The following is a 120,696-nucleotide window of genomic DNA, read 5'->3' on the forward strand; positions in this document are numbered from 1 at the left end:
ATCATCAATCTTTTTTCATTTTTTTTTGTTGAAAACCTTTACAACTTCATAAATACGACAATTGTAAAATCTTAATAGAAAAGAAATTAAAAAAAGTATTAATAGCAAAATTAAAAATACTAATGTGAAAGCATGCATCTTTAATGTATTAGGTAAGACAAGACGCGATGAAGGGGTATCGGGAAGAAAGCATGTGAAAGCATCTAAATGAAAATTTTAAATTTGGTTAGTTTATATGGCCTATGACTAGGTCTCTTAATAAAAAAACACATTATTGCCAAGACTTACCAAGTTTGTGAAAGCATCCAAGTGAATTATGTAAGTCAAAGACGCACTCTTATCACATAAAAAGAAATTAAATTTTGTTAGTTTTTGTTGGTACCCATGACTAGGTCTTTTAATTAAAAAATAATTTTATTTCGTTAAATTTGGTTAGTTTGTTGGGTATTTTAATAATAATAATAATAAATCATTGTCAAGATTTAGATAGCATGCGAAAGCATCTAAATAAATTTAGGTAAGACAAGGCGGCAGTCTTATTACACAAATTAAGAAATTAAATTTAGTTAGTTGTTATAAAGAAATTAAATTTGGCTAGCTGTTTGGGTCTATGATAGGGTCTTTTGATAAGAAAAATTATTGCCAAGACTTAGAAATCATCCAAGGGATATACCTCCACCTCCACCTCCATCTCCAGCCAAGACTTGCATTATTCTACAAGGGGTCTAACAATTTTCAATCTATATTTTACAAGTAATCTATTCATTATATTTTTGGTGTAAATTTATAAATTTTTAGTGTAATCTAATAAGATTGAAATAAGTGGTGTAAACTTAGGGTCTATTTGGTATCACTTTTATTTCTTGTTTTTTGTTTTAATTTTAAAAAAATAGAAATCAAAAACAAAAAATATTGTTCGCTTGTATTTTTTGTTTTGGTTTTTATAAAAACCAAAAACAAGTTTTCAAAATTTTTGAAAATAAGAAAAAAAATGTTTTTAAAAGTTTTGGAAACAGAATGAGTTACACTTATTATATAGATTGCACTTTGTTTAAGATTTCATATTACAAATTATATAGAGATATGAAAACAATTATCAAATATATTTTGGGTTATTGTTTTATTTCTTTTTTTTTTCTTTCTGCTGATGTTTTCAATGATGAAACACGACAAAGACTGCAACTATAAAAAATATAGTGGTGTGGATATATTCCATTATTATGAAAATAAAAGCATAAACATACATTTTTTTTTCAATTTTATGCTTTCAGTTCTTGTTTTCAGTTTTTGTTTTTTATTTTAAGTATTCAACCAAACAAGTATCAATTTTATGTTTTCACTTTATGTTTCATGTTTTATGTTTCTGTTTTTTATTTTTGTTTTCAAAATTTTTGAAAGTGATACCAAACACAACCTTAGGGTCTGTTTGATATCACTTTTGTTTTTTGTTTTTTGTTTTAGTTTTCAAAAAATAGAAAATAAAAACAAAAAATATTGTTTGGTTGTATTTTCTGTTTTGGTTTTTGTGAGAACCAAAAACAGGTTTTCAGAATTTTTGAAAACAAGAAAAAAAAGTTTGTAAAAGTTTTGAAAACAAAACTAGTTACACTTATTATAGATTGCACTTTCTTTAAGATTTCAGATTGCAAATTGCATAGAGATATGAAGACAATGATCAAATGTACTTTGAGCTATTGTTTTATTTCTTATCTTTTTTTCTTTCTGCTGATGTTTTCAATGGTGAAACACGACAAATGCTGCAGTTATAAAAAATATAGTGGTGTGGATATATTCCATTACTATGAAAATAAAAGCATAAACACAATTTTTTTTTTCAGTTTTATACTTTTAGTTTTTGTTTTCAATTTTTGTTTTCAGTTTTAAGTGTTCAACCAAACAAGTTTCAATTTTATGTTTTCATTATATGTTTTATGTTTTATGTTTTATGTTTTTATTTTTGTTTTTAAAATTTTTGGAAGTGATACCAAACACAACCTTAATATTTTAGTCTTTTCTCGAAGACATAGTCTTCGTATTGTTTGGTGCACTCTGTTTGCATCATGTGTAAGGTTTTGTGACTTACTACTTTTCTTAATGAAAGTTTCCAAGATTATTAAAAAAAAATAATAATATTTTAGTGGTATGCAAATAAAATTGTTCTTCTGCAAATATTATTGATGAAAAAGTAGTCTCCATCCTTCTTTGTGATGCTTTATTCTAAGAAAATGTTCGTTTCCTCTTTCTATGCTAATTGGTGAGAAATCACTTTCTCTTCTTGCACAAATCACTGCTGTTTGATCATGCTTAGAGGTGGTGCTAGAATGGGATTTTGACATGACAGTGTGGAAGTTTAAAAAAAATTCACTATTATACCATTTTCCAATCTGCAAGTGACTTGATTAAGCTATAAAAATGTGCACAAACCTTAATTCTTATAGGTTACATGAAATATAAAAGAAGGAAATCCTAATCCCAACTCAAAACTTAATAGAATTCTGATTTTACAACTAAAAAAATATCAGGCTCGTGGCTTCCTCAAGGAAGGGTCCAGGCCTTACTCGAGGAAGGACAATACGGTTTAAACGATAAATTCAACTTTGATCCAAATTTCACACATTTTTTATTCCATTGTCTAGAGGCTTGTCTCAAGCCATAGAGTATGGATCGATTGACTAGTTCACCACTAAGCCAACATAACTTGGAATCCACCAGAAAAATCAAGAAAACCTCAAAATAACGTAAACTTATATTGTTTCAAAGATTATTTAGTCTGACGGGTTAATTACAGCTCTATAAATACTAAAAATAAGGAAACCCTAATAAAATTAAAATATTAATTTAAGTAGAATTCCTATTAACTACTAAAACCCTAATAATTCTATCAGAAATGGACTTTTAATAATGAAAAGAAATAATTGAACTAACTTTCCTAATCAATAAAGAAATCTATTAAACTTGTCCTACATCAGTCTCCTCCACTTGAAAAATAACTCACCATCGAGTTATGATTTCGATGAAAATAATCTTCTCAAAAGAGAAACTCATGAAGAACCAAATCCTCTGAAATCTTCGAGCCCATAATTGAAATTGTAATCTTCCACTCCAAAGAAATATATATTTCAAAAAAAGTAGAGGCCAACTTGACATGCTCCCAAGATATCTCTCCATGAATTACAAAATCTCAAATTTTTATTTCTCCATATCAACTCCTTGATAACTTGTAATATTGAAGAACTAACGTTAAGTTAGGATCCTCAATCCCAAGAAAATCAATATGTTGTATCTCAGACTCCAACAAAGCTATCAAAATCTTCTTTCTCAAAAATATGATTTTCAAAAATATTATCAACAACCTCAACCTCATTATGATGTTCGATAAGTTCTTCATGAATTTGAACTTCATTATCAAGAAGAAAACGGCGTCGTTGGATTAAAAAGAGAAAGACGTCCGAACGGAGAGATGCAAAGTTAAACATAGGTTTCAGTCATGTTGAGCTGGGACATGATATGGCGGAGTTGAGCCCTATTGACATGGGTTTGGTGAGGATGTTTGTAGGTTCAAAAGTAGTGGGAATGTGTTTTAGTTTAATTAATTTTTTCTTAGCTTTCTCTCCAACAAAAAATGACAAACGATTTCTATATGCTTGGTCCTCTCGTGGAAGACATGTTTTATGGCGATGTGAAATGTAAACTTCTTGTCGTAGAATAGATGAGGTGGTTCGTTTGTTCAGGGTACTTTGCAAGTCATTTAGTAAGGAATTTATTCAGACTAGGGGCTAATTATACATTACAATTCCAAAAGATAGGGATTGTTATAATTTGGTAACTGAATTTGTATTTGTTACAAAGTCATCATTCAAAGTGAAAAAATGAGACAAAATTGTCACTTGGGCAGCTTTCACTCAAATCTGATCAGATGTGCTGCTGATCGTGGTTCTTGCACATATTTTGACAGCAGTTTCTCAGGATGGTAATTAGGATATTTGGCTATGTTATGCCATTTAAGAACTTTTTTTGATATGTTGAGCTTGGATGATAGGTTTTTGAGGAATGATCACCATTCCTGGTACTTTGTTATGTTAATAGTCTAAATATTAAATAATATAATTTTCAATGAATGACAAATTTTTTTATTTTTTTTAACTTTGAGTGACTACTTTATAACAATTTTAATATGGATTGTGGAATGGCTGCCGAATCAGGAGTATTCTTGGCACTAAATTCAATTGCAAGGAAAGTAAGTTTTTTTATTTATTTTCCACATAAGCATTTTTTGAGCAATATTTCTTAATTTAATGCCACATTAGCAGCACATCCGACCGGATTTGAGTGAAAGCTGCCAGGGTAACAATTTTGTTTAATTTTTTCACTTTGAATGATGACTTTGTAACAAATACAAATCCGATGACCAAATTGTAACAATCTGTATCTTTCGGTGGTGTAATGTATAATTAACCCTTCAAACTAGTTCAGCCTTTGAAATTTGTGTCACCAATGGCAATATCATCAACATGTAGGAAAAGTATAACTCTCAAAGCATTCTTAGTATAAATAAATGACGCAGTGCATAAGTGAGGATCAATTGATTAGTTCATGAGAAAGCCAACATAATTTGAAATCCACTAAGATAATTGAGAGAAATCTGAAAAATTATAATAATTCATCACTCTTCTTTTTTCATCTTTTTTTGTTTTTGAAAACGACTACAGCCATATAAATATTAAAACTATAAAATCGTAATAGAAATGAAGTAACAAAAAGTATTAATAATAAAATTAAAAATACTAATGTGAAAGCATCAAAATGAATTGGGTAAGACAAGACGTGATGAAGGGGTATCGGAAAGAAAGCATGTGAAAGCATCTATTTGAATTTAAATTTGGTTAGTTGTATGGCCAATGACTAAGTCTTTTATCAAAAAAACATTATTGCCAAGAAATTTTATTTTATTTTTTAAATGGGAGGGCAGATTCAAACCCGGATCACCTGATACACCATCTTTTAATAAAAAACATTATTACCAAGAATTAACAAGCGTGTGAAAGCATCCAAGTGAATTAGGTAAGACAAGGAGGCACTCTTAGCACATAAAAAAAAATTTGGTTAGTTTTTGTTTGGCCCATGACAAGGTCTTTTAAAAAACCAAAATTGTTGCCAAGACTTAGAAAGCATGTGAAAGCATCTAAATGAAATGGTAAAGAGAAGGATACACTCTTATTACATAAAAATAAATTAAACTTGGTTAGTTTGTTGGGACTTTGATTAGGTCTTTTAATAAAAAAATATCAATGTCAAGACTTAGATAGCATGTGAAAGCATCTAAATGAATTAGGTAAGACAAGGCGACAATCTTATTACATAAATAAAGAGATTAAATTTGGTTAGTTGTTTGGGTCTATGATTAGGTCTTTTAATAATAACTACTATTGGCAAGACTTAGAAATCATCCAAATGGTCTACCTCCACCTCCACCGGGTTCAGATGGCAATTGGCCATCTGGGTCCCTTTGCTTCCAAACAATTGAGTAATTATTGACTTGCATTATTGTGCAAAAGTTGTCATAGTCTCCATCCTAGCTTCTTAATTTGTGATGCTTTATCCTAAGAAAATATTATTTTCCTCTCTCTATTCTGATTGGCGAGAAATCACTGTGATTTCTCGTTTACAATATGCAAGTGACTTGATTAACCCTAAGGACAAAGTTCAAGCTGAAGCAAACATCTAAGTAAAACTTCTTGCAATATTATCTCTAAGTGATAAAATCTAATATCTTTTTTGTTGCGTGACTTGAATTTATTACGAGAAAATAAATAGGGAAAATTAAGCATAAGTTTCTCATTGGAAAGTTTGTTCCAACAAGGACACTCTTAAAAGTTTTATTTCATAAAGTCTATATAGTTTGAACTAATATTCCGAGAAGGACAAAAAGTCAAAATATATGATTTTATTGTCTAAAATACTCTTATCTTCATCCTTAAACATGACACATGCCTCCTGCACATGATTCATCTTGGACCTCCACTGTAAGCTTTGTCTTCGCTGCCGGAAGTTTCGTCTCCGCCCCTCGTGGCTTATGCGAGAGCTCTATGGCATTTTTTAGTGATGTTTCATCCGGATTTTTATTGTGTTCGATCTAGATCTACTCATACTCACCACGAGACTTGTAGATCTTGTTGTTTTCCTTTGATCTGTCATCACATCATTATTTTCGACAATTTCTGTGGTGATTTTCGTGGTTTTTTGGTTCTGATGTGAGTTGTGCAGAGTGCACGTGATATGTTATCTGTTTTGATTAATTTGATATCTGTCATAATGTTATCTGTCTAGCTAAATGTTATCTGTTTTGTTAAATTGTTATTTGTCCTTAACGAAATGTTATCTATTTGAAGTTCCAAAATGACCAAAACCGATAACATATCTGAACAAATCCAAAACAGATATAATATCCGTAGATTCATATTCGATTTCAGAAGATATTGACAGATACAAAACATATATAATATCATATACGAAACAGATATAATATCTGCAGATTCATATCCGATAAATAGAAGAAAAAAAATTCGAAAAAACAATAAAATCCCAAAGGTGATGCGCCTTGGTTTGTGGAGTTGATTGGAGATGTTGATGGTCGTCAACGTTGGCCGTATTGACTGAATCTAGCTCTTTTTCAAACGGTGACCGTGATTTCACAAAAATTTTTCGATGACTAAAGTGATTTTCTACTGTTGGTGATGACTGGGCTTTGATCGGGCTGACTTAGAGATTCATTTTGATAGTTCGTTTGTCGAAAATGATGGTCGGACGGTCAACTTTTCATATGGAGGCGCAAGGAAGAGGAAGGAAGAAGAAGAAGAAAGGAGGAAGAAGGAGAGAGGGTATTTTGGTAAGTTGCTAGGCTTTGTCATTTTTTCTAAAGTATTTTTAGATTGTCCTTGTTTGAATACAACTTTTAAATTTGGTCCTTATGGATAAAACCCCAAAATATAAGGAAAGACATGCCTGAATTTGTTGCAAGAAAGGAAAGCGACAGGCTTGAATTTTTTGTAAAAGTAGAAATCAAATTAGCCATTCATGATTGTTGCAATAAACATCCAATTTATTGTCATATAAATTAGAGTTTATACAAAATTAAGAGAAAGCACCAAGAAAAATAAAGAAATCTACAGGGAGAAACTACCTAAAAGTACGTACACTACTCCTATGGTGGCTAAATGAAAGAATGAGAATGAGAAGAAACCCTTCTCCTAGGGTTTTATTGACTTTTTTACATGTCAAAATACCTTTCTACCTTACAAAGTTGATTTCCATTAGTTACAAACATTTAATGCCTACAAACCCCTCTTAAAATCAATTTTCGGAGTGCAAATCCGCAACAGCTGTCCAAACGGTTACAAGACAACGGGAAAGATAGAAAGTCAATATATGGAAGAAGATGATTGACGGTCATCTTGATTCAAAAAGAAAATAAAATAATACAAACATCACATCATTCAACTTTCCGAATATATCAAGAAGAAAACTGCGTCGTTGGACTAAAAGAAAAGAAATGATGTCGTAACCGAGAGATGAAAAGGTGGGAACAGACATAGAACAAAGAGGTTTCCTAACACCCCCTCCAAGTTGAACATGGGTTTCAATCATGTTCAGCTTGGACATGATACGACGGAATTGAGCTATTGACATGGGTTTGGTAAAGATGTTTGCAGGTTTAAAAGTAGTGGTAATGTGTTTTAGTTCAATTTCCTTCTTAGCTTTCTCTTTGACACAATGGCAAACGATCTCTATATCAGGGCCGACCCTAGCCCTAGCCCAAAGCAACCAAAGCTAAGACATTGGGTGTCATACCCAGACAAGGTCTAATGGGCACTATATTATTTTAAAAAATATATGTCTATGTTTGCTGAAATAATTCAATAACATGCATGGCTATATTTTCATCGTATAAAATCATAAATTTGAGAAGGAAACAAATGTGATCAGCTTTTAGCTAGATAGGTGATATCACCTACCATTAGATAGGTGAATCGATAAACTTTAGATGAGTACTTTGTAATATGTTAAATTGATATGATTAAAATATTTATTTGTCTGCAGGACACTAAATAATTACGGTTCAATTTGGTTAAGTAATTGGTCAGTTGGTTCAAATCCTCACTTCATCTTCTCAAGACACTGAGTAAAGTGAGTATTAGAACGAGAGTGTGGTTGTTAGTTTTGAAAATACTTAGAATTGCCGTAGTTAAGACTTTTAGATATCAAGGACTCAGTGTGCATGATGAAGTTCAAAATAGTTTGAAATTTGAACTCTCATATGACATCAAGGCCTAGCCGCCTAGGAGCACCATTTTATTCAATTTTTTTTTTTGCAAAAGGATAACATTCTCCAAGGTCAAAGCATTGACCTGCAATTGTATCATCAAAGCACCACATAAAAAGTATAGATGGATAGTATTTTGTATTTTCCACACATGATAGCCAATTAGTATCCCAATGGTAAAATAAGGAACTAATAAGTTATTTATTAACATAACATTCAGAGCAATCAGTCATCAAAGCAAATGAAACATCACCATAATTAGAATATATAATAAAACCCTAATCTCAATCAAACCTAACCGAGAGAAGTAGTAGTAGTCATAACCTGCATAAAGGTTTTCTTGGCAAATCGATAACCCAATTTTATTGAACCATAACAGTCTCCATGCACATGTTATCTCCATCGTGGTCCTTATCATCTCCGATTGTATCAAACTTTCTTGAATTCGTATTGCAAGCACAAATTGAGTTATTGGTGATGGTCTTAAAATGAGCAACATTGGAATTCACCTGAAATTGAGATAAAACTCTCTAGGCTTTTAATATGCTTCATAAAATGAAAGATAATGACTGCTAAAACCCTAACATGATGAAAAACATAAAATTATGAAAATGCCCCTAAAACACAAAACGGTCCGTTTAAGGCCCTAAACGATGAAATTTCACAAAACCAAGGTGGGATTAGGGCGCCTAATTCTGCTTAGCTCGTCATTTCGCTTCAACTGGCCAAATTTCATCGAATTCGAAAAACATGACAGTTTCCATTTCTACTAGCCGATATTATTGTAAATAAAGCATACTTCACTAACTAGTCCTATCTCATGGTGATAATAGTGCAACACTCACTTGCTAGTGCATAAAGACAATTGTTAATTATTATTTATTGGACTTGGGCCTCTGGAGGCCCGTTCAGGCCTACTATAATGTATCAAATAAACGGAAAATTTCATTTTAATAACCACTTGATAAATGTTGGACACATAAGTCAAACAAAAATTATCTTTTCCATTTAAGTACAAAATTCTCTTTGCCTCCATCTCCACCACTGTCACTGTCTGCCTCCATCTCCACCATCGCCGCCGCTACCACCACTGCCGCTCTTCCACAACCATCGCACTTCCACAATCATCTTCTTCATTTTTTTATTATCCTTCTTCTTATTTTTATTAGTTTTCGTCTTTATCTTGTTAGATCTGAGATGAAATATGATATCTGAGATTGTAATATGAGATCTAAAGATCGTAATTTGAGTTCAGATCTAAGATTGTATGTTATTGTTTCAATATTATTACAGATCTGAGATTGTATGTTACCATTTGAAACAGTAACATTACGCTAGCAAAACATACCAGCTTCGGGTCTCCCTTTCCAGTGGCCATTTTGGACAAAATCTGGCTGGGCATTGTGCGTCTCAGCGAGGGGAGTATAATGGCGGTGGTGATGTAGCGAATCATCGTCAAAATCGTCTAAATTTGAGACTTTTTCTTTCATGTACCTGTTTAAAACAATAACATCATCATGTTACTGTTGCAAAAACTAATATTAGACTAATTTTGACCTACATTATCATGTTCATGTATTGGCGTTGTAGTGCAGAACCATGTACTATAGATTGAGTATTTTTTTTAAGGTCATTTGCTCCAGTACGAAATATGACAAGAGTTTTGCTTATTATGAAACAGTAACTTGAACATGTCTGAATGATTTTGCAGAACTTGATAGATTAATTATTTCAGATCTAGCATTCACAAACTCAACGAAATCCTGAACGAAAATCATGTACCCAACATCTACACCTAGATAAAAGCAATGAAGAATATAACACAATAGATCTAAAGTTTTTTAAACTTTAAATTGTGAAAAAATAGATCTAGAGAGAGAGATCTAGAGAGAGAGAGAGAGGGGAGAAGAAGAAGAAGAAAGAAAGAGAAAGAGACGAAGAAGAAGAAAGAGAAAAAGAAGAGAGAGAAAAAGAAGAAAGAGAGACGGAGAAGAAAGAAAGAAAATAAAGAGAAGAAAGAGGTTGGGGGTATAAAGGTAAATTATCTTCCTATCAGTACTTTTATATCAATGTGTTTTTTTGTTGGACCTAAATGTCCAAACACTAATGGGTATCGGCTTGGCATTGTCCCATCAAAATAGTCAACATCTTCTCTGAGAACATCCGCATTAGATTCTATATAGACAACCAGTTAAAAAAAGGGCAAATGCGTAGTCAATATTCACTCTAGTGCTTTTGGACATCTATGTCCAACAAAAAAAAAACACATGGACATAAAAGTACCCATTGAATGTCCAATTACCTTTATACCCTCTATCATTCTTCCTACCACAAATATCTCTTCTTTCTTCTTCCCCCAATCCCTTTCGTCTCTTTCTTTCTTCTTTATCTCTTTATTAATTTCTTCGTCTTCTTCCTCCTCCTCCTTCTTCTTCGTCTCTGTTGGATCTGAAAAATATCTACACAAGTAATTTCGTATTCTTTTTCTGCATACGCAAACTCTCCTTTGTCTATGAGATGTTTCGTCATGAAATGTATGGGCCTTTTAGATTGCTCAGTCGATTAAATATTGTGCTGGCAGCTTTCTTCTCTTTCGGTTCAATTGTGTTTGGCTTGGTGAAAGGTTCAAAGATGATTGAGGATGCATTGCTCTTCCTAAATATCATTGGAGTTATAGCCATTATTATTGTGAAGGTCTGTTGTTTACATACTTTTTTGTCTTTTCATTAGTTGCAAACTTTTAATCATCTTCGTCTCTGTCATCTATTATCAGTAGATGGAATCGAACTTATACGATTCTTATCTATATGAAGATAAAGAATGCTGATGATTTGAATGGTCGAGATGGAGAAAGCTACAACACAAATTTGGCTTAAGGTCCTCCAAAGTTTTTGTGGACAGGTATATATATCTTTATTTTCACCTAATCTTTTCTATATGTCAGGAGTAGAAGAGTAGAGTAGGTGGTTCTTACTAAATAATTTCTATTAGGCGTTCATCTATCGCGTTGTTAGAAATTAGACCATACACAACAAATACTCTAAACAAAAACTCTAAATTTACAGTAAAAGTACACTTTACATAGATTTACAGTTTCTCTAACAGTATCACCACTCAACAGATACTCTAAACCATTCTCTAAATTAATTAAATATTCATTTCTATTATAAATTTTTATTATTTAAAATCAATTTACATCAATTGATATTAATACATTTGTAAAATTAAATATATATTAATAATTAACTTATTCAATATTTTATATATTTTATATTTATTTTTGTGGACGAGTAATTATGTGTCTTTTTCAATTCTAATTTTGTGGATGAGTAATTGTTAATGTTATTACCCAACCCACTATAATCTCTCTCTCGGATTTATGTTGACAAATTGACAAATTTGGAATCCATAATTGATAAAATCCAACCCAAGACCACGGTGTACACGTAGTAGTTCGTAACAAGAAGGTTCAGAAAATTATAGAACACGACAAAAGGATACAAAACAAATAGATATTTTAATCGAAATATAAGATCCAGTATTGAACAGTGAAACGGAAGATCTACCGTTTCACTGTTCATGAATGCAGTTTTACAGTATTTTATCCAGTATCTGCTGGAGCATGATTTCTTGTTAAAAACTTCAAATGGTCCTCTAAATTTACAGTATATACCAACTTAGAGTAACTGTTGGAGGTGCCCTTACTGGACCTTATTTTCTTTAGTTTGCACTTTACTGTAAACTAGGAGTAGTGAGTTTACACTTCGGATAACGAGAAAAGATAATAACAAGTGAGCCATTAGTTGAACGGAAATCACATTACATGTAAGAGATCATCCACACATTAGGTCGTGGGTTCGAATCTTATCCCCTCCTCAAATCCCTGTTTCCAAAAAAAAACATGAAAAGATAATATAAATGCTATTGAGAGTAAATTGTTGCCGATGATTTGGGTACACTACATTATGACAGGTAGGGTCATTCTAGAGAGTGTGATATGCAGTTATACAACTGTGATGCTGGACCTTTTGGGTGGAAAACACATCCCTACAAGGCACAAACAATGTGTGGATAATGATTTAAAATTTTTTTATTCTAATCTTGACTCTTATTTTTTGGAAATTCTACAACAGGAATCTTTAAATCTTTTGGTTTTACCATCCACGTTGAACAGAACTAGCTTACAGTAACTATATGAATTATAAATGTATAATTCATATACAAATGCAGCTATATGAATGAGCTTTTTCTAGATCCAACTATGCAACAAAAAAAAAATAAAAAAATTCAGAAAAAATTATAAATGTATAAACCACTCTCTGAACACATAATCCAACGGTGGTAATAAAACACAATAAAAGTGAGGTTCATACATTTGCTAGCCGCTGCAACTATGGTTGAAAAACAAGTTCACACTTTTGATTTACATGAGAGAATTTCAATATATATTAATACATTATACACTTATAATTTTTTTGCATGATAAATTGAACAATATATTTTTTTGTTTATTACCCAAAAACAAAATTCCATCTTTTTTATAGTAATAGGTAACACACCCAATAATTTGGTTAAATCAAAAGTAATGAATCATTTTGAGGCCTTATTTATAGTGCTCTAACCCTACCTAACCTTAGTTTACTCTAATTATGAAATCATAATAAAATAAGAATAATAACATAAAATAATAATGTCAAGAGGGGGTCGTTACATTCCTCTATCCTATAGAAAAACATTATCCTCAAGGTTTGTTAATTTACAAATTGCAAATTAAAGTATCAGCCTGATCAATCTAGTTCCCTTCGACTCTTGAAAATTTGGCAAATTTCAATTCACAATATTCGTGTCCACTGTCAAAAACATTCCACAACCACAAATCAGTTTTCTCGAGATTATGAATCAGTTTTCTCGAGATTATGTACTCGTAAGTGGTTCAAAAACAAAGACACCATCTCCAATTAATTGAAATATATTTCAAGCAAGGCGTTCACAATTTAGTCTCTTTTCGTTGCTGCTCTATAAAATCTTTCATGTGAAGCAAACAGAATTCAGCTTCTATTTTTTTTACGTAAAAAAGAACTACAAAATACCTACTTTACTCTAATGTATAATGATGCATCTGGTATTCACTTGAATTCCCACCTGTTACAGTCTCATCATAAATGGGACCCTAAACCACAAATCAATAACACGACACAAGAATGGCAGTTCTCTTTGTTGCTACTCCCACAAACCCCTCAATGAAAACATGGGCATTAACTTGATTAAATAACCAAAGCAAAATACTGCAAAGAGCATCATTGTGCATGATGATCTTGTGTTTCTAGTCCATTAGTTCACAAGAAATGGAGATCACAAGAGCACACATTGTCCATCGAAAGTATATATACCGGAATTGGCCATTTTCACCTATATCATCGACAACCAAGTAACTAACTGTGATTGCGATGAAAACTAAGAGAGTAACATACCCCTTCCAATGTAGAGTCTTTCACAGCTCGTTACTATCGTTTTTATATGGGTCCTAGAAAGTAACCTCTTAGGCTTTCACAGAAAATGTTCAAGGCACAATGATATTCATGAACTTCCTCTTGGCAAATGCCAACCACCATTTATTTGGAGTTCCATTGGGTCTGTATGCAACACTCAACAGTCTTCCGCTTGTTTCCTCCCTTATCTGCTTCATATAGTTTCTGAATAGCTCTGCAATGAAAAGTTCAAAAGGAAAAGTGTTTTAAGGACACCAACTGATTTGGTAATAAATCTCAAAGCCAACCGCTGCCTGAAACACAGATCGTCTAGTATGAGAGTGACACCAAGAGTTTTCACAAGACAGCATATGAGACAAGAAAAGAATGCAGAATTAATAACAATCGCTTAAATTTTAATCCTTGTAACATCCCTTGCCCACTTGTACTTCTGCAATGAGAATAAGAAGCTGAGAATCAAATTAAGTTCAAGTAGAAACCAGTTGCCTGGAATCAACTTGATAGCCATCACGCACCATTCAAGAAGTGAGAATTGGGGATTGCAAATATTGGGCGGGTGGAGAGCATAACAAAGATGTAAAGGTGGGTGCAGTAACAAGATAGCCATAATTGACTGACTCGTTATTTGAAAGAGGCCAAATTAATACTAAAACCATATTCTCAAAGCATTCAGGGGTTATAGCAGCAAACCGATAAGTGGCTCTCTCTAAGATGTAGCACCCATAGGGTTTGTGTTTTGACTTTTGAGTTTAGAAATAGGAAGATCTTAATGCAAAAGGTAAATAACACTTGTGCATAAAGCTCCTGTAGTAGATGGGGGAATGAACCTTGAAACAAGTTAAAGATTCTTTGATGTCAGATATGGTCAGCCAAACAATAACAATTTGATAAAAGTCGCACAAAATTTTCAGCACTTCCAACGTAGGCAAGCCTTTATGTAAGTCATTATAACAAAGTCATCTAACAGAGAGAGGAGGTTTACCTGCTTCCTGTCGAGATTGAGGGATGGGGAAAAGACCTGGAAAAGGAAATCCAGGTTCTCCGGGAACAGGAACCTTCTCCAAACCCAAGTTAATGATTGCCTTGGTCACTTCAGCCAAAGTCCTGCAGCCCTCAAGCCTCTTCAAAGCAACATTGATGTATAACGTTAGGTAAATAAGGAGCTTAATTATCAGCTGGGCTCTTAACATCAAAGTTTCTGAAGAAGACATTGGCACGAAAGAATGTAATTGCCTCATCAACAATATCGGTTCTATCTACATAAAACAAAACATAACGTCAACGCAGAAGGCATAAAATGTTAACACAGAAGAAAACCAAACATTGTTGCGGCATGGATTCAAAAAAAATGAAATGCCACAATCGTTACCTGATCTGAAACCGGAGCAGGACCCTTTATATGACTTTTCAAAGGGAGTAGCGGGCATCCACAAGCTTTACCAACTCCTTCCAATCCCGCAAAACTCACAAAAAATGTTAGAAATTCCTTTTGACAGGGTTTTTCGTTAGCATGTGCATCTTTTTCTCTTTTGGGCAGGGTGAATATCCAATGGAGTTCAAGAGATGGCCAAAATCAAACAATTATATTTTTAACGGTGAATGGAGTAGGGAGTTTGTGATGGGAGGAAGTTGGTTATAGGTGATCAAATTGGGCTATTTTGGAATCCTCTCAAATCTATATTTCATTTTCCAGTTCTCAAACGAGTTTTGCAAAACAACAATGAAGCTAGTAGTAATTGTTTGATTAATTAGCTTTTGAAAATATTTAGGTAATGTAGCAATTAATGGTTTAGGGTATACTTGACATATGACGAGGGTGGACAATTCTGCGTATTTGCAGGTTAAGAAAGATGAAATGCTACCTTTAAATAGTAGTTCGAAATACTCCAAAAAAACACTACTTTATGCTACTTGAAATATTACTCTAACAAACGGAGTCATAGTACTAGTTTTGTTATAATTTTTAAGTTTCTAAAAACCATCGACCAGACAAAACTTTTACAACTAGATACTCCTCGTGTAAGGGACCACGCCAACTATATGATTTGGTGAGATTGCAGTGACGGCCTCACTTTTAGGACATTCACTGTGATTCAAAGAGAACATTTCACAATGGCTAATAACAAGTGCATACTTCACCAATTTTGTTCATAAAACTCGTACACCACAAAAATAGTATGTACAATGTTAAATCTCTTTAAAAATCACTTGACCAATGGCAAATTTCCATTGGTGCAAATCATTATTTTAGGCTCCATTTGGTAGAACTATTTGTTGTCAAAATAAACTAGCTTATGAGCTGTGAAAAATAAACTAACTATCACATGAGAAAATAAGCTAACTTATATACTGTAAACAAACTCACTCTCCACTGTTTGGTGAAACTTATATCTAATATTAGCATATAAGTATGAAAAAGAAGATTTAAATTTAATTTGAGAGAGAGAATAAAAAAAATGAGAACAGTATAAATCAATGTAATTTGTTATTTTATAAAAATTTTGGTAAATCTCATTTTATGAAATTTAATTTTAAGTTTAAACATATAAATTAGAAGATATTTTTATATATACAAAATTTAAATCTCAATTTAAAATTTTTTATAGTATTTTAATAAAAGAAAATAAAGAATAATAAACAAAAACTCTAAAATAAACTTCAATTGGAAACTTTTTTTTGCAACTTACCAAAACTTATAAGCTAGCTTGCTCATACACCCCAGATAAGCTACTTATAAGCTCTCTATAGACTAACTTATAAGCTCTACCAAACAGGCTATAATCTGCATCCTTCATTAGATCTACAAAAACAAGTAGCAACTAGTCCTGCCAAGACCATTTCTCTCAGCACCATTTCTCTCAGCACCCTTACCATTGAACACTTATCATATGCCTTCTGCAAATCAAATAAGGACTGGATCTCTTTCTATCAGGAGTAACATACCTTCCGTTATGCATCATCCAGGAAATTTAACTTTTTAAAATGCCAAGAACTGCAAACATCAATCTCATTTCCCAGAGTTGCACCAAGTGTTGATCATGAAAAGCCTCACCAGGTATTCAATCCAACTTAGTGCAATCACCATCAAATGCTATGATCGACAAGATGTGTAAAAGGAAGAAATAAAGCTAAATTTATCTAGATTATGAGTTGTGGTTTTGTTATGACTTATGATGCATTATATTTATCTCCATTATCTGTTTTGGTTCTTTTTATGATAATCACTCCCCCTTTACAGTTTCTCCTTTAATGTCTTGTTGATTAAAAATGGAATTGAAAGAAATGATATGATTGGGGGGTTGTGTAAAGTGTAAGCATCAGAAAGGTTTAATTAATCTCATTGACAATGTCTAGATGTGACTTCTGCGGAGATGACAAGAGTGTTGTGCCTTTTGTCTCTGCAATATAACCTGTATACAAATGAGTGTTTGGATAAAAAGAAACTTAAAATCAAACAAAGAATCCACTCCACCCTCTAATAATCCAGTTCCACAGTCGAATCTTTCCTAAAACCCAAGCATCAATCCGTATGACTGATCTATTGATGCCAAACTAATTAAAGACAACAAATATGTTTGAATCAAATAGGTTTTTGTTATGGTTAATCTATATATAACATATAAAATGCATGTGAGTGCAACTTGATTGGACAGTAAGAGCGAAAAGAAGATGCATACCATTTCTTTATACAAGGTCTGTATGGTAGTATTAAGGTCGCCATTCCAACGCTCTTCATAAGATGATACATGGCGACTCCAGAGCTTAAAAGTGGAAGTGGAAAGTGGCCCCTTGCAAAAAGTTTTCAGACTGGGGCAATTTCCAACAATTACTTTTTCCAATGATGGTAATTTGAAGGCATGTTTCCCTGAGCCGCAGACGCTTGAAAGGTTTGGCATACGATAAATATATATTTCTTCCAGTTGGTGGAAAATAATATCATCCTCTGTCTCACTTTCCCCGGCACATTCTACAATGGACGTCATCATAGCACATTCATATACCCTCAATTTCTTGAGCTGCATCATGCTTTTAGTTGTCGAGCAAGACATTAAGTAAGCCAATTTGTCACATCTATATACTTTCAGTTCAATCAAATTGCGGAGTGACAGCGGTGAGGACGGAAACTGAATTTCGAGACTGCTAAATGTTGAGAGCTCTCCAGCCTCGCCAATGAATCCTCCATTTGGGAATATCTCATTGAAAGCACTATGCCCAACAACAAGTTGTTCCAGGTTGGGGAATATCTCCTGTCAAAATTGTAGAAAATATGAAAAAACTGACTGCTATATGGACAAGAGAATAATCGGCTTCACTTAATACATTATACACGAGTATACATTTATATATATATGATAACTCACCTACAATCATGGGAAATTACTGAGTGTGAATTCAATACAAATTAGGACATCAAATCCCTATAATTACTCCAATCAACTCATGTCAACAACATCAAATCCCTATAATTACTCCAATCAACTCACGTCAACACTCTCTCTCAAGTTGGTGCATATATATCTCCAATGCCCAACTTGGTAAGTGAGTTGTGAAAGATCCTGCTGGAAACCGCCTTTGTTAATATATCTGCTAGTTGATCTTCAGATTTAACAAATGGAAATTGAACTATCTTGGCTTCAAGCTTTTCCTTGATAAAGTGTCGGTCCACTTCAACATGCTTTGTACGATCATGTTGAACGGGATTTTGAGCAATATCTATGGCTGCCTTATTATCACACAACAAGTTCATCGCCGACACTGGTGGATAACCAATCTCTGTAAGCAAGTGTTTTAACCAAAATAATTCACAGAGTCCCTTGGCCATTCCTCTAAATTCAGCTTCCGCACTAGATAACGCCACAACTTTCTGCTTCTTACTCCTCCAAGTGACTAGGTTCCCTCCCACAAAAGTAAAATACCCTGACGTAGACCTTCTATCCGTGATACTTCCTGCCCAATCTGCATCCGTATAACCCCCAATGTCCATAGAATTTTTTCTCTCTGCACTTGTATAACCATCAATGTCCAGATGGTTATTTTTTGAGAACATCAGTCCCTTTCCAGGAGATGACTTCAAATATCGAAGTATACGAACTACTGCATCCATATGATCCTCACTTGGATTGTGCATAAACTGGCTTACTACACTAACTGCATATGAAATATCTGGTCGTGTATGTGATAAATAAATTAGTTTTCCAACTAACCTTTGGTACCTTTCTTTATTAGTGGGAACTTGATCAGGATATTCACCCAAGTGATGATTTTGTATTGTCGGAGTATATGCAGGTTTGCAATCCAGTAATCCAGTTTCTGAGAGAAGATCTAGTACATATTTTCTTTGGGATAGGAATATGTCATGCTTTGATCTAGCTACCTCAATACCCAAAAAATACTTAAGCCCTCCGAGATTCTTCATCTCAAATTCTGCTGCCAAGTGTTCTTGAAGTCTTGAAATCTCCTCTTCATCACTTCCTGTAATTATCATATCATCAACATAGATTATCAAGGCTGTTACCTTCTCCATTCGGTGCTTCAAAAATAGAGTATGGTCAGAATTGCTTTGTTTAAAACCAAATTTCTTCATGGCTAAGCTGAATCGCCCGAACCATGCACGAGGTGATTGCTTTAGGCCATACAACGCTTTCTGTAGTTTACACACAACCTTCGTCATTTGTGGCGATGTAGCATATCCAGGTGGAATATCCATGTATACTTCCTCCTTGAGATCGCCATGGAGGAAGGCATTTTTTACGTCAAATTGATGTAATGGCCAATCCAAATTTGCAGCTAAGGATAGTAGTACCCTAACTGTATTTAGTTTGGCCACTGGAGAGAATGTCTCTTGATAGTCAATGCCATACGTTTGTGTAAATCCCTTCGCCACAAGTCTCGCCATATATCTTTCAACGGATCCATCTGCCTTGTATTTGATAGAAAAGACCCATCTACACCCCACTGTTTTCTTCTCTCTCGGCAGAGGAGTAAGAGTCCACGTCTGGTTGTTTTGTAATGCCTCCATTTCCTCTTTTATTGCCCGAGTCCATCTAGGATTGGTCAAGGCTTCTTCAATTTTATTGGGTACAAACTCGGAGGATAAGTGATATGCTAGTGCTTTTAGTGGAGCAGATAATCTTTGAGAAGACACATGATTTGCGATCGGATATTGTGACTTCTTCACCTTGTAATCTGGAGAGTATCGGTCCGGTGGTTTCCCCCGGTTGTGCCTGGGAGGTAATTGATAACTAGTAGGAATGTCAGTAACATATATGGATGGAGGAGTGGTAGGAGAGCTTACCTCAGGAATATTCTCAGGAGTTTGGACGTCTGGTACTGTAAAGTAAGGGGGGTCTTCTGGTCCAGTCTTTGCCACATTATGCTCGTCTGGTTCACTCATTCTCGACTGATCAATCTCACCTTTCGAGATAGACTGCTGCTCAACATTTGATGATGTTCTGCTCTCAACCTCAACCAAACCCAGACCACCCGGACCCACTGTAATGAGCTGCTGCTCCTGCTCATGCTCAACTGGACTTTGCAGTGGCCAATTCTGCTCTTCACTTCGTACCTCCCTCTGAAGAGGAGAATTGCAACCCGAAGGAGAAAAATATGTCTCAGATTCTAAGAAAGTAACATCCATGGTTACGTACATCCGGCGGGTGGCAGGATGATAACAACGATAACCTTTTTTATTTGTCCCATATCCCAAAAAAATGCAACGTATAGCATAAGGATCAAGCTTAGTACACTGATTTTTATGGAGATGTACGAAGGCAGTGCATCCAAAAATACGAGGAGCAAGCATCAAAATAGATGGTAGTGGGCTGTGTGCAGAAAGTGCTTGCAAAGGAGTCTGAAAGTCTAACACTTTCGATGGCATGCGATTCAAGAGATAGATTGTCGTGCATACAGCATCAGCCCAGTACTGACGAGGCACATGAGCTCCAATAAGAAGAGCCCGAGCAGTTTCTAAAATATGTCTATTTTTGCGCTCAGCAATACCATTTTGTTGTGGTGTCTGAGAACATGTAGTTTCATGAATAATGCCACGAGTTTGAAAGTACCGTTTGAAATCTTGATTAACATATTCTCCACCGTTGTCAGATCGAAGAATCTGAATTTTAGCGGAAAATTGGGTCTGAATCATAGTATGAAAGATCTGAAACATATTGAACACATCATGCTTATGTTTCATCAAATAAATCCATGTCATCCGTGTGCAATCATCAACAAAAGTAACAAACCATTGAGTACCAGACTGAGTAGAAATGGGAGAGGGTCCCCAAACATTAGAATGAATTAAATCAAAAGGAGTAGCATTCTTATTGGAACTTAAAGCATAAGACACACGGGTACTTTTCGCCAAAATGCAAGTGTCACACTTAAAATCGGAGTCATTCAAATCTGAAAATAAATCAGGTAATAAATGCCTCAAGTAAGTGAACGATGGATGCCCCAAACGACGATGCCATAACCAAATCTGTCTTGTCTTCACACCAGTTGAATGTTGCATACTGTTAGCCCTGCCTGGACTGAAGTCATCCATGTAGTATAACCCCCCTACTTTAGTACCACGACCAATTATCTCCTTGGTAAGAATATCCTGAAGAAAACAAAAGCCCGGATACATTAGTGCACAACAATTCAATTCTGTAGTAGCTTGGCCAACAGATAGCAACTTATTTGAAAGAGACGGAACAAGTAAAGTATGAGATAATGATAAGGATGGTGACAAAGCCATAGTGCCAGCTCCTGTGACCGGATACTCTACCCCATTTGCGTTGGCAATATTACTCCGTCTAGTATCCATCCATTATGATTACGGTGACTAGTACTAAGTAGAGAATAGCCACAGTTACCTGAATCACTGAGTGTTGTAGAGCCGTCAATGGGAGATTCTACCTGTGGAATTAAGGACAGCTGAGGTTCGGCATTAACCAGTGCTGCCCGACCAGAAACACCACCTTTTCCACCAGCTTCACGTTGCTTCTTAGCCTTGAATTCAGTCCACCATTCTGGGTAGCCATGCAATTTGAAACAAGTTTCATAAGTGTGTTTAGGATTACCACAGTGTGTGCACCCTCCACCTTCTAATTGAGGTTTAGACTTGGAGACTGGTTTTCCCACACTTCCAGAGTGTCCAGTTCCATGCGGCATCAGTAGTAAAGAGGGAGGTTGTTGGGTCATATCTGAACTGGGCCGGTTTTGTCCTCCAACACGTCCCGTTGTTCGTGTGCCTCCTTTTGATGCCATCACTCCTCCAGTTGATACATCCCACGTGCCTATCATCACAGACTGTCTTAAATCTTCTCTACGAACCGATGCATATGCCTGCTCCACTGTGGGAAACGGTTTCGTCTGGAGTACATCACTTCGGACTTTATCAAGGCGATCATCCAAGCCATCCAGGAATGTATATACACGATCTTCTTGTATAAGCAAATTATATTTGCAAATATCACTCTCACATGTCATCGGGTTTGGTCGTCGAAAATCAATTTCTCTCCACAATCCTTGGAGACTATTGTAGTACATCTCAATGGATCCACCGACTTGTCTAAGCCGGGATACCTTCCGTTTCAGATCATATACCTGAGAAGTGTCTGTGCCATCAAAATATGTTGTAGCAAGTGCATCCCATACTGCCTTTGCTGTAGAGAATCTGATAAAGTTGCTAATCAGCCCTGGATCCATAGAATTTATTAACCAACCTTTGACAATGGAGTCTTCAGTTCGCCATCTTCGGTAGGTCGGATCTGTTTGTTCAGGTTGTTTGTATTCTCCATTGATATATCCCAACTTGTCTTTCCCAGAGATAAACATCTCTACAACTTGGGACCATAATGGATAGTTGGTGCCATCCATCTTTATTCCAATTTGTGCAGCGGAAGAATCTTGAGTAGGTATTGGAGTCGGTGTGATCTGTGTCTGGGTAAGTAGTTGTGTTAATCTTGAAGTCAAGTCTTCAATGGATAGGTTGTTTGTGGAGTTAGCACCGGTGGATGTAGCACTGGTGGATGTAGTACCAGTGGAGTTTTCGGGGTTTTCCATGGTGATAAAGAAAGAGGTGTTTGGCTAGTGTTTCAAGTTGAGTAGAGACCCTAAGATCCCTGCTTCGATACCATGTAGAAAATATGAAAAAACTGACTGCTATATGGACAAGAGAATAATCGGCTTCACTTAATACATTATACACGAGTATACATTTATATATATATGATAACTCACCTACAATCATGGGAAATTACTGAGTGTGAATTCAATACAAATTAGGACATCAAATCCCTATAATTACTCCAATCAACTTATGTCAACAACATCAAATCCCTATAATTACTCCAATCAACTCATGTCAACAACATCAAATCCCTATAATTACTCCAATCAACTCACGTCAACAAAAATATTATTTGAAAGTAAAAAAGCCAAGGAGGAATTATTCACTCAACATGCGAGTATAGTGCATACTTGCAAATATATATATTTATATATATATATATATATTTGAACTTTAGATCTTTGAAGCAGAGTTTAAAGTCCATACATTTTCGTGCAAATAAAGATACCCATCATGCGCCCCTTCTTGGACATTCGAACATTCAGAAGCCAATATTTTCAGTTTGTCACAACATCCAATAACTTCCAACTTCTTTATCAGTGGCCATTTTCAGGTATGAATTCCAGGGTATAAAAATGATTCCGATGACATCAGCTAATAATCCAAAAGAATGCAACACAATATGAACATATTTAAAAATATGAAATTAAACTAACCTTTTCATCAAAGAGAGGAGGTGGGAGGTCACCATTGCTGACGTCCTTTTCATCAAAGATGAACGACTTCAATTCCGGGCATCTCTCTATCCACATATCGGACAAGGATGGAAATTCAGTAGAATTTCCTGTGCAGAATCTTTTCAGTTTTGGAAGATCTTTGAGTTTCAGGAGAGTCAATTTTGGGAAGATCATCTGACTTGTCACTCCTTCTATTTGATGGATCGTACTTAACACAAGAGGGGGGGGTGAATTGTGTCCCCAAATTCCGATAGGAATCTCTTTTTATAATTTAAAAGGAAATCAATGTCAATTAACAATTAGCACACAAATTTGAACTCTAATGATTATCCTAATCAATATTCATATCAATGCAAGATGTGATACAATATGGTGAATGATCAATTATCAAATAATCAAGGAATTGCAAAAACAGATTTTTTTTCAAACAACACACTGCACACAGATTTTACAACTCAAATTTCACCTAGCAAATCAAGTCAGAATTCAATGAAATTTGGTATGCAGTATCACAACATCCTAATGAATACTATATCAAAAATTCAGATTAAAATTCAAAGTTTAGCTATGTGAACAGTGCACGGACAGACTAGTGGTTCAGAAAATTCTGCAATCAAAACACTTAATCAATCAACAAGCAAGCAATGCAATCAAGAAAATCCACACAGCAATTTATAGTAGTTCGGAGAGTCTTCTCCTACATCTACTACCTAGGTTCACCAACCTAGGATTTTCCAACCTCCACTAAGGATGTGGTTTTCTCAAGAGCTCCACAAAACTCACAAGGGTTTTTAGGTCACCCTTAAAACTGAAGATTTCAAGACAATCTTCAAACTTTACAACCAAGGGTTTCAAGCACTCCCTTAAACTCAACCTCAACAAGGTTTTTGCCCAATGAAGGGACTTTTACAAGTGTTTGGTATAAATGGTTCACTCAAGGTTTGCACTAAGCAAATGGGGTTGAGGAACACTCAAGAATCACAATATCACCTCACGGGTTGGATAGAAAATGAAGAATAATGAGGATTTTCGAATCTGAAAATAAGAAGCCAAATGAGAAGCACTCCCTCTTTGCAAAAGCAAAATAGTGAGGAAGCCTTTAGAGTGGCTTGGGTGGAAGCTTGGATTCAATGGCACAAACTAGCTTGAAAGCTTTGAGAGCAAGAATTTCTTCAATGTAATTTTGGCTTCTCCAAGTTGGAATGAGGAAGAACCCCTCTTTATAATTTACCAAGCTCTTGTGATTTCCACCATTGGATCTTTTTCTATCTTCAAATCTCGACCTTCAATTACATGTGCAAATCTTGTCCATTGAATGAATAGATCATTAAATCTCAACCTTGCAATATGTAGCCGTTGCACTTGCATCATTTTCCAAGTCTAGCTTTCCAAGATTTGAGTTGTCATATGCACTTGCAGCCATCTTTGACAATTTGATCAAACTTGCACCAAATCTTGACCTTGGTATCTCCAACAATTTTGTCATCTTTGACCATTTGATCAAACTTACACCAAATCTTGGCTTTGGTATCTCCAATGATTTCCTACAAAATGTGTAGCAACTTGCAACCATCTTTGACTCCAAAAATCAAGTAAGATCTTCTTTTAAGTCAAAAATTGCAAGCAAGAATATGGTCTTATGCACAACCATTGGATTCACCTTTTAAATGGTCATCTTAACCCTTCAAGTCTTGTTGTAATCTGATCCATTCATAATTCAAAACAATCCAATCTCAGCCATAGATTAGTGTACCATTGGAGCTTGTAGTCTTCAAGAATATCTTCATAATCTAAGTCTTGTCTAGTTGCAAAATATACTTTCTCATCTCTTACAAATTTCAACCATTGCATTTGTCCTTTAGCTTCATCAATTGTCTTCTCACAAAAATCTTATCATTGACCTCAATAAAGGAAGCATGCGCAAGATCTTGTTTGATGAAGACAAGAGATCATTCACGTGACCAAACATGTCCCTCCAATCTTGACTTCAAACTCTGAATTTGGCAGCACCAATATATCCATATTATACAGCCCTAAGGCTAATTCCAATCATCAATCAAAATGCCTTAGTGGAAGGTTGATGAACATAGGTTTTTCTTGGTTTTCTAGAGATCCAAGCTCATACTTGAAAACCGGACTTCAATTCACTTGAGAAAACTGAATTCTGAGTGATATAACATCCTCATGATGATTAACCAACAAAGAAATAGGAGGTAGAACTCCCCAATTGCATGTAAGCTCAAAGAGCTTCATATAGAGCGCATAGGTTAATTACATTAGAAAAACAACCCAGAAAATTCATATTACTGCATGATAAATCATTTTATATATATTAGAATGTCCATATAAAATTTCATAACAATCGGAAATCGTTTGGTCACTCAACCAAGCAAATAAGTCACTAATAGTGAAACCGATGAATTTTAAGTGTAAATTCAATGTCATTTTGCAAACTCAGTGTAAATGACCTTTTCTCTTAAACTTTACTAGGTCAAATATGTTCATAGTGATAAAACTAAGATGCACACGAAATTTCATTTAAATCGGAGTTCATTTGGTTCACCACGTTCATAAAGAACACATATGCACAAAATTAGGTAAAACCTAGTTTTGGCGGAATTTAAGCATATGACCAAATATATATGTGATGCACTTAATTTATCATGATTATAGTCCTAGAACATATTTTAGACCTTCATGTGCATGTGGTTCAAGTTTCAAGTCATTTGGACCTAAGTAAGATAAATTATGATCATTAGAAGATTAATGCCCTAACTTAGTCCATGTATGTTTGTTTCCAAAACTTAATTTCCAGCACTATCTCAAAAATATATAGATACCAAATTCACATAGAGATATACATAAGCCTTCATTTGTATATGCACAATTAAGATATTAAACAATTAACCAAATAACCATTTAAGCATGTTCTCTAACATTTTAGGATATGTTCAAGTCAAGCATGCTCACACACATTTTAATATACAATCATACACAATCATCAAAAACACAATGTTGACCTAGACAGTAAGTCTTGGGCCAACACTTCCTTCATATTCCATTCGTATAAATATTCAAAAGTAAGAATCAGCAGAAACCAATATCTTTCTCAAGAAATCTTCAAGGATGGATACTCCTAACTCTCCACCTGCAAAGAGGTCTAGAACTGATGAAGGTTCTACTTCTAAAGAAGAAGAAGGTGGAAATGATCCCAGATTCAACCTCTCCCCTATAAGGGAAGACGTATACGAGGACGATCCCCAGAAAACCATCGAATCTCTACAAGAAGCTTTGATGGAAACCAAAAGGAGACTTAAAAAAGCAACCGACAAAGTTCAAGACTACAAAAGGCAACTTATGGTTTCAAGGTATGCCATACAAGGTGTTCGATATATGTCATGGGGCAGACAAGCAAGTACTCATGACCCAGATAAATTGCACGAAGCAATCACTGAGATCACAGTACAACTTGGATCTGTTGCAGATGGAATAGACAGTGTTCTTTATACCCTAGAATAAAATTCCTGTCCAACACTATTATCCCTTCCATTAATTCACAATCTCTTACATTAAGTTCCATGAGTTGAATGAGATATTTGATCACAACAACGGGCAATAAGAACTTTAATTTATGACAGCCTGACAATCTCAAATTTCTCAATGTATCAAAATGTTGCATTGGTTGAAGACTGTTGTCCCATATTTTTTCAGCACCAATATCACGTAGGAATAACCAGTCCAAGTAGGGAAACACTATCTGCATATACACGAGAATTCTATTTTTGAATTAGATATAAGTCATATTCTGTACCCAACAAATCTGAACAAAAATATCATGCGTAACGTCATGCAATACAACCTTAGTAAAATTATAGGCTCTGTTTTCTGACTTTTGTCTATTGGAATACACGTGTGCTACATATATGTGTCCATGTGTTTAACAAATATGTGTCCATGTGTTTGATGGATCGTACTTAACACAAGAGGGGGGTGAATTGTGTCCCCAAATTCCGATAGTAATCTATTTTTATAATTTAAAAGGAAATCAATGTCAATTAACAATTAGCACACAAATTTGGACTCTAATGATTATCTTAATCAATATTCATTTCAATGCAAGATGTGATACAATATGGTGAATGATCAATTATCAAATAATCAAGGAATTGCAAAAACAGATTTTTTAAACAACACACTGCGCACAGATTTTACAACTCAAATTTCACCTAGTAAATCAAGTCAGAATTCAATGAAATTTGGTATGCAGGATCACAACACCCTAATGAATACTATATCAAATATTCAGATTAAAATTCAAAGTTTAGCTATGTGAACAGTGCACGGACAGACTAGTGGTTCAGAAAATTCTGCAATCAAAACACTTAATCAATCAACAAGCAAGCAATGCAATCAAGAAAGTCCACACAGCAATTTATAGTAGTTCGGAGACTCTTCTCCTACATCTACTACCTAGGTTCATCAACCTAGGATTTTCCAACCTCCACTAAGGATGTGGTTTTCTCAAAAGCTCCACAAAACTCACAAGGGTTTTTAGGTCACCCTTAAAACTGAAGATTTCAAGATAATCTTCAAACTTTACAACCAAGGGTTTCAAGCACTCCCTTAAACTCAACCTCAACAAGGTTTTTGCCCAATGAAGGGACTTTTACAAGTGTTCGGTATAAATGGTTCACTCAAGGTTTGCACTAAGCAAATGGGGTTGAGGAACACTCAAGAATCACAATATCACCTCATGGGTTGGATAGAAAATGAAGAATAATGAGGATTTTCGAATCTGAAAATAAGAAGCCAAATGAGAAGCACTCCCTCTTTGCAAAAGCAAAATAGTGAGGAAGCCTTTAGAGTGGCTTGGGTAGAAGCTTGGATTCAATGGCACAAACTAGCTTGAAAGCTTTGAGAGCAAGAATTTCGTCAATGTAATTTTGGCTTCTCCAAGTTGGAATGAGGAAGAACCCCTCTTTATAATTTACCAAGCTCTTGTGATTTCCACCATTGGATCTTTTTCTATCTTCAAATCTTGACCTTCAATTACATGTGCAAATCTTGGCCATTGAATGAATAGATCATTAAATCTCAACCTTGCAATATGTAGCCGTTGCACTTGCATCATTTTCCAAGTCTAGCTTTCCAAGATTTGAGTTGTCATGTGCACTTGCAGCCATCTTTGACAATTTGATCAAACTTGCACCAAATCTTGACCTTGGTATCTCCAACAATTTTGTCATCTTTGACCATTTGATCAAACTTACACCAAATCTTGGCCTTGGTATCTCCAACGATTTCCTACAAAATGTGTAGCAACTTGCAGCCATCTTTGACTCCAAAAATCAAGTAAGATCTTCTTTTAAGTCAAAAATTGCAAGCAAGAATATGGTCTTATGCACAACCATTGGATTCACCTTTTAAATGGTCATCTTAACCCTTCAAGTCTTGTTGTAATCTGATCCATTCATAATTCAAAACAATTCAATCTCAGCCATAGATTAGTGTACCATTGGAGCTTGTAGTCTTCAAGAATATCTTCATAATCTAAGTCTTGTCTAGTTGAAAAATATACTTTCTCATCTCTTACAAATTTCAACCATTGCATTTGTCCTTTAGCTTCATCAATTGTCTTCTCACAAAAATCTGATCATTGACCTCAATAAAGGAAGCATGTGCAAGATCTTGTTTGATGAAGACAAGAGATCCTTCACGTGACCAAACATGTCCCTCCAATCTTGACTTCAAACTCTGAATTTGGCAGCACCAATATATCCATATTATACAGCCCTAAGGCTAGTTCCAATCATCAATCAAAATGCCTTAGTGGAAGGTTGATGAACATAGGTTTTTATTGGTTTTCTAGAGATCCAAGCTCATACTCGAAAACCGGACTTCAATTCACTTGAGCATACTGAATTCTGAGTCATATGAGACCACAATGATGATTAACCTACAAGGAAATAGGAGGTAGAACTCCCCGATTGCATGTAAGCTCAAAGAGCTTCATATGGAGCGCATAGGTTAATTACATTAGAAAAACAACCCAAAAAATTCATATTACTGCATGATAAATCATTTTATATGTATTAGAATGTCCAGGTAAAATTTCATAACAATCGGAAATCGTTTGGTCACTCAACCAAGCAATTAGGTCACTAATAGTGAAACCGATAAATTCTAAGTGTAAATTCAAAGTCATTTTGCAAACTCAGTGTAAATGACCTTTTCTCTTAAACTTTACTAAATCAAATATGTTCATAGTGATGAAACTAAGATGCACACGAAATTTCATTTAAATCGGAGTTCATTTGGTTCACCACGTTCACAAAGAACACAGATGCACAAAATTAGGTAAAACCTAGTTTTGGCGGAATTTAAGCATATGACCAAATATATATGTGATGCACTTAATTTCTCATGATTATAGTCCTAGAACATATATTAAACCTTCATGTGCATGTGGTTCAAGTTTCAAGTAATTTGGACCTAAGTGGGTTAAGATAAGTTATGATCATTAGAAGATTAATGCCCTAACTTAGTCCATGTATGTTTGTTTTCAAAACTTACTTTCCAGCACTATCTCAAAAATATATAGATATCAAATTCACATAGAGATATGCATAAGCCTTCATTTAAGTGTATATGCACAATTAAGATATTAAACAATTAACCAAATAACCATTTAAGCATGTTTTCTAGCATTTTAGGATATGTTCAAGTCAAGCATGCTCACACACATTTTAGTATACAATCATACACAATCATCAAAAACACAATGTTGACCTAGACAGTAAGTCTTGGTCCAACACTTCCTTCATATTCCATTCGTATAAATATTCAAAAGTAAGAATCAGCAGAAACCAATATCTTCCTCAAGAAATCTTCAAGGATGGATACTCCTGACTCTCCACCTGCAAAAAGGTCTAGAACTGATGAAGGTTCTACTTCTAAACAAGATGAAGGTGGAAATGATCCCAGATTCAACCTCTCCCCTATAAGGGAAGACGTATACGAGGACGATCCCCAGAAAACCATCGAATCTCTACAAGAAGCTTTGAGGGAAACCAAAAGGAGACTTAAAAAAGCAACCGACAAAGTTCAAGACTACAAAAGGCAACTTATGGTTTCAAAGTATGTCATACAAGGTGTTCGATATATGTCATGGGGCAGACAAGCAAGTACTCATGACCCAGATAAATTGCACGAAGCAATCACTGAGATCACAGTACAACTTGGATCTGTTGCAGATGGAATAGACAATGTTCTTTATACCCTAGAATAAAATTCCTGTCCAACAGTGTTGTGTATGTGGCATATTGTAAGTCACGTGTGTAGAAGTAACAAATATTTTATAGTTCTCTCCACTCTTTCTACTTGGTTCCAAACCATTTGGCCCTTCCAAATCAAATATCACATCCATTGATGCTTCCGTTTGTCTAGAGAAAAACTAACGTCTCACGAAAAATATATCTCAAGGAAATAATTATCTTGGAAAAACAACTAGTTTCTAGTGTTTGGACAAAAAAATTGCTAATGTTTTCTATTGTTTGTTTGGTGGAAAATATAAATTTGAGGTACAAGATTATTATTTTCTTGTGATGATATAATGTGTGCATACATATATTTATCAATGTGTCAATACATAACAACTATAAGATGCAAATATTGAATTCTATTTTGAGACAATAATCCAACAAAATACAGAATAATCCAACTTCTTTTATGCTTTTTATATACAAACACATCCAATATTACTTCATTTCAGTATATATGTGATGTGTATATCACTATAAATGGTCGGTGTACACAAGTATATGCTCAGTACATTCTCTAATAGAATATATTCACAATCACAGTAATATAACTTGTTAAAACTCACACTTTCTAATTAATATTTTTCATATATATACATATAAGATGTATAATTTTAATGTCTTATCATATACATGAGGTACAATTTCAATTGACCTAAAAGTTCCTCTGGGTCTCACGTGGCATTGAGAAAAAAATATATTATATATATACAGTATTATATATAAAATATACCCTTTTTTAAATTCACCTTAAAAAGCCTTCCATGTATACTTTTAGCAAAAAAGAATTAACATAACAATGAGTTTATTGTTGTGGGGAAAACAGTATCCCAAGGATAATAAGGGAAGTTGTTTTCCATCTTACAACTCCTTATTTTGAGTTGACTTATTATAAATTTTGTTTTTGACTAATTTTGTTTTCTTACCTCCAAACACCACAAAGTTAGGAAAATATTTTCAAGAGGTTGATTTTCCGTCACACAAATGGAGCATGACTTGCAATTTTCTATCCCTAATTCTCGTACGTTTTGGAGTCTTATCAGCATATTAGACGGAAAAATGTTCAATAGATTTTCAGTCATACATGAGAAGACATTCTAGTTTGCAAAAGGATTCTGGGGGGAGTTCATTGTGCCATATTCTTTTCAGATTTACAGATTCGATGTATAATTTTTTAATGATAGGGAGTTCCACCTATAAAAATGATTCTAATGACATCAGCTAATAATCCAAAAGAACGCAACACAATATGAACATATTTAAAAATATGAAATTAAACTAACCTTTTCATCAAAGAGAGGAGATGGGAGGTCACCATTGCTGATGTCCTTTTCATCAAAGATGAACGACTTCAATTCCGGGCATCCCCGTATCAACATATAAGACAAGGATGAAAATTCAATAGAATTTCCTCCTGTGCAGAATCTTTTCAGTTTTGGAAGATCTTTGAGATACAGGTTATCCAATTTGGGGAAGATCATCTGACCTGTCACTCCTTCTATTATCCCTTCCATTAATTCACAATTTGTTACCCTAAGTTCCATAAGTTGAATGAGACCTTTGACCACAACAACGGGCAATAAGAACTTTAATTTATGACAGCCTGACAATGTTAGATATCTCAATCTATGAAAATGTTGCATTGCTTGAAGATTGTTGTCCCATATTTTTTCAGCACCAATACCATGTAGGCCTAACTTCTCCAAGTAGGGAAACACTATCTGCATATACACAAGAGAATTCTATTTTTGAATTAGATAAGTCATATTCTGTACCCAACAAATCTGTACAAAAATATCATGCGTAACGTCATGCACTACAACCTTTGTAAAATTACAGACTCTGTTTATGACTGTTGGAATACAAGTGTGCTATATGTGTGTCCATGTGTTTAACAAATATGGGTCCATGTGTTGTGTATGCGGCATGTTGTAAGTCACGTGTGTAGAAGTAACAAATATTTTATAGTTCTCTCCATTCTTTCTACTTGATACCCAACAATGTCAAATACATAGAGAAGGAAGCAATAAAAGAATAAGAAAAAGTACCTTCCCAATAAGAAGTGTGAGCTTCGGTAAAGTCAATAAATATATGGATTGTACTTGCGTTAACTCAATCACATCGCACTTGCCATCCTTTTCACTTTCACAGCAAAAAATCTCCTCCATGTTTTTACAGTTCTCCACTCTGATTTCTTGCAGTTGCAAAAGGGACTTGGCCATAGAGAATGAGAAAAGATTCTTCAACATGTCACATCTTTCCACACGCACAATTCTCAACTCACTAAACGACTCTACTCCAAGTTGACCGTGACATATCATCTCAAGGTTGATTGACCGTGACATATCATCTCAAGGTTAATCAATTTTCTAAGAGACAATACCTCTGTTAGAGAAGTAAAATGATCTATATTTCACTATATGTTGATTGTGTACAACATGCCTTATATAGGCGTTGAAAAGAAAAGTAAATAAGAAAGAAAAATAATGTCAATAAAGTAAATCAAAGATTTTGTTGATATCTTTGACAAATTCAAAGATTTTGTTGATTTGTCAAAGATATCATTGATATTTTGTTGATATCTTTGACAAATTTAAAGATTTTGTTCATTTGTCAAAGATATCAAAGATTTTGTTGATATCTTTGACATCCCCCCTCAAACTCAAGTTGGTGCAGTAGAAGTAAGCTTGAGTTTGGAAACTAAGTCTCTGAAACGACCTGGCAGGAGTGGCTTGGTGAAGAGATCAGCAGGTTGGTCAAGAATAGATATTGTCAAAGATAAATGTCAAAGATATCAAAGATTTTGTTGATATCTTTGACAGAATTGAATAGAAAGAAACCAACAAACCGAGAAGCCAAAGAAGGAGCAGTCCGGCGACACGCACCAAAACCCAAACACAAAAGGATGGGGATCCAGCTCTGAGAATCGAGGCTACCAAAAAGCAAGAAAAAATCCACATGGGAACCCAAGAGAGCAGACAGAGGAACACCAAGACTGCACGCAGAAATCCGGAATGGGACCAAAGAGGGCAAATAGTAAGATTAACAGCAGCAAAACACCGAGAAGGGACCCATCTCTGCACGACAAGACTTCTAAATTGCACACAGATAACCAGAAGATGGCCATCAAGAAGCAGTCAGAGGGCTAAAATTTGCAAGATAAACCAACCTAGAGAAGCCTTAAAAACGCAGCAAAAGGACTCCAAGAGAGGACCGAGATCTTAGCACCAAGAGCGATGGTAGAAACAGCAGGGAAAAGCAGCCAGAAACATGGACACCACCATACAGCAGCAGGAGGCCGAAGGAACGAACTGCGAGGAACCATGCTCAAACTGATAAAAAGGCAGAAGAAGCAATCGGGTTTAGCTAGGGGTCTGAGCAAAGGAGTACCCTTGGAAGAGCACGAATAACGGCGGAAGGAGCACCGCCACGGAGGACACCAAAACTCAAGAAAAGAGAAGAACATCTCAAAGGAGACCATAACCGACTGGGGACGGACCCAAAACCAAGATCCCACCTAAGGAGTGTTGGACCAAGGCTGTAATAATATGTGCTGTATCAATGGTAGTACGTACACTACTCTAGAGTGCCTCAACAGGAGTGGCTCCGATACCATGTTAGAGAAGTAAAATGATCTATATTTCACTATATGTTGATTGTGTACAACATGCCTTATATAGGCGTTGAAAAGAAAAGTAAATAAGAAAGAAAAATAATGTCAATAAAGTAAATCAAAGATTTTGTTGATATCTTTGACAAATTCAAAGATTTTGTTGATTTGTCAAAGATATCATTGATATTTTGTTGATATCTTTGACAAATTTAAAGATTTTGTTCATTTGTCAAAGATATCAAAGATTTTGTTGATATCTTTGACAACCTCCAAGACTGGAAAAATGTTACAAGGAGTAGTTGTGTTTGGGTTTACAATGTATTGGAAGTTGCGACCTGCTTGGACATGTAAAAATCTCAAACTTGGAAAACCTTCCGTATCTAACTCACAAACATTGTTAACACCACCCAATTCATCGAGAAATAGATCTTCACTTTTCTTCAACAATTCCTTAAGACCAGGCTTCGAATGAATGCTTGTGGAGAGTTTGAGTTTCAAACTTCGTGAGCTTTCATACCGCATAATGAACCATTCCAAGGTCCCGGCGCAGACATCTCCTATTAGTATTTTAAATCTTTCTAACTTGACTGAGAACAAGTCATTTGGCAAAATATTGGAATTCGGGATGTGAATATCTAAGCTATTCAGCTTTAGACAATTTGTTCAACTCAGCGAGGCACGCATTTTGACCATTAACTCCTTTTCGGCCCAGAATTGGTCCACAGTCCTCTAAGGCCCAATTGACATGTCTCTCCTATAATCTTATTTAACTTATTTTCTGGTTACTTTGTAGGTTTCATAACTATCATTGTCTCTATGGTTATGTAATTTTCGATAACATTATCTCTTAGTCCTATTTGTTTTTCAACATTCTCATTCAACTACCATGTTTATTTGTCTTTAGGTATATAGCCTTTTGACTCATAAGTACTTCTATTGCTACTTGTGTGACACAAACGGTCATCTTTCTTCATATAGAGTTTGTGCTTCTTCAACAAAATCTCAATTTTCCTTCTTAAGCAATTTTTCCCTATAAGATATATACTTACTATAGGAAGATTTTCACAATCAATGATTTCTGATTGAGGGTCACCGATAATCCTGCAAAACTCACAAAAAATGTTAGAAATTCCTTTTGACAGGGTTTTTCGTTAGCATGTACATCTTTTTCTCTTTTGGGCAGGGTGAACATCCATTGGAGTTCAAGAGATGGGCAAAATCAAGCAATTATATTTTTAACGGTGAATGGAGTAGGGAGTTTGTGATGGGAGGAAGTTGGTTATAGGTGACCAAATTGGGCTATTTTGGAATCCTTTCAAATCTATATTTCATTTTCCAGTTCTCAAACGACTTTTGCAAAACAACAATGAAGCTAGTAGTAATTGTTTGAATAATTAGGTTGTGATTGGTATCACTTCCAAAAATTTTGAAAACAAAAATAAAAAACAAAAACATAAAATTGAAACTTGTTTGGTTGAACACTTAAACTGAAAACAAAAACTAAAAGTATAAAACTAAAAAAAATGTGTTTATGCTTTTATTTTCATAATAATGGAATATATTCACACCACTATATTTTTCATAACTGCAGCTTTTGCCGTGTCTATTGCAATGTAATTCACCATTGAAAACATCAGTAGAAAAAAAAGAAGATAAAAAATAAAACAATAACTCAAAGTATATTTGATCATTGTTTTCATATCTCTATTCAATTTGCAATATGAAATCTTAAAGAAAGTACAATCTATAATAAGTGTAACTAGTTCTGTTTTCAAAATTTTTGAAAACCTTTTTTTCTTGTTTTCAAAAATTTTGAAAACCTGTTTTGGTTTCATAAAAACCAAAACAGAAAATGCAAACAAATACTATTTTTTGTTTTTATTTTCTATTTTTTGAAAACGAAAACAAAAAACAAGAAACAAAAGTGATACCAAACAGACCCTTAGCTTTTGAAAATATTTAGGTAATGTAGATGAAATGCTACCTTCAAATAGTAGTTCGAAATACTCCAAAAAACACTACTTTATGCTACTTGAAATATTACTCTAACAAACGGAGCCATAATTCTAGTTTTGTTATAATTTTTAAGGTTCTAAAAACCACCGACCAAATAAAACTTTTTACAACTGGATACTCCTCTTGCGTAAGAGACTACTCCAACTATACGCTTTGGTGAGATTGCAGTGACGGTCTCACTTTTAAGACAATCACTGTGATTCAAATAGAACATTTCACAATGGCTAATAACAAGTGCATACTTCATCAATTTTGTTCATAAAACTCGTACATCACGAAAATAGTATGTACGATGTTAAGGCTCTTTAAAAATCGCTTGACCAATGGCAAATTTCCATTGGTGAAAATCATTATTTTAGACTCCATTTGGTAGAGGTTATTTGCTGTCAAAATAAACTAGCTTATGAACTGTGAAAAATAAACTAGCTTATAAACTGTATATGAATAAACTCTCCCGTGTTTGATGAAACTTATACCTAATAATACTAGCATATAAGGTGTGAAAAAGTAGATTTAAGTTTAATTTGAGAGAGAATAAAAAAATGAGAGAGGTATAAATCAATGTAATTTGTTATTTTATAATTTTCTTTGATAATTTTTATGAAATTTAATTTTAATTTTTTTTTTGAGTACGAGTACAAGTACAAATACAATATACTACACACCATCATATCAAGCCTACAAGGCTATGAAATTACAGGTGTCAATAGGCCCCACAAGCCTATGAAAGTGTAGGTGTCAACAGACCCCACGCAGGAGGCACAAATCAAGCCCACGCAGGGACAGACTAAGCCCACACACCTCCTTATAAATATTCGGAAGAGGTGAGACTAGAACCCATAGCCTGAAGTCAGGGACATGCAAAGTCATTGCCACTCAACCAATGGCTTATTTGCATATAAATTACTAGATATTTTATATATACAAAATTTAAATCTGAATTAAAATTTTTTTATAGTATTTTAATAAAAGAAAATAAAGAATAATAAACAAAAAATCTAAAATAAACTTCAATTCGAAACTTATTTTTTTAAAACTTACCAAAACTTATAAGTTAGCTTATACACCCCAGATAAGCTAGCTATAAGCTACTTATAAGCTAGCACTTATAAGCTCTACCAAACGGATCACTACATCCTTTACTAGATCTTACACTAGCAAGTAGCAACTAGTCTTGCCAAGATCATTTCTCTCGCACCCTTACCATTGAACACTTATCATATGCCTTCTCCAAATCAAATAAGGATTGGATCTCTTTCTATCAGGAGTAACATAGCTTCCGTAATGCCAAGAACTACAAACATCAATCTCATTTTCCCGAAGTTGCATATCATGGTATTGTGAATGCCCACCAAGGTGTTGATCATGAAAAGCCTCACCAGGTATTCATTCAGGCATTCAATGACTATTGATGGAGACTACTAATACGGCCATCTATATTCTCTATTTCTCTTGGCATTCATAAGCATTGCGACTTTGTGAAAAAAATGAGTACTCCAACCAAATCCAAGTTTTACTTGCACTCTAAATTTAACTTTTATACGTAAGTTGCAAGCAGAGCACATGACCGTCTCTCTTTAAAATTTAGGAGTTCCAGAAATAGCAAATTCAGAATTGAAAGAGGTAACAGTACAACAGTCCACACCTCACATAATGAAAGTCCATGGATTCGATTTTACTTAACATGAGCGTACTAGTAATCATGAAAAGGCAAAAAAATAAAAGAGAGCTTTTCAGCACACATCTTCACTTGACACACAAAGAAAGCTTAACTTGCCACCTTCATCCTTAAAGAGAGGCAATGTTGGAGCCTGAAATTTTTTGAATCCAGAAATAAAACATAGTTATGTTAGAAACACAATTAAGACGGTCAGGATCTACATTATATGATCGAAATTACTCCTAAGTAGTCATTGGAACTCCGTACTCACCTGATGATGCATTTTGCATATTTAGCTCTTGTGAACATCAATTCAAAGCAATATGTCCTTCTAAGCTTTCAATAAGTTCAGCGCTGCAAAAAGGTGTTTGTTAAATGACTGATTGGAGCAAGCAACTCTCCTAACCCATCAGAGAATTGAAGCCAAAGGGACAAGGAGTTGCTAAGATTGACACTTCATGTATTGATGAAATAGATATTCAACTAATTACACATTTCTGATCCCTTACCACTCATCCCCGGATGATTGAAATGGCGACGAGCAGTTAACCTCCGATATTCGTGCAGAAATCTGATAAAATGGAGCCATATTTAAAATAACTATATTAAGTCTATTCTAATTTGTTTCTATTAATTTCTTCACATGGAGAAATTTATATTCATTGGATTGAGAACATTTAGAGGCAGATAAAAGTATTCAAACTTAAAATCATAGCCTACTCTAACCAGCCCATACATAAATTAAAATCAGAATGCATTATGCAGCATCATCATATGCCGTCTTAGTGGAAACAATCGAGAAGCTAAAGAGAAGGTCCATTGAGTTTTGTTATAGTATGAACCTCATTGACAATTGTTCATCTCCAGCAGCAGCATCATCATCATCATCCTGATAAGGGAGTTCAAAGGATGCATCATCATTTACATGAAAGAATGGTTCATTGATTATCAGCTTTCAAATGTAGCACCAAGATATTTGAATAGAAATGACAATGCTCCACTGAACCACATATAAATCACATCTACAGAAGGTTACTGATCTGAAATCACTACTCAAAGACAAATTAGAAAAAAAAAAAAAAAAGGATTGCCAAGGAGTACATCCCTAAAAAACAGAGAACAGCAGTAAAACAAAAGTGAACCAGAAATTGCAAGTCCAACCCCATAGAAACGCTACTTGAATTCCTAAAATATTATACCAGAAAAATTATTCATACAGGAGAATCTTCAAAACCTCCAACTTAGTGCAATCACCATCAAATGAGTGTTTGGGTTTGTTATGACTTCTGATGCATTATATTTATCTCCATTATCTGTTTTTTTTTTAAAATTTTTTATGGTAATCACTCCCCCTTTACAGTTTCTCCTTTGATGTCTTGTTGATTAAAAATGGAATTGAAAGAAATGATATGATTGGGGTTGTGTAAAGTGTAAACATCAGACAGGTTTAATTAGTCTCATTGACAATGTCTAGATGTGACTTCTGCGGAGATGATAAGAGTGCTGTGCCTTTTCTCTCTGCAATATAACCTGTATAAAATGAGTGTTTGCACTCATATGCATTTCCTAAAACCCAAGCATCGATCCATATGACTGATCTATTGCTGTCAAACTAATTAAAGACAACAAATATGTTTGAATCAAATAGGTTTTTGTTATGGTTAATCTATATAACATATAAAATGCATATGAGTGCAACTTGATTGGACAGTAAGAGCGAAAAGAAGATGCATACCATTTCTTTATACAAGGCCTGTATGGTAGTATTAAGGTCGCCATTCCAACGCTTTTTATACAATGATACATGGAGACTCCAGAGCTTGAAAGTGGAAAGTGGTCCCTCGCAAAAAGTTTTCAGACGGGGGCAATTTTCCACAGTTACTTCTTTCAATGATGGTAATTTGAAGGCATGTTTCCCTGAGCCACAGAAGCTTGAAAGGTTTGGCATACGATAAATATATATTTCTTCCAGTTGGTGGAAAATAATATCATCCTCTGTCTCACTTTCCCCTGCACATTCTACAATGGACGCCATCATTGCACATTCATGTACCCACAATCTCTTGAGCTGCATCATGCTTTTAGTTGTCGAGCAAGACATTAAGTCAGTCAATTTGTTACATCTAAATACTTCCAGTTCAATCAAATTGCAGGATGACAGCAGTGAGGATGGAAACTGAATTTCGAGACTGCTAAGTATAATTTCTCCAGCCTCGCCAATGAATCCTCCATTTGGGAATATCTCATTGAAAGCACTATCCCCAACAGCAAGTTGTTCCAGGTTGGGGAATATCTCCTGTCAAAATATTATTTCAAAGTAAAAAAGCTGAGGAGGAATTATTCACTCAACATGCGAGCATAGTGCACACTTGCAAATATATATATATATATATATATATTTATTTATTTTTATATATTTGAACTTTAGATCTTTGAAGCAGAGTTTAAAGTCCATACCTTTTCGTGCAAATAAAGATACCCATCATGCGCCCCTTCTTGGACATTCGAACATTCAGAAGCCAATATTTTCAGTTTATCACATCCAATAACTTCCAATTTCTTTAACAGTGGCCATTCTGAGATATGAATTCCAGGGTAGAAACTTTTTAGTTGTGGTAAGTCTTCAAGTATCAGGGAAATGACTTTTAGGAACTCGAACCTAACGTCCTCATCTACCCCTTCCATTGCAACAATTTCCTCGACTGCCCTACAGCCTACAATATGTAACTCTTCAAGTTCCTGAAGACCACTGCCAATAGAGAGTGGAAAAATATATCTCAAACTTGGGCAATCCTTGATTGTTATGAACTCTAGTTTTCTGAATATGGGGGTCTTTGTAATATGCATCTCCAAACCATTTGGCCCTTCCAAATCAAATATCACATCCATTGACTTGCAATTATCTATCCCCAATTCTTGTAGGTTCTGGAGTCTTGTCAGCATATTAGACGGAAAAATGTTCAATAGATTTTCACAGTCATACGTGAAAAGATGCTCTAGTTTGCAAAAGGATTCTGGGGGGGGGGGGGGGTTCATTGTGCCATATTCTTTTCACGTTAACAGATCGGACTTCTAATCTTTCAATGGTAGGTAGTTCAACCTATAAAAATGATTCCGATGACATCAGCTAATAATCCAAAAGAATGCAACACAATATGAACATATTTAAGAATATGAAATTAAACTAACCTGTTGGGTTTGAGAAGGGAGAGAAGTAGAGAACTCAAAATAACTTTAGAAAATATTCACTCTCTTAATTAATTCATTACAAACATCACATATATATAGAAATACAATGGAGAACACTCTGGAAGAGAGTGTACACGTGGAGCCATATTTGGAAGCAGTGAAGATACGTGGAGCTCATTTCTCCACATAAAATACTACATAGTCATATTTCCAATACTCCCCCTCAAACTCAAATTGATATACAATATGAGTTTGCTAAATACAATCCAACCCAAAGAAAATAAAATACACCACACCCACAATGGTGTCTAAACTATCCATCCTATTTGTTACATCGAACTCATGCTCAGAGGTACTAATCCACTTGTCACATCCCTTCGTGTGCTCAGAGGTGGTAATAGACTTGTCATGATCGCGTCCGTGTACTCAGAGGTAGGAGGCTTAAAATTTTTCTTTCCGGTTGGATCTTAACTAGTTCCATGACATCCTCGGGAGAATAGTCACAACAAATACAACTCCATGACTACCATCAATCCAAGTGGGGACCACATGCTAGCCCACCACATCAATCAAACCCATTTTTACTCCATTTTTCTCCACCTCTCCCATCATCACTTTTTCTTCTTTCCACGCATGCTCTCCCATTAATATCACTCTTTTTCACATAAAACAAAACATTAAAATATTCAATTACATCATCTTTCTGCTCCTCCATTTCTCCATCTTTTCGTGCTTTCTGATACTCTACAAAAACTGCAAATGACTCCTCTTCTTTCAAATTTGCCAAACGTGCCAAGACCTCCGATTTGGTCCATGACACTGCCAAATACAACAACTTCCTTTCTCCACAACACAGCAGATTCTACTGCAGTGCCACTTATTTGGAGTCTAAAAGAGTAACAATAACAAGCCTTTACAACTTCTTCAAGACGCTCGACGCACTTCCAAATACAACCTCTGCCTTTTGTTCAGGGACAATAACAACCCTTTCCCCAGAGCCCTTCAACAACATCAGGTCTCTTTGTTAGACCCCTCCATACAGACCACGTTGGTCCTTCACCATAACAACCTCTTTTAGGCTGTCTAACATACCGGCTCCTTAGAACGAGACTCATGAAACACCTTCTGCTCCACCAGAAGTACTTGGATCGGCGCCATAGCTGATTTAGGAACATTGATGGAAGGACAGAGTTTCAACATAACACACATACTTTACTGCTACTACAACTACTACGGGGTGGTAAAACCATATGAACACTACCTGCCACCACCACCCACCTCCCCTAGAAGCAGTGGTGGCACAACGAAAAATTCTCACAGGGCCTCTAAGATCAAGAAGCTCCGATACCACTGTTGGGTTTGAGAAGGGAGAGAAGTAGAGAACTCAAAATAACTTTAGAAAATATTCACTCTCTTAATTAATTCATTACAAACATCACATATATATAGAAATACAATGGAGAACACTCTGGAAGAGAGTGTACACGTGGAGTCATATTTGGAAGCAGTGAAGATACGTGGAGCTCATTTCTCCACATAAAATACTACATAGTCATATTTCCAACATAACCTTTTCATCAAAGAGAGGAGGTGGGAGGTCACCATTGCTGACGTCCTTTTCATCAAAGATGAACGACTTCAATTCTGGGCATCTCTCTATCCACATATCGGACAAGGATGGAAATTCAGTAGAATTTCCTGTGTAGAATCTTTTCAGTTTTGGAAGATCTATGAGACGCAGTAAATTCAATTTGGGGAAGATCATCTGACCTGTCACCCCTTCTATTATCCCTTCCATTAATTCACAATATGTTACCGTAAGTTCCTTGAGTTGAATGAGACATTTGACCACAACAGCGGGGAATAAGAACTTTAATTTATGACAGACTGACAATTCCAAATTTCTCAATGTATGAAAATGTTGCATTGGTTGGAGACTGTTGTCCCATATTTTTTCAGCACCAATATAACGTAGGTGTAACGTCTTCAAGTAGGGAAACACTATCTGCATATACACACAAGAGAATTCTATTTTTGAATTAGATAAGTCATATTCTTATCCAACAAATTTGTACAAAAATATCATGCGTAACGTCATGCAATACAACCTTAGTAAAATTATAGGCTCTGTTTTGTGACTTTTGTCTATTGGAATACACGTGTGCTACATATATGTGTCCATGTGTTTAACAAATATGTGTCCATGTGTTGTGTATGTGGCATGTTGTAAGCCACGTGTGTAGAAGTAACAAATATTTTATAGTTCTCACCACTCATTCTACTTGGTTCCAAACCATTTGGCCTTCCAAATCAAATATCACATCCATTGATGCTTCCGTTTGTTTAGAGAAAAACTTACATCTCATAAAAAATATATCTCAAGGAAATGATTATCATGGAAAAACAACTAGTTTCTAGTGTTTGGATAAAAAAAATTGCTAATGTTTTCTATTGTTTGTTTGGTGGAAAACATAAATTTGAGGTACAAAATTATTATTTTCTTGTGATGATATAATGTGTGCATACATATATTTATCAATGTGTCAATACATAATAACTATAAGATGCAAATATTGAATTCTATTTTGAGACAATAATGCAACAAAATACAGAATAATCCAACTTCTTATATGCTTTTTATATACAAACACATCCAATATTACTTCATTTCAATATATATGTGATGTGTATATCACTATAAATGGTCGGTGTACACAAGTATATGCTCATTACATTCTTTAATAGAATATATTCACAATCACACAATCACACTAATATAACTTGTTAAAACTCACACTTCCTAATTAATATTTTTCATATATATACATATAAGATGTATAATTTTAATGTCTTATCATATACATGAGGTACAATTTCAATTGACCTAAAGGTTCCTGTGGGTCTCACGTGACATTGGGAAAAAAATGTATTAATTTCATGTCTTATTATATGTATTATATATATACATATACAGTATTATATATAAAATATACCGTTTTTCAAATTCACCTTAAAAAGCCTTCCATGTATACTTTTAGCAAAAAAGAATTAACATAACAATGAGTTTATTGTTGTGGGGAAAACAGTGTCCCAAGGATAATAAGGGAAGTTGTTTTCCATCTTACAACTAGTTATTTTGAGTTGACTTATTATAAATTTTGTTTTTGACTAATTTTGTTTTCTTAGCTCCAAACACCACAAAGTTAGGAAAATATTTTCAGAGGTTGATTTTTCGTCACACAAATGGAGCATGACTTGCAATTTTCTATCCCCAATTCTCGTACGTTTTGGAGTCTTGTCTTCAATAGATTTTCAGTCATACATGAAAAGACATTCTAGTTTGCAAAAGGATTCTGGGGGGAGTTCATTGTGCCATATTCTTTTCAGATTTACGGATTCGATGTATAATTTTTTAATGATAGGGAGTTCCACCTATAAAAATGATTCTAATGACATCAGCTAATAATCCAAAAGAACGCAACACAATATGAACATATTTAAAAATATGAAATTAAACTAACCTTTTCATCAAAGAGAGGAGATGGGAGGTCACCATTGCTGATGTCCTTTTCATCAAAGATGAACGACTTCAATTCCGGGCATCCCCGTATCAACATATAAGACAAGGATGAAAATTCAATAGAATTTCCTCCTGTGCAGAATCTTTTCAGTTTTGGAAGATCTTTGAGATACAGGTTATCCAATTTGGGGAAGATCATCTTACCTGTCAGTCCTTCTATTATCCCTTCCATTAATTCACAATCGTTTACATCAAGTGTCATAAGTTGAATGAGACCCTCGACCACAGCAACGGGGAATAAGAACTTTAATTTATGACAGCCTGACAATGTCAAAATTCTCAATGTATGAAAATGTTGCACTGCTTGAAGATTGTTGTCCCATATTTTTTCAGCACCAATATCATGTAGGTCTAACTTCTCCAAGTAGGGAAACTGTGATGACCCCCCTGGGCCCCCACGCATAATCCAAGGCCCAACCCTCACACCCACGAATGGGCCGGGCTGTGGCCAAGGTCCTCATGGGCAGGGATAGGGGGAAGAGAATGGGCCCCCACGCATAATCCAAGGCTCAACCCTCACACCCACGAATGGGCCGGGCTGTGGCCAAGGTCCTCATGGGCAGGGATAGGGGGAAGAGAAGCCCATCCCATGAAAACCTTGGTTACAGTGGGAGGAAGGCTCTCCCACTTATATACTACACTGGCATGCCCACATCTTCCGATGTGGGATCATGACAATACCCTCCCCTTCTAAAGACCAACGTCCACGTTGGTCAGGCACCATGGCCGGCCCCTCCGGGCAGTCCACCCCCCGTGGGTCGAGCACCATGGCTGGCCACTCCGCGGACGCGGCCCCAAGGTCGGGGCACTGGACTCTCAATGAAAGCACCAAATGTGATGACCCCCCTAGGCCCCCACGCATAATCCAAGGCCCAACCCTCACACCCACGAATGGGCCGGGCTGTGGCCAAGGTCCTCATGGGCAGGGATAGGGGGAAGAGAAGCCCATCCCATGAAAACCTTGGTTACAGTGGGAGGAAGGCTCTCCCACTTATATACTACACTGGCATGCCCACATCTTCCGATGTGGGATCATGACAGAAACACTATCTGCATATACACAAGAGAATTCTATTTTTGAATTAGATAAGTCATATTTTGTACCCAACAAATCTGAACAAAAATATCATGCGTAACGTCATGCAATACAACCTTAGTAAAATTATAGGCTCTGTTTTGTGACTTGTCTGTTGGAATACACGTGTGCTACATATATGTGTCCATGTGTTTAACAAATATGTGTCCATGTGTTCTGTAGGTGGCATGTTGTAAGTCACGTGTGTAGAAGTAACAAATATTTTATAGTTCTCTCCACTCTTTCTACTTGAGACCCAACAATGTCAAATACATAGAGGAGGATGCAATAAAAGAATAAGAAAAAGTACCTTCCCATTAAGAAGTGGGATGCTAGTGATCTTCGGTAAATTCTGTAGATATATGTATTGTACTTGTGTTATCTCAATCACATCGCACTTGTCATCCTTATCACTTTCACAGCAAAACATCTCCTCCATGTTTTTACAGTTCACCACGCTGATTTCTTGCAGTTGCAAAAGGGATTTGACAATAGAGAATGAGAAAAGGTTCTTCAACATGTCACATCTTTCCACTCTCACAATTCTCAACTTACTAAACGACTCTACTCCAAGTTGGCCGTGACATATCATCTCAAGGTTAATCAAATTTTTAAGAGACAATACCTCCAAGCCTGGAAAGATTTTACAAGGAGTTGTTGTGTTTGGGTTTACAATGTATTGGAAGTTCCGACCCTCTTGGACAAATAAAATTCTCAATCTTGGAAAACCTTCCCTATCTAACTCACAAACACTGTTAACACCACCCAATTCATCGAGATATAGATCTTCACTTTTCTTCAACAATTCCTTAACACAAGGCTTCAAATGAATGCTTGTGGAGAGTTTGAGTTGCAAACTTCGTGACCTTTCATACTGCATGTCAAACCATTTGAAGCCCCATTCCAAGCTCTCGGCCCAGTCATCTCCTATTACTATTTTAAATCTTTCTAACTTGACTGAGAACAAGTCATTTGGCATAATATTGGAATTCGGAATGTGAATATCTAAGCTAGTCAGCTTAGACAATTTGTTCAACTCAGCAAGACACGCATTTTGACCATTAACTCCTTCGGCCGCCCAGTTCACAAAGCTCTTTTCCATACGCAATTCTTCTAATTGAGTGAATGATGAAATGACATTTGGTGGAATCACTGCAAGATTTGAACATCCATCGACACTGAACAACTTCAGACGAGTCAATTGTCTTGTTTCCTCAGGAAAATGGGAGATCTTTGAATTCACAATGCGAAGAACTTCTAGTCCAACTAGATTTCCTATTCTGGCTATATCTTCCAGCTCACACTCCTCAAGAGAGAGAGTGCGAAGGTTTTCTAGATAATAAAGGGATGAAGGTAGAGATGGAAATCTTATATTCTTAATATCTAAGACTATAATTCCTCTCAACCCTTGGAAAAATGAATTAGGAATCTTCAAATCACGATTTTTGGAATGCAGAATAAATAACTTCAGCTCTTCACATTCCAACCCTTCTACTAGTCTGTGAATGAAATTGTGAGGAAAATATATCGAGTATAACTTTGCAACTGTATTCTTTTTGGGCCATTCTTCCAATTCACCATCATATTCTTCAATGAACATATTATGATTTTCACGTGCAAATGATACAGCAAATTTGCGAACCACATCATGCATTTTGATGTAACCATTCTTTTGACCATCTAATAACAAACACGCGGATTTGAGGTCTATAACCAATTTATGCAACTTGTTTCTCCTATCTTCCAACTGATCAATATCTTTGAAAGAATCAAGGGTCATGCAATATTTCACCAAATCCTCAATGGCATAATCAGTATTTACTAGTAGACCACAAAGCAAGAACACCTCTTTCTTCGATTTACCTTTCAACTGATTGAAACTTAACTCTAGAGCGGAATACACTTGTGCATCAAAATCATCATTTCCAAACTTATCTAATTGTTGTAAGGCTTCTTTCCAAGTATATGAATCCTTTCTATCACTTAGGGCCCTTGCAACTGTGGTAATCAAAAGTGGCAAACCTGCACATCTTTTAGCTATTTCAATGGCAAGAGGTTGCAAATAGGGAACTTTCACGACTTCTCCCGCCATTTTCTCAAATAATTTTTGAGCCTCCACATCATCTAATGTATCAACCCAGATTTTCAAACTATTAGTACCAATCTCGGATAATACACGCCTATCTCTAGATGTCATCAATATTTTGCATCCTTTGTGGTCATTCCTGAAAGGTATTCCTAACTCTCCCAGATCAATCCTTGCCCAAATATTATCAAGAATCACAAGAATTTTTGTTTCTTTCAGCAAACGTTCATGTAACTGGTTGGATCTCCCAGAAATTGTCTCTGCCTCGAATTTGAAGCCTAAGGCATCTGCAATTTCTCCTTGAATCCTTTTCAAGTCTTGATTTGAAGATACCTCCGAAAAAACCACCACATCAAAAATCTCATCTGCATTGGCTTGTTGGGCAGCTTTCTTCACAAGAGTAGTTTTGCCCACACCACCCATACCCCAAACGCCAATCATGTTGACATTAGGATCTTTTAAGGCCTTCATAATCTTATCCAAATGCCATGCTCTTGATTCGAAGGTCTCATAATCCTTGATGGTTGCAAAACGTATTCCTTGCGGAGCAGGACGATATGAAACACTATGAAACTGTCCTACAGCCAACTGAAGATCTGCTATTGCCTTTGATTCGTCCTCAGCTTTCTTACCTACCTGGTACATTGCCTTCACATTAGGAAATAACCCAAACAAACGCCTCCTCTTTGCCCTCTGTGTTTCCTCGAAAAGACTTTCTGCATTCTCAACAACCGCTGTCACGCTCCGCAGCCAGTGTTGAACGTCACTTTCAATCACCTCCAGTTTTCTTTTGGTTGCATCATCAACAACGTGCTCGATTCTCTCTCTCTTACGTTTCAGATTGCGGAGTTGATCTTTAACATTATCTACATTTTTTTCGAAGTTGCACACATAACTACTTTGACGTTTAATCCAATTTAGAGCTCCGTGCTCTGCAACAATGGAAAAAACTTTCTCGGCCATTTCCAAAAAGTATTATTCTCCTTACTTTTGTCTTGATTCTCTGTAGTTACACATGGAGTGAAACGCTGTCACTGACTACAATAAGATATGAGAGTAAATGAGAATTACTAATAAGAATTTTTTTTTAAAAATGCTTCTACATATGCTGATTTTTTTTTCATAAATAAAGTGGTGCTTCATTGATGAATGATGAGCAATAATAATAGAAGCGGTAATTTCACGTACCCGAAATTCACCATACAGAACAGTTTAATGTGACGGTGTGTCGAATGAAATAATGTGATTCCTGCTCCCTCTGAAACAATGAAATAATGAAATTCACAAACTGCATCAAATTCTTGCAATCACAGCTATTACGCTTTCACCAGCAATGCAATTGGATAATATCAATTCAAAAGGGGAGTTCAAGTGGCATACCCAGTTTTGATAAACATATTGTGTAATGCAAGGTCTAAGAGTTCCAAATAAACTATACTTCTCTAAATAATATATATAAAAGTCTTATTTTGAAGCAACGAGTGATGAAATTGTAACAAAAAAATTTTGGATATTAAAATTATAACAATCTCTATCTTTTGGTGTTGTAAACTATAATTAACCATATATATATATATACACACACTAGCAACAAACCCGCACTATGCCGCTGCGGGTTATTACATTATTACTTTGTCTAATACGTCATAAATTTATTAAGCATTAGTTATTGAAGAATAGTTTAAAATAAGCTTAATATGGCGGTAGATTTTTTTTTAAAATTTTTTGTTGTGATACTTAAAGTGTCGTGAGTAAGCAATCATATCCAATTTCTTAAATTGTATTACATTGTAGTCTTTCAAAACCCTACACTTTTGCTTTAGTAGTTCTTTGGAAAACTGATGAAAAACATTAAATATAATGCAAGTTTTCGTAAAAGGAAATAAGTTGAGAATTCCAAATTTTGACCAATATAGCTTCCTTTACTCTTCTAGACAAAAAAAGAAAAAAGGTAGAAATTCACGGGTGGAATCACATATAGTATATATATATTTACAGAAGCATGCATGTAAATGGCAAATGTAGAGTTTCAAAGAATATATAACGACCACAAACAATGAGAGTTTAATTACTGAAGAACGAGTATCTTGAACCATGAAAATGGCTAGCTAATTAATATCAATCCTTGACAACAGAATCATTGTTCCAATCTAATTTATGAGGAGAAAAGACAATTAAGATGTAGAAAGAATGATGACCATATGGCATCATGAATGAGTTTAGTAAGATATAATCCATCAAGCTTAAATCAGAATACTTCCTAGGGGACCCATTTGAATAGAAACAATAATAAATCACAAAATTTAATGCATGCAGATCAACAAAATTGAAGGGAATACATATAATTTTTTTTATCAAGGCTTTTACCTGCACCTGTCTACACTGTTGGATTGCAAACTTTAATGTTCTTGATCTTTCTGAACCTAAAAACAAAGAATTGTTCACCATCAGTAAACAACATAAAAAGATGGGAATGGGCACTGCACATATATACTAGACACATATTTGATCTAGCATAACAATCTTTTAACAAGGTGCAATCAAAATAATTATAGGTACATGAAAATAATTTTAGATTTAAACCCTAAACAAATTTGCAAGGGTCGCGGAAAAATTAAAAAAAGAAACCAAAACCAAAGAAATTCAATAGATCTCAAGAGCTGAACAATAGAAAAATAAATCCCATTGCCATCATCATCATTAGAATTTGATAACATAGACTCATATAGTCGTTTCTTAAGGAAACCATACGCATTATACAGTAAAAATAAATCCTTACATACGCAAAAATAAACCCATAGCATACTCAAACAACTTCCAAATCCAGACATGTTGTGAATAATGAAGGCTCAATTCGACGAAACAATAATGTAGAAACAAAATACAGAAAAAAGTAAGACACAAGTTTAACGAGATTCGACAAATTACCTAATCCTCGGACAAAGTCAACGAAAGTTCCACTAATATGAACGACAAGATTACAAAGAAATTCCAAGAGATCAGTTCTCTTTGCCAATAACTACTCAAAATCTCACCCTTAATAACAATCAACTCTCAAAGTTGTCAAAGGATTGTCGTCAAAGAAAAGAATATATCTAACTTTTGTTGTGTGTTCTCTCTCCCTAGAGTTTACAACATATAACCTATTTATACGATATGGAGAAGTTTAGGTCATCCCAAAACCTAAAGAACCGGGGGAGGTTTAGTGTTAAAAAACACTAGACCCCTCCAGTGGAGATTCTTGTCCATTAGATAAATCTGATGGCTTCAAAAAAATCAATTTTTATTTAAATTTTCAGCATCTCTCTTTTATCTTCTCTCTCAGATCTATTCCTTTATCTTCATCTCCATCTCACTGGAGACTCCTGAACATCAGAACCCATTTTAACTTTCAAGATGTTCGGTAGAATAGATCTCCAATTCATTTTATGGCCCATATGATTTCAGAGAAAATGAAGATGAAAAATGGGACGAGTATTGTCATCAACCAGAAAAGAAGAGACGGTTTAGTGCAGATCAAGTCCAATTTCTAGAGAGAAGTTTCAATTTGGAGAACAAGCTTGAACCAAAAAGGAAAGCGCAGATCTTGATTTGCAGCCTCGTCAGATTGCAATTTGGTTTCAAAACTGTCGGGCAAGTTGGAAGTCAAAACAGTTTGAGAAGAACTTGATTTACAACTAGAGTGAAAACCAAGAATATCACTGCCAGTTTCTTTAATTAAAATTATGAATAAAAATGAGTTTTTTTGAAGCCCTTCACTGGAGGGGTCCAGTGTTTTTTAACAGCGGACCTCCCCCGGATCCAAACCTAAAACCATTAAAAAACCCAAAACTCTATTGGATTGGAATTCGTCAAAACTCTGCTGCCCGTTAGCTGTTTGGACAGCCACTTTAGGTGTCCGGACAGTTAAGCCACAAACTGTCCCTGTAGCTGCCAAAACGTCAATTGTCCGGACAATTACACGACTGCAGCCCCAAAACAGTAGCAGACAGCAATATGAAAATTCGTTCTTCACCACCATATTCAAGAAGACATATATTAACTTAGATGAACATTATTTGTACGCCATTTTTTATTAAATATACCCCATTAACCCTTTAAAATCACACTGAAGTGGGATGTATTCAGTAAAAAATGGGGTACAAATAATGTTCATCATTAACTTATTAAGGTTAAACCAAAAAAAATATTATAATTCCGCAATTAACTGAGATCAAGAGAGATGGAGAAAACCTAAAAAAAATATACCTGATGGACTTTGACGTCTAATACACACAAGAAAGAGCTTCAAAGATGGGAATTTGAAAATTATAAATGTAAATGAGTGAGTGATCAAATACGATATATAACTATATATATGTAGAAAAAATAGGAGCAATTGTAGAGAAGAATAGAGGTAATATTTGGTGTGTATGTATATTGATTTAACATTACAATTACAACCTCGTATATATAGGGATCAAACATTACACCCTAAGACAAATGTTCCATAATTTGAGGAGCAAATTATGGGACAAAAGTTCCATAATTTGTTCCATAATTTGAGGAGCAAATTATGCCATAATTTGAGGAACAAATTATGTCATAATTTGAGGAGCAAAGTTGGCCATAATGTGAGGATTTAATGTCAATACTCCCCCTCAAGCTGGATCAAGAGGATTGATTGAACCAAGCTTGGACAATAATCGGTGAAAATGACCAGAAGACATAACCATTGTAAAAACATCAGCAAGTTGATCATGGCTTCGAGTGTAAACTATTTGAATAACTTGATTCTGAACTTGATGACGAATAAAATGACAATCAACTTCAATATGTTTTGTGCGTTCATGAAACACGGGATTAGCAGCAATATGCATAGCAGCTTGATTATCACAAAAAAGAGTCATAGGAAGACTACTTGGAAAGCCCAAATCTGCGAGCAAACTCTTAAGCCATATTAGTTCACATGCACTGGATGCCATTGCACGATATTCAGCTTCAGCACTAGAACGAGCAACCACATGTTGTTTTTTGCTACGCCAAGAAACAAGATTTCCACCAACAAACATACAATAGCCGGAAGTGGACTTTCGATCAAGGGCATTTCCAGCCCAATCAGAATCACTATATCCTGTAATCCGTAAGTGACAGTGCTTAGCTAGAACTATGCCACGACCAATAGAACCCTTGAGATAACGTAAGATTCGTTTGACAATGCCCAAATGGCAAAGAGTAGGAGCGTGCATGAACTGGCTAACAAGACTTACACCATAAGCAATGTCAGGTCGAGTAATAGTGAGATAAATGAGCTTACTAACCAACCGTTGGTAATCACTAACTCCTTGTAAAGGTTCACTGGATGTATCAAGATTTAATTTGCTATCCAGTGGAGTGGATGCTGGTTTTGAATTCATCATTTCGGTTTCCTCTAGCAAATCAAGAATATACTTCCTTTGATTTAGAAATAAACCTTTGCTGGAAACTGCCTTTTCATTGCCAAGAAAGTAATTTAAGGAACCAAGATCCTTAATAGGAAATCGAGATTGAAGAGTGGTTTTGAGTTGAGAAATAGTATCAATACTATTCCCAGCAATAATAAGATCATCAACATAAATTAGGACCACCACTATAGTATTGGAAGAATGACGAATGAACAAGGAAGAATCAGCTGTACTGCGAGAGAAACCAACCTCTTGAAGAACGGTACTTAACTTGGCGTGCCAAGCACGCGGAGATTGTTTCAACCCATAGATTGATTTGTGTAGGTGACAAACCAAAGAAGAATCCGAACTCTGTGGATGTCCTGGAGGTAGTTTCATATAGACTTCTTCTTCAAGATCCCCACGAAGGAAAGCATTTTTGACATCCATTTGACTCATAAACCATCCACAATTTACGGCAACTGAGAGGAGAGTACGCACTGTATTCATCTTAGCAACAGGAGCAAACGTCTCTTTGTAATCCACACCAAAGGTTTGAGTAAATCCCTGGGCCACAAGGCGAGCTTTATGCCTGTCAATGGTGCCATCCGAGTGAAATTTAGTTTTATATACCCAGCGGCTCCCCACTGGTTGTTTTCTAGGAGGAAGTTTAACAACACTCCAAGTCTGATTTTCAACAAGAGCTTGAAGCTCTTCACCCATAGCTTGTCGCCATATTTCCTGAGAATTTGCTTCCTTGAAATTCTTAGGTTCATGAACAGTAGAAATAGCGGTGAGAAATGCCACATGAGCTGAGGAAAGACGATGATAAGTGACATACTTGGAGAGAGGATGACAAGCAGAAAAAGTGACGTAATCTTGAAGTTTTGTTGGAGGGATGCGGATTCGAGTAGGATTCCGTCGAACCAATGACGGTGAAACCTCATAATTATTAGTGGAAGCAAGCACCTCATGATTATTAGTGGAAGCAAGCACATGCACATCTTGGAGATTCTCGGGTTGTTCGGCTGGAGGATTTTCAACCAGATTTTCAGCCAGCACATTTGGAAGGAGTTCAGCCTGTCCAGTTGGAGGATTTTCAGCGGCCTGGTGCGGAACAAACTCAGCAATATTAGGCTTGTGAGGAACCCCTTCAGAAATAATCTAGGATATAGGCAAGGGAAACACGTCCTCTAAATCATCTTGAGAATTTGTATAATAAGGTGTTGCTTCTTCAAACATAACATCTCTGGAGACAAATAATCTTCGAGAATCAGGATGATAACATTTATACCCTTTCTGGGTCGAAGAATACCCCAGAAAAATACACTTAGCAGCTCTGGCATCAAGCTTATCACGATGAGCTGCTTGTATATGCACAAAGCAAGTGCAACCAAATACTTTCAAGTGAGACACATCAATAGTTTTCTCCTGCAAAACTTCAAGGGGAGATTTAAAAGACAACACTCGGCTCGGAAGCCGATTAATGATATAAACTGCTGCTAATACTCCATAAGACCAAAAAACTTTTGGAACATGCATGTGAAGCATCAAAGCACAAGTTTTTTCCAACAAGTCTATATTTTTGCGTTCTGCTACTCCGTTCTGTTGAGGAGTACCAACACAACTAGTCTGATGCACAATGCCATGAGAATATAAATATTGTGTCATATTTTTAGACATGAATTCTGTGCCATTATCAGAACCAAGTGTTTGAATTTTAGAGGAAAATTGAGTCTGAACAAGCATATGAAAATCTTTGAAGAAATTCATAACTTCACTTTTTGATCTCAACAAGTACACCCAAGTAACACGTGAGAAATCATCCATAAATGTAACAAAATATTTAAAACCATCAATTGATTCAAGAGTAGGTCCCCAAACATCGGAGTGAACAAGTTCAAACATTCTAGTAGTTCTAGAAGAAGAAGACACAAAAGGTAATCTAGTAGATTTTGACAAATGGCAAATTTCACAAGAAAAATAATTGGTATCAACATTTGGCAACAATTTAGTGAGAATATTATCTGAAGGATGTGCTAAACGTTGATGCCAGAGAACATGATCTGCCGAGGAAGAAGGAAAAAACGAGACTTGAGTACTTTTGCTAGGTTGAAAATTTCCTGAGATGTAGTAGAGACCTTGTAGAAAAAATCCTCTACCAATGATCTTCTTGGTGACAAGATCTTGAAAAAGCACCTCATGAGGAAGAAATATAACACAACAATTTAACGCTTGAGTGAGTTTTCTAACCGAAAGTAACTTGACTGGAAAAGATGGAACATATAAAGCCATTGAAGTCACATCTTTAGACAACAATTTAAGTTTACCTTCACCAAGAACAGGAACACCATTCCCATTGGCAATTGACACATGGGATGGAGTAGAAAATTTTTTGAAGTCAGACAAATTGGTTAATTTATTTGTCATATGATCGGTGGCACCAGAATCAACAATTCAAAAATCATGCACGGTATTAAATTCTATAGCAGTAGAGAATGCACTGAAAATACCTTCAAAGTTGTCATTGGATTGATGTCCCGAGTCTGATAAGAACCCAGCAAACTTACCAAGGAGGGTTGTGGAATTAGAGTGTCCTATACCAGAAGCTCCATGTATTGAATTTGAGGTGTAATTTACTCTTCCCTTCTCCTGAAGATAGGTTGCAAACTCATTTATAAGGGAAATTGGATTTGAGGTGTAATTTACCATATCTCCCTGTAATGTTTCTACAACATGACCCGCTCCGATACCATGTAGAAAAAATAGGAGCAATTGTAGAGAAGAATAAAGACAATATTTGGTGTGTATGTATATTGATTTAACATTACAATTACAACCTTATATATATAGGGATCAAACATTACACCCTAAGACAAATGTTCCATAATTTGAGGAGCAAATTATGGGACAAAGGTTCCATAATTTGTTCCATAATTTGAGTAGCAAATTATACCATAATTTGAGGAACAAATTATGCCATAATTTGAGGAGCAAAGTTGGCCATAATGTGAGGATTTAATGTCAATAATATACAGTAGAAAATTAAAGATAGTAAATGTAAATAAGTGAATGATTGAATCTAATAACATCCCATAACACAATTAATGATAATATGGCTGGTCAAGCTGTTATCACAATAATAATAATATGTCATATTTGTAACTTTATAACTCAGCCATTTTTTTCCGTTTAATATCTTACCATATTTTATTTTCAAAATTTTTTAAACAATTGAGCACTCACAGCCACAATATCTGGGGATTTTTTATTTTTTTATTAAAAACATAAATAAATGCAACTTTAACTGACCGTATATGGAAATTTTGGAAAAATCTTTTATTATTATGAAACCCATAATAATAAATTTGGTTAGTTTTTAATTTGTTGGGCCTATTACTTGGTCTTTTAATAAATAAAGAAAATCAATGCCAAGACATAGAAAGCGTGTGAAAGCATCCAAGTGAAGAGAGATTTCTACATATACTGATTTTTTCCCCACAAATCAAGTGATACTTTGTTAATGATTAACGATACTTACAGAGTAAATATAATCAAAGCAAATACCTGCAAAGAATAAAGTTGCGGGTAGAAGGAGCACAAGTAAAGTAGAGCCACTAGGGAATCATAGGAATTCAAAATCACTGCAAGCAAAGAATGAATTCAACTTTAACAGTATGATCTGTTGAACACAACACCACACAAAGCTAGAAACAAAAATTCACATAGCCACGTAAAATCCACAACACCACTTGCCCACTTGGGAACACATACACCACACATCCACAAGACTCTCCTTATATAAGATCATCGCATACATCCACAAGACTCTCCTTATATAAGATCATCCCATACATCCACACAGACTCCATAATCGTAGGAATCCAATCAAATCAACGAAATTATAAAGTTAAAACAGATAAAAAAATATTGGACATACCATTGCCAAGTCTTTTGTATTCTTTAGTTTGGGTTATCAAAGACTGGAAAATGGACTCAGAGATTAAGAGTAGTAAGTTGAGAATAAAGTATGAAGGTAGATTTGCAGAGCAGAAACACAATGGAGAGAAATGTGAAGGCTGGGGATAGAAAGCTAGCTATATATAGACAGAAAGCTAGCTAGATATTAGATGGAGTAGAAAAGTCATTGCGAAGACATAGAAAGTGCGTGGAAGCCTCCAAGTCAAGATGAAAATGTACAGCAATAAACACGAAATACCCAATACCATTCTGATATGAAAAGAAATTGCAAAGACTTAGAAAGTAATTGCAAAGACTTAGAAAGTGCGTGGAAGCCTCCAAGTCAAGATGAAAATGTACAGTAATAAACACGAAATACCCAATACCATTCTGATATGATAAGAAATTGCAGAGACTTAGAAAGTAATTGCAAAGACTTAGAAAGTGTGTGAAAGCCTCCGAGTCAAGATGAAAAAGTACAGTAGAAAGAAAGATAGAGTAGAGAATTCATTACGAAGACTTAGAAAGGGTGTGAAAGCCTCCAAGTCAAGATGAAAAAGTAAAATGAGTTGCATTATTGGCCATCTGGGTCCCTATGCTTCTAAAATCAGTGAGTTTCATGATTGCGCATGGTATAGTTACTTTGATAAAAGAAAGTAGGAGTATCCGGTCTCTCTCTGCTGCGCTATAGATAAATCGGGGGAAATATCGAAAATCTCCATCTACTTTGCAAAACCGTTCGACTAATCCCTCTACTGTGAATAATGGGTGAAAATATCCCCTCATAGTAACTTTTGTTATAAAGGTGTTAAGGATGTAGTAAAGCACTGAAGCTGAATTTATTTAGTAATTTGTTATTTGTTTACTCGACGACTACGTGTCTTTGGCAATTGAAATTTGGATATGTGTCCACATTTTTTTTGTGCAATTTAGAATACCTAACTCATATGATTTTGGAATGTTTTCAAAATTATTATTTTAGGGGCAACAAAACACCTATACTTTAATTAATGGGTTATTTAAACCCATGTAATTTTGATAAATGGGTCGAATTATATTTTAGGGGCAACAAGTAATTGCTTATTGTCATAAAAAAAAAGCCAGCTAGGAAAAAATGGTCGCATAAGATGAATTTAATGGTTGAAGGCTTGAAGGGTTAACAGAGCTCATTCTTCGAAGTACGTGGTCTTGAATGACCCAAAAAAAAAGGCTCAGTCGAACTGTTTTGCAAAGTATGAGAGTTTTTTCAATACTTCTCCCTAAATTAGAGATTCAAACAATTTTGAAAAAATAAATAAAAAGTTTATATTTGTGTCTTGATTGGTTTTACAGATTCAATGATAGTTTTTTGATCGAAATAAAAATCAAATTCAACATAGCAATTCTGAACCTTTGAACATAAATCCCAAAATACCCAGTGCCTCTTTTGATATCGTCAAAACACAATCATAGGAATCCAATCATAACCTTATCTTTACTAATTCACTTGTCAACAAAATATTTGCTATTTAGATTCCTTATATGCCCGTCTATCTAGACAGTTGTCCAACTAACAACGCAAATAAAATTGCATTGTCAGCTTAAACTTTCAAAAGTCATTTTACATTTCTTTTATCTTATTACTTTTGGGTCGGTTATATGTTTTTGTGAGAAAATTAATAAAAATTTATTACTTTTCACCATTTATTTCTTTATAGAATCATACGATCATCAATTTTTATTGAATCCATTTTTTGGACAGAGCTAGTCTGCCACTGTAGCACTGAGGGAAAAAGACAAATAATCATCTCCATTATTGAAGAGAACCAAGAAAACGTGTGTTATCCGTATGGGGACCCAGCCTATGAAAAGGAAAAGAAAAAACAACAAAAGTGTAATTTTTCTTTGGATAGTGGGTGGGAAATTGTATGGACAATTACGTGTTTTTTTCTTTAAACTTGGAGAGGAGTGTCGTTTTTGAGAGTAGTACTGCAGGACTTGTAGCGCCGATGGGTAAAGGTAGTCAGTGAGAGGGTCCAGTATAGGGTTTTGTTGGTTAGTTCTTGGGTTCAATAGTTCATCTCTTTGTAAATCTTCCTCAGATTAGTGAAACTCTTCGTTATATTCCACCCAAGAATGTAGATAAATTATGCCGAATCTCGTTAAATCTTATGTCAAATTTATCTCTTTTGTTTTTGTAGATTTTCTATATTCAAATTTTATTCGTTAATTGATGTTTTCACCGGTCAGAGAGACCCTCTTTAATTTTTTAAGAAAAGATGTTTACAGGGACGAGAACGAGAAAGATTCGAGACCTCCTACGTGTTGGTAAATAAAAACCACCTCTCGACCTTATCAGAGTAAACAATAATTTCCAATCAGGTCGCCCCTTTCCTTGAAAAACTTGAGGGACTAAGGTGGCAGAACCTCCTAGTCTATGAAATAACAATTTCTGCTTATATGAATTAGGGTTCATTTGGCATTAACTTGGTCATTAGCTTAAATCTTTAATAACAGACACTCTCGAATCCTGAGTAACTGAATTCTCCATGGTCAAGCACTGACCTGCAAGTGTATCATCAAAAGTCCACATTTAGTATTTATGAATAGTATTTTCTGTTTTCCTGACATGATAGCTCAATCAATCATCAAAGCAAATGAAGCATAATTACCATAAGAATATCTACTAAAAATCCTATAAGCTAGCGTTAGCTATAAGCTTACCCAAATAGCTTATTTCATAGCTTATAAACTAGTTTATTTTGACAATAAATAAACTCTACCAAACAAAGTCAGTATCGTATTTGCCTGAATTCATATTGGAGTCGTGGATTGACTTATCGATGATGATGATAGTGCGAGTGTGTGACACACATTCGTCGGTGCACAAAGACAATTGTTAATCATTGACATACTTGGCCTAGGCCTAGCCCATTAAGCCCATTAAGCCCATTATATTGAGTGGTAGGGCCCATTGTAATAAAATTACAATAGGTCTCGCACTAACACTAGTGTAACAAAAAAATTTATTTCCATTTTTAAAAATTATAAATGTGTGGTTTTTATCGTAACGGATTCAATCATGCATTTTTTGTTACAAACAAAAACTAAATTTAACATGAAAAATACATGACAATTCTAAACCATCGGTGTAAACTCAAAATATTTGATGTTTCGATTGCGATGAATTTGATTTATGTTTCAAATAAAAAATATATCATTTATTTGTTATGATAAATACTTCATATTTATGATTTTTAAAAATAAAAATTTTTGTTTCACAAAAATTGTATTGCAGCGAGGCCTACTTATCCCCTTCCAGATCTGGACTGTAGCCAAACCCTCGAGCTTGCTTTTCTTCTCACCCAAAACCTTTTTTAACTCCGCTAACTTGGAATTGACTTCCTCTCCCTCACTCATCGCAGAGATTAGATCATGCTGAAACCCGGAAAAAAAATTTTGATGACCCATCTTGGCTTCCTCTCCCAACTCATTGGCTTAAGTTTTTTAGTAAATTTTTTATTAATAAAATCAGTACATACAGTTCGGAATATTCATTGATAAAATCAATTCTAAAATTTTCCTTCTAAACTATTTGGGGAACTCTCGTCCAGATGGGTCATCAAATCCAAGGTAGATTTGTCGACCTGCCGAACCACTACCAGTAGTCTTTCCCACAACAGGATCAATGGTGAAGATCCATATCTGAGCCAAACAGGGTTTCTCACCTGGCGAAAATCAATAGTTCTTCAGCTTTCTCAGAAGCTCGCTCGTGCGAAAAACTTGTGAGGCGGCCCAAAGATGATTTTCGGTTACCTTCCTTCTGTTGCAGTAAATATAGATTCATTCAACAGCGATCCTGTCTTATTGATACGGGAGTTCAAAGGATGCATATGACATTTAAATGAGAGAGTGGCTCATTTATTATCAGCTTTCAAATTTATATTTGAAGAGAAATGACAATTAAACTAATCAAATCCTTTATACTTCTTTGTTTAGGCAGGAATTTCCATGCACACAGCTCCTCCTCCAGAAAACAAGTCATTCCTTGGCCTTAAAAAATGTAACTCAGCTTGGTTTATTTACATCGCTATCTAAGAACTTTCCCCTTTTGTAGCCTAATTGATAATTACCAAGAACAATGGTTTTTCCATGACAAGCACACAAAAAGACAAGTATATGATGTGCTACTACTCCCTCATTATTGATGCAGAGGCTACTGACTGTAAGCTTGACTGCCTCACAAATCAACACAAACAACTCACTCTGTGATTCCTGCAACTCACAGTCAACAACCAGCAATCCAACCAACACAGGAAATAACACAAGAGTAGTTGAAATACAAATCCAGCAGCACAAGAATCAACTGAAAACTTAGATGAGAATCACACACACAAAATCTGATTTTTCATTCATAAACATCCAAGAGATACAAGCCCTTTTGTTCTAGAAAACACACGTACAGAAGACAGTACAGAGCAGCTTCTAGACAATATATCCTAGTCATACATCTGTCATAATCTAACATACATTCATTAAACAAATTACAGTAAATTTCCTAAACTAACCTCAACATTCCTACACTCCTCCTTGAGGTTAAGTTTAGACATCCCCAGCATGGTCTTCAGCTGCTCAAATCTCTTCCTGTGCAATGCCTTGGTCAACAAGTCTGCTAACTGCTCATCAGAACTGCAGTGCTTCAATTTAACATCACCTTCTTTTTCTGCTTCTCTGATAGCATGATATTTCACCTTAATATGCTTAGTCTTGCCATGGTGCACTGGATTTTTGACAATTGAAATAGCAGATTGATTATCACAGAAGATCTCAGTAGCACCTTCAAGAATAAAACCCATATCAACCAGAATTTTCCTGAGCCAAATAGCATGATTTGATCCTGCAGCTGCTGATATATATTCAGCTTCTGCAGTAGATTGTGCTACAACCTCCTGCTTCTTTGAACACCATGAAAACACATTCTTGCCAAGACAGAACACATAACCACTTGTACTCTTAGAATCATCAAAGCTGCCAGCCCAATCACTATCAACAAAGCCTCTCAAAGTACAATCATCATCCCTGTTGTACTTAAGGCCACAATCCACAGACCCCCTCAAATACCTCAGCACCCTTTTCCCTGCACCAGAGTGTATTTGACTAGGAGAATTCATGAACCTAGAGAGTAGGCTGGCTGCATACATTAAATCTGGTCTGGTAGCAGTCAAATAAAGAAGACTACCTACCAAACTCCTATAGGATGAAGGATCAACCTTCTCTGCTCCATCATCCTTTGAAAGTTTCTCATTCACCACAAGAGGTGCTGCCACAGATTTGCATTCCAGCATTTTAAACTTCTTCAAGACTTCAAGTGCATACTTCTTTTGAGACAGAAAAATACCATCCTCACTTTGATGAATTTCCATGCCCAGAAAGTATGACATAACACCCAAATCAGACATTTCAAATCTATTTTTCATCACTGTTTTGAAATTTTCCACAGAGGATAAATTCTTTCCAGTGACAAGAAAATCATCCACATACAAGGACACTATCAACTGATCATTCCCAGGCTTCACATACAGAGTTGGTTCATTACCACTCCTCACAAAGTCATTTTCAGTCAAATAAGAATCAATTTTAGTGTACCAAGCTCTTGGTGCCTGTTTAAGGCCATAGAGAGCTTTATGGAGCTTGTACACCTTATTCTCTTGTCCAGGAACTTCATACCCTTCAGGCTGCTCAACAAAGATATCTTCTTGAAGCTCACCATTTAGGAAAGCAGATTTCACATCCAAATGGTAAACTTTCCAACCCAATTGTGCTGCAAGTGCAAGAATAAGTCTCACAGTATCCAATCTGGCTACTGGAGCAAATGTATCACCATAATCTTCACCTGCAACTTGAGAGTACCCTTTAACCACCAATCTAGCTTTATACTTAAACACTGAGCCATCCGGGTTGAGTTTGGTCTTATAAACCCATTTCACACCAATCACTTGTTTATCCTGTGGTCTTTCAGTAAGCTCCCAAGTGTGATTTTTATTGATCATATTCAACTCTTCTTCCATGGCTGAATTCCACTCCAGGAATTTTGAAGCTTCTGAATAACCACTAGGTTCAACAACCACTGCACAACATCTTTCATATACCTCAGAGAGAGATTTATGCTTCACCACTGGCCTGTCATCATTAGAATCTAAGCCAGCAATTTCATCAGACTTTTCAGAAGTGACACTAGTAGGTACATACTCCTCCTGCTTGTCAACACTCTTCTGAATTGTCTGTTTATCCCAATCCCAATAGGACTGCTCATCAAATACAACATCTCTGCTGACCTGGATTTTCTTACTCTCCAAGTTATAAATTCTATAACCTTTAGACTGAGATGAATACCCCAGAAATATCCCCAAGTCAGACTTCTTATCAAGCTTTGACCTCTTCTGTGAAGGAACATGTGCATAACAGATTGAGCCAAATATCCTTAGATGCTTGGCAGTAGGTTTGATTCCAGACCAGACTTCAATTGGAGTCTTCTCCTTGACAGATTTTGATGGCAACCTGTTAAGGAGATACACTGATGTGCAGACAGCTTTCGCCCACAGAAACTTAGGCAATTTCTTCTCAAACAATAAACATCTTGCGATTTCTAAAATGGTTCTATTTTTCCTTTCAGAAACCCCATTCTGTTGGGGAGTATAGCTCACAGTGAGCTGATGTACAATCCCTGAATCCTCACAGAACTGATCAAATGCAGTTGAAGTGTATTCAGATCCATTATCTGACCTGATGGCTCTAATCTTTTTTCCACTTTGCGATTCAACCATATTTTTAAACTTCTTAAACACAGTCAAAACATGAGCCTTGCTGCTCATAAAATATACCCAGCACATTCTACTGTAATCATCAATAAACAATACAAAGTACTTGTTTTGTCCGAGAGAAGGAATTGACATTGGTCCACAAACATCTGTGTGGATCAATTCCAATTTATCTTTGGCTCTCCAAGTACTCTCAGTAGGAAATGCCTCTCTGTGCTGCTTCCCAAACTGGCAAGCACTACACACATGCTGGTCCAGAACGATTTCAGGCAAATCCCTCACCATTCCACCATCAGTAGCCAACTTTAGAGAACCAAGATTACAATGACCATATCTACAATGCCACAAAGTAGTGTCATCTACTCTAATGCTCAAAGCAAGCTGTTTATCAGAATTAGTATAAAGAGGAAAACAATTATCCACCAGCTGCACTGTAGCAATCTTACTGCCATTAGGAGCAAAGATAGTACAACTACAATTTTTGAAATCCAAAGCATAGCCTTTTTTGAGCATTTGAGCAACACTCAACAGATTATGCTTCAACTGAGGTATTAAAAGAACATTAGAAATTAGCTTGGTACCTTGTTTAGTACACACAGCCACTGTACCCCTTCCAGCAGCTTGCACAATTTGGCCATTACCAAGTTTGACCTTGGTATTCACAGATTTATCCAAGTTGGTAAACATATTTTCATCTTTAGCCATGTGACTAGTACAGCCACTATCCAACAGCCAAACATTTTGACCAGAAACCTGAGAGTCACACATAGCCATAAACAAAGAATCATGAGATTGTTGCTTCTGATCATCAGAATAATTTGCCTCCTGAGAGACAGTAGCACCACCACCACTTGATGTTTGACCCTGATTCTGCTTTGCTCTACAACTCTTTTCAATGTGGCCAAGCTTGTTACAAAACCTACACCTTGGCTTCCCATATTTCTGCCAACATGTCTTTTCAGGATGGTTGGTCTTCCCACAGTGAGGACATGGAGGGAACTTGCCCTTTTTGGAAGAATCTCCTGAATTGGAACTGTCAGAAGTCTTTCCTTTACCACATTTCTCAAAAAATTTCTTCTTTCCCTCCTTAGAATTCTGCTGCTTACCCTTGTGCTTAGCTTGAAAAGCACCTTCCACCATATCATCCTGTCTGAAACTAACCCTCTGCTCATGTGCTTGCAATTTACTACAGACTTCTGAAATAGTCAATTTCTTCAAATCACAACTCTCCTCAATTGCAGAGACTTTAGCTTCAAACCTCTCTGGTAAGCTAATTATTATTTTCTCAACAACTTTATGCTCCAATATATCTTCTCCATATAACCTCATTTGACTAACTAGTTCATTCAACTTTGCAAAATACCCCTTAATGGTATCTGTCTCCTTCATTCTCAACAACTCAAACTCCCTTTTGAGAGTCAACAACCTCTGTTGTCTTACCCTCTCACTTCCCTGAAACTCTTCAACAAGCTTGTCCCAAACCATTTTTGCAGACTTGATCCCTACTATTCTAGGGAACACCTCATCAGACAAGGCAGAGTGAAGGAAAGTGAGAGCCTTGAAGTTTTTCTGCTTCTGCTCAGCCAACTCTTTCATCTGAGCAACCCGTGGATTTTCAGGTTGTGAAGCAGGATCATAACCCTCTTCAATAACATCCCAGAGATTATGGGCCATGAGAAAAGCCTCCATCTTTACACACCAAAAATCGAAATTCTCACCTGAGAAGATGGGAGGTGAAGGCAGTGAAGAAGCTGACATCTTTGTGAACCCAGAAATCAACTCAAAGTCACCACAGCCCCTCAAGAACAGATGCTCCGATACCACTTGTAAGCTTGACTGCCTCACAAATCAACACAAACAACTCACTCTGTGATTCCTGCAACTCACAGTCAACAACCAGCAATCCAACCAACACAGGAAATAACACAAGAGTAGTTGAAATACAAATCCAGCAGCACAAGAATCAACTGAAAACTTAGATGAGAATCACACACACAAAATCTGATTTTTCATTCATAAACATCCAAGAGATACAAGCCCTTTTGTTCTAGAAAACACACGTACAGAAGACAGTACATAGCAGCTTCTAGACAATATATCCTAGTCATACATCTGTCATAATCTAACATACATTCATTAAACAAATTACAGTAAATTTCCTAAACTAACCTCAACATTCCTACACTGACTTCTTCCAATCTTCCAAGGGGAAAAGACAAGGATTCCCCCTCTCCTCGTTTCTCTTTATAATGTGTATGGACGTACTCAGTTGTATAATTGATAAGAGTGGCTGATGAGGGCGCTAAGATTGACGAGAAGCAAATCAGTTAACTGTTTCGAATCTTTTATATGCAGATGACAACGCTGGTCATGTGTGGTGCAGAGGTGGATCAACTCTTTAATATCAGAGCATTACTACTTGGCTTTGAAGCTATCTCTGGTCTGAAATTAAACCTCAGGAAAAAAAGATCAATGATTCCAATTGGTGGCATCCCAAACGTGAACTATCTAGCTACAATTTTCGGTTGGGACATTACTCCCCTGCCTTGTAAGTATTTCGGTCTCCCCATTGGTGCTAAATATTGTTTCAGGTATGAAAATAAGCTCGCACGCCAGTTGGAAAAGAGTTTCCAACTGGCAATTAAGGTTTTTCAAGTTTATCCGAGCAAGAAGCAGTCACCCCAGAAGAAGTTGCAATCGAACACAAATCGAAAATCAAATTTGTAAAATTTCAGTACTAGTTAACAAAATCAGATGAAGTAGACCTCGAGAGAATCTCACAACGTGATTAAAGAACGCCACAACACGCTTCCAGACTGATATAGCACTAGCAAGATATAGGATTCTAACACGATCGAACCCTCAGAGAAATAAGATTCAACACAGAATCCCAATAGTTGAAGAACTGTCGTCTTTTATTTAAGAGAAGAAAATTGAGGATAAAAGTCTGCCCCAACAGTCCTAACACAACCTATTTATATGTAGGGTTTAAATGGCAAAATAGTAAATAACAATTAAAAGAAATTAATTAAAGCCAACAGGTTTAATTCAAGCTTCCAGAGTCTCCAGCCCTTTCGTCTTCTTTTGCTGACTTGATGCCTCATCATTCACCTCCACTTGTGAAGAATTCAACCCCGAGTGATGATCAGGATAGCCAAGCCCACCATCTGGTACATATTGGTATAGATCAGCAACATTAAAAGTCTTGGAGATATTTCCCATCCAGCTGGGTAGATCAATAACATAGGAATTGTCATTAATCTTCCTGATAATTTTGAATGGCCCATATTTCTTCTGCGTCAGTTATGATATGCTCCAGCTGATAACCTTGCTTTACTGAGGAATACCATGACATCGTCTCCCACCTCAAAGATCTTAAACCGTCTATGTTTATCTGCTGCCAATTTGTATTTTGCATTGGTACTTTTAAGCTTGGCCTTCACGTCTTCTTGAACCGCCTGAATTTGCTTGGCAAGATCCTCTGCTGTAGCACTAACCCCTGGGAGCTTTGGCAACTTCACCAAATCCAATGCATGATTAGGGGCTTTTGCATATACTATGGAGAATGAAGATCTACCTGTAGCACTGTGAACAGCATTATTGTATGCAAACTCCGCTTATGCGATGGCAAAGTCCCATTGCTTCGGCCTGTCCATGCAAATACTTCGGATTAAATTCCCAAGGTTCGATTGACAACCTCAGTTTGGCCATCTGTTTGTGGATGTGCGGTACTGCTGAAGTTCAGAGAGGAGTCAAACATCCTCCACAAAGTGATCCAAAAGTGACTAAGGAATTTGGTGTCACGATCAGATGTAATGGTCTTTGGTACCCCATGAAGTCTTACAACCTCCCTGAAAAATAGCTTGGCTGTTGCAGTAGCATCCGCGGTTTTCTTACATGGCAAAAAGTGCGCCATCTTGGAAAACCTGTCAACCACAACAAATACAGAATCCATACCTCGTTGAGTTCGCGGTAAACCCAACACAAAATCCATTGAAAGGTCTTCCCAAATAGCATTTGGAACTGGCAGAGGCATGTAAAGTCCTGTGTTTTGGGTTTGTCCCTTAGCTGCCTGACATACATAACACCTTGCTACAATGTTTGTGACATCTCTCCTCAATTTTGGCCAATAATATCTTCCCTTAACAGCTTCAAGAGTTTTGTCCCTTCCAAGGTGTCCTGCTAAACCTCCACCATGCAATTCTCTAATGACTTTCTCACGAAGTGATGTACCTGGAAGACAAAGCTGTTCACCCTTCATAAGAAACCCCTCATGAATAAAGAAATCATCACATGGCTGCTGGTTTGTACACAGCTCCCAGATCTTCTTAAAATCTTTATCATCAACATATAACTCCTTTAAACTATCAAACCCAGTAATATCCATTCTGAGAGTTTTCATCAAAGTAATCCTTCTACTCAATGCATCAGCTACTATATTTTGTTGTCCCGGTTTATGGATCAATTTATAAGGAAATTTATAAAGGAAAGCCGACCATCTAGCATGCATATTACTACTCAATTGCTTTTGATTCCCCAAAAATTTGAGAGCTTGATGATCAGTATAGAGAACAAACTCCTTAGCAATCAAATAATGCTGCCAAATCTTCAATGCCCTTACAACCGCATAAAACTCTTTATCATAAGTAGACCACTTCTGCCTTGAATCACACAATTTCTCACTAAAGAAAGCAATTGGTCTCTTTTCTTGTGACAAAACAGCACCTATGCCAACTCCACTAGCATCACATTCCACCTCAAACAACTTATCAAAATTAGGTAATGCCAATACGGGTGCTGTACTTAGCTTTTCTTTAATCAAGGCAAAACTTTGTTCTTGTGTCTCACCCCAATTAAATTTTCCCTTCTTCAGGCATTCAGTAATAGGAGCAGCTATAATACTAAAGTTTTTAATAAACCTCCTGTAAAAGGTTGCCAAACCATGGAAACTCCTCACATCGCTTACATTCTTAGGGGTGGGCCATTCCCTAATAGCTCTCACTTTCTCCTCGTCCACGTGAATTCCATCCTTACTCACAACATATCCCAAAAATAACAAACTTTCTGCCATAAAAATACACTTCTTTAAATTAGCATAGAGCTTGTTTGCTCTCAATACCCCAAATACTTCCTTCATATGCCCCACATGCTCTTCAACAGATTTGCTAAAAATAAGTATGTCATCGAAATACACCACAACAAATCTACCAATGAAAGGTCGAAGTACCTAGTTCATTAACCTCATAAAAGTGCTCGGTGCATTGGTGAGGCCAAAAGGCATGACTAGCCATTCGTACAGTCCATCCCTAGTTTTAAAAGTTGTTTTCCATTCGTCTCCAGGACGAATTCTGATTTGATGGTACCCGCTTCTAAGATCAATCTTGGTAAAGATCACTGCACCTGAAAGTTGATCAAGCATATCATCCAATCTAGGAATTGGAAATTTGTAACCAATAGTAATCTTATTGATGGCTCTACTATCAATGCACATCCTCCAACTCCCATCCTTTTTGGGTGTTAATAATGCTGGCACTACGCATGGACTCATGCTGGTCTGAATGTGCCCTTTTTTCAACAATTCTTCTACCTTCTCCCTCAAAATCTCATTTTCTCTAGGACTCATCCTGTAATGAGGCAAATTAGGTAGACTAGCCCCAGGAACTAGATCTATATGGTGTTGTATATCTCTCATAGGAGGTAACTCATTGGGCAACTCCTCAGGGATTACATCATGAAACTCCTCCAATAGCTCTTGCACCTCAACTGATAATATATTTTGATCCAGATCCTTACTCTTCACCTCTCCTTTTACTATCAACAATTGCACCTGTCGGGTACCCTTGCATTCAGCTATGAATTCGGATGGTATATGTGTGATTGTGAGAAAAGTCTTCTTCTTAACTTTAGAAGCTTTGGGCAAGTTCTTTCCTCCAATTGGCAACAATGTAAACTTCACTCCCTCTTTCACTAGCTGATATGTATTCTCCCTACCCGAGTGTGTTGAGTTCACATCAAATTGCCAGGGTCTACCAAACAAAATATGGCAAGCATCCATATCAACAATATCACAATAAACCACATCCACATACTTACCAATAGAAAATGCCACTCTACAACGTTCAGTCACTTGAATTCCGCCCACTTCTTTTATCCATCCAATGGTATAAGGATAAGGATGTACCTCAGGGATCAATTGTAAGTTTGTTGCTACACATCGACTGATAATATTTTCCTAGCTCCCACTGTCAATAATGAGATCAAACAATTTCCCATTCACTGTACACCTGGTGCGAAATAGTTGGTGCCGTTGAGTCCCATCCTCACTTTTTGATGACAACATCAATTTTCTCACCACACAAGCACATTCTTCTCCTTCATATTCACTTTCTGGGTCTTCTTCTCCATCAGGTTCACAGAACACTTCTCCATCATCAGCTTCCTCTTCCTTCTCAACTACATTTACCGACTTCCTCTTTGGACAATCACTTGATCTGTGTCCCACTTCATTACATTTAAAACATTTCAGGGGAAAAGGCTTGGCATAGGGATTATTTTTAGAAGGATTAAAAGCTGTGCTTTTATTGGCTGCACCCTTACTGTAGCCTTCATTCACATTTGCTGTATTAGTGTGTGTGGATCGTTGTGTTGCCTTCCCTTTATCAGCAGTAAACTTGCCATCACCACCACTATATCGACGGTAGTTGTCTGTGCGAGTCTTCTCCTGTATCATTTTCTCAGCTTTTAAAGCTAAGTTTATAGCCTCCTGAACACTCATCACCATCTGAACTCCAATCCTATCACGAATAGCAGGATTCAAGCCACTCAAGTACCGCGCTGCTTGCTGGATGTTACTTTCTGACAATTGATTCCGCTCCGCCAGTCTCAAAAACTCCGAAGTATATTCATTCACAGTCTTGCTCGCTTGTGAACATCTTTGGTAGGAATCAAAGAGGTATTGCTCATAATCTGGGGGTAAGAATCTCCCTCTCAACAATTGTTGCATTCGACGCCAAGAAGTCACAGGATTGCGCCCTTCTCTTCTTCTAGTTTCTTTCAACCGATCCCACCATACTGATGCTCCCCCTTTGAGCCTATAAGCCACTAATTTAACCTTTCTATCCTCAGGGATATCCGCATATTCAAAGAACCTATCAACCTCCATCAGCCAATCCAAAAATCCCTCAATATCTTAGTCACCGCTAAAAGTGGGTATGTCTACTTTCAACTTATACTCATCGTCCCCTCTGTGATTTCGTTGATAATTTCTCCTTTCACCACGTTGTCCACCACCGCCTAGTTCAACCTCTTCTTCATCACTGGTATCTCCTTCTGGTGCAATTGGTCGTCTATGATTCACTGGAATAGGTTCATTAACGGGTCTGCCGAGGTTAACTCGTTCGGCCTGATCTGCTTCATTCCCCACATTCCGATTACCACCAACCAATAATAAGGCCCGCAATTGCTCTTGAATGTTTGCCAATTGACGTTCCATATTACGAGTTGTAGTGCCCTGTTCTTCGATTGCTCTCCAAACAGCGTCCAACCCCTGATCTCCATCACAAGGCTGACTGCTACCGCTGGTATCACGCTTAGCCATCTCCCTCAGGCGAAACCTGCTCCGATGCCAACTGATATAGCACTAGCAAGATATAGGATTCTAACACGATCGAACCCTCAGAGAAATAAGATTCAACACAGAATCCCAATAGTTGAAGAACTGTCGTCTTCTATTTAAGAGAAGAAAATCGAGGATAAAAGTCTGCCCCAACAGTCCTAACACAACCTATTTATATGTAGGGTTTAAATGGCAAAATAGTAAATAACAATTAAAAGAAATTAATTAAAGCCAACAGGTTTAATTCAAGCTTCCAGAGTCTCCAGCCCTTTCGTCTTCTTTTGCTGACTTGATGCCTCATCACAGACCAGAAAACCTGAACAGTTGAACACTAGAAGCCTCCCAATAATGCAAAAAGGGGTAAAACATCTGTAATTGAGAGTAATCTGCCACACACTAAAGCATGTCATCCTTCCAAACCCACGGGAACCTACAAAAACTGCGGATAGGATATTGCAAATCAATGGATATTGTCATATTTGATTTGTAAGCAAGCACAAATATGGTAAGAAAATATTCGGTGGTTCAGAAAACAACTTCAAACGAGGCTTGCTTACAATCACATAAATAAAGAACACAAACATACTTGATAATATAAGTGACTTAGACGTGTTAATGCACCACAGCAAAGCATTCATTCGAGAAACCCTTACTGCACTAGCATGAACATATTATGCTTTTCGCTCGCAAATGACACAACAAACTTGTGAACCGCATCATGTATTTTGATGTAACCATTTTTTTCAGCCTATAATAACAAACATGCGGATCATTATCTTCAAAATCATCAAGGATCCTGCAGTAGTTCAACAAATCCTCAATGGCATATAATTAGTATTTAACGGTGAACCACAAAGCAAGCACAACTGTTTTATTACATTACTTCTCACGTGATTGTAACTCAACTCCAGAGCTGAATACATTCGTGCATCAAATTCATCATTTCCAAACTAATCTAATTGTTGTAAGGCTTCTTTCCAAGTATGTAAATCCCTTTTATTTCGCAGGCATCTTGCAATTTTCTTAATCAAAATTGGCGAACCTCCACATCTTTTAGCTATTTCAATAGCAATAGGATGCAAATACTGAAGTTTGACGACATCCCCTGCCATTTTTTCAAATAAATTCCAAGCCTCCCCATCATCTAATGCATCAACCTTGATCGTCAAACTATCAGGACCAATCTCGGTTAATAAATGCTCATCTCTAGATGTCATCAATATTTTGCATCCTCTGTGGCCATTACCGAAAGGTATTCCTAACTCTTCCAGATCAAGCGTTGCCAAAATATTATCAAGAATCACTAGAATTTTTGTTTCTTTCAACAAACGTTCACGTAATTGGTTGGATCTCCCAGAAATTGTCCCCACCTGAAATTTGAAGCCTAAGGCATCTGCAATTTCTCCTTGAATCCTCCTCAAGTCTGGATTTGAAGATACCTCCGATAAAACCATCACATCAAAAATCATGTCTACATTGGCTTGTTCAGCAGCTTTCTTCACAAGAGTAGTTTTACCAACACCACTCGTACCCCAAACACCAATCATGTTGACATTAGGATCTTTTAAGGCATTCATAATTTCTTCCAAATTCCCTGCTCTTGATTCGAAGGTCTCATAATCCTTGATGGTTGTAAAGCGTATTCCTTGTGGAGCAGGACGATATGAAACACTTGGAAACTGCTGTGCCAACAGAAGATTGACTGCGGCCTTTGATAAGTCCTCAGCTTTCTTGCTAACCTGGTACATTGCCTTCACATTAGGACATAACCCAAACAAACACCTCCTCTTAGCCCTTTCTGTTTCCTCGAAAAGACGTTCTGCTTTCTCATTAATTGTTGCCTCGCTCTGCTGCCACTGTTCAACGTCCCCTTCAATCACCTCCAGTTTTCTACTATTGGTTGCATCATCAACAGCATGCTCCGTTCTCTCTCTCTTACGTTTCAGACTAGGGAGTTGATCTTTAACATTAGCTACATTTTTTTCGAAGTTGTACACATAACTAATTTGACGTTTAATCCATTTTACACCTCCAAGCTCTTCAGCAAAGGAAAAAACTTTCTCAGCCATTTCCCCTCCGTGCTCTGCAACATAGGAAAAAACTTTCTCGGCCATTTCCCAGAAGTTTTATTCTCCTTACTTTTGTCTTGATTTTCTGAAAGTTCAACACGGACTGAAACAATATCACTGCCTATAATAAGATATGAAAGTAAATGAGAAAAACTAAGGAGAATTTTTTTAAAAAAAAATGCTTCTATATATTCATAAATCAAGTGGTACTTCGTTGATGAATGATGAGTAATAATAATGGGAGTGATAATAGAATGAATGACAGGGGACTCGCGTACTCGAAATTTACCATGCAGGACAAAGTTTAATGTGGGCGTGTGTCAGATGAAATAATGTGATTCGTGCTTTCTCTGACTATATCAACAACTGCACCAATTGCATCAAATTCATGCAATCTTTAGGAATCAATTGGAAAATTCTATGTATCCTCATCACCTATATTAATGTATATGCAAGTGAAAGGAATTCAAAGAGAATCAATGCCAAGACTTAGTGAAGAGAGGCTTCTACATATGCTGATTTTTTCCCCATAAATCAAGTGATACTTCGTCAATGATTAACGATACTTACAGAGTAAATATAACCAAAGCAAATACTTGTGAAGAAGAAAGCTGCTGGTGGAAGGAGCGCAAGTAAAGCAGAGCCACTAGAAAATCATAGGAATCTAAAATGACTGCAATCAAAGAATGAATTCGAGTTGTAGAGTATGATATGCTGAACTCAACCATACACAAAGCTAGACACACAAATCCACATAGCCACATAATATCCACAACACCACTTGTCCATTTGGAAACACACCACACATCCACAAGACTCTCCTTTTATAAGATCAACGCATACATCTAGCGGTGGACCCAGCTTCTCCGGTGTATGGGATCGGGTTTATATAAGAATTGAAAAAAAAAAAATTACGCCTCCGAAATTTTTTTTTGGTTATTTATTAATTATTTATTCAAAAGTACGGAAAATAACACTAAAAATCAAAATATTATATGATAGAAGTAACTAATAATTGAAGAGTGAATTATTGGGCCTTTTGATAAATGATAAGGATTCTACTATGACTCTATTAAAGAATAAGTTACGGACCTTTAAAATACAATACTAAGGACTCTATCAAATGGTAAGTTATGGACATTTAAAATGCAATACTAACAATTTATAAGACTAGATTAAATCCATTTATTGAGCCTTTAAAATTAATACAATAATTTATAAAACCAAATCCTTATTGGGCCTTTTAAATTTCTTATGGGTTTATGGACTTATGGCCCAATTATTATTAACATTCTAATTCTAAGTCTTTAAGAACTAATAAGAGTGGGGTCAAAATAAAAAATTGAGTGGTGTCAAAAATCAATTTTATAAGTATGTATATGAAAAAAAAAATTTACTAGTGTCAACTGACACCACAGCAGCACACTTGGGTCCGCCCCTGCATACATCCACGCAGACTCCATAATCATACGAGTCCGATCAGAACGACGAAATTATAAAGGAAAAAAAAAAAAAAAGTAGTGGACATACCTTTGTCAAGCTTCTGTATTCTGTAGTATGGGTTATCAAAGACTGGAAATGGAATCAGAGATTAAGAGTGGTAATTAAGTTGAGAATAAAGTATGAAGGTAGATTTGCAGAGCAGAATCACAATGGAGAGAATTGTGAAGACTGGGGATAGAAAGCTAGATACTAAATAGGAGTATAAAAGCCATCGCCAAGACTTAGAAAGTGCGTGAAAGCCTCCAAGTCAAGATGAAAAGGTACAGCAATAAACACGAAATACCCAATATCTTTCTGATAGAAAGAAAATTGAAGACTGGGGATAGAAAAGCTAGATATAGAAAGAAGGCTAGATACTCGATAGAGTAGAAAAGTCATTGCGAATACTTAGAAAGTGTGTGGAAGCCTCCAAGTCAAGATGAAGAAGTACAGCAATAAACATGAAATACCCAATACCTTTCTGATATCAATTCGATATTTGTTTGAGATAAAAATATAATTTCAATGAAAACACAATCATAATTAATTTTTTAAAAATGTAAATTATAAAAGTGTGTAAATGATCAAAATACAATCATAATCTTATCTTTACAAGGGGTCGGCATCGAACCGGCCCGGCCTGACTTTTTCAGGTGACTCTATTACTCTGGTGACTGGTGAGGTGAGTGATGACTGGTCTTGGTTGATTGGCTCTCTGCAAGACTTCAACGGGTAAAAGCATTGAAGTAACAGTAAGAGTTGAGATGAGAGACAGAGAGTCCAGAGAGACAAAGAGAACCAGAGAAATGAGAGGAGTGAAACAGTGAAAGAGAGTGGGCTTTTTTTGGGCTGGGCTGGGTCCCAAAAGTCTAGCCCAAGCCTGCCCGTGTATAGGATCAGGCTGCCCAGGCCAAATATAACTTCAGGCATGGGTCGAGCTTTGATCCGCAGGCCAAATGGTGAGGCCTAATTTTTACTAATCCACATGTCAATAAATATTGGTATTTAGATTCCTTATCTGCCCATCTATCTAAACGGGTTCCCAACTACTCGACCTAGATAAAAACTGCATAGTTGGCTTAAACTTTCAAAAGTTATTTTATAGGATCGTGATTCACAAGTTCATCCAGAAGATTTAGATAGGGTAAGTCTCAATGCCAGTCGTATAGGATCGCATTTGCTCATGATCCCCACGGACCCGAACTTGAAGATGTAGATATGATAAGTCCTTACACTAGTCATATAGATATGTTCATGATTCTCATGGCTTTGCTCTTACTCGATTTCTTCTTCTCACCATTAGCCTCTACTTCGAGAGCTTCTTCTTTGCTATGAGTTCTTTTTGAGGAAGCACAACTCGACTATATGAATGAAGTCGATCGATTTGTGTTGTTGCAACAGTCATAACTCTAGATTTAATGAAATACATATTTGTGTGGTTTCGAAGAAAGAGATGAAGTGAAGGAAAGGGAATGTTGGAGATAGAAGAAAAGGGGAGATGAAATTTCAGAGGAGAGAGCAACGGAAAGAATGAGAGAGAGTGATGGAGAGAGAAGAAAGATAGATGAAAAATATTAGGAGGAGAGAGAAACAGAAAGAATGAGAGAGAGTGACGGAGAAAAGAAGTAGCAAAATAGCAAAAGTACGTTGAATTTTGTTTCTGTTTTTTTCTTTTATAGTGAGTTGGCAATTACGTGTGGTATTTGGTTTTGTTTTTTCTTTATGAATGGAGAGGAAATGCAAGGAGGTTGCTTGAGAAACGCTGTGTTGGGAACAGCCGCCTAGGAAGACTTTCAAAATTAGGATTTACACCCATACTTTGGTTCATAATCTTTGCTGCTACTGATGATCTATATTCATTTTGTCATCATGGGTATCCCCATTATATTATCGTTAAAATTTTGGATGATGCCTTGCTAATATTATTGGATATGCATTCTCTTTGTAATGTTACAGTTTCAAACTGTAACATAGATCTATGTTACAGTTTTAGATCTGTAACATAGACATATGTTACAGTTTTAGATTTGTAAAATTTCAGATATGAACTCGGTACATCTCAAATTACGATCTCATGTCTTATATTACATCTCAGATCTAAGAAGATGAAAAATAAGAATAATAAAAATAAGAAGATTGAGGATAAAAGAAACGAAGAAGATGATTGTGGAGGTGCTACGGTGGTGGATGAGCAATGGTGGAGATAGAAGATGGCGGTAGTGGAGGTGGAGGGTGGCATTGGTGGAGGCGGACAGTGGCAATAGTGGAGGCAGAGGCAGAGGCAGAGGTGGGAGTGATGAAAATGGAGGACAAAATTCTTAGATCTAGGTATTCTTACATTTATGACTATTGAAGAAGAATGACAAATATAATAATATGAAATTATTAACTTTTTAAGAGAAGTACCTATGTGAAAAAGAGATTTTTAACTGGACCTATGTGTCCATAAGTTGTCAAAGTGTTACTTATATGGCATTTGCTATAAAAAAAAATTTAAAATTTGGTTACTTTGTTGGGACTTTGATGAGGTCTTTTAATAAAAATAAATCATTGTCAAGACTTAGATAACATGCGACAGCATCTAAATGAATTAGGTAAGACAAGGCAGCACTCTTACTACGTAAATGAAGAAATTATGTTGGGTTAGTTGTATGGGTTTATGATCAGGTCTTTTAATAATAAAAATTATTGCCAAGACTTGGAAATCATCGAAGTGGTGTACCTCCACCTCCACTAGGTTCAGAGGCCAATTGGCCATCTGGGTTCCTCTGCTTCCAAATAATTTAATAATTATTGACTTGCATTATTGTGCCACTGCAACACAATCGTAAAGTCACTACTTGTGCTCAAGTCTAAGAAGGGGAGCCTACACATCAATATTCCTTGGAGACAGGCCCACTAACAGGTTATGTGCTTACTTCTTAAGGTTTATCCAGGAAGGCTATGAACTAAAGTTTACTTTTACGCTGATATAATAAACTAATTGCCATCCAACATTTGTAAAATGATACAATTTAGTGACTTACTGGACCTGGGCCTCTGGAGGCCCATTCAGGCCTACTGTATTGTATCAAAATATTGTGTTACTTATATTAATTCCATCATCGTCGTATAGGACTTGTTACGAATTAGTTATTGAAAGAAGCTTTGTTACAGAGTCATAATACAATGTTTTAAAATGATACAATTTAGTCACTCGAGCATATGTAACACAATTTCGATCAAGAGTCCTGTTGACTTGGCATTACGTTAACAAATATTGGTTAACAAATGCTTTTTGACAATATATGACAAAAAAGATTAGCACTTTGGAGCCAAGTCAATGGTGTGCACAAGCCAGTGATTAGCTGCTAATTAAACAAAGGAAGGCCAATGATAATTAAAATGCATGGCTTGTAAAGAAGACATATGAGCCTCTTCAACATCTATATGAATCTGAAGCACTAATGGATCAATTAATATTCAATATGTTTGAGGGGAAACAGTCCAAGACCTATATCTTTCTTGACTTTAGAAGTCAAGAACTGTATTTATGGGTTGAAGAAAATTTTGTTGTGAATGATTAGGATGAAGCGAAAGTTGAAGGCACTCATTTTTCTTCTGTCGTGATAATTGGTTTTCTCAGTTCTAGCATTAGGAAGGATGCCCCTGCAAAGTCATGGTCTTCTTAAATTAACGGAATGAATAGTAATTAGAATGTAGCACCTCTAATCAGTATAAATAAATGGATCACCTTGTGTGGTTGATCAACATACGAAGATATAGGACCAAAGTGTATATCTATTATGGTAATCATGTGGTTGTCAATGGATGGTGGTTGGTCCCATGGGTGTTGGGAGCAGGAGAGATATGCTCTCTTACAACTCAAAAAAAAATTTCAATTAGCTAAACTGGGTGGAGGGTGAGGAGACTTCAAACTGTTGTAAGTGGGAAAGGGTTGAGTGCAGTCCTTCCACAACGAGTGATTATATCTTTCTTAACTTTGGAAGTCGAGAACTACATTTATGGGTGTAAGAAAATTTTGTCAGGAATGATTAGGATATAGCAAAAGTTGAATGGACACATTTTCTTCTGCCGTGATAATTGGTTTTCTTATATATATGTATATATTATCCTTCGTGTCACAATCTTTGACAGACTGCCAGTTTTAGCGTAAGGAAGGATGTCCCTGCAAAGTCATGGTCTTCTTAAATTAAAGGAATCAATAGTAGTTAGAATGTTGCACCTCTAATCAGTATAAATAAATGGATCACCTTGTGTGGTTGATCAACGTAAGAAGATATGGGACCAAAGTGTATATGTATTATGGTAATCATGTGGTTGTCAATGGATGGTGGGTGGTGTCATGGGTGTTGGGAGCAGGAGAGACATGCTCTCTTACAACTCAAACCTTTTTTCAATCAGTTAAACTGGGTGGAGGGTGACGAGACTTCAGACTGTTGTAAGTGGGAAGGGGTTGAGTGCAGTCCTGCCACAGGGCGAGTGATTACACTCTTCCTTGGTGGAAGTAGAGGATTGTACTTGCCGGTGTTGTATATCAATACCTCTTTGTTTCTCCCGTTTGAGGAATTGAAAGAACTTAACTTGGCGTCCAATAATATAGTTGGTTGCATTGAGCATGAAGGTCCTCAAATGCGTATTTGGTGAAATTATTTGCTTTAAATATTTTGGAACCGCCCTCAAATTTTGTTGTACTTTTTTAAGGTACTGTTGTGGCTAACTACTTGCTTGCAGGATTTGAAATATTGTCAGTGATAAGTTCTTGTGGTTATTTCAATAGAAATAAAATAATGTATTCGGCTCGCCTTAGTCAAAATTAACGCATGCAGATCTCTTTATATATTGTGGCAGGTTTTGAAAGATTGTCCACGTTGAGCAATTTGGAGGTGCTTGACTTGGGCTTCAATGACTTCGACAACAACGTCATATCATCTCTGCGAGGTCTTTCTTCCTTAAATATTTTATATTTGGACGACAATCAATTGAAAGGAACAATTGATAGCCATGGTCCGTATTCAATCATATGTTTCTTGAATGTGGAGGCTTCTGGTTTTGGTTCAACCATTTCTAGATTGAATCGTGCTTCGCTTTCTTGGCAGAATTCGACTCTCTGAACAACTTGGAGGAGTTAGATATGAGCGGCAATAAGATTGAAAGCTTTGGATCTCTTCGAGGTATAAATTGATAATAAATTGCATATTATTCTAATTCATGTTAAAGGTTTGGTAGTTTACATTTTCTCTTTTTGTTTTTTGTTTTTGTTAGGCAAAAGAACTTTGAGCAAGTTGAAAGTTCTTGATCTAGGAAGCCAACAGATCAATACAAACATTCAACTGCAATCGTTAGGGTCAATTCCAAACCTCAGGAGACTTGATCTTAGAAATAACTACTTAAATGGAACGACAACTACTCAAGGTATGTAAGCAAATCTTTGCTTACCTATTCTGTAATTAAATAAGATTGATATGTTTAATAAATTGGTGCTCTTCCTACATGTGTATGCATAGAGTTGGGTAATTTGAGTGCGCTGGAAGAATTTTTCCTGGATGATTCTCTTATACCCACAGACTTTCTCCAAAGAATTGGATCATTGACTTCTCTCAAAGTTTTGAGTTTGAATGGTTGTGGACTCAAAGGAATCCTGCCTACTCAAGGTAGTTTCTTTTATATATCAATTTTACACTTTTTTTTCTTAAATTTTATCTTATTTATTCTCCCACAAGTAACATTTTACAATGTAAAATATTTTTAAATAAGAAGCGAATCAATTCTTTAATCTGCAGGCTGGTGCGAATTGAAGAACTTGCAAGGGCTTTATCTCAATTCAAATGAACTTGAAGGGACACTCCCACCATGTTTAGGAAACTTGTCATCTCTTCAAGAAATGGATATCTATTCCAATCAATTCAATGGAAATATCACCTCCACTCCCATACCCAATCTCATTTCTCTTCAAAGCCTCTGGCTTGAACGTAATCACATTGAAGTCCCAATGTCATTAAAGCCATTGGCAAATCTCTCAAATCTCAAGCATTTCCAAGCTGGTAACATTGTTCTCGATCTTGAAAGCCAATTCTGGACTCCAAGATTTCAACTAGAGTCATTGAGTTTGGGGAGTTCTCTATTCAAGAAATCAAAACCACATCTTCCCAATTTCCTCTATTATCAAAATGACTTGAAAAGTATTGATCTATCCGGTTGTGAGTTTGGAGGTGCGTTCCCAACTTGGTTGCTTGAGAATAACACATTATTACATCTCATTAATTTGAGAGGTAACTACTTTACGGGTCCATTGTTATTGCCATCACATTCTAATCTGGAGCTCTCTAGGATAGATATATCTGACAACCAGGTACAAGGTCAAATTCCTACAAATGTAAGTGTAATTTTTCCAAATCTGCAGTTCCTAGATATGTCTGAAAACTTTTTCTACGGCGAGATTCCTACAGGATTTGGTGAGATGGAGTCATTAGAAAGTTTGGACTTATCAGACAATCAATTTTCTGGAGGAATACCAAGGCAGTCTGACAAGCAGAGGTCCTCGTTGAAGTATATTAAACTATCAAACAACAAATTGCATGGGCATATACTTCCAACCGATTTTAACTCTACCACATTAGAGAGTCTTGAATTGGATGGCAACAACTTTGTGGGAGAGATACCTACTCTCTCAGCCTTTCCCTCTTTGATACAATTGGACTTCAGCAATAACTTCCTATCTAGCATTGGAAGCTTATCAAACATCTCGTATTTATCCAGTATTGCTATGTCCAATAATTGTTTTAAGGGAACAATTCTGTTGGAGTTCTGCAAGATTCATGGACTTCGTTTTCTGGATCTGTCTAAGAATTATTTGTCCGGCTCTATACCACGTTGTTTCAGTCAGTTACAGTATCTCAGCCATGTCCATTTAAATAATAACAGGCTCGGAGGTCGATTACCACATGATTCTCTTAACAACTCTTCTATTCTGGTGGTAGACATCAGAGATAACAGCTTCAGCGGCACCATCCCAAGTTGGATCGGCAATATGTCATGGTTGGGTGTTCTTATTCTACGAGCGAACCAGTTCCATGGTGAGATTCCTATTGGCTTATGCAGTCTAAACCAATTGAGCATCTTGGATCTTTCGTCGAATAATTTATCTGGTCATCTGCCTCCCTGTTTGAGTAATTTCAATTTTGCAACTAGAGAGGACAACCATTTGTTATATAATTTTACGTCCTATGAGGAAGAAGTTGTGGAATTTATGGCAAAGAGTAGTTTCCTCAATTACTCAGGAAGAATCCTCAATTACATGTTCGGAATTGATCTGTCTTGCAACAAATTCACAGGTGAAATCCCACTTGAATTTGGAAACTTAAGCAATATCAAATCTCTGAATCTATCGCACAACAAGCTAACCGGACAAATTCCCACAACATTCGCAAACTTGAAGCAGATTGAGGGTTTGGATCTTTCTTACAACTGCTTGATTGGTCTAATCCCTCCTCAACTTACAGAGTTGAACTCTCTAGCAGTTTTCAGAGTGGCACACAACAATTTGTCAGGTCCGATTCCGGACAGGAAAGGTTAGTTTATAACATTTGATGAAAGTAGTTATGAGGGAAACCCTTTTCTTTGTGGACCTCCGTTGACTGAAAGTTGCAAAGAAACTATTTCTACATTACCATCTCCAAATGCCTTCCTTAATGAAGATGAAGATGATGGTTTTATGGATACCTATGTTTTCTATGTGACTTTTGTGGTGTCTTATGTTATGGTACTGTTGGGAATAATGGCAGTTCTATACATAAATCCGCATTGGCGACGAGCATGGTTTTACAGAATAGAAGTGTGTGTCACCACTTGCTATTATTTCATGGAAGACAATTTCTGGAATGTGTAGGTTTTTCTGCAGATAGTGGTGGTCAAGGTTCCCTAGTAGCCTTTTGATGTTCCAACTCTGATTATGGATCAATCAATCTTTATGAAATCTTGTCTATTGAATATTTTTCCTCTGTAACAACTGGTTAAGAAATTGTTTTAGTTCATGTTAAATTGTACCGTTTAGTTCTTGAAATTACCTTTACATTTTAGTGTCAATAATTCCAAATAGATAAAAATTACAGTAAAAATTAAAACAGGATCACAAAGTGGGACAAGAACAAGCGTCAAAACATTAATTTGAGCTGTAGTAATTAAATTTAATTCAACTCCCATCTGTGTTTCTTCCGATTTTGGTCATACCTGAATCTTCACTAATAATTTGAAAATTTCCACAGCGACAAATTTAAAAATTTTAACCAACTCAATTTTACTAATTAATTAATTACATACCCACGCTTCATGCTGTCTATGTTAAAAATTTTACTATCTCACATAAATCCACCGGAAAGATCATAATAAATTTTGAAAAATTAACATGCCAAAAAAAGTGCCAATTTTAATAGTTAATTTGAAAGAGTCAAAAACCTTTTTTGAAAAAATCTTTTCACAATAACCATATCAAAAAACATTTTGGAATTTTGGGGATGAGAACCAAAATTTCACCAACAGTGGTAGCCTAGAGAAACCAACATTTAACATCATCGACACTTTTAACGTACAAAGTTTGGTTGTGGCCACAAAATTTACTTATAGAATTTAGTTCAAAATATCCTAACTTTGTAAGACCTTGAATTTTAAAAACAATTAATATGTTATTTAAGATCTTCACTTTGACAATATCAATTAATTTTTACGAAAATATTTGAAAAATTCTTCCTTATCCCAAATAACACAAAAATAAAACCGTCACATAATAAACCCAATTTATATAATTTTCGTTAAGTCATTCCGATATTTAATTAAATAATTATGTTACCAACATCAGATTTTGTTTGTATTTATCACTTTAAACACAATTATAGCATTTCTGTGACTAAATATTTTATTTCTTATGAAAATCCACAGAATACATATTTCACTGTGGCTTTGTGAAATAACAAATGTTGTCAAGGTTAAGCCTAAAAAAACAAATAAACAAACTGCAATGTAAAACAGACACAGGAAAAGCAACTTCATTATTGGTTTATGAGCATTATGAATTTGCAAAATTCCATTTAAAGATTACACACAAGCTTTATTTTATTTTTATTATTATTTCTTTGTACAGCCAGCTAAAAGACTACTTCACACGCATCCTCGCACGCATCATACATAACAAAGCACCCAAAGAAAGACTACTTCACACTTAACATGAAAAGAAAATCAGCAAGCTACTCAAAACCCTACATGTATCCCGACTGAGTGAAAGCTTCAACCATCAAAAGCTAAAATCACTAAACCAAAAACATGTCTTCTCACATACATGACTAAATCAGGTATGATCAAGCAAGGGATCCATCTTTACATCCCATGGAGTCCATGGTTTGGATAACAGAAGTCCAAGAGGAGCTGCAGAATCACCAAAGGAAGCCAAAGGTGAATCCAACATCAATAAATGCAAGGAGCAGGGCAAAGGCCCACAAAACATTATGACTGCCACTAACCTCAGCTGCGTGATGGCACCAAAGCTGTTAACCACGCCAATCAACCGCAACAAATCCAACTCTCCAGTCCGCAGCAAATCGAACACTCCAGTACACAGAGACGTGAGACACGTGGGATAAGGAAGACCCCAGCCAGGAAAGAGATATTTCGTTCTCCTGAACTCGCAATTTAATAAAATCCCCAGAGCTTCCTTACCGAATTTTGACCCTTATTTCTCAATCATCAAAATAAATAAAAATCCGGGAAAAACCGTAGAGGGGCATGAACAGCCAAGCATAGAGGCATGAGTGGCGATAGTGGAGGAATGAGCAGCGAGCCAGGACTCCTATGAGGTGAATCGAGGCAACGAAAGGCATGAATTTACCTCCTATAACCCGTTAGGAACCACTCCTATAACCAAACCAACAAAGACCCACATAAAGCGATGAGGACTTTGAAGACCAAGAAAGCCAGATTCTGGATTAACCGTCCAACAGGAAAGAGGCCATTGCCTTTGGCAGATGCATGCGCGCACCGAATCGACCCCAACCAAATCACGCACCTTTGCAGTCTTGTATTTGGCAGATTGGCTTTTTCGACACGACAGATGAAACTGAGCGTGCAGAAGGAAGTAAACAGAAGAGAAGATGCATGCATCTGTGGAGCGGTAGGGACGAAAGAGCAGCAAAACTAATCGAATGGTCCCAGGACAAAACCTAATACGAAACATTGTCGTTTGCTCACACAGTTTCGGAGAAAAGATGCGAAACGGCGCCGGCTTGTAATAGATTTCGGTAAAAGAAACGGACGAGACGAAAAAACGACAAAAAAATCTTGCAATTGGCGCAGCCGCGCAGAGCATCACAACCATCAGCCCACGCGCGAGTGCACCAGACGAAGAAAAAACAAAAGAAAAAAGAACAAAACGACGTCGTTTCGGTTGATGCGCAAACACACAGCCACTCCCAACAGTAGGAAAAAACCATCAAAAGACAAGAAACCCACCAACTTTATTTTTCTCTTACAAAAGGTTATAAACATAATTGTATTAAGTTACCAAATAAATTGAAATGGATAATACCTGAGACTCCCAAAAATTGACCCCAAATGATCCTCATTATATGTGGAGTGTTGGATGTAAAGTGGACTCTACATTTGTGTTTTTAATCAACAACTATTTTAATGTCACATATATTTAGGGGACTTTTGGGGGTCTCTAGCATTGTCCAATTGAATAATTGAAGCCTATAGGCACTCGGGTGCACCATAAAGATGGAATCCAATCCAATCCAACCTATAGGATTAAAAAAAACAAATTAAGAAAACACAAACACTAAAACGGATATCGCCAGAATTGTTGGACGACATCGTATTACACCAAACACCGCCAACACAATTGCCTAAAGAGTCAGACTCCACTGGTCTACGATGAGTAACAAAAACTAAACAAAACAAAAAAAAACACACACACACACATATTGCAACTTGAATCTACAAGAGATGTCAAACTCCTTTAGATCTGAAAATCTCATCACTAAAAATCCAAATATATGTCGTCGGAGCACATCGAAAACATCGATGATCGAAGATTCGCGACAAATGGAGAAGATCGAAATCCAGAGAAGAGAACAAAATCCTTATTCAAAACACAAAAACATAACAAAATGAAACAGATCTAGATGGAGAAATGACACATCTAACATGGGGGAAGAGGAGAAAGAAAAAAAGGTTTGGGAGAAGGGGAGAAGAGGAGAAGAGGGGAGAGGAGAGGCTGGGAAAGAAGGAGGGGTAGGAGAGGCGGGGGAGAAGAAGGAGGAGGGGAAGGGGTGGGGGTGAAGAGGAGGCCAGGAGGCAGCTCCTCCTCTCCCAAAGTTTTTCGAAAGCTAGATTTTATTTTATTTTTAAGAGATGGATGTATCTCAGTTATTGAGTTGGATTTTCACGAAGTTCATATATTACTAGCGCAAGCGGAGAGTGTATTTTAATGAGTATAGTTATTCCAATTTTACTTGTCATCAATTTATATATATATAACTGAGGATTCACAAGCCTTCTCCTTAATTCTTGGTGGCACGTGGACGCCTCTACAAAAAAGCTTACACATTTTAATTAAACTTGATAAAAATGAATGATTGACAACTTGATTGATGAGAATTAATTTAAAAAAACAAAATGTAACGGACAAAAAAAAATTAAAATATATTGAAAAACTTTAAGACTCATAATGGGGATATAATGTTTCATGGAAGTGGTTTAATGTTGTTTCAGTTTCACTAAGGTCATGTATTGTTAATTATGAGATTCTTTTGATATTACTCAATTAATGAAATTCCTTTGTAGTGTTTAGTTTGAAAACATTTTGTATGTTTTTGGCATTAATTATCATCATTTTGTAGGAATTTTTGTGTGTTTTTATCATTATTTTTGTGTGTTTTTATCATTTTGTGTGTTTTTGATGTATTTTGTGTGTTTTTGTAGTATTTAATTGATGTATTGTGTATGTTTAGAGTTTGGTCAGGTTTAGTAGTCTGTTTGGATTGCAACATACACAACATGAGAGGTTTTTCTCACGCTATATTGTTCTAATGTGTAAATAAATTCAGCCCATTTGGTATTGAAACATGTAAGTGGTGACAGGAAAGCATGGTAGAATTCAATAAGTTGTTGAAGGTCAAAGTGATTATAGGCATAAATCTACCAGTCATACATAACATTTCAAAAATATAAACTCAAAAATCTTATTCTAAAAATATTAAGAATCTTATTCTAAAAATATAATTTCAAAAATATTACTTATGCTACATTGTACTTCTCGATATTGAATGTCACTTTGTAGAGAATGTTGTACTAACCATACAATATTGTCTCATAAACATGCTTTGGTGACCTATAACACTTTGTAGATACTAACGACGCAAATAAGAATTGATAAACTCTTAACATACTTATTTCTTATGAATCAAATTTCTTACACCCTATTAGAAATTTTTTTCCTTAGCAAACTAAAAAAAGGTATTGTACATATTTTATCTTCATCTCACAATCATCTCTATTTTCTACAATTAAAACTCTACTCTACTGCTCTTCATGTTAACAAAGTATTGAAAAATTCTCACACATTTCTATTTTCCAATCAAAATATGTACCGCGCGAAGCGCGGGCATACAACTAGTAAAATATCGATGATCGAAGATTCGCGACAAATGGAGAAGATCGAAATCCAGAGAAGAGAATAAAATCCTTATTCAAAACACAAAAACATAACAAAATGAAACAGATCTAGATGAAGAAATGACACATCTAACATGGGGGAAGAGGAGAAAGAAAAAAAGGTTTGGGAGAAGAGGAGAAGAGGGGAGAGGAGAGGCTGGGAAAGGAGGGGTAGGAGAGGCGGGGGACAAGAAGGAGGAGGGGAAGGGGTGGGGAGTGAAGAGGAGGCGGCGGCTGCTCCTCCTCTCCCAAAGTTTTTCGAAAGCTAGATTTGATTTTATTTTATTTTTAAGAGATGGATGTATCTCAGTTATTGAGTTGGATTTTCACGAAGTTCATATATTACTAGCGCAAGCGGGGAGTGTATTTTAATGAGTATAGTTATTCCAATTTTACTTGTAAAATATTGTCCATGACACTTGGAATTAGTCGCCTCTTCCACTTTGATGAGGACCTTCTAACGGAGCTTAATATTTGAATGGTGACACTTGGAATTAGTCGTCTCTTCCACTTTGATGAGGACCTTCTAATGGAGCTTAATCTTTGTACTTGAATGGTGATTTATAGTGCATTAATGAATCTGAACCATAAGATAAGAGACAATCATGTGACGACTTGGTGAGTTAAAATGATGCAATCTCTGATACAGGAGTTATTGGGGGCTGCTGTACTTTTTTGACAGCAGCCCCCGCTGTAATTCAATTATAGTTTAGAATAAATTTTTTAAAAATTTTAAATAAATTATATTTGTATTTTGATTGTTTATACAAATCTAATGATATATCATTTGTCCGAAATAAAAATCAAATTCAACATAAAAAAGATATAATAATTATGAATCGTTGGATATAAACTTCAAATTTTCTGTCTTTTTCCTGATAAATTTGATTTTTGTTTCAAACAAAAAATATATGATTAGATTCGTAAAACAAAATACTATAAATATATAATTTTTTATTATTTTTAAAAATAAGATAAATATTTAAAATTGTTACAGCGGGGCTGCTATACTTTGATGTACAGCTGCCCCATTAACTCCTGATACAGTTCCTAATTCCTGTTCGAGTCTGACGTGTGCAAATTCTCTCGTGAGCTGTAGGACTGCACTGAGATGCCAGATGAGAGAGATTGAAAAACTAGTGACTCATTGGGGCAGCGATCCATGCACACGAGGGCTATGAGAATCGAACCCCATTTTTTTCTCATTTTTCTTGAGCCTTTGCCCCCGCCCCCAACTTGACTGTATAAAATTATTGATAGGCATTTCTTTTGATATGGCCTTTCTAGTGAAGCTTCTGACCGCTCTTTTCTAAAAACTAATTTGTTTGATTTTAACTAGGGATGAAATAGGGCCGGGCTGAGCCGGGCTTTGGCAGGCTCGGGCTCGGGCTCTTTCTCTTTTTAGGAGGTTCAGGCTCGGCCTGAGCCCTATAGGGCCTCACAAACATAAGCTCAAGTTCGGGCTCCGCTGGTTTAAGTTTTACAGGCCCTAGGCTCGGCCCGTTGAGCCCGACCCATTTTTAACATTAACCAATAAAAAAGCCGTAAAATCCTAAATTCCTTCCAATCTCTGCTATTCAATTCTCATGTCATGGGCAATATCACAACATAAATTCAATCCCCAATATACATCAAGCATTAGCATTACAATGATACATCAACAACATAAATTCAATCCACTTGCTAGTTAGTAAGAACTTATCATGCAGATTCACCACCACTGGAGAGGCCCAAGTGGAAGAGAGTTGCCTCCACCCGAACAAGAGGATGAGGAGAGAGATAAAACCTTCTATGCTTAGCCATATCATCTCCAGGAGAGTTTTTGAGCTTCATCGCGTCGCATCACAATCGTGGATCGTGGTTGATGACACTAAGCACGCACAACGGCACTGGCCCTCTCCCTCTCTCTGGATTGGATTTAGGGATTAGAAATGGTAGAAGTTAGACCGTAGAAACAACTAGAAGGAAGAGCTGGGCTGCAAGGTTTAAACCTCTTAATATGGGCTTGGGTAGTTTTGGGCTTTTACATATCATATAGGCTATTGATTGCTGGGCTTCTTAATTACATTACACACACATATACATTATATATCTAGGCCCTAGGGCCAACGAGCCGGGCTTCTCCAAGCCCAAGATCGGCCCGTTTAACCAAGCGGGCTTCAAAATAGGCCTGAGCTCGGCTCTTTGTGTTTCGAGCCAAGCTCGGGCAGGGCCTCAAACAGGCCGCCCTTGAGCCTCTCGCGGACGACCCGGCCCACTTTCGTCCCCATTTGTGGCGAATGTCTTAGCTGTTTGGCTTTCCAGGGCAGGTAACAACAAAAATGAGTAAATGAATCACAGCATATCACTAACCACTCAGCTCTCGGATAAATGCAAACCACCAACTAAACAACCTTGTCCAAAATCCATTTTAGTCAAAGAAAAAGCATTAAACCACCTTTCTAATATGCTTGGTAACCACATTCCCCTTGAAGGACCGCCCATCCTTCCACAGCCGAGGCCATAGCCTCTGCCAACTCTGCCTCTTGCATATCCAACACCCAAAAAGCAATGCTTCAAATCCATTCACAGACTAAATTTGAAAGCCATCCAAATCAGCTGCATAAACACAACCATTCGAGCCCTAAATTGTATAGGCAAGGAATCATACGACAAAAATTAAAGAAAAGGTGGAGCAACTGAACCAAGAAAATCATGGATAGTGGAAACACCCGGATGAAGTCAATAGATAGGGATAGGCAACACCATGAAACAAAATAAAATCGATAGCACAAAGTTTGGCACAATACATCACTGTAAGAGAGAACAAAACGATTCCAAATTCAGCCACGAACCACACGAACAACCGTTCACAGAATCTTCTAAAGTCGGCGATTGCATGATAACAATGATTGAAAAATAACCAACCGTAAAAGATAAACAAAAATGACAAGGAAAACATATACGGAAATTCCACCTCAAGTTTTCCTGAATAAAAATAAAAAATTGTAAACCACAAATGAATTCAAAGCTACTAAAGCAAAGAACTCAAAGAGAGAGGAGATAATTAACCCTTCGTGAGCAAGATCGGAAAATCTCAAATCACTGCTGCTACACCGGGATTCAGCTTTGCAACGGCCTATGTTCTCAAGGAAGTCATTGACCATAAGAGGATTGCAGTGGTAGCTCTTCTGGCTAAGGGCTTTGTCGATTTGCTCCACGCCTCCTCTTATAGGCCACCATCCTCTATCTCCCGCGGCACCAAACAAATGAAAAGATGACCAACTTTGTGTCAAAAGACAGATGCAGAAACAAATGTCATGAATTAAGTTGAATTTTTGACCCTCCAGTCTTAGAAGAATCAAAATTGGTTACAAATCCAAATCAGAAAAGCAAGAATCAAAAATTAAAAAGAAAAAAAAAACAAAGCACTCAGAGGAGGAGGCAAGAATCATTAAAGTAATCCGGATGTAACATAAGAACAAAATTAGTGAACGCTAAAAGCTGAAATCGCTCCATTATTTATTGTCATGGCATGGAACAAACGAATTACAAAGCCCAAACTCACCACCAAAGGTGGAAGACAAAGCATAGACGCCCAACAGCAGCTGAATTCTCTCCACAAAGTGAAGAAACCTGCCCAGAAGAAACACAAATGATTCAATGAGATCATTAAAAATAATTAAGAAAACTGGTAAAAGTTTAAAATAAGTCCGCAAATGGAACCCATAGCAAACACCAAACTCACAGAAGCACAATACATGACTAAGGAATGGTTGGAAACAAAGTAAGGAATGATTGGCAATGGTTAATGATAAGAAAGATGAATCTGGAACATTTGGACTTAGGCCTGAAAATCATAGACATACATTTGTGACATATGGCACTGGTTTGATGCTCAAAAAGGTTCTCCTGGACGCAGGTTACAATAAGTTTTATCTTCATTTACAGAAAAAGCAACAATAACAGAGAGCCACATCTTCCATTTGCCAAGGTATGCATCAATATTGAAAGTGGATAATGTTGGTATTTACTTGGTGATTTTACGACCTTTACTGTATGTGATGCGAAATTTTTTTGAGGTTTATTGCATAAAAAATTATCTGTTGATAAAGATATAAATCATGTCAAAACAGAGGCATTCATGAATGAATAAGAAAAATTAGCAAAGAAGCAACAAACATTTTTAATCGACCAATATCAGAATTTGAAATATTGTGCATGTAACTAAAGAATGGAAGACTAAATGCTTCTCAAATACTTGGAGAATGAGGTAAGAATCACAAAACCCCACATAAAAAAAGATGAGCTTTTGAGATATATGCTTCAGTTCCTTTATTGAAAAGGAAGCCATGGATGGATAAAGTTTGCCCTCCTGGGGGCCATAAAGTCACAAATACATTAGATGTTTGAAATCATATTACTCGGTCATTACTAATTTAGCCTATTAATGTGACTCGTAGAAGCAGTTTAGATAACACTGGTAATGCTAAAATGGAACAAAGAGAACATCTTTCTTTTATTCGATGTTCAACAGGAATTAAGATTTAAGCCCCATCTTTGGTTAAACTCGTAAGGAGCTTGACCACCCAAATTAGTGTCGCTTACTCCTCAACAAAGAGAGCATCTTAATGTTGAAATCAAATCAGATTCACATACTCTATATAGATAATTCAAACTCACCATCTTTAAGCCTCGACTCAAATAATTTTGTCTGCCTCCCTGTGAGTTTGGAAAAGTCTCCTTCCACATTACCCTCATCTTGATTGTCCTTGTCACTGTCAGAATCATCTCCAAGATCTGGCCTTTCATCATGAAGCTCTTCAGCCTATTAAAGGACATCATGGCGGGAAACCTTTAGAACTCAAAAGCAATCATAGAAGTACAATCCCATGATCTTCCAGGGAGCCATGAATGCATTTGCTACGATGCAAATACAAATGAATGAGGGAGAGGAAATTGTTAACCAAGCAACAATCAGTATAAAAATACACAACTACGTAACACTGAACAAAATAGCATGAACTACCCCAAAATAATATGATCAATCAGAATAAAAATTCACAAATCAACCAAGAAATTTGAATCAAGGTTGGAATGATGAGATTCGGACCTAACCAACAAAAAGCTGTGGAAGAAGAGAGATTAACCTTAGTTAAAATGATATCCAGCAGCTCTGACCCCGCTTTTGCATCACCGATATCTACCTGTTGACTGGATTTGTAGCTAATAAAAGGACAAAATCAAAAGTATCGCAACTATATTCAGAGAGATTGAAGTGAGTGAGACAAAAACATACTTAAGAGCACAGCTTTTGATGGATGGATTCAAGATGCCCCATCTGCGAGGCTTTCGGCAAACGACTGGCTCCATCATCGACACCATCCTGCTCCAGCTCCTCCTCTCCTCCTCACAGTTGGCCACAACCATGCCGCCGCTGGCCATAACTTTTGTTGAGATGTGTTCGTGACTCACGTTTCCTGGTGTGATTATTCTTATTCTAATCAAATTTAGTAATATGATGCTGGTATTGAACAGATGCAGCTTGCTTTTGTCTATTTTTCACCTGGTTTCTTTGGTGGGTCTGAAAATTGATTTCTTGAGTTATTTCTGTAGCAAAACATGGTTGTCGTTGACAACTAATCGCCAGAAGCTGCAGACACAACCATGGTCACGGTCTAACTCACTGTCGGGCTGCTACCGCAGGGAGCGACCTCTCCTGGCTAGCTTCAACGCAACAAAACACCCGCCTACCCAACTCGATCTACCTCTTACATGCCCATACCCTGCTCTTCCCCCACCTGCCCGATCCAGACCCAGAAATTTCCATTCCGGCTTTCAGCGACTCCAACCAAGGGAAGAAATCTAGGTTGTGTGTGTCCAGAGAAAAAAACATGAACCGCAGAGCAAAACCCAGAGATGCGTAAGGGAACTGCGGAGAATCTGGCAGAGACATCATTGCGAGGCAACCACTTAGATGCATGAACAACATGAGAGCTTCATACTACGCCGTTTTGCGATCATCAGCTGATTCCACTGTCCAAGGAAGGGAAATAATAGCCAAACGACGTGGTTCCGCTTGCTATGGAGAAAAAACAAAACGCGCGAGTACCAAAAAAGAGACCCATCAATGAATGATAAACTTACTTACACCCCATAATTTATTAAGTCCACTCCAATCTAAACAATCTCAATCAAGAACATAATAATTATAAGTACACCTCCATTTTGTATTTTTTTTAACTACACCCCAATGACTTCGCTCCACTAGGGATGGTAAAAAAAATCGATCCGAACACTATCCATAGGGTACCCGATCCGTTTAAAACTCGAAAATCGATCTTATAAGTTTTGGAAACGGTTTTGGATTTGGTTTTCAAACCCGTCATGGTTTAGGGTCGGGTTTGGTTTTTGGTGCCGGGTTTAGGGTACCCGAACCGTTTAATAAAAAGATTCATTATAGTAATAATATTATAAATCATCTATAAAGGTATACTACTAGGATATTAAATTATAACATGATAAAACATATTAAAACGTATATATTTATAGAAACACACTAATAAAACTATAAATTAGACTAATTTGAATTATAAAATCATAATTAATATAAATCACACTCAATATTAATTTATATTAATATAAATCATCAAAGAAAAAATTAAAAATATTAAAAGTTAAATGGTAAACGGATACCCGATGATAAACGGTTATGGAACGGTTCCAGGTTTGAAAATTTAAATGGTTTTTTAAATGGTTTTGGAACGGTTTTGGTATAGAGTATATTAAATGGAAACGGTTTTGGTATTTCCTAAATGGAAGGGTACCCGACCCGTTGCCATTCCTATGCTCCACCACCACCAAAATCTCAATCATCTCCTCCACCACCACCGTTGAAAATGAATGAGCTTGTAGACGGAATTGGAGATATTGACAGGGTAAAAGGAAAAACCATCAAGAAAATGAGTCAAAGAAAACCTTATGACAAATGGGTGTTGTTTCTTCCCTTCTTCCCCTTCTCCCTCTTTTGTTTTCTCCTCAGTTTCCGATGCTTTAATAACCAAATTCAATGATCTTCTCAAATGGGTGTTGCTTCTTACCTATGTCTCACAATCAAGTCCTTGATGTTTATGGTCTTTGTTGCTTCCATTGAGTATGTTGTCACTATTGCTTATGCTGCTATCCCTTGTGAGCCTAGAATCATCCATTGTCATCATCAGCACTTAACCACTGTTGTCGTCGTCGTCAAGTAAGGGAAGAAGGAGGGAAATGATTTAGGGAATTTAGGGCAGAATGGTAGGGTCAAATGGGGGTGTTGATAGATTAGGTTTTGTGCAAGTTTTTTAGGTGTACTTACTAAACGGTGGGTTACAAATAAGGTTCATCTAATAAATTTTGGTGGGTTAATTATGGGATTGGGGGTTGCAATGTACCTTGCAACAACCACTTGAAATTTTTTTAATCATGGAAACAAAAGGATAAATACCACTCAAAAAAATTATACTCGGATCTACTTCGATCTTCATCTTCCCCTTCCTTATCCCCCTCCTTCCGTCTAATACTCTCATCTCAGATCTGCTTCGCTTTTCCCTCTTCCCTCTCCCCTATGGACGAAAGCCATGTTCGTAATATGTCATCGACAAAAATTTATTCTTATTTATCATTAAAAAGAAAAAAGTTTTACAAATTCTAAAGTTTTGAGTTTTATATTCACAAGCTATGACAAAATTTCTTCAAAACCATTTGATAATTTAAAGAACCAAAGAACACATAAGAAAGATCGACACTTCAGTGGGATGGGTCTATTGAGAGTGCCGAGCCAAGGATTTCTCAGAATGAAAATGGAGAAGGAAGAGATGGGAGATGAGAGATGAGGGGGTAGCGCCAATGAGAAGAGAGAAGAGGGAAGCCCAAGCATCTTGTCTAATTTTTTTTTTTTTAGTCGTGTGGTGTTTACCCTTGTTCTTTTAACTCCGTTGGATTAAAATGATGGTCAAGATTAGAACAATTTCTTGCAAGGTTCATTGCAACGTCCCTCATCCCGCTAATTATATTTAACAGTACCAAAAAATAGAGATTGTTACAATTTTAGCATCCAAAATGTTTTTGTTATAGTATCATCGTCCAAAATTTCAAAAATGAGACAAACAATTCATCCGGGCAGATTTCACGCTACTCAATCAAACTTTCTGCTTATGTGGCATTTAATCCAGAAATCTTGCTTATTTGGCAATTTAACATATGATGTGACACAGGTGGATTCAATGGATTCGGGTAGGGGGTGATTTGTAGTAGCGTAATCAAGGCGTTTGGGTTTGAAGATATTGTTTTTGAATCGAGTACTCATTGAGTGAGTGGGTGGTTGCTAAGTAGAAGAGGAGGGCTGAATAGGAGGTACATGAATGACTGATGGTGGTTCGGTGGAGTTGGAGTCATTTAGAGGTGAGGAAGTAGTAGTATGTAAGTCATTAAGTTCAGAGTTACCTCGTTCCGCAGATGGAGACGACATGAGCGTGATGAGTGGCTGCTGCAGAAGAGACAGTGGCGCTACTGTGGTTGGCGCTACTACTGGCTGAGAAGCATAACCTAGTAAAGAGGCAATAGGTGGAGAAAATGAAGATGAGAGCTGATTCCATGTAGTAAGAGACTTATATAGAGAGATCATCAGGAGAGGATTTTAAGAAAGGGAATTCTGTTTCCACAAATCTAAGATGTCGAGATGTGTACATTTTATTTGTGTGGATTTCCAAACAAAAGTAAACACTTTGATTAAGCGAATAGCTAAGGAATACATAAGGAGACGATTTCTATTGAAACTTATTGGAGGTATAAGATTTGAGCCAAGGAAAACATAGACAACCCTCACAAGATTATAACTCGTTTACTAGGGACACCTAAGGGTTTAAAGGCTTGTGTCTCATGCTAAGTGAAACCGCGATTCCTGTAAAAGTGAGTTAGTTTTCGTATTTTATTTTTCCCTCTTTTCTATTTTACTCGAGGACGAGCAAAAGATAAGTGTGGGGTATTTGATATACTCGATAATTACATTGTTTTATACCCATAATTGCACTTGTATTTGTCTAGTTTGTGTTGAATTAAACTATCATATTGCCTAAAGCTTGCGTTTTATCTTAATTTCAGGTTTGGGATGAAAAACTATTGATTGAGGCACAAAGAAATTGCGGACCAGATTGCCCTTTCTGGATCCCCTTCCTGGAGGTCCACCCTCGAGGAAGGTGTGACTTTTGTCAGAATTTGAAGTTAACGTTTGAAGACAAAGAGGAGACCTAAAGTAAAAACGTTAGAGACTTAAAAAGAAGGGTTTACAATAAGTCAACGAAGTAAATTTGGATTAGGAAAGAGGGGAGACTATTTAAATACAAACTCTTAATTATTTTAGGATTAGACAGACAGAGACGAAGAGACACAGAGACCACAGTAGAGCGAAGTTGGAGGCGTAAGCCGTCGCAATTGTTTTCTCTTCTTAGTGTTTGATTTCTCTAAACTCATGGATTTCTCTAGATTGATTTCTTTGTTTGTGAATGCTCTTATATATATCCTCTTTCTGAGTTATGCTAAGTCAAGTTCAATAAAATGATTTATTTAAAGAAGTGGAATTGTGAATCGTCCATTCCACTTGCCCTGATTATGCTAGGGGTATTGGACCTGCCTTTTTAAAAATTTATTTCCAGTTGTTGTCTTTCCCGTTGTTATCTCAAAGTTTATGGAATTTATGGGACGTGCAAATCTTCTTATGTATAGAAAGGGTTTCCCTTTGAAGAATAGGGTCGTCCAACTTCCAATTCGGCCTTTCTTGGGAAGGGGTCCACTTCATTATAGAAAGTAGGATAGGATGGGAGAAGAAAAGTGGACAGCATAAGATCCCAGCAATTTTTTCAAAAATGATTGGAGCATCCCAAAAATCTAGGATATTTGTCCTATTTTGAAATGGTTTGTTCACTATTATTTGGTTCAAGTCCTTGGTGTCTAGGTCAGATAGTGGTTCGGTCAGCTGCGTTACTTCCAATCATAGAGAAAAGAGCTAGCAAAATACAAGTGAGTTATGGCGATGTTGAAGAGAGCATATGATGATTCCACTGTGTATATAGTTGATTCCCTAAATTTTTTAGGGTTCAGTGTTATGCACCTGCACAGGGTGGGAGATGGTATGAGAGATCGTTCATTTATTCATTTCTTATGACTATTTGTAAGTCCCATATCGATTGGCAATGCCAAGAGATGTGGGTTTATAAGAGTAAACCTCATCTCACATGTATAAGGTATTTTCCTTAATTAAATGAGTTGAGCACTGACCCACTTATTAGCTAGGAAGAAACAAAGTCGTGTGGGTTTGATGTATTCATGTAAACGGGCAAACCCAAAGCGGATAATATCATGGATATTAGTAGGGTTGGGATTTTCTAACATCATTCTTTTTTTTGAGCAATGACTGAATCTAAATTTGGTATAGATAAGTCTTTTCAAGATTGTAGATTCTAATGCTACATTTGATTGGTTGATTCTAGCTGGACATGGGAACATACCTTTGAATTCCCCCTTACAGCAAATGTTTAACGCAACCAAATCTGATGGGTCAGAAATGGTGATACACCTCTGTTCTGTTTTTTAAGTAAGCATGATGGCCCTTCTATCCTGTGTCAATATTATTGTATTGGTACCTTAAAATTTGTGGTTGTATTGATGTCGTATCCAAATTAGATAATCTGGTTTATACCTCCTGCAATAAATCTTTCGGAGGTGTTCTTATGTAGTAGTGTTTATCAGTGAATTATGAACCAAAATTTCTTACACTATGAGATACTCCAACAAAGATGACTACTTGAAACTGACTATCATTGCTGGAATGAAGACTGCACTGAAGTTAAACCAGCTAGGATTAAGGCGTTCCGGTAATTCATTAATGGTCACTTAATTCATTGCCTGTTCCCTAATTCATTAATTTCTTTGTGACTTAGTGTGCCTTTTAGGGGGTCCATACCAACAAGAGAGATGCAAAGGAGGTGTTCGATGATGCAAATGTGGTCCAAGCTCCAGAGTTAATTGTATGATTGTATCTTATTTTTTGACTTTCTTTAACATAATTCATTCTTCAAATGGTATTGTTAAACGAAATTATTTTATTGCTTAATTATCGAATAGTTAACGGTTTTGAAAAATCTGAAATTCTTAATTCATTTCTTCGCTTTCGTGGTTTGAAGGAGTGGTAATCCTGTCAAACTTAATGTGGGTCAGTGGCATAAATCTTGCTGTTCTGTCTTTATTTTACAATAGGATCTTCGTTAAAACATATGACCATTTGCAGCTTCTTCCAAGTCTTCTTTTACGATTAGTGTTATTGTCTATTTGGTGCGGCGTTGGACAAGGCAAAACCGTTGTGCAGTGCACTAGCGGGTTGCTTTACGTGCTTATCTTTGTTTATATTTATATTCAATTTATTTTAATTGCTTCCGTTTTGGGTTATACTCCATTGAAATCGAAAAAGATACCACTTAATCTAAGTCTACAATTCACCCCCTCTTATGATGCCATCTGATCCAACACACCCATCATGATTCCTTGATTTTATCTTGGTGGATATTATCTCATATTCAAATTCATATTAATTGGTAAAACGTTTACATTATAAATTTCAATCCATAGCTTTACCTTCTTATGAGGTCACCCATTTCAATAGTGCTCTAACAGAAACACGCTTTAACTGTAGAGTTATTACGGAATTTTTTCTCCAAGAAAATGCATTATAGATGATTAGGAATTGAATGCCCTGGGCTAATGTTAAACAACGTACCTGGATATAATCTAAATTATGTTTGTTAATTACTCGAGCGCCATCTTCGACTTGTTACGTGTTTGCTTCATCTAGGTAATAAGGAAACTGCTATAAACACCATGTAATTCCACTTCAGAGACTGGTGCAGCTCCCGTAGGCACTGGGCTCTTTGCCTAATTGTCAGTAACTTCAGAACACTCATAAACAAGCAAGCTTTGAATCACAACATGGAGGTGCCCTCTCGGCTCTTGCTAGATTACTCTCATCAAAATATTACAAGCAAATAACAACTGAAATCTATTCTACTTCGTCTCTGTAGAGATTTGTTCATACAACTTTCAGATCTGCATTTTTGGCTACAAGGACCAAACTTAAATACCACTAAAAAGTAGACATAAGCCACAACGGCTATAACCGAGAACAAAATAGAGACATCACATAAGAGCTTTTTACTTCAGGACAAAAGAGGATGATTGACTAGATCATGTGATACTTGGTTGGGGTTTGTCCACGTCACCAGCATCAAGATTTGGCCTGGAGCTACCTGCATCATAGACTTATCCCAATGTAACAAAATCTCCAATATAATTGCATCAATTTTCTTTCCAATCTCCTTTCAAACATCAACTTGTAAAGTCCTTCTGAGTTGTTCAACATCAAAGATAGCTTCAAATTCACTGCAAATTATAAGCAGATGAGTAAATTCAAATGACATTTGTGTTTAGGGACCATAAAGTCTCAAGCCACAATAGTGTAGATTGCAGAGTAATCCCAGTTTACACATTGCATAAATCTCACGAAGATTAAGATAGATATGATGAATTTATGGTTTAATCATGACACTTAGTCATAGTTAAAAAAAAAAAGAGAAAGAAAAAGCAAATTATCCTCAATTTATCCATAGGAATCAGTAAGTACTGGCATTGGCATTGGTATCTGAACTCAAATGATCAATAACACATGGAAATGCACTATTTATTTGTTCAATTTTTTTAGTTGTATGGGACGAGAGCTAGCACTAAATCTCAGCCATTAGATTATATGGATGGCTGAGATTTAGTAACACAGCTTTATCAGGACAGCGCCCCCATCCGCATTCATCATTTGCCACATGCCCTCGCTTTGTGACCAGATCTTCCCCCCCTTCGCCGCCCTCTGCGTCGTCAATGTCCTTCTGATTTTTCTCTTTCTAACAGGTCCCCAAATGGCAACAGCAGCAGCAAACGCCACCGACTCTGATTCCGATCAGAACTCCTCCCTCCCTAATATGGAAGAGGTCGAGGAAGTCTTCGACCGATATGACGCCAACGGAGATGGCAAGTTATCGATGTCGGAGCTCGGCGGCGTGCTGAAGGCGATGGGTTCATCTGACTCCCCGAGCGAGCGTCAGCGTATAATGGATGGTATTGATAGTGATAAAGACGAATTCATCAGCCTTAATGAGTTTGCTCACCTCTGCCGCACCACCTCCGACCCTTCTCAGGAGCTGCGCGACGCGTTTGACATGTACGATCAGGACGGGAACGAACTCATTTCTTCTTCCGAGCTCCACCTCGTTCTCAACCGCCTCGGCCTCAAATGCTCCATGGACGACTGCGTCGAGATTATCCGCTCGGTTGATTCTGATGGCGACGGGAATGTCAATTTCCAGGAGTTCAAGACGATGATGTTCGATAAATTGTGATCCAATTTCTAGGCTAGCTACTAGACTTTTGGTGATGGAGACGTTTTGTTTTGTAGTAAACTGTTTCATCTGAATATTGAAATGGAATATCAGAATATTCACCTTGTTCATGAATCTTCCTTTCGTTTTAGATTATTCTGTTTTTGATGTTTTCGTTTTTGCTTATTCTGTTTCTAATGGTTGTGTGTGTGTGTTTTTGAAATGAAAACGATGAACAGATGAACAGAAAGTATTAAGGTTCACGAGCTGAGAGAGAAATCGAAAGGGTAGCTCGCTTTCCTCAGTGTCACTAAGGTCACCGGCACACCTAACAAGCTCTCTAAAATGTATGCGACCAGTCTCTTTTTTCATGAATGTATTCATATACTGATTTACAATTGAATTTTTGGTTTTTAGTTATTGTTTGAAGCTGTGCTTGTGAGTTTGATTTTTTTTGTGGATTATCCATAAATCAGGTTATTGACTAAAATTTGTTAAGTTGCTTATGTTGATAGAGAATAGTAGAAAATTAATAGTGAAAGCTATCATATACTTCTAACTGTCAATTTACAAATCCTTATAATTTGTTCATATGTTAGTTTTGGAGAAATATTGCTTTTGTCAATTGAAGTTATCCACTGTATTTTATCATTCAGTGTTCAGGTGTGTAATTTCAATTATTCAATGGATCTGCCAAGTTTTATCTGAGTCTGAGTATGATTTTATCTGATATAATGGAGCTTAGTTCTGTAAATTTTGCTTGTGGTTGATTAATAGTTTTGCTATTACTTGGTTTCTATGTGACTTGTATGGTGCTTTATTATGGGTTTTTGGATCTATATTTTGCACTGATTAATGTGAGGGGATTACTTTCAAATTTCAATGCAGCAAGGTGGTGAGATTGTCGATTCCCCCAGTGTTTACTGTGATTTCCTGGACCCAAAAGGCTGCACTGAGGGAGTTTTACAAGAATAACAAGTTCATGCCCCTTGATCTGCGTCCTAAGAAGACCAGAGCCATTCGCAGAAGACTGACAAAGCATCAGGTTACTTTTGCCTGTCATTTTTGGCACTTTGGCGTGGTTTGTTGCCTATGTTCCTTGTTCCTTCCTTAAGCCTTATTATTCTTGCTATTACTGATTTCAATTGGCACATACACATCGAGTTGTTTAGTCTGTTTTAAAAAAAATCAGTCCTGAGGATTGAAGGTTCATCTCATTTCAATATATTTCACCTTTTGTTTTAGCGTGTCTGGACATGTGAGTTTTTTTTTTTTTTAATATGTGACTTCTCTGGTGTTTAATTAGGGGATATTTACAGTGTTTATTTTGTTAGCTGTTGTGGTTTGTTGACTTTTAATCATGCCACAACAAACCACAACAGCTTGGAGAGTTTATGTTGTATTCTTAATTTTTCATTTTTTTTTCTTGTTTTAGAACGTATCTGCTGTATAGCTCTGTTTTTTTGGATCTTGATGTCTAAACAGCAACATCTTTTCTTTAATTACTAAGCTGTTGAATTATTAGATTATATATTGGCCTATTACCAATATATCAGAAGAGATAAAGTCACTTGATGATCAAGAAAATTCGGGGATTTCCCTCTCAGATGTTGATTGTGGGTCAAGAGAGGCTAGCCGTAGAGAGCTCTCCAATCTTATTAAGGCAGGGGAATCGGCTTGGAGACAAAAATCCAGAATCTGTGGGCTTAAAGAGGGGGATAGAAACAAGTAAATTTTTCACAGAATGGCCTCAATTCACAGGAATCAGAACTACATTAAATCTATGCGCATCAATGGCAGAGAAGCTACCCTTAAAGGGAGTTTAAAGACAGATATTCCAGCTTATTACATGGACCTGTTTGAAGAAAACTTTCAGTGGAGGCCCTCTTTCGATGATCTGCCCCTCAAGGCTGTAAATGCGGAAGATGTGCTTTGGCTTGAAAGGCCTTTTGAAGAAGATGAAATAAAGGAAACTCTTGATAGTTGTAAGGGTCATAAAACCCCGGGCCCGGATGGGTTCACTATGGAGTTTTTAAAGAGATTCTGGTCTATTGTGAAGGCTGACATAGTGGAAGTCTTTAATGACTTCCATAAGAACGCAGAGTTCATGGATTCGTTGAACACCACCTTCATCACTTTGATTGCTAAGAAAGCTGGCCCACGACATCAAAGATTTCAGACCAATTAGCATGATTGGTAGCATTTATAAATGGTTGGAAAAGCTTCTCTCAAAGAGATTAAGTAAAGTTCTGGGAAGTGTTATCAACGAGGCTCAGCATGCGTTTGTAGAAGGTAGGCAGATTGTTGATGCTTCCTTGGCAGCAAATGAGATTGTGGACCATTATTCTAGACTCAAGAAAACTGGTATCATGTGCAAGCTGGACATGGAGAAAGCCTTTGATAATGTGAACTGGAATTTTTTGTTCAAAGTCTTGGAGAGAAAAAGGTTTTGGGAGGAAGTGGATCTGCTGGATAAAAAAGTGTGTTACTTCAGCTTCCTTTTCAATCTTGGTGAACGGGGCTGCGACAGAATTCTTTCACTCCTCAAAAGGAGTTAGGCAGGGGTGACCCCCTGTCTCCCCTCCTTTTCATTTTAGGAATGGATATCCTGAGCTGTATGTTGGATAGAGCCGTCTCAAATGGCATTCTTGAAGGGGTCACTATCAGCAATATAACAAACACTGTCATTGTGTCTAATCTTTTATAGGCAGATGATGGTTTGTGCTTTTGTGGAGGAAGAGTGGAGCAAGTTAACATCCTTCGCGCCATCCTTTTAGGTTTTGAAGCTATCTCGGGTTTGAAGGTCAACTTAAGCAAAAGTCATATCATTCTCTGGGAAGTACTGGACAAGTTGAAGTTTTAGCTGAGGCTCTCGGATGCAGCATTTGCAGCTTGCCCACAAATTATCTCGGGCTCCCGCTTGGTGCTAAACATAAAGACCATAATATTTGGAGTCCTTTCATTGCTAGTTTTGACAAGAAGCTGTCAGGATGGAGAAGAAATTGCTTATCAAAAGCTGGAAGGTTAATGCTGATTAAGAGCACCCTCTCTAGCATCCCAGTTTATATGATGTCTATCCTGCCCATTCCTTCCCCCATCGCTGGTAGAATCGAGAAGATCATGTGTAGATTTTTGTGGGGTGATTCCTTGGAGAGCAAGAAGGTGCATTTGGTGAATTGGAAGTGTGTCAAGCTCCCTAGAGAAGTCGGAGAACTTGGGATAAAATGCCTGTTGACTTTTAACAAAGCCTTACTAGGCAAATGGTTATGGAGATTTGCGACCAGTAGGAATCAATTATGGAGGAGAATCATCGCTTGTAAGTATAGCACTGAGCATAGTGGATGGTGTACTAAGCAGAGTAGAGACCCTCATGGATGTAGCCTTTGGAAATTCATTAGAAAGGGTTGGGAGGTCTGGCTTGCTTTGACTTATTATCAACCTGGTAAGGGAAACTCTACAAGCTTTTGGAATGACGTCTGGACTGGAGACACTTCTCTTAGGGATTTGTTCCCAAATCTTCACAGTCTAGCTACTCAAAAGGGGGCCTCCATTTTTCAATTGCTTCAAACTCATGATAGAGATACCTCTTGGAACATCACCTTTACTCGTGAGGCTCAAGATTGGGAAGTGGAAACGTTTACTAGTTTGTGGCAGTTGGTTTATGGTGCAAAAACCTATCCCACAAAAGAAGACAAAATCTGCTGGAAGTTGGAAAACAGTAATTTGTTCTCGGTGAGTTCCTTTTATAAAGAGCTTCTAAAGGACCACATGCACCTTGGTAACAATCTTTTCCCATGGCTCTGGTTATGAAAGTCTAAGGGTCCTCCTAGAGTTATTTTCTTTTGCTGGGAGGTTGTTTGGCAGAGAATCTTAACTCAAGACAACCTGCAAAGGAGGGGCTTCTCTCTTGTGAATAGATGCTATTTGTGTCAAGCAGATTCGGAGTCTATTAATCACCTGTTCCTGCGTTGCCCCTGGTCCAGAAAGGTCTGGGAAAATGTTTGGAAGATATTGGGGCTATGGTGGGTCTCACAATACTGTAGACAAAGAGCTGCTCGCATGGGCTTCTATTGGAAAAGACAAGCACCAAAAGAATTTCTTTCAGCTCATTCCTATGTCAGTTATGTGGCTGATTTGGAAAGAAAGGAACAACAGAATTTTCGAAAATAAGGATTCCTCCCTAGACTTTTTTATTGTAAACTGGTTTGATTGTCTAAATTTCTGGAGTCTGTCTTTCCCTAGAAATGTTTTTGATCTTATTAACTGCTCGTCCTTGGTGCAGTTGTGGGTTGCGCCCCTTTGGCGCTTGAATAAATTTTTTCTATTCAAAATTTTTTTTTTTCCAATTTCTTAGATTTTTTGTTTTGCTCTAAATATGGAATTTATATTTCCATTATTGTGTTCATGATGATAGTTGGGGCTTCCTGTCCTTCACATATCCATATGTCTGTAATTACTACACAATGTCCTTTTTTTGGTTTCCTGGAACAATACTTGAACATTCAATTATTTATGAGATTTTTGTTGCTTCTATTACATGGCATCATTGTTGATGAAAACCGGATGATCACCCTAGACCTGGGGAATAGCTATGATGTTCCTCCTTTATAAGACCTTGGAAAATGCTTTCCTTTGTTCATCTGTTCTTGCAGCATTTTTTTTATATTTTTTGGGAGCAATGTCATTACCTTACTTTATTGATATTTCACGTTTTTTTTCTTTTTCTTTTGCTTTCACTTGGTCAATATGTGATATTCGTCTATTATGGCATAAGCATTACAAACTCTGCTATTAAAACATCTATTTGCTGCTATCTTCATTTTTCAGGTTCATTGATGTGTTTCATATTGTGTTTTACGATGTGTTTGGGTTTCTTGCATAGCTAGGGATTATTGTAGTTTCAATTGATAGCTAGTATCATATTAAAGTTTAGTATTCTTACTATGTTAACGCAACTGGAAGCTATCCGTGCTCAGATCATGTCAGATATTTTATTGAGAGGATGAAAAAGATCACCTGCAGATGCATTTTCTCAATTTTTTTCTTCTTTTTCTCTAAAAGCGATATCTTAATGCTTTTGGTTTCTCTATATTGAGGATCGGTCTTCAATGTTTCTCGGCTTTTGATTTGTATTTTGGTTCATTTCTTAGCAAAGAAGCTGAGAAGGTTTATGCTACGTTCTGGGGAGGTTCATATCGTATTTCTTCGGTCATCCGATTGTCTAAAAGAAAAAAGGAAACTACCAATGCCATGGAAATCTGAGGCTGCTAAGTTTACATTTATTCTCTTAGGGAGTGTTTAAGGAGCAAATAACATTTCTTTTGGTTCATCTCATATTTATTGATGTGTGTATTTTTCCTGGTGTTTTTCTATGACCTGAAGTTGCAGATAGTGGGAGTTCACTAGCGATCAAGTTAATGCCAACTCCCGGTGATGGTAATAAAATACCTAATTCAACATTACAGGTAATACAATTCCTTTCCTGTAATTGTTGCTTCTGTTTTTCTGAAGATAAACTGTTTTTATGACTTCTTACATTGGTGTTATACTATTTGGTTTCTGGATATTTATTTGTGCTATGTGGTATTCTCCAAAGTTTATCATATTTTCACAAAGTTCAGGACCTGTAGACTGCTTTCAAGGCTTGGCTAAACTGAGCTTTCACGTAGAAATCTAGCTTCTATTGAACTAGCTTAGCTGCCATTGTTGGAAAAGACGAAGACAAAAGGTTCAAAGCGAGTCTTTAAGCCCTAGGAATGAAAGATCTCAAGATCCTCCCTTCTTTTGTGGGAAGGGTTAGTTGTCTTTGTTGGAGGACTAGGAAGATAGGAAATTCTCCAACAATGATCAAAAGAGTACTTGAAGCCTCTAAGCTTGCATTTGTTGCCACCTTAGATGTTCATCTTCTGCTTATTCTTTTTTAAGGGTAATGATTCCCCCTTTGTTGTGGCTTACGTTGTCGGACTTACTGTGATTTGTCTTAATTTCCTAGATATAGTTTAGACTTTAATTAGGGCTTACAAACTTAATTAAATAGTCTGATTAATTGATAGCCCACCATAGTTTAATTCACATATTGAAAATTTGAAATAGGTATTGCTTTCAAAATACGAGATTAAGTTAGCAAGGGACTAAAATACCTGAGAGCGCCGCCTACTGCCAATTTCTTTAACCGTGGTCATTCTGAGGTATGAATACCCTTGAATTCCAGGGTAGAAATTTCTTAGTTTTGGTAAATCTTCAAGTATAAGGAAAGTGACTTTTGGAAGCTCGATCCTAACATCCGCTTCGACCCCTTCCATTGCAACAATTTTCTCAACTGCCCAACAGAGTTCAATATGTAACTCCTCAAGTTCCTGACGAACAATACCTACAGAGAATGGAAAAATATATCTTAGACGTGGACACTCACTGATTATTATGGACTTTAGTTTTCTGGGCTTTGTAATATGCATTTCCAAAGCATTTGGCCTTCCAAATCAAATATCACATTCATTGACTTGCAATGTTCAGCAATGCTTGTAGGTTCTGGAGTCTTGTCAGCATATTAGATGGAATATTCAGTAGATTTTAACAACCATACCACCAAAGATAATCTAGTTTGCAAAAGGATTCTAGGGCAAGTTCATTGTGCCATATTCTTTTCAAGTTAATGTACGAGGTGTGTAATCTTGCAATGGTAGGGAGTTCCACCTATAACAATGATTTCGACTGCACAGCGAGTCCGTCAACGGTTTCGTTGTACCAAACACGCAGTATAGATTTTGTTTGTTACTAAAGTTTACAATTTACATAGTTACAAGTTTTAATAAATAAATAAAAAAACAAAGTGTATTATAGTGTGACACATCTTTTAAATTATTTGAATTTAAATTGTAAACTCTATAATTTTAAATGAATTGCGGTCTCTAGATCCAATGAATAGCACAAGTAAATTAGAGCCACTAGGGAATCATAGAAATTCAAAGTCACTGCAAGCAAAGAATGAATTCAACTTTAACAGTATGATCTGTCGAACACAACACCACACATGCACAAGACTCTCCTTGTATAAGATCATGGCATACATCCACACAGACTCCATAATCGTAGGAGTCCAATCAAAACAACAAAATTATAAAGTTAAAACAAATAAAAAATATTGGACATACCTTTTGCGATTAAGAGTAGTAAGTTGAGAACAAAGAATGAAGGTAGATTTGCAGAGCAGAAACACAATGGAGAGAAATGTGAAGGCTGGGGATAGAAAGCTAGCGAGATATAGAAAGAAAGCTAGATACCAGATGGAGTAGAAAAACCATTGCGAAGACTTAGAAAGTGCGTGGAAGCCTCCAAGTCAAGATGAAAATGTAGAGCAATAAACACGAAATACCCAATGCCTTTTTGATATGAAAAGAAAGGTAGATAGAGTAATTGCAAAGAAAGGTAGATAGAGTAATTGCAAAGACTTAGAAAATCAAATTTGCGACGTCAACAAACTAATATTATTTAGTCACAACATCAATAAACTCATAATAGTATCAAAAAACATAAACATCATCCATAAGTTTTGATCAAAACAGCAGATGTGGTGGTGTGCAGAGAAAGAGAGGAGAATATTTTAGGTTGAAATTGGGGCTGCCATGGGTGTGGTGGTGTGTAGAGAAAGAGAGGATTTGCAGAGAGGATGAGAGAATCAAAGAAGTGTGAAGAGAGAGGAGAATATTTAGGGTTTTATTAATTTTAATTTATGATTTTTCTTTCTTCGAAAGTGAGTGCTTGTGTATGTTAGCAATGTCATTCCACAAGTAATTGCTTATTTTCTTTAAAAAAAGCCAGCTAGAAAAAATGGTCGTATCAGATGAATTTAATGGTTGAAGGCTTGGAGGACTAACAGTTCAAAGTACATGGGCTTGAATGATAAAAAAAAATAAAAGGGCTCAGTCGAATTATTTTACAAAGTAGAAGAGCTTTTTCAATACTTCTCCCTAAGTTTGAGATTCAAACAATTTTGAAAAAAAGAATAAAAAGTTTATATTTGTGTCTTGATTGGTCTTACGGATTCAATGATATCTTTTTTGATCGAAATAAAAATCAAATTCAACATAACAATTATGAACCTTTGAACATAAATCCCGAAATCCCTAGTGCCTCTTTTGATATCATCAAAACACCAATCATAACCTTATCTTTACTAATTCACCTCTCAAAAAAATATTTGCTATTTAGATTCCTTATATTCCCGTCTATCTAGACGGTTGTCCAACTACCCGACGCAGATAAAACTGCATTGTCAGTTTAAACTTTCAAAAGTCATTTTACATTTCTTTTTTTTCTTTTGAGTATAAGTACAATATACGACACACCACCAGATCAAACCTAGGAAAGTACAGGTGTCAACAGGCCCCACGCAGGAGATACAAGTCAAGCCCACGCAGGGGCAAACTATCAAGCCAACGCAGGGGCAGACTAAACCCACACACCTCCTTATAAATATTCGGAGGAGATGAGACTAGAACCCATGATATCAGTCAGAGACATACAAAGTCATTGCCACTCAACCAATGACTCATTTGTCATTTTACATTTCTTTTATCTTATTATTTTTGGGTTGGTTATATGTTTTTGTGAGAAAATTAATAAAAATTTATTACTTTTCACCATTTATTTGTTTATAGAATCATACGATCATCAATTTTTATTGAATCCATTTTTGTGGACAGAGCTAGTCATCTGCTGCTGTAGCACTGAGGAAAAAAAAGCAAATAGTCATCTGAGAACAACGCATGGGGACCCAGCCAATGAAAAGGAAAAGAAAAAAACAACAAAAGTGTAATTTTCCTTTGGATAGTGGGTGGGAAATTGGATAGTCCATTAGTCGCGACAAAATCGCGCGTCCTCGCGCGATCGGCAGGCATGTTCGTGCGATTAAAGCAAATTTTGGTTTTATTCTACGTGCGATGTGAAAAGATAATCTTTCTTCCAGATGTGTGGCAGTGTGGACATACCAATCACTACTGGTGACCCCAACCAATGTGACCAACTTGATGGACCCTACTCTAGTCTCTATATATATATAAAAGAAAAAGAAAAAGTTGATGGACCTTCCCGTGCGACCAAGACTGAAAAAGGAATAATAATCAAGGACTTCATGTGCTAGCAACGCAATTATGTTGTGTAGATCGTAAAATAATGAATAGACATGAATATATCCCAATCGAAAATGATATGTGTTCTTAATTTTCTCATCCCTAATCTTCCCTAATCTATGTGATTGTACAACTCAACATGTCACATAGATATCCAATTAAATAACTAAATTGTCAATTAAATAAAAAATATAATTAATTCTGCAATTCTCGTTTCTCTCTCATCTAGGGATTTTTTTTGTTGTTTACTCCTATTGTATTCATCCATTCTCTCCCTCTTCTCATCTAGAGATTTTTTAATATCTCTTTCTTCTCTCTTCACCATCTTCTCCCTCTTTATTTTCTCTTTCTTCTCTCTTTTCCATCTTCTCCCTCTTTCTTTTTTCTTTCTTCTCCAAGTCGCAGCATCTTCAAGAAAAAAATAGAGCAGCGTTCTTAAATTTTGTGAGGTTCGTTTAAGGTTTCGTGTTGGTGATTAGTGTGAAAGACGTTGTCTTCGGGATGGAGTGAACATGTGGAGAACACCCTGGAAGTTGACGATCAAGAAGTAGCAATATGCCGGTTGGAGCGTCCACAACAAATGATTTTTAGAATGTTTAGAAAATAGCTGAACTTTTAAGAACTAAGAAACCATGAAAAACGCAGATCTTATGTTTGAAATCTGGAAAATGACGAAGGAAGCACCAGTGGCTTATTACATTGACATTGTAATTAATTACACTGACAGTGTAACTAATTATTTTGACAATGTAATAAGCCACTGTAAGGTTTGTTTGCGTTGTCCAAAATAAAGAAAGTGTCTTAGTGCGATATCTCTTTTGAAAAATGATGATTAGTCTCGTTGTTTGCAACTAAACAATGTAATAAGGCAATATCCTATTGGGATGCTTTGGCTCAAATTGATACAGTTTTTTATTACGTTATCCCAATGGATAGTGTAACTAATTATATTGACAGCGTAATTAATTAAATTCAATGTGTAACAATGAGTCAGAGCATAAAATCCCATAAAAATTCTATCCAAAATAATTTCAATTCATTTTCTATGAAACTAAAACGCAAACAAATGAACTCAAAATCATTTTTACACTGTCCAGATTGGACAGTGTAATAAGACACTGTTCCCTTTCAGAATAATGTAATAAGGCACTGTATCCTTCAATCATTAAAATAAGGTCAAATCAACAACATGAATGGATGAAACAACAAGAATTAGTAAGCGATCTTGTAGATCTTGGATGTTGAAGATGAAGATGTTGAACAAGAAACATCATCGCCTTTTCTTCTTCTTGGTAGGTCTCCAGATCTCCCTAGATAGCACCGTTGGAGGCTCAGATTTACTGGTGGATGCCATTAACGGCAAGGGATGGAGAAAAATAGATGGAAGCTCGAATCGAAAGGAAGAGCTTGAGGAGGAGGCCATCAATGGAAACGCGAGTCACAATGTTGATGCCATGGATCTTGAGTAGAAGGTCGCTAATGCCATGGATCTTGAGGTTGAGGGGGAGAGATGGACAGAGTGGAGAGAGAATGAGGGGATGGATGGAGGATGGGGAGAGACGTAAGAGAGAGACGGAGAGAGAAATAATTTTTAAAATTTTTATTTTGCTTTTATTCTACTTTTTCTTTTGCAGGTAAACTATTCATTTTTTTTAAAATTGTTTTGTCATCATGTCTAGGTGGCATGCCACCTAATTATGTAAGTTTAGGGATGTATATTTTAGGGATGTGTAGTACTACCGTACCCCAATAGTCATGACTCTAATATGTATAAACAGTTTTGAATTTGTTTTAAAACAGTTATTAAATAACTTCCTTATATGTCTGATGGTAATAGACATCTATATAAACACAAGTCCAGAACTGTCTCTGTACGTAATTTTTTCAGTTCCCTTCTTTCCTTTGAAAATTCTTGTGAGAGTGTATGCTTTGTTGAATCCTGTAAGGTTGATTATTGTTCGAAGTGTAGTGGCAATAATTTGTCTTAAGATTGTAAAGAAAAATTAACAAAATAGAAGCTTATCCAAGAACTCGTTTAATTGCTCTTCAATGGTCTATACTAGGATTACTAGTATATCGTGACAATTTACAAACCGCAAAAGCAATATCCGGTCTTGTACAATGCATGACATACATTGAACTTCCTATTACACTTGCATATTCAAGTTGAGCAACAACTCTACCCAAATTCTCAACTAATTTGATACTTGAATCATATGGAGTGTTAGCTTCTTTGAATCTAAGATGTGAGAACTTTGTAAGCATTTTCTTAACATAATGAGTTTGGTTCAAAGCATAACCCCGCCTATGTTTTGTCACCTTGATTCCTAAGATAGTATCCACTTCATTTAAGTCTTTCATTTGGAAAGCAGAAGTTAAATACTTCTTAGTTTCACATATACCATACAAATTGGTACCAAAAATTAGCATGTCATCCACATAGAGACATACTATTACTCCATATTCTTTTGTGAACTTGGAAACATATCCCTTCCCAACAAATACACCATTCTTTGAAAAGATAACCTCATCAGACTCTAATACAGCCTTGACTCCACTCTTGCATACATGGCTAGCAGACACCAGATTTTTCCGTACTTCGGGTACATAAAATACATTTGTAAGAACAAGCTTTTTGCCCGAAGTAAATAGGAGATAAACTGTTCCTTTGCCACGTACAATAGCCGTGTTTTGATTCCCCATTATTACCACTTCATCTTCTACAACTTTGAAGTCCTTCATCATGGTTTTGTCATTGCAAATATGCACTGTAGCACCTGAATCATACCACCAATCCGTAGATTTAGTAGTTGTAGCCATGTGTACTTCGGTTATCATGCCAATTTGCATGTCTGAAACCATAACCACAATCTCGGTTATGTCATCTTCAATATTATTGGCTATGTTGGACTTGGCATACTTCTTTTTTAATGGTTTCTTACAATCCTTGATATAATGGCCTTTTATGCCACAATTATAGCAAGACTACGACCCGATCATCCATTAGTTTCATGCAACCAGATCATGTGAAGTTGGATCGTTTTGATGACACCAATTTCACTCGCTGGCAAGATAAGATGATATTTCTTCTTACTACTTTGAAGATTTCATACATATTGAATCCAGAACTTCAACCATTCCCTGAACCATCCGAGAATGATATTGATCAGATTAAGGCTGATCGCAAGAAAAGAGAAGAAGATGAGTTGATGTGTCCTGGACACATTTTGAACACTATCCGACCGGCTTTATGATCTCTACACACCATTGAAGTCACCAAAGGAGATTTGGCACACCCTGGAGTTCAAGTACAAAACGGAGAAGATTGGTATAGATAAGTTTCTTATTATGAAGTATTTTGATTTTAAGATGATTGATACACTCTCTGTCTTGGACCAAGTTCATGATCTACAAATTCTTGTTAGCAAACTTCGTGATTTGAGTGTAAAAATTCCTTAAGCTCTCCAAGTTGGTGCGATAATTACAAAATTACCACCTTCTTGGAATGACTATAGGAAGAAGTTATTGCATCGAACTGAAGAGATGTCTTTGGAAAAACTTGGACAACATCTTTGCATTGAAGAGGAAAACTGGATTTGTGATGGTGTCGGTCCAAGTTCTTTTGCTAATGTGAATGCCGTGGATCACGATGAGTCCAAAAAGTATGACAAACGTTTGAAACCCAAGAAAAACAAAGGTAATCAGATAGACACCCCGTTTGATGAATAATTTTTAGCCACAATTTATTATTCTAAGACAATGGCTCTATTTGGTGAAGCGGGCTGCACGATGGACCTGCTTTCGCGGCCTGCTTCACCAAACATGATAATAATGCTGGGCGTTATCGCCCTCAAAATGGAGCGGTAATGCCCCAAATGAAAAAGCTCTCATGGGAGGCTTTTTCAAGGGCGGTGACCCTTTTTTTTAAAAAAAAATATTTTTTGTGGGTCCCCACCTACAAAGCGGTGGGATTTAAATGTAATTCTTAATAAACTATACAATGTACTATTGTTTTATAGGGATTTTAAGCTCAGTTTTTTTTCCCACAGTTTAACAGCTAACGTTGAAAATCAACACAACCGCTCTACTAAACACGCACAATATATGGTAAACATCTACCAAACGACAATTCGGGAGTTCAAAAACCGATAAAATAAACGTTTCAAGCTTCCACTACATCTATTCTCAGTTTCTTTCCACCTATATTTACTTTCACTTTTGAAGCCTCCTCTCCCCTTCACACTCCCTCAATCTCCCATGGAATCTCACCGGAGAACTGCGTTGTATCATATGGGAGGGGTATCTGGGTCTGCCTTTGTTTTTTCTAATTTTCTTCTTCTCTATTGATGGGCGAGGGCATCCCCTCGGAGTCGGTGTAGGACAAGCGAGTTCTCCTCGGGTTCCTAGCTTGAACTTCCCACGCGAATCACTTGCAAATGAAATGCTTCTGATGTTGGCTGTGAGAGAGAGGAGAGAATGTGGCGTGATAGATAAGCGTCATTTTACGGTTTTGTTTTTTTGAATTTTTGAATTTGCCCAATTGGATTAGTCTAGGTGGAATGTCACCTAGTTATGGATAATTATGGATGTCTATATTATGGACATGTATCACTTTCGTTATTTTTTCTCATTTTGAAACACTAGATGATGACATTGTAACAAAATTTCTTTGAGTGACTAAAACATAACAAGCCATATCTTTCAGTACTGTAAAGTATAATTAACAAAACAAATGGACTTGGATCCCACATAATAATAAACTGACCTCGTCGCAAGTAATCGTTGCAATTAAATTCAATAACTTTATCAAAAAGAACGGACTTTTATTTTATATGATTACTTAACATTTTCGTACTAAATATTTTTTATCTTAACATTTTTTAGTATGAGTAATTTAATTAAAAATAATTTATATTATTATTTCACAAAAAAATTGTATTATAATTTATACTTATCAATAATTTGTATTATATTTTTAATATTTATGATTTATTAAATAATGTTATTATTAGTTTTATAAATTATTTTGTTATTTATTTAAATCTGCTACAACTTAAATCCAATAATGCCTCTTCATGTAATTTACACAACAAGTTTAACACTATATAAGCTGTCAACAAAAAGAGCACCAAACATTTATCACAAACCATATCTGCTATCATTTATTACAACCATTTATTATATGCAATATATGTTATAATATATGTTACCATCAAAATTGTGCACCAAACGGATCCAGGAAGAGTCCAGTATATGAATTTGTGGTTAATTCGTAAGTTCATCTTCGTTTGTGGACGTAAGCAAATTATGCCGAAACTCGTTAAATCTCGTGTCTTCTTTTTCTATTTTGTTTTCACAAATTTTCTCTATTCGAGTTTCATTTGTTAACTCACAACTTTTCACCGGACAGAGAGACCCAAAAGACGTTCACATGTAAAAAAAAAAAAGGGACAATTGACAGTAAGAGCACTTTGGACAACTTAATTGTAAAAAGGTCATTAACATTTTTAAAATTGTAAAAAAGTGCAATTTAAGGGTAATTTGGTCATCTGACATAAGATATTTTTTTGTTTATACTTACAATACCCTTCTTCTTCTTCTTCTTCTTCTTCTTCTCCCTCCAACTATTCAACTCTAGTGTGTCCTCTCTATCTCTTCTTCTTCTCTACTAAAAGTTATCTCATTATTTCTCTCCTTCTCCTTCTTCTTCTTCTTCTTCTTCTGCTTCTCGATCTGAATTTGTTCTTCGTTGCCTTCTTCTCCGTTTTTGGCCGAGTTTCTCCTCTCTTCGTCGCCTTCTTCGTCGTTGCTCAATCTGGACTGCGTTAAGTTGCTTTACTTCATTTTTGACAGATCTGGACTATGCTTCGTTGTTCAATCTGGGCCGTGTTTCGTTTTTTTTGTAAATCTGGATTATGATTCTTTTTTTGCAGAGATGTATCACTACACCAAAAAACCACTAAAATGATACAATTAAACCAGTATGCATACTTCATCTTCCTAATTACTTTTCCTTTCTTCATTTTCTTTTCTTGGTTACCTCTCTTGTTCGTTTTGGAAAGACATTTACAAGTGCAGGATGTATCACTATAGTATCACGAACACAAAAAATTCATTAAAATGATACAATTGAACCAGTATGCATACTTCTTCTTCCTAATTACTTTTCCTTTCTTGGTTTTCTTTTCTTGGTTTGTACATCTCTTGCTCGTTTTGGAAAAACATTTACAGCTGCAGAGATGTATCACTATAGTATCACCAACACCAAAAATCCACTAAAATGACATAATTGAACCAGAAAGACATGTAATGCAATCAAATTTACATTCTAACATTTATATCATCATTTTATGAGCAAAAGATATAAATTGAACACTAAATTAGATCTTCTATTTAAAAGTATCACTATTGTATCACAATTTGTGGAGAAAGAAAATCAAATTTGAGGTTATTTTGGTAAAAGATGATCCTCAGTGTACTTTTTTAAAAGGATATTTTAGTGATTGTATTTTTTTTACTACTAAGTATTATCTAATGTACCGGTCTCCAAAAGTCAAAAAAAAAACCACCTCGATCATATCAGAGTAAAGAACAATGTCCAATAAGGTCGCCCCTTGCCTTGAAAAAATTCACACGCGGCTACCAACTTTCCCAAAAATCAGATAAGTTCTATTCGTCAGATTTTTCCCTTTGACCCATTCAAGGTGAAAAATGGGGTTGATGATATTGGCTAAAAAGGGGAATAGAGGAGTGAGGTGGGTGGCAGAACCTCCTCCTAGTCTATGAAATAACAATTTCTGCTTATCTGAATTGGTGTTCATTCGGTGCCTTAATTAACTTGGTCACCATCTTCAATCTTTAATAGTAGACACTCCTGAATCCTGATCAACCGAATTCTCCAAGATCAAAGCATTGACCTGCAATTGTATCATCAAAGGTCCACATTTAGTATAGATGAAGACTATTTCTATTTTCCACGGACATGATGTATATTTTCTATAGTGTAAATTTGTATCAAAATATTCAGTATTTCTGTCAAAGTCTAAGGCCTGCTCTCCCCAGTCCCCTCCTCTATTGAGAGAAGAAGATGCTGAGAAAGAAACTAAGCAAGATATAAGTTAAGATTGAAGACAGACAAGAACTCGAAGAAGTCTGCAGCCTTGCTGCCGCCTCCACCTCTTCCTCCTATATGTCCTCTCTCATGCACCTCTCGATCGAACCCAACACAATCCTTCCTCTATCTCCCATCGAATTGGCCTTCCTCCATCGTAAATTAACCTGCGACCTCCGCCCATAGATAGGTGGAGGTTAACTTGTGCCTCTCTCATGCTGTGGGTTTTTTGATATAGGACTGGTCTCAAAGTTGAAGTTATTTACAAAAAATACCAGCTAGTATAAATCATTTGTTTGCATTGGTTTGGTTGGGCTAGAATTTTTTCAACATGGTCAGAATTTTGTGAAATTTGATTGGTTGAAGTGAAACCAATGGTCCAACCATAGTTTTGCGAAATTCCAACGTTTAAGACCTCTAATGGCAGTTTTCTGGTTATAGGGATATTTTCATAATTTTATATTTTATGTTTATGTCATATTAAGGTTGTAGCCAACACTAGTGATCATTATCTTCTACTTTATGAAATATATCAAAACCTTAAAGAGATTTCTCTAAATTTTCTAGTGGATTTCAGTATTGTTTGTTTTAAATCAAATGTTGGTTTGATTCCTTTGTTTTTGTCATTTTCCCTGCTTCAGTTTTTGTTACATAGTTAGTTTTCATGTGGTTTGAGGAGTGAAAATGAAATTCTAACAAACCATTATGTGATAGGTTAATTGCATTGTTGATTTGATGAAGAGCTATGTTCTTGCCTCTCTTATTGTGCGATTGTGGTCTTCGTTTGGTTGAATATGAATTAGTATTCTTTTCTCTAGAGAGTTAGAAATTCTAAACCATTGGCCGGCTTAAGTTTCATGAAGCTCGATGTGGGAGTGAGTATACATGAATTTATAAAGATAAATTCATAATGATTAATGTACATTATGCTATTTGGTTTAGTTCATGTGACAGTATTGTGGAGCAACACAAAGCTGGCATGAACACAAATAATGTTGCAAAAAGTTAAATTTGTTTACGTGTTATTTATAGATAGAAGATATTATGTTGGGTAAGAATGTATCTGATTTGGTTTAAGAGCATCCACATAAAATTATCTAAACATGAGTCTGTTTGTAAAATAGGAATCATTGTAGAGAACTTATCAAAATTTAGGTCTGTATCATCGTACAAATTATTAATGTGTTTGTGCTAAATTACACTGTGCAAAACTAATCGTAATTAAATAACAATTTTGCAGTGATGATATGGAGTTCACTCTAGAAGATGATGATCATAACCAATTAGATCATGTGGACAATGTAGATGTATGGGTTGAGGATATTGCTTCACTCATGCCCACGATTGAGATGTTATTTGATTATGTGAATGACTTGTTCAATTTTTACAAGGATTTTGGTCAACATAATGGGTTCTCTGTTAAGATTACTTGTGTTTCATTACTTGCAAATTTGTAATTTGTTATAGATGTTTATCACATTGCGAAAATAGCACAATGTAATTAATTATATCGCAGTGTAAATAATTACATTGTAACATTTTCACAATATATTTAGCTATTGGATCATATGTATACAAACAATCACAATTGTTAATCCTGATTAATTAAAGACAATTTGTTCAAGTTTTAACTAAATGAACTAAAACGCCCTAGATGGTTATAGATTTTGGTCAAAAAACTATATTTAGCTATTGGATCATATATATACAAACAATCACAATTGTTAATCCGGATTAATTAAAGACAATTTGTTCAAGTTTTAACTAAATGAACTAAAATGCCCTAGATGGTTATAGATTTTGGCCAAAAAAGTATGCATTGTAATTTTTACTCTTCGTCCATCACCCAACGTAATAAATTATGTAAACAACGTAAATATTTACATTGTATAATCAGACAATATAATGAAACTCAGCATACTATTTATCAAAAGAACCTACATTGGTATCCTAACATATAAGTAGGCATCAAATTTTTTACATTTCTATAGCAAGTTGTAGGTCACTAAACAACAAAACATTGGGTTTCTCTTTTGGTTTAGGCTCCTCTTTTTGGCTTAAGCTTTTCTGATGTCGTAGTCTGTTTTGCCCTTATTTTTGTCATCCTGAAAAGGGAAACACCACAACGTTAGAAACACAATGTAATTGATAGCAATAAGCATTACTCAAAATTTCTAAATACAATAAGTCTAAACAGGACACAATGCTACAAGTTACACTATATATATAGATGCATTCAGAGTGAGTTTCATCATCAAATTGTTTCCATAATCTTGTGCAACCAATTACATTGCCATAATATGTTATTTTAACAAGGATTTTCCTACGATTTGGACAATGTTACTTTGCGGAACAGCCATGGTTTGTTAAACGTAATAATTTAAATCACAATAAAGTCTCATAACTATTTACACTGCCCTAGTTGGTAAAACTGAATTCAAAAATTTGCAAAAAACTACCCATTCGAGATATATTTTGCCAAAATCATGTATCAAAACTGCTTTCTTTCATGCACACCCAAACCAAAACAATCAATTAGACAATCAGGCACACCCACCAAATAAAGATCCAAAAATTCAACAAAGCAGTTACTTCTTTCATGCAATACAACTATATAAGTACACTGTTCGTCTTGATTCCTCAAGAATTGCACCAAAAAAACTTATCAATCATCAGAAAGTTAGAGGAGTCAAAGGAATATACTGACCTGGGTACTCGAGATTCAGAAGGGGATAATCCTCAAGAAAGTCACAGTGAATAGAAGCTCAATCACAAGAAAAACTTTATTTTCCAGCATTGTGATCGATTTCGATCAATGTAGCGTTGTTCGAACGCAGCAATGGCTCTGAAATTAGAGA

At 36.2% G+C, this 120,696-nt stretch overlaps 6 protein-coding genes across 11 annotated transcripts; 2 read left to right on the plus strand and 4 right to left on the minus strand.

Annotated features, from left to right (window-relative positions):
* Window positions 1–23,106: 23,106 nt before the first annotated feature.
* LOC119992686 (probable disease resistance protein At4g27220) lies at window positions 23,107–57,826 on the minus strand. Its single transcript, XM_038839481.1, has 8 exons — window positions 57,482–57,826; window positions 57,109–57,185; window positions 50,507–50,562; window positions 49,328–49,397; window positions 46,364–49,173; window positions 27,140–27,358; window positions 23,581–23,796; window positions 23,107–23,133 (listed from the first exon to the last, which is right to left on the minus strand). The coding sequence occupies exons 5-8, from the start codon at window positions 49,100–49,102 to the stop codon at window positions 23,107–23,109; spliced, it is 3,201 nt and encodes a 1,066-aa protein (XP_038695409.1). The 5' UTR covers window positions 49,103–49,173; window positions 49,328–49,397; window positions 50,507–50,562; window positions 57,109–57,185; window positions 57,482–57,826.
* LOC119993057 lies at window positions 38,061–40,425 on the minus strand. Its single transcript, XM_038839966.1, has 5 exons — window positions 39,945–40,425; window positions 39,052–39,098; window positions 38,719–38,780; window positions 38,481–38,563; window positions 38,061–38,360 (listed from the first exon to the last, which is right to left on the minus strand). The coding sequence occupies exons 1-4, from the start codon at window positions 40,308–40,310 to the stop codon at window positions 38,541–38,543; spliced, it is 498 nt and encodes a 165-aa protein (XP_038695894.1). The 5' UTR covers window positions 40,311–40,425; the 3' UTR covers window positions 38,061–38,360; window positions 38,481–38,540.
* Window positions 57,827–72,725: 14,899 nt separating the features above from the next.
* On the minus strand, window positions 72,726–76,948 carry LOC119993320 (disease resistance protein SUMM2-like). 2 transcript variants are annotated; one of them, XM_038840396.1, is made up of 3 exons: window positions 75,513–75,550; window positions 74,553–74,655; window positions 72,726–74,067 (listed from the first exon to the last, which is right to left on the minus strand). In XM_038840396.1, the coding sequence occupies exon 3, from the start codon at window positions 74,025–74,027 to the stop codon at window positions 72,864–72,866; it is 1,164 nt and encodes a 387-aa protein (XP_038696324.1). In that variant the 5' UTR covers window positions 74,028–74,067; window positions 74,553–74,655; window positions 75,513–75,550; the 3' UTR covers window positions 72,726–72,863. The 2 variants fall into 2 exon arrangements, with proteins under 2 accessions (XP_038696324.1, XP_038696325.1); XM_038840397.1 differs by lacking the exon at window positions 74,553–74,655 and having other exon boundaries at window positions 75,513–76,948.
* Window positions 76,949–79,719: 2,771 nt separating this feature from the next.
* On the plus strand, window positions 79,720–83,497 carry LOC119992934 (receptor-like protein 13). Of its 2 annotated transcripts, XM_038839778.1 has the most exons (7): window positions 79,720–80,088; window positions 80,316–80,471; window positions 80,564–80,638; window positions 80,730–80,879; window positions 80,972–81,118; window positions 81,248–81,816; window positions 81,914–82,080. In XM_038839778.1, the coding sequence occupies exons 1-7, from the start codon at window positions 79,746–79,748 to the stop codon at window positions 81,935–81,937; spliced, it is 1,464 nt and encodes a 487-aa protein (XP_038695706.1). In that variant the 5' UTR covers window positions 79,720–79,745; the 3' UTR covers window positions 81,938–82,080. The 2 variants fall into 2 exon arrangements, with proteins under 2 accessions (XP_038695706.1, XP_038695705.1); XM_038839777.1 differs by having other exon boundaries at window positions 79,721–80,088; window positions 81,248–83,497.
* Window positions 83,498–90,901: 7,404 nt separating this feature from the next.
* On the minus strand, window positions 90,902–109,328 carry LOC119992491. 4 transcript variants are annotated; one of them, XM_038839216.1, is made up of 6 exons: window positions 93,712–94,171; window positions 93,445–93,625; window positions 93,296–93,359; window positions 92,829–92,973; window positions 91,714–91,781; window positions 90,902–91,391 (listed from the first exon to the last, which is right to left on the minus strand). In XM_038839216.1, exons 1-6 carry the CDS (start codon window positions 93,767–93,769, stop codon window positions 91,341–91,343), a joined length of 567 nt encoding a protein of 188 aa, XP_038695144.1. In that variant the 5' UTR covers window positions 93,770–94,171; the 3' UTR covers window positions 90,902–91,340. The 4 variants fall into 4 exon arrangements, 2 of the variants coding, with proteins under 2 accessions (XP_038695144.1, XP_038695143.1); XM_038839215.1 differs by having other exon boundaries at window positions 90,902–91,489; XR_005466405.1 differs by lacking the exons at window positions 92,829–92,973; window positions 93,296–93,359; window positions 93,445–93,625; window positions 93,712–94,171 and adding exons at window positions 107,740–107,969; window positions 108,751–109,328 and having other exon boundaries at window positions 90,902–91,489.
* On the plus strand, window positions 100,643–101,730 carry LOC119992493 (probable calcium-binding protein CML26). The gene has a single exon (XM_038839217.1). It carries the CDS (start codon window positions 101,048–101,050, stop codon window positions 101,618–101,620), a length of 573 nt encoding a protein of 190 aa, XP_038695145.1. The 5' UTR covers window positions 100,643–101,047; the 3' UTR covers window positions 101,621–101,730.
* Window positions 109,329–120,696: the final 11,368 nt, after the last annotated feature.

The sequence above is a fragment of the Tripterygium wilfordii genome, chromosome 23 (assembly GCF_013401445.1).
Source record: "Tripterygium wilfordii isolate XIE 37 chromosome 23, ASM1340144v1, whole genome shotgun sequence".
Taxonomy (NCBI): Eukaryota; Viridiplantae; Streptophyta; class Magnoliopsida; order Celastrales; family Celastraceae; genus Tripterygium; species Tripterygium wilfordii.

Bases quoted from the DNA above. Each gene is read 5' to 3' on its own strand.
- LOC119993057 (XM_038839966.1), bottom strand. From the start codon at position 40,310: ATGTCTTGCTCGACAACTAAAAGCATGATGCAGCTCAAGAGATTGTGG. The intron at 39,099-39,944 runs GTATGCATCTTC...CTCCCTTATCAG, and splicing joins AGGCCTTGTATAAAGAAATG to GATGATGATGATGATGCTGC. The intron at 38,564-38,718 runs GTAAGGGATCAG...ACCTTTTTGCAG, and splicing joins CAATCATCCGGGGATGAGTG to CGCTGAACTTATTGAAAGCT.
- LOC119992686 (XM_038839481.1), bottom strand. From the start codon at position 49,102: ATGGCCGAGAAAGTTTTTTCCATTGTTGCAGAGCACGGAGCTCTAAAT. The intron at 27,359-46,363 runs GTACTTTTTCTT...GTGTATATGCAG, and splicing joins TCCCACTTCTTAATGGGAAG to ATAGTGTTTCCCTACTTGGA. The intron at 23,134-23,580 runs GTTAGTTTAATT...GAGTAATTATAG, and splicing joins CTCCTCTCTTTGATGAAAAG to GGATTTGATGTTGTTGACAT.
- LOC119993320 (XM_038840397.1), bottom strand. From the start codon at position 74,027: ATGGCCGAGAAAGTTTTTTCCTATGTTGCAGAGCACGGAGGGGAAATG.
- LOC119992934 (XM_038839777.1), top strand. From the start codon at position 79,746: ATGGGACCAAAGTGTATATGTATTATGGTAATCATGTGGTTGTCAATG. The intron at 80,639-80,729 runs GTATAAATTGAT...TGTTTTTGTTAG, and splicing joins AAGCTTTGGATCTCTTCGAG to GCAAAAGAACTTTGAGCAAG. The intron at 81,119-81,247 runs GTAGTTTCTTTT...TTTAATCTGCAG, and splicing joins AGGAATCCTGCCTACTCAAG to GCTGGTGCGAATTGAAGAAC.
- LOC119992491 (XM_038839215.1), bottom strand. From the start codon at position 93,769: ATGTTTTGCTACAGAAATAACTCAAGAAATCAATTTTCAGACCCACCA. The intron at 93,626-93,711 runs GTGAAAAATAGA...TAATCACACCAG, and splicing joins AGACCCACCAAAGAAACCAG to GAAACGTGAGTCACGAACAC. The intron at 93,360-93,444 runs GTATGTTTTTGT...CTACAAATCCAG, and splicing joins ATCAAAAGCTGTGCTCTTAA to TCAACAGGTAGATATCGGTG.
- LOC119992493 (XM_038839217.1), top strand. From the start codon at position 101,048: ATGCCCTCGCTTTGTGACCAGATCTTCCCCCCCTTCGCCGCCCTCTGC.